Source organism: Cryptomeria japonica, chromosome 10 (genome assembly GCF_030272615.1).
Source record: "Cryptomeria japonica chromosome 10, Sugi_1.0, whole genome shotgun sequence".
In the NCBI taxonomy this organism is placed as follows: domain Eukaryota; kingdom Viridiplantae; phylum Streptophyta; class Pinopsida; order Cupressales; family Cupressaceae; genus Cryptomeria; species Cryptomeria japonica.
The window spans coordinates 297,914,689-298,058,867 of record NC_081414.1 but is presented as its reverse complement, the minus strand read 5'-3'; the positions used below and the strand labels follow the sequence as shown (position 1 = coordinate 298,058,867).

The window sequence follows — 144,179 nt, the reverse complement described above, 5'->3', positions numbered from 1 at the left end:
GATATAGAAGTAATGGAAGATAGAGGTAAGAGAACTAATATGGAAGATAGACTTTTATATCATGTAAAAAATAAGTTTGATTTAATATTCAATGTAATCCCATAAATGTTTCTTAAGATGGAAAATAAAATGAATAGTCACACTATCTAGAATGGTGAAGCAAGATCTTTAGGAACCAATGATAAAGAGAGAGAAAAATGATGATATAACTCATTGAACAACTTTCCTTCACAAGGAAGAATGGGAACATAATGAGGTAGAGGATCAAATTTCAATGGAGTAATACATCACTACCTTTTATGTTGAATACAAAACACTTCAAACAAAGATACAAGAAGAAATGTCTATCGAATTTCGTGAATATGAAGAAATTTAGAGCTATGACCATACTAGAACCAATAACTCGACAAAGGTAGAAATACAATCAACATGCATTGCAAAATTTGAAACCTTTGACAGCTTTTGATCGATTTAGGATGTACTACTTGTAGTTGGATAGAAAATATAGGCACATGCCTATCCATCACACCTATGGCTAAAGGTGAAGCTATCAAGTTTGTCACTTTTCACTTGGAAGAGATCATGCATGAATGGAAATATCATGGATTGGTTACTCAAGGACACAAATTCATCAACACTATTGGTGTTTCTAAGTAATTCCTCAAAATATTCTATAGTTCATTAGCTACTTTTTATAAATAATTTGGCATATTGGCCAATGAACAATGAATAAAATTCCCTCTACACTTTAGGCTCTATATACCTAGGTGGGTTTCCCTTTTAATATTATTCAAAGATGGTGAGAAATTTTATCTTGATACCATTGTATCAAATGAATCTCATACTTTCTAGTAAGGAATTCATAAAATGCAACATGAAATTGGCTAAATTTCTTGTAAGAATTAAGATCCAAGCATGAGAACACTAAATAATTAACAGTAATTTATGCAATTCTTGATATTTTTCATTTCAAAATATTTCATTAAACTTTGAAAAGATTAAATCTATCAATGTCGGTGCCTATCCTTAGCTATAGAGTCAAGTATTCATGTAAACATTTCCTAATAAAAATTAAATACATTTAAATAGATAATCAATATTATTGTCTTGCAATAAAATATCCTACTTTGTTTGATGAAATTCTACTCAATAATCACAATGTAACACAATTGCATATGAAGCATGTTTTTTATATAGTTCAATTGAAAAGGGACACTAATGTTTAAAAAAGAATCATTTGCAAACCATTTTTTTTGGCTCTAAGATCTAAACATGGTAACTTTAAACTAAGCCTACCCAAATTACATTCAGAACCCCATACAATTAGGCTCAAATCCCCTTATATAGAATAAGTGAACTTGTAGGCTCTTTGTTAGTCCCAACCAGTGTTGAGAGGGGAGGGGTGAATCACCACTTAATCAAATTTTCACAATTTAACTTTTATCTTAAAACTGCATTCATCTAAAATCCAACAATATACTTGAAGTAAAATATGCAAGCATGAAAAGTTGACAGTGACACCAAGGAGTTATCTCGTGGAAACCCAAAAGGGAGAAAACCATGATGTGAGTAGGAACTCACAAAATTGGCACTCTTCTGAAGTATGCCCTATTAGGAGCCATCCATGTTAGGAGATTACAAAGACACTTTTAGGTGCCACCCGGTTAAGGGATTTTGATCAAGGTCGGTTAGTGCCTTTACCCTGTTAAAGGTAGCCTAGTTAGAGGACTTAGAACATCAGTTAAGATGTCACTCGATTAAGGTATTTTACAATAGGGACCTGTTAAAGTCCACCCGGTTAAGAGATTTAAGTTGCAGTTGTTAGAAAGAAACAGATGGACGATCTGTTGAATTAGCTACTGATAGCTTGATCAGATCTTAATATGTATCATACTCAATACACATTGGTTGTGTCTTCTCTGCACAACATCAGTTTCCTTCTTACACCTTGGGCCCTTCACTCAACCGGTCACCTATCCCTCGGCCCTGCACTCTACCGATCCTCAGACCTTCGGCTCTGCACTCTACCGGTTCCCTGACCTTCAGCTCTGCACTATGTTGGTCCTCTGATCTTTGACTCTGCACTCTACCGGTTCACTATCTCTCAACTCTGCACTTACTCGATCTACCTCAAACACACTCTATGGTGCTAATACCTTTTAGCACTTCCCCTCTCTCTGCTCTTCACTCTGGATCGCCTTCAACAAATTCTCCTTGTTGCAAGTTTCACAATCAAAACTTTCTGAATGAACTTCACGAACACTTTATGCATTTTCTGTCGACACCTTCAGGCATTCCCTCAATCAAACCAATCATGGATTTTAGAAGATTTCAAATTCAAAATCTCCCACTCTTTCTCTGTGCGCCTTACAACAATTTTGCCAAGTGTTCACCCAATTCTGCCACCGCATCTCCCAAATATAGAAACTTTTGAGTCGTGTTCAGCCAAATAAGTGTGAACCAAAAAATCCACATGTAATCATGCTTGAATACATGATAACTGAAAGTTGACCTTACCAACATATGATGATTTGGCATAGACACAAGATCACCAACTCATCCTTTGCCACCGCAACTGAATAACTGATCACTGCTCTGAGATTTATGGTGATCACTTGTCTTCCTTCTGTCATACCAATGTACCAGTATGCCACTGCACTTCTATATTATCGGTTCATCCTTTGATTGCCGGTTTGTTGTGCTAGCACCAAGTCTCTTCCCCTATTTACAATGAGTTACTGGTTTGTTAAAACAAACAAGTTTTCTTGCCTAAGTAACCTTTTGTGACTTCACCATCAGCAAAGTGATCGATCTTCCTGAATGATAAACTGATTAGCTTAGTTTATCTTTCCTTGAGTTGATTGAACCTTTGATCATTCAATACTAATATTTCCATGTATTGTAAGTTATCACTTTTGCTTACCAAAAAGCAACACCACTCTACCTATACCACTTCACTGATAAGTGTTGGACATCAATGACAAACCTTAGCACATATACCAGTTCTCTAGATTGACCGGTTTTGTCAATGCCAACAATCCAACAATATCCCCTTTTGGAATTGATGGTAAACACTTCAAACTCTGGCTAATTAGATGCATGTTTCTTCATCTTTGTACCAGTCCAGTCATTCTTCCCTAAGTGATGAATATCTCCCCCTGTCACTGGTCATACTATGATACAACATTTTCAGCTCAATCACTATCTACCAATGCTCAAGCACTCTAATCATATCTCCCCCTTTGACAACAATGCTAAAGAGTCCTTTCTGAACACTTACAAGACTGCTCCCCCTAACCGGAGTAGTCCACACTCATCAATCTAGTTGTTTTTTTTTGTTTTAAAAAAAAAAAAACTTGAAATCATTCCAGATTGATGTAGAGCCCTGTTTGCTTACTTTACTGAATGGAGGGGCATAACCCCCAACTTACCTTTGAGATATTCAAAGGTGTCCTTCTATAGTGGCTTAGTGAAGATATCAGCCACTTGCTCTTTTGTTGGTATATACTCCAACATCACTTCATTTTCTTGAACTTGTTCCCTTAGATAGTGATATTTGATGGCTATATGCTTCGTTTTGGAGTGCATCATCGGGTTTTTGGATATGTCAATGGCACTAGTGTCGTCACGATGAATCACTACCAGTCCAACCACTTTTTCTTGTATTCCTTCCATCAGTTGCTTGATCCAAACTATCTGTGTGTAGTTGATTGCAGCAACTACATACTCAGCCTCAGTTGTGGATTGAGATATACAGTTTTGTTTCTTACTTGTCCAAGATACAATCCTGTCTCCGAGAAAAAATGCACCTCCATTGCTGCTCTTCCTATCATCGATGTTTCCAGCCCAATCTGAATCAGTGAAGACACTTAAACTAAAGTCTCCCTTGTGTGGATACCAGAGACCATACTCATCAGTCCCTTTTAGGTATCTGAATATTCTTTTGACTATTATCATGTGAGTCTCTTTCAGGTTTGCAGAAAATCTGGCAACCAAGCCAACAGCTTGTGCTATGTTCGGTCTGCTATGCACTACATACTGTAACTTACCGATCATGGACCTGTAAAGTGTCTCATTTACTTCTTCAGCCTCATCATGTTTAGATAGCTTGCAACCTGTAACCATTGCAGTTCCAACTGGTTTGCAATCTTCCATTCCAAAAGTTTTCAAAATTTCTCTTATGTACTTAATATGACTGATGAAGATGCCATTCTTTAATTGAGAGACTTGCAGGCCAATAAAGAATTTTATCTCGCCAATCATAGACATCTCAAATTCTTGTTGCATTTGTTCTATAAAGCTTCTGCTCATCTCATCATCTCCCCCAAAGATGATGTCATCTACAAAGATCTTAGCAATTAGGTGTTTTCCTTCAGCTCCATTCTTCAGATACAAGTTACTATTATCACTGGTTCTTTTGAACTCCATGCTTAGCAAATATGAGTGTAACCTCTCATACCAAGCTCTTGGTGCTTGTTTCAGCCCATACAGAGCCTTATGCAACTTGCATACCATATTCCTTACATCTTCAGATGCAAACCTTTCCAGTTGTTCTATGTATACTTCTTCTTCTAACACCCCATTTAAGAATGTCGATTTGACATCCATTTGGTAAACTTTAAACTTTTTATAAGAAGCATAGGCTAGCAAAATTCTGACCCCTTCTAGCCTAGCTACTGGTGTGAAGGTTTCTCCATAGTCCAAACCTTCTTCTTGAGCATAGCCCTTACAAACCAATCTTGCCTTATTTCTTATCACCTTACCAGCTTCATCCATCTTATTTTTGAACACCCACTTGGTGCCTATTACATTTTTATTTTCTGGTCTGGGGCACTAGAGTCCATGTATCATTTTTCTCCATTCGCTCTAGTTCTTCTTCCATGGCTTTGACCCAGTCATCATCTTTTAGAGCCTCCTTTGTTGTTTTGGGCTCAAAAATTGAGAGCATACACCCATTCTCTGTTTCTCTTCTTCTAGTTAGAACTCCTACATCCTTGTCACCGATGATATTTTCTGCAGAGTGATTATTTCTAACATATTTAGCCAATACCAATTCACTCCTCAGAGCTTCTTCTACCGGTTGTGCAGGTTCTACTTCACAAGCTTCTTCATTAGCCACTTCAATAGGATCTTCTTCAGTAGGTTCCACCGGTACATTGTACTCAAACCCTTTATAGTCCTCCATTCACTCTTACTATCCTGTTCATTTTTCTCAGAGTACTCATCTACTCTGACATTTGCACTTTCCACAATCTTACCGGTCCTTTTGTTTAAACATCGGTATGCCTTGCTCTTTGTTGAGTAGCCTAAGAAGGTTCCTTCATCACTCTTGGGATCGAATTTTCCAGTGTACTCGCCCCTTTTGATATAGCACCTGCTTCCAAATACTTTGAAATAATAAGGAATAAAATTCCCTCTACACTTTAGGTTCTATATACCTAGGTGGGTTTCCCTTTTAATATTATTCAAAGATGGTGATATATTTTATCTTGATACTATTATATCAAATAAAATCTCATACTTTCTAGTAAGGAATTCATAAAATGCAACATGAAATTGGCTAAAGTTCTTGTAAGAATTAAGATCCAAGCATGAGAACACTAAATAATTAACAGTAATTTATGCAATTCTTGAGATTTTTCATTTCAAAATATTTCATTAAACTTTGAAAGGATTAAATCTATCAATATCGGTGCCATCCTTAGCTATAGAGTCAAGTATTCATGTAAACATTTCCTAATAGAAATTAAACACATTTAAATAGATAATCAACATTATTGTCTTGCAATAAAATATCCTACTTATGGTGTTTGATGAAATCCTACTCAATAATCACAATGTAACACAATTGCATATGAAGCATGTTTTTTATATAATTCAACTGAAAAGGGACACTCATTTTTCAAAAAAAATCATTTGCAAACCATATTTGTTTGGCTCTAAGATCTAAACATGGTAACTTTAAACTAAGCCTACCCAAATTACATTCAGAACCCCATACAATTAGGCTTAAATCCTCTTATATAAAATAAGTGAACTTGTAGGCTCTTTGTTAGTCCCAACCGGTGCTAAGAGGGGAGGGGTGAATCAACACTTAATCAAAATTTCACAATTTAACTTTTATCTTAAAACTGCATTCATCTAAAATCCAACAATATACTTAATCACTGAAGTAAAATATGCAAGCATGAAAAGTTGATAGTGACACCAAGGAGTTATCTCGTGGAAACCCAAAAGGGAGAAAACCATGGTGTGAGTAGGAACTCACAAAGTTTGTACTCTTCTAAAGTATGCCCTGTTAGGAGCAATCCCTGTTAGGAGATTACAAAGACACTGTTAGGTGCCACCTGGTTAAGGGATTTTGATCAAGGTCGGATAGTGCCTTTACCCTGTTAAATGTAGCCTGGTTAGAGGACTTAGAACATCAGTTAAGATGTTACCCGGTTAAGGGATTTTACAATAAGGACTTGTTAAAGTCCACCCAGTTAAGGGATTTAAGTTGCATTTGTTAGAAAGCAACAGATGGATGATCTGTTGAATTAGCTACTGATAGCTTGATCAGATCTCAATATGTATCACACTCAATCCACATTGGTTGTGTCTTCTCTGCACAGCATTGGTTTCTTTCTTACACCTTCGGCTCTTCAACCAGTTGGTCACCTATCCCTCGGCCCTACACCCTACCGATCCTCAGACCTTCAGCTCTGCACTCTGTTGGTCCCCTGACCTTTGGCTCTGCACTCTGTCGATCCTCTAATCTTTGGCTTTGCACTTTTCCAGTTCACTATCTCTCGACTCTGCACTTAGTCGATCTACCTCAAACACACTCTATGGTGCTAATACCTTTTAGCACTTCCTCTCTCTCTGCTCTTCACTCTGGATCGCCTTCAATAAATTCTCCTTGTTGCAAGTTTCACGATCAAAACTTTCTGAATGAACTTCAAGAACACTTTATACATTTTCTGTCGATACCTTCAGGCATTCCCTCAATCAAACCAATCATGGATTTCGGAATATTTCAAATCCAAAATCTCCCACTCTTTCTCTGCGCGCCTTACAAAAATTTCACCAAGTGTTCACCCAATTCTGCCACCACATCTCCCAAAGATAGAAACTTCTAAGTCGTGTTCAGCCAAATAAGTGCAAACTAGAAAATCTGCATGTAATCATGCTTGATTGCATGATACTGAAAGTTGACCTTACCAACATATGATTTGGTGTAGACACAAGCTCACCAACTCATCCTTTGCCACCGCAACTGAATTACTAATCGCTGCTCCAAGATTTATGGTGATCACCTGTCTTTCTTCTTATACCGGTATGCCACTGCACTTCTATATTATTGGTTCATCCTTTGATTGCCGGTTTGTTGTGCTAGCACCAAGTCTCTTCCCCTGTTTACCAATGAGTTACTGGTTTGTTAAAACAAACAAATTTTCTTGCCTGAGTCACCTTTTGTGACTTCACCATCACCAAAGTGACTGATCTTCCTGAATGATAAACTGGTTGGCTTAGATTATCTTTCCTTGAGTTGATTGAACCTTTGATCATTCAATACCAATGTTTCCATGTATTGTAAGTCATCACTTACTGAAAAGAAACACCACTCTACCTATACCACTTCACCAATTAGTGTCTTCACCGGTAAGTGTTGGACATCAATGACAAACCTTAGCACATATATCGGTTCTCTAGATTGATCGGTTTTGTCAATGCCAACAATCCAACACTCTTGAGAAAATTCACATGACATATGTTTCCTACATTATAATTGACACTATTATATTTTTTGTTATAACATAATGAGAATAAAGCCCATTTCAAAATGATATTCCCTTTTACAGCTAACTTCAAAAGATTGTTGAGTTTGCTAAGAAACTTGAACCTATAGCCAAGATATTTGATGAGGAAAAAAGTTGAAACGGAGTATTAATAACTACTCCAAAATATTGTTGAATACCAAAACTACCATTTTCTATGTTATAAATCCAACTACGATGCTAATTCTAAAATTTGATAATTGATTGGAGATACAATCTACAATTACTCATTATATTTTTCTATTTTAAAAGGAAAAATATTCTTTGTGAGCCATTAGAATGCTAACACCTTTGTAATTATGTTTATATGTGCACTATATTTAGTATCCAATATTGTTTTATCATTTGTATCGAAACCATCAAGGCTAAATTCAATCCCAATAAGCTCATCCATCATGCTATTAGTAATCCTTAAATTCATCTGGATACCACTACCAATTGATGTTTCTCACTTCCTAGACAACAACATACCCCACTTAGCTAAATAATCAAATATGATGATATCCATTAAAAAAAATCCTAGGTATGCAACAAATTGCACCTCAATGTCATTCATTACCCCTATTGTTGAACACGTAGCAGGACTGAGAGGGGGGATGAATCAATCTAGATCTCTAGCACAAATTTATTTATGATCTATTAAACTTCAGACCATGACTAACATATTACTTTAATGAAATCATGAAAGTAAAAAACACAATCAACTCATGAACACTAGATTTACGTAGAAAACCTAAGAAGGCAAAAACCACAGTGAGAATCACACTCCCAATATAGATATAAATGATTGAAATGATCAAGCCACATGTTAGGGAGCTCACTAATTCAGACTTTCTAGCTAAGGCGCACAACATTAGGGAAAGATACAAAGGACTTTCACAACTAAAACTCAATGATTCAAGGTAAGATAAAAAGAGTTGCCAAGAGAGACACATTGTCTTCTAGTAGGAATAGCTGAATTGAAAATGAATAGGATCTCCTAATCATGAAATTGACCTTGAACCTCTATGTCAATTGTCCAATATAATGCCAGACACATCTGACCTCAAACTCTATTACCAAACACTGTCAAAGCTCTTCTCAACTAACTTTTGCACACATTTTCTATCAAATTTGTCTGCATATCATTCACATCCACATCACATAATTTCAAAAACATCCCACACTTTTTTACTAATAAACACATGCATTTACTCATTCTTATATACAAATATATTCATTAAAACTCTTAACTAGGTTGACCCAAAATAATGTATATAAAATTACATAAACTAGACCATCCAGACCAATAATATTCAATTTGGTCCACTCCAAGAGAAAGAGGGGACCAAAATCAGCACCATGCATCCCTCTAAGTTGATTCCAATGAGCCACGTACCTTAACACATCTTCCAAGCCAATTTCAAAAGAAACACGTAGATAAACAATAAAACTCAGCAACCAATCAGCCCAAAAGCATCTTCCAATGCAAATTACCTAATGCAGATCTCCACATACCATGTCGAGACCCAAAACAATATGCTAACTCAACCTCCAATGCATATCTGAACTAAAAAAGCATGATCCAAACAAGATAATCATTCCGGGCACACTAAGACCCAACACAACTGACCATACCAAGCATAGAACAACATAACTCACATGTGAAACAAAAACGACATCAAAGATTTGAACTGGAACACTGCACGAGAAAAATAAGCGTGTCCTCCAAACTAAAACACTTGAATTCACATATTTGGAAGCCACCAAGCAAATTCTAGACCAATCTGGCAGACAATATCACTTTTAGAGAATGACAACAACTAATCTCATCATCTAAGCAACTAGAGGACCTACAAACTTGATAGTACACCATTCATAGAACATTAACATTATATCCAACTCTGCACACCATACTTTTTACAATCTAGAACAAAACATTCTTCCACTAGAGCATTGAATACTCTTCCTTGCATATTGGAACTTCTACTACAGTGATCTTTTGGAAACTCCTCATGTAAGTGCAACATCTTCACTAGGAAATATGACAACATCTGAACACTCAATACCACTAAACATCTATAACAAATTTATATAACCATAACATCAATGACAACACAACCTCAACTAAGATACCAATCAAACTCAAAAGCAACACCAAGCAACACATATTAATATCACACATCTTTGATCATCTTCCACAACAAACTTCAACTAAGGCACCAATCAAACTCAACAACAACACCAAGAAACATGTATTAACATCATACATCTCCGATCATCTTCCACAACAAACTTCAATTGAGACACCAACAAAACTCAACAACAACACCAATTTCTAACACCCTTAATCAACAATATAAAATAGAGAAACCTTCATATACTTACATGATAGTTCATCTAAATAGCTCACATGTCACCAACTGTAGTTTGCACAACACGACTCTATCCAAACCAAACCACATCTAGACCAGCAAGTTTGACATCAATGACAACATATAGGACTATATCCGGACCAGACCACATCTGGACTAACAAGTTTGACATCAATGAAAACATAACTCAAATTTCCAACAATCTCCCCATTTGTCATTGATGACAACATTTGTACCATCTTTTACTAAAATCTCTCCCCTTTAACATAAAAAAAATGGCACACATCTAAAAATAGTCACCTTCCTTCGGAGCTCTCTCCTCCTTTGTAATATTCTTCTGAACACTTTTATCTTGGCACATTCTCTTTCTTTGATACATGCAATAATCCTCCTAATAAGGACAACTCTCATATACAACCACTTTCTTGAAATCAACGAAACATATATTGCATTGCTCCCCCTGGGAGCAAGCATCACAACAATTGAGGAGATAAAATATAAGCTTTGAGTCTCCCTCTTACATAATCTGAATACCATAAGGAACTGCCGCATAGTATTATGCTTCTACAGTAGATAATGACACTAAATTATACTCCAAGAAATCAATCTAGCACCGTCTAAACTTTTTATTTTATCTATATTTCAAATTGATTCCATATCTAGATCACCTCTTCTACATCTTCATCTAAAACTCACTTTGGGAGCACAAGCTTCCTAGGCACTCTTTATCAATCAACAATGTCGAAGATAATTCAACACCCAAATCTTTAAGGGTTTCATAAGATTTTCAGACAAATCTCCCCCCAAACACAATGTTGTGCTTATTTCCTAGAAGAATAGACACCAACCGAGGGTGCAAATCCATTCATAAATGTATCTTCATCTATTTTTTCATCCATAATATCTTTAACTTCTCTTTAAGAACAATCTTCTTTTTCAGATCAATAGACTTTTCATTCCTTTCTCTGTAATACTTAGCAATCTGCCCAATCTTGTTACAATTATAGCATACCAAACCTTGTTGCAATCCACTTCCATTAATTATTTCATCATTAGTCCTTCTAAATATTCCATTAGATCTGCCCTCAATGGCCTTGTACCCATAAATACTGCAAGTATAGCAATATCCAGTGAAAGACTAAACATTCCTACCATACCTTGCATTCATATTTCCATTTTATATTATTCTACTTCCACACACATTATCTTTATGACCAAACTCATTACAAGCATAAAATTGTTTATTGAATGAATGTGATCCCTTCTAACTTTTGCACTCACTTATTTAATGTCCAAATTTATTGCATGCAAAATAGTTACCATTGAAAGATGACGAGTACCTTGTTTGAGTAGGAAGAGTAGAAGACTTCCTAAAATCCCTTTTGTCCTAGACCATAGTAATTTCATCTTGATTTGATTCATTTTTTATCTTTTCTTTTTCTTTACTATTTTTGTTCAACTTGCTTGTGAACATCCTCTTTGCTTTTGTCTCAATCTTGTCTACCACTCCAAGTATGTGTTCAAATGTCTAACTTTCCTCTATCTAATTTAGATCCTCTTCAACCATCTTTATCCAACTTTTAACTTTTGGAGCTTTCTTTTCTTCTTCAACAACAAGAATAATCTCATTCTTGGGTTCAAGTGTAGTCTCAGTCTGATTCCATTCTCCACAAACTTGCACTAGCAAACAGTTGCTTCCACTTTTATCATCCACATAGTAGACATTTCACTTTGTTCCCATACCTTTTACAACTAATCTCCTGGTACATCCTTTTATAATTTCACATTTGGACTCTTTAAATATGACCTCATAACTTATGTTACGCATCTAACTCACACTCAACAAATTACATCTCAAACCTTTGACATACTAAACACCATTAGTCTTATGCTTACCATCAATTGTAATGCTTCTTTTTTCAAAAATAGGTGTAGCTTCCTCTCCTACAAATTTCACCGATCTACCATCATACTTCTCAAGGTTAATGAACTTCCCTTTATCACTCGTCATGCAGTTTGAGCAACTGGAGTCAATGATCCAAGCCTTTGGTTCAACTTTAGCATGCAAAGAAGTCTTTCTTTTAACATGGTTTTGATTATTATTCATATTTTTCAATCTTCTGAGCTGTCATCTATCCTTCTCCTTTATACCCAAGAACAAGAATTCTTCATTTAAATCATCACCATCATCATCTTCAAATAAGTGTGTCTTCATTGAACAAAAGCCTCTTTTTCCTTTATCTCTATCATCTATCTTCTTATTATTATCATTAATTTTGTATCTATCAATCCTTTCATCATCATCAAACCTTTTACAATCTTCCTTATACATACACCTAGAAGTATAATGACCAATTCTACCATAATTAAAGCATTTAAAAGGTAACTTAACTGTGTACTTTTTGGTTCCTATTTGTAGTCTTCTTATGAAGTTTTCTTCAAGCTCATCCATTTCTTCACTTGCTTCCAGTTCATCTTTAGGCTTCTTTGAAACATTGAGTGCCACTTCTTCCTTTTTGATATCATCCATTTCAAAAATCTCAAAAGCAGATAGTGAACTAAGAAGTTGGTCCAGTGTGTACTTATCCATATCACAACTCTCCTCAATAACAAACCTCTTGGGCTTGTAGGGTTTAGGTAGTATCAACAACACTTTTCTCACAACATCGCTTTCTTATTTTTTCCTCCAACACCTTTGATAGAATTTACAACTTCATTTCCCCCATGTACATATCCTTCAATGAGCTCGTCATCAGACATCCTTAGGTTCTCAAATTTGTGATTTAGATTTATCAATTTATATTGCTTTGACTTTAGATCACCATCACATGCACTTCTTAGGTTGTCCCAAATTTCTTTAGCAATCTTCAATCCCACAACCCTATCAAGCACTTCATCACTTAACCAACTAACAATAGCAACCCTATCCTTTATATTATTCTCAAAATATTTTCTCATCCAGAATCTATGGAGGACCATTCTAAGGAGCAGTATAACAACCAATCCTGATAATTTCCCATATTCCCTTCAGTAGAGACTCTAAGTGAAATTTTATTAATAAGAGTAATTTGTACCTTCAAATTTTGGTGCTTTGAAATTTAAATCCTATGCCATTATAGATCTTCCTCGAGTAGTTAAGCTTCTCAAGAAGGGACCAAGCTCTGATACCAATTGTTGAATACACAACATGACTGAGAGGGCTAATGGATCAGTCTGGATCTCTAACACAACTTTATTTCTAATCTATTAAACTTCAAACCACAACTAACATAATACTTTAATGAAATCATTAAAGCACAAAACACGATCAACTCATGAACATCGGATTTACATGAGAAACTCATGAAGGGAAAAACCACAGTGAGAATCACACTCACAATATAGATATAAATTATTACAATGATTGGACCATAGGCCATGGAGCTAATTTCTTCGAACTTTCTAACTAAGGCGCACAACCTTGGGGAAAGATACAAAGGACTTGCACAACTGAAACTCACTACTTCAAGGTAAGATAAAAAAGATCTAGCAAGAGAGATACATTGTCTTCCAGTAGGAATAGTTGAACTAAAAATGAATAGGATCTCCTGATCATGAAATTAACCTTGAACCTTTGTGTTAGGTGTTCAATATCATGGAAAACACATCTGATCTCAAATTCTATTACCAAACACCATCAAATCTCTTCTCAACTAAATTTTGCATACCTTTTCCATCAAATTTGTCTACATATCATTCACATTTACATCACACCATTTCAAACATATCCTACACTTATGTACTACTCAACACATACATTTACTCATCCTTATATATAAAGATATTCATTAAAACTCTCAACTAGGTCGACTAAAAATAGAGTATAAAATTGCGTAAAATAGGCCATCCAAACCAATAATATCCAATGTGGTCCACTCTAGGAGAAAGAGACCCAAAATCAGCACCACAAATCCTTCTAAGTTGATTCCAACAAGTTGCATACCCTAACACATCTTCCAAAGCCGGTTCCAAAAGAAACGTGTAGATAAACAATAAAACTCAACAACTAATCAGCCCAAAAGTACCTTCCAATGTAAATTATCCAATGTGGATCTATACACACCATGGTGAGACCCCAAAAAATATTCTAACTCAAACTCCAATGTATATTTGAACCCAAAAAAAATGATCCAAACAAGATACATTTAGACACACCAAGACCCAACACAACTGACCATACCAAGCACAGGCCAACATAACTCACATGTAGAACAAAAATAACAACAAATATTTGAATTGTAACATTGCAAAACAAAATAAGCATGTCCTCCAGAATGCAACACTTGAATTCACATATTCAGAATCCACCAACAAAATTTTGGACCAATCTGATAGACACTCTCATTGTCAGAGAATGATAACAACTAAACTCATCAACTAAGCAACCAGAGGACCTACAAAACTGATAGTACACCATTCATAGAAAATTAACATTATATCCAAGTCTGCAACCATACTCTTCACAATCTGGAACAAAACATTCTTCCACTAGGGTATTGAATACTCTTTCCTACATATTGAAACTTCTACTACATAGATCTTTCAAAAACTCCTCATGTAAGCACAAGAACTTCACCAGAAAATGTGACAACATCTAACACTCAATACCACTAAACATCTACTACAACTTTATATAACCTACTATAACATCGAAGACATCACAACCTCAACTAAGATGCAATCAAACTCAATAGTAACACCTAGTAAAACATATTGATATCATATGATGAGCACTTAAAAATGACATTTAAAATCATAATTTATGCTTAAAAACTCTGTGTATTTTGTTAATTAATGTGTCTAGCGGTAGACTATATACATGCATGTTTATTTATTTTAGTTTTAAACTTTGCTAATTAGAGAATATATATTAGAAACAGTAATTTGTGCTAAATGTATTACTTTTATGACTAATCAATGAAGAATGAGCTAATATTGATATTCAGGATTTTTGCTATTAAATCTTGTTCTCTCTTTCCAGGATATGTTTTTAGATGTGTTTGGAAGTCATTTCAAGATGTGGAGTTAGAAAATTCTTGTCCAACAACGTGGAATGATTGATCCCTCTTTTGTTTGCTCCAACTGGATGATACACCCATTCTCTCCAAGTATACCTTCATCAACTGTTTATGAAACATCTAGTTTCCTCTAAAGCAATAGATTCATTGTAATAAAGACATCAAGTATTTTGTAGTTTAAGTCAGTAGATATTACTCATCTAGGCAGGTAACATTGCATTTAAATTTGAATAAGGATATGTGTATATATATCCCATAGCTTTCAATAGAAAGTTAGCTAGTTAGTCTATAAATTAGTCATCAATTTCAGAGTCTCATTTGTTTTTAATTTTCAAAAACTTGTTTTACACCCTCTTGGGAGCCAATTGCAATGCAAATTTGAAGTTGATTTGAAATCTCGGTGTTATGGATCCCACCAGAGGAAGAACGAGGCCCACTCAACTGAACAGAGATGATCCTAAGTTGGTTTTTTGTTTTTATTTAGATATTGCATGTTTGTTTTAGTTACATTCTTTTTTGCATGTTCATGTTAATTCCAAAAGCTAAAAATCAATTCCAATCTATAGTTTTCATTCATGATTGTTTGAGTAGCTTTCTGAGATAGATCAATTTGGTCATGTAGGTTCAAATTTATGTTTTATTAGCTTAGTTCAAATTCATCAATCATTGCATTCTATTTTTATAGCCATCCAATCTTTTCTTATTATCCAGTAAAATAGTACAACACGATTACAATCCCTTATGTATTCCAACCGCTTATAACATGCAATTTTAGGGCAACACACAAAGTTAGCTAACAAATAATAACCCTAACCCTAAAGGAATATCTAAAGGAATATTCTCATAATCTTTTCCTTGTACTCGTACTCATACTCATAAGTTCGTATTCTTGTATTCTCATACATGTACGAGAATTTTGGGGGGAGCCTTCGCCTCCCCATTACTCCGACCCTTCAGGTCGACATGTCCACCCAACGAGTGTACAATACTTGCATGATCAGTCACCACATACCAACAATCTCCCACTTGGAGACTGATCTTGGACAACACTGCTACACGTGCAACTCCCACTGGATAAAACACCTGGACTTGGTTGTTCTTTTATTCATTTTTTTAGTCAAGAAGGCTAATAGAAACTAATGAGGAAATCAACTTCTCCCGTGTGACTGCCTTCGTGAACATATCTGCAGGATTTTCACTTGTGTGAATCTTCTCAAGTTGTAATTGGCCATCCTGCAAAACAGATCGTATGAAGTGGTACTTGAGCTGACTGTGTTTAGTCCTTGAATGAAGAGCAAAATTCTTTGCAAAATGAATGACACTCCGGCTATCAGTGTACAATGGGCTATCCTCCAGCGTTTGTCCCAATTTATTTAAAAAACATTGTAACCAAATCATCTCCTTGCTAGCTTCAGTAGCAGCCACATACTCAACTTCAGCGGTTGAAAGTGCAACAACCTTTTGTAGTCTAAAAATCCAACTAACTGCAGTGACCCCTATAGTGAAAACATACCTTGTAGTACTCCTCTTGGTATCAATATCACCTACCAGATCAGAATCAACATATACTCATAGAACAATATTTGATCCTTTAAAACATAAGGCCTTGGTAGTAGTACCTCTCAAATACCTGAGAATCCACTTGACAACATTCCAATGTTTCATTCCCGGATTGCTCATATACTTTCTCACAACTCCCACTACATGTGCAATATCTGGTCATGTGCATACCATCACATACATCAGACTCCCAACAACTGATGAATACACAATGCTAGACATTTTGTTAACCTCTTCCTGATGTGTCAATTTGAAATGACTAGCCAAAGGTGTACTAATTGCTTTGAAACTATGCATGTTAGATATTTTCAACGCCTCCTTTATATACTCACTTTGGGACAAAGTTAATGTTCTATTTTTCCTATCCCGTGAAATCCTCATACCAAGGATTTGCTTAGTTGCACCCAAATCCTTCATAGCAAATAATCTTGCTAATTTCTATTTAAGTTCATTTATATGCTGCATGTCAGACCCATCAACAAGCATGTCATCAACATAAAGTAGCAAGATAATATAACTGTCATTCTCCAATCTCTTAAAATAAACACAATGATTAGAATGACATCTATGGTAACCTTGTTCCACCATGAAACTATCAAATTTCAAATAACATTGTCGGGGTGCTTGCTTTACACCATACACACTCTTCTTCAACCTACACACTAACTCCTCCTTACCTTTGACCTCATATCCCTCTGTTTGCTACATGTAGGTTTCCTCCTCCAAATCCCCATGGAAAAAAGTGGTTTTAACATCTAGTTGTTCAAGACGCAAGTCTTATGCAACCACAAGACTTAGAACAATTCTAATTGAAGTCATTTTTACATCTGGAGAAAATATTTCATCAAAATCTATACCCTTTTTCTGTGCAAAACCTTTTAACATGAGTCTGGACATATCTTTTATGTCCTCCATCCTCCTCCTTCAACCTATAAACCCATTTATTTGGCAATGCTCCTTTTCCTGCAGGTAATGGGACTAAGTCCCAAATCTGATTCTACATCAAGGAATCCATCTCCTCTTTCATGCCTAGCTCCCACTACTATTTGGCATCCACCTACATTGCTTCTTCATATCCTTTTGGTTCACCAGAATTAGTTAATAAAATAGAATATAAAGAAGGAGAAAATCTTTTAGGAGGTCTACTTAACCTCGTAGAACGTCTAACAATTGCAAGAGTTTGTGGGATATTTTTTTGTTGCTGAGCATCAGGTACAAATGGCATTTTACTTTCAGGAATCACATCCAACACCACATATTCCTTTTTGACCTGTTCATGCTTCTTTTCCTACATCTTTTATTTATATATGACCTTCTCATTGAATATTACATCTCTACTTCTAATTATTTTATGATTTTCAAAATCCCATAACCAATAACCAAAGTCATTCATTCCATACCCAATGAAGGTACATTTTTTAGACTTAGCTTATCAACATGGAAAAAAACTTCACAACCAAAGGTTTTTAGAAAATAATAATTTACATTTTTACCAGTCCACGCCTCCTCTGGAATGCCAACATCCAAAGGATTTGAAGGTCCTTTGTTTATCAAATATACAACAGTATGTACAACATCTGCCCAAAAATGTAGGGCCAGTCCAACATGCAATCTCATGCTCCTTGCACGCTCCATGATGGTCCTATTCATTATCTCAAACACACCATTTTCTTGTGGGGTTCCTAGAATCGTCTTCTGCCTTCGGGTTCCATTAAAATAATAGTAATCTTCAAATGCTTTGCTACAATACTCACCTCCATTATTAGATGTGAGACACTTCAACCTTTTTCCTGTCTCATTCTCAACTGAAGCTTTCCATTTCTTAAAAGTTTCAAAAACATTTGATTTATGTTTTAGGAAATATACCCATGTTTTCCTGGTTGCATCATCTATAAAAATAACATAATAATAAGAGCCACTAAGAGATGATACCTGAGCTGGTCCCCATACATCTGAATGCACAAGCTCTAATTTCTCACTCTTCTTCTCTTTCGTAACCTTGATAAATCTGACTCTTTTCAGTTTACCATAAACACACTTTTCATAAAACTCTCAATCAATCTACTTCAACCCTGGCAACAAAATTTTAGAGTGAAGTATTTTCATCCCTTTCTCACTCATGTGCCCAAGTCTATGGTGCTATAGTTTTATATCTGTCCTTGCAACATCTATTGTAGTTGTCTCTGCAACAACTTTTTCTATAGCAACTAAGGTAGAATAGGTATTACCAATGCACAAATACAATGTGCCTACCTTTGCACCTTTAGTGACCTTCCAGACATTGTTTGTAAAGGTAACTATGCAACCTTCACCGCCTAGTTGTCTTGCAGAAATTAAATTTCTTCTTAAATTAGGAACATACCTTACCTCCTTCAGCAACCGGTCATTTCCATTTTGCAACTTGATTTTTATCTTGCCTTTCCAACAATCTGACAAGGCTCATCATCACCCAAATATACCTGTCCAAAATCACCTTGAACATAATCTAGAAAATACTTTCTATGGGGTGTGGCATGAAATGAAGCCCCTAAATCTATTACCCAAGAATCATTAACATTATCTAAACACATAATCAAGTCATCTTGTAAAGCATTACTTGCGACATTAGCTTCCTTACTGTCATCTTCATTTTCGTCTCCTTGTTTGTTTTTCTAAGACCAACAATCTTTCTTTAAATGTCGTCACTTTCTGCAATACCAACAATCCTTTCTTCCTATATATTAAGAGTGTCCTTTCTTTGACTTTCCTCGTGACTTCTCATGCCCATGGCTTTTTCCTCTTTCCTTTGATCTTCCCCTATTCTCTACATTCAAAGTTATACCTGATGATGTTGAAGTCTCACATGCACTTTTCTATCGCATTTCCTTACTTAGGATAACACCAACACCATCATCAAATTTTAAGGTGTTTGTACTAGAGACAAAGTTACTTACAACCATAACCAAGCTATTCCAACTTTCTAGCAAAGAACGTAAAATTAAGAGAGCCCTAACCTCTTCATCAAAGTTAACTTTAACATAAGTCAATTGGCTGGTAACTATATTAAATTCATTTAAATAATCTGCTACAAATCCTCTTTCACTCATTTTCATATTAAATAAATGCTTCATAAGAAATACCTTATTCAAAACTGAGGTTTTCTCATACAATTTAGTCACTACTACCATCAATTCTGAAGTCATTGTTGCTTTTGATATATTGAATCCTATAGACGCTGCAAGGCACAACAAAATGGTTCCCAGTGCCTTTATGTCCAGAATATCCCAATCTTCATTTGACATCGTGAAGGGTTTCTTTGTCTTTCCTTCCAATGGGCGCCATAGATCCTTTTGATATAGGTAACCCTACATATGCATTTTCCATAACTGATAATTCTAGTCGTTGAACTTCTCGACCTTGGATTTGGTTTCTTCCATTGCTCCCACTCAAATCTAAAAGTCCCTGCTAATTTACAAAAATACACGGCTTTGATACCAATTGTTAGGGTTTTGGCAAATTCAGAGTAAATACAAATTAACAATTATATGCAGATTCGAATACACAAAAGATGAAGAAAAATAAACAACACAAATAACGTAGAGATTTAATGTGGTTCACCCAAGATGGGCTACATCCACAAAAAACACTTGTCCAATCTTTTCTTATTATCCAGTAAAATAGTACAACATCATTACAATCCCTTATGCATTCCAGCCACTTATAACATGCAATTTTAGGGCAACATACAAAGTCGGCTAACAAAGAATAACCCTAACACTAAAATAATATTCTCGTAATCTTTTCCTCGTACTTGTATTCTCAATTTTCACATTCTCGTATTCTCGTATAATTTAGTTGTATTTATGGATAATTGTTAATGATCATTTAATTATGCATAATTATGTTTGTGAATCTAATGATTAATCATAGTTGCAATGATGATGCAATGTATGTAATTTTGTTTCGGTTGTCATTTATGGACTAAGCTACTAATGATGAATCAACTGCAAGTGTATGCAGGTACTTTTCGAAGGTGAGAACATAGTTGAGGTAGACGTGTTCTAGCTTCATGGTAGTGAATGGTATGAGGCAATCAACACACAGCATGTAGTCATATATGTAGTTGCATTTAAGGTTTTTAATATTGCTTTGCATGATATTATGAAGACGTAAGTTAGTAAATTAAATGGTTATGTTAGTCAAATAAATTATTTTGTTATAAATGTTTGCATTAAATGTTTCAATTGAATAATTAATATAACTGTTGTGTGTGTGTGTGCATGCGTGTGTGCGTGTGTGTGCATATAAATGAAAGTGTCATTTGATACATAACCCATATTGCACATGCCATTAATGTTTGATTTCTATGGTGGTTTGAATGGATTCTGATAGGGAACTTAGCATTGCAACATAAACACAAGGTTATTAGTGTAAATGTCTAAAATTAATTAAATTAATATTTAATTAATTTAAGTCTTCCTACATAATTAATTAATTTAATCATGTCTATCCTATTCTTCTTAAAATTAATTAAATCAAATTTAATTAATTTTATCACTATAGTCCAATAATTAATTTGTCAATAAATTGATTATTTTCCCATTCTTCTAAAGTCACCTAAATCATTATTTCTTCTAACTTCCACTTAGTTAATTAATTCTAATTAATTAACCAAATTATGTGATTCCTACAAATCACCCCTTCTAATCTTCATCTAGCCTAATTAATTCTTCTCTAATCATGCTTATCATTATCCCTCAATTTTATATTCCTCCACTCATTCTCTTTCCTCATGTCACATCCTCCTAACTTTCCCACCTGCACTCTAATCCTCATTAATCCACCTAATCACTTCTCCTGATCATTTGCACATTCTTAATCACCTTGATTAGGAATGAGACAACTATTTGCCATAAATGGTTTGTCTCTCTCCACCTTCCAAACCTTAAATGCACCAACTTTGGCCATGTCAAAGGATTTCAAATTCTTTGCACATCCCCATGCCCTCTCTTCCCAAGGATTTTTTAATTCCTTTGTCCTCCCCCAAGGAATTTTTAATTCCTTTTTATTCTTCCAATGTATTTGGGGACCTCTTTACCATGTACTTGAGGTGTGTGGAGACAAGAAATGCCTTTATGACAAATCTCTTGAATCCCACACCTTGTCCTCTCAATCCTCTCCCACCTTCTTTCAATATCCACCCTCCATTTCAAATCAATCTTGGCCCTTAATTTGGACCTCATCCAATCTATAAATTGGGGTATCCACCCCTCATTTCTACATCCATCATCCAAGCAAGTTTATGTTGTCCATTTGAGTTCTAGAATCATCCATTGCACCCTTATTATGCCCAAATCATCCCACACTTAGCCAAATTTCACTATTTATCCATCCAATCCATATTGTCGTGTAGTGGAGATCAATCCAAAAACCATCAAAGGAGCCAATCCAATCAAGTGAGGAAGGGTGATGGAAGAGTATCCCTAGTTATTGGCAATCTTGCATCAACAAAAAATATTTGCTTTCTGTTTTGCAGTTTCAGCATTTCATTCTGCATTTTCTGGCATTGGCTCACCGGATCTTGAGGAGTTGGATTTTTGCTTGAAGACTTGATCATCTACCTTATTCCCAAACCACTGAGCATTTGGATCATTTTCCGACAAGTTATCGCTATCGATTTTCGAGACAGTTTTCTGGTACCGGTTGCCTGGACCTATTTGCATTTGTAATCTACCAGAATCTATCGGATCTCTTCCGTAGCTTACGGAGCCCTGAGCGTTGATTCCGATGTTTCTTGGCATGTGGCCGATCTTCCCTTTGATCCGCACTTCATCCTTTGTATTTTCCAGAGGAATTTCTTTGGCAGAGGCCGACCTTGTTGTTTTTACACGTTAGGTCTTGTTCTTTGGTATTTGATCCCTTTTGGGCCGACCAGATCCCCTTGGATCGTATAAATCATTATAATTGAGTATTAGAATGGGTATCAATTAAGATATAGAACATAGAAGATATATCTTAATATTTGAGGTCCCGGTTGTGACCTATTTTGTAATTAAGCATGTTTTAGCAGGCCAGTGAGCAGGTTTTTGTAACCCGGTTGTTACTGGTTGACTGTAATTAGTTTTCATGATATAATCCATTCAATTCTGCATTTCCTCCATCATATCCTTGTGTTTCTGTTGTGTTTACTCTTGCTCACCAGTCCGGATTGATCTCTTTGAGGTCCCTCCTAACCGATGACCGCACCAAAGGGGCACATTCTTTGCTTCACCAAAGGCTCAATCAGAGGAACAAGAGGAAGTTTTAGGTGTAATGGTTTTGTTGTGTATTTAAATGTTTCGTTTATGTTTGTTTAGCTTATACACTAACCATTAACTCCTCAAAATCTTTCCCTTGGTTCAATTAGAAGGCCTTTTTAGTATTAAACTATGTTGCATGTCTACCATTCACTATGATTTGGTAGAGGGCAACATGGTCTAGTACAAAAGGCATCCAAAGAGTTGTGTATCCCCTTTTGGTAGCACCTAAAATTAGGATGCAATCTAATAGCACTTAATCCAACAGAAACATAACTCAACCACAACCATGAGCAAATAATTCAAGTTGAATTTTATAAATCCACTCAAAATTTATTGTTTGTGGTCCCAAAATCATGATAATGAAAGTGCTCAAAGCTTAAAACCTCTTAAAATAACTTTGCCCCCAAAACCCTTTTGCTTTGTTTTTTGATTCACACTCACCCTCATCTTTTCATATATCTGTAGATGTATACCCAAACTAGGGAAAGCTTACTTCCACAAACATCTCGTAGGTTGTCAAATCAGGTTTATAATGGGTTCTCATTTTTGGATGTAGGTAAAACATGGTTTTGTTTGCTCTATTTTTTTCCCCTCTTATATAATGACATCTATTGATTTATTTTGAATGGTCTTTGAAAGCTGACAGTTTTGGAGTTTTAAAGGTCATGTTGACCTAAAAGAAAGCTAAAATTTAGTATGTAAATTTAATGTCTTTAAAGGAAATGGAGCTATAGAACTTAACAATGTAGAAAATATATATTCTCCTGTTCAGAGGATTTTTTTCCATTTTTCTTAAAGGTCTATAATTCTCTACAATAGTTTTGAAGGTTAAAATGGTCCACAAAAATTGGGTCATGCTAGAGAACTGTACATTTATTTATTTAGGAATTTGTTTCTCATTCTATCATCAGTCCATAAATCTAAAACCCTGCCTAAAATAGTTTGTAGAAAAAGCAATTAAAATGGAAAATGGTCTCTAGTAAATATTGAAGTAGAAAATTGTATGTTGCTCTGGTTATGAGATGTGTAGTGTGGCCTAAAAGTCTAAAACTCATTTTATTATCTCATCTGTAAAATTGTAATTTCTTTTAATATTTTTAGGGCGATAATGAATCTGAAGATGAAGAAAGTGACATTGAAGAGGAAGAGAATGAAGTTGAGGTAGGGGATAAATATGGCAGTGATATTGTAGCTAGATTCAAGTATTTGTCAGAAGCTGCAAGTGATAATGATGAGTGTTGTGATCAATGAAGGGTTGTTAGCTATGCCAAAGACAAGAGGTTCGAGAAAAATGATTCTTATTGTTTGTCAGATAAAGATATATATGTAAACATACATTATATATGAATTTGATGAAACTGGGAATAATGAAACCAGTCAAATATTGGGTCAATAACCCTATACCCACAAAAAATTGCAACTATCTAACAATACATTAAATTAGTTGACAATATAATGAAGCCCCAAACAATGTACATTCTAAAGAAATTGCAATTATCTGATAGTACATGAAATTATTTGGCAATATAATGAAACCCTACACAACCTATAGTTAGTGGTACGAATTTGAAAATATAAGTGGATGAAAATAGATAAACTCATATCATTGTCCTGCATAATGAGTAATCTTGAAACCAGTCAACATATTGACAATAATTGTATACCCATAAACATTCATGATTATAAACCAAGGATTTTGATAAAAACCACATAATTTTCTTTATTCACATGTTGTTTTATTCAGTTTGCATTCTATGTAATGATTTCAACAAAAAAATTGAAAGAAATCATTATAAGGAAACCCTCAATGACATACATATAAATGATGAAATAATACACCAAAATGCAAGGAGGAAAGAGAGATGTTGATAGAAAAATTGCAAGGAATCAAGGTGTAGAGTGACATTACCCATAGTGGTAGCAACTTGTAGAGGAGTCGACGACGAGCCAAGGTAATAGAGGAGGCCAGGTGTAGGAACATTACCACGGGGAAAATAATCCCCAAAAATCATCGACCAAAATGAAATAAGGACACAACAATGCTCTTTGATTGATGCGAGTGAAAGCTATGATGTGGCCTTCGCCAAACATAAATAGGGATACCCATTAATAAATTGGCCCCCATTGTTATTTTTATTTTTAATATGGTGAGCAACCCCACATGAATTAACAATTTGATCTAGGTGTATTTTCAATTTGTAATTGAGTAAATTATTATTTTTTATTGGTTCACTGAGTGAATGGGTATTGGTGCAATCCTTGTCATGTATCAGGTGACACTTTGAAAAGTGTACTTTTTGACCCTTGGCCGCATTACAGATCATAGAGTGTGCATTGTTACTACCTAGAAGCCAAAAAATAGCTATTAACAATTAAGTCCCATACAGAGAGAACCAAAAAAATCGTTGAATTCCAATTTAGCATTTAAAATTTATAGGTACGTGAAGTGATGCACTTCCCTAAATGCTCTTATCAGTACTTGTTGTCATGCTAGTACTATTGCAATCAGTTGCACCCAATTTTCATTAACTCATTAATATTCAATTGCTTTTCCACCAATTATATCTATGAATTTTTTCTTTCGATGTTTTTTTTTTCAATTTTTAAATAGTTAAGATGCCTGATTTTTAAGTTTTCTACATGAATTTTTTAGGCAAATTTTTAGGTACATTAAAATAATATTTAGTATTTTTTAATTTTCTTTTCAAATTATTTAGGATCTGTATTTAAATCAATTTAAAGCTTTATTTTAGTTATCCTAATGCAATTTGATAATATAAAAATTTGATAATAAATCTAATTTTTTTAATTTTATGTGATATATGTTACAATGTAACTACCATGACAAATAAATTTTGTCTTTATTATTGAAACTAGGTGAAAATATTTTGACGCTAATTAATTGTGAAAATTTTGGTAGTTACCATTACAAGGTAGCAAATCTTTTACTTTTTAAGTAATTTATAAATAGCTCTTTGTTGGTTAGGTTAGCATTATGCTCACCTAATTTAATACTATTAAACTTTGATAACATAACAAGATTAAAACAATAATAGAATAATAACATAATATAATATAAAACATTATTAATATAGTCATAAAAATTATAAAATAGTAATATAATGTTTAAAATAAAAATATTATAACAATTAAAGTATTAATATTGATAATAGTATAATAAGTCAACAATATAATATATTAGTAATTAGAATAATAAAAAATAATAATCTAATAATTTTAACATTAATAATATTAAATTAACATTTTTATAATACAAAAAAATATATGATTGGATTATACTTAAGATTGAAGATAATTCCATTGAATAAATATTAATGTAAGATAATACAAAATAATAATGTTTTAAAAAATAATACAATGAATATCACTGAAAAAATAATATAATATATATATATATATATCAATCACAACCGAAGCAGAGTAGCTTTTGACTAGAGCTATGAATCGGTGAGACCAAATTTTTTAGGGGCCTCATCCTCATGTTTGTTTGGTAATAACACCCTTATATCTCCTTGTGTCATCCTATCTTCCATACCCAGGCATCACCTTATCTCTCCATTGCTTACGTGTGGGACACATGGGCTTCGAGCATACTCGAACCCAAGACCTCTCATGTAGGAGGCTCGCAGCTAACCGTTGCGTTGTGGGGTCATCCCCAGATAATATAATGAATTTTTTTTTTGGTTAAATCACAACCGTAACGGTATTATATTGATGATTAAAATAAAAGACAAAATTTTGCATACGCAAAATATGATCATGTCTTCAGAATCTATGTGCCCTATATGGCAAAATCTACTAGACACCAACACACTATATGATCCTAATAAGCATGGGAATTGAAAACCACGCTTTGTCTATCCATAACTGCTAAAATAGAGGTGCCCTATCTAGCACTGACATAAGTTATATCTAATTTAACTACAACTTGGAAATAGAAAAAACAAAAACCCAAGCTTCCAAGATATTAAAATATATATAGAAGCAACACTTTAGTCCTTATTTGCAGAGGAGCGTCCACAAAATTGGCCACATTTCTTTCCTTTTCCTTTCATCTCCATCTTGCCTCGGTCCACAAAAATGCAGTCCCCATGTGGTAGGAGTGGTTGCCTACCAGCCCGAGAGGCCTCCATCTCCAGGTCATTTTGAGTAAGTTTGTCATGCCGCCTCTTCATGAGGTGTTGGGGGATCTTTGAAACCTCTTCCACCTCCCTAGCTTCCACCATTTCTAGATACCACGACACATAACCTTTAACTATCATATATTCATCCCACCAATTTCCACCAGCTCGGTGGCCTTTTGCCCTAACCATCTTTGCATAAACTCAATATTCTGAGCAATGCTCGACTTTCTCTCTTCAAATGCAACCTCATCTTTGATGATGAGAATTGACCTTTTAGGAATGTTACGAATGGCAACACCAAAAACCCTAGGCCCTTCACTAATCACATGATTCTCTAGGTATGATGCCTGCATGTCCTTATCCATGTTATCAACAACCAAGTTAAGATCTCCTAAGATTTCCTTCCGAAAGAGAGCTCGACACAGAAGAGTAGCCTCAAATTTCTTCAAACCCATGACTAGAAGAATTAAGATGAAAAGTGTTGGGATATCTATGTTAACCTAGTAGCGGTGCTCTATCTCAATAAATTCTTCCCCAAAGACTTGTCTCATATCCCTATTGACAAGATCATCCTCCGACTCCAAGATCTCCCACCATCTCTTATCTTTGATGGGCCCAAGGAAGGCCATTTTCCTACTAGCTAACAATAGACGTCGAGTCAACTCCATCAAACCATGCTAAATTTGACAAACTATTATTTTCCTTCAGCTCTCTTCAAATGCAAGGTAAACAATACCTGCTTTTATTAATGAGCGTGGTACTGAATCATAATGACATGAACACTCTCAATACTCTCCTACACACGTGGTTTAATTAACAACTTGCCTCAAAATTCATACACTTCTTCTTGGAATTTGATCCAAGATCATTATAATTGTCCTTGAAAAGACAATTATTAATCATTCAATAAATGTGAAAATCAAATGAAATAGCCGCATATTCTTTTCAAAAATGATGAATAAATAAGCTCCAACTTATGTGGTGATAGGAGCTGAGTTGGCTGCCACCTCAACCATAACTACCTCTTCTCCATTCACACCTTTATTCGCTAAACTGTCAGCTAATATATTGACTTCTCGATATACATGATTGCTTGTATAATCCTCAATTGAATCTAAAATATCTAGAGCCCGATCCAAGAGACCTTTGAGCTTCCAATTGGGATTATCTCATTTTTTGATTGCATTGACAATAATGGTTGAATCCCCTTCGATCTCAGTCTTTGAGATATTCAACTGTTTACAAAGCAAGATACCTTTAATTAATCCATTCAAATCTGCATAATTGTTGGTGGCTACTCCTAGGCTAGTTGACTTATAAGCAATGACTTTCTTTTCCTAGGAGTGGATGATGCAACTAGCCCTAGCAACCCTTGGATTACCTCTAGAAGCTCCATCAAAATTGAGTTTATGCCAACCGAAATTCAGAGCCAACCAAACACACTGAATCCTTGTTGCTTGTTTATCATTACTCATATCACCCACAAATAAGGGAATGGAAAGACCATGCCAGTTTTTCCTCATAAGGTTATCCCGTTCTAAAAACCTGCACTCTTTCCTGATATGTTTGAGATTTCTATTGTTTACTACTTCTACTATGTTTGCATCAATCCTGTTAAGCAGCCCATCGCCACATAATTCACTGTCCTTGAAAATTCTTTTGTTTCGCTCCTTCCAAAGTTCCCAAACCAATATAGAGGGGCTGAAAATCCATAAAGTTCCAAAAAGAGTTGTTCTCTTCAGAGATGGCCAGGCAAAAAACCATTGCAAAATACTTGAAGGCATGACAGTGGACCACCCTAGTTTATTGATAAGCCAATTCCAATATTGACTGGAGAAAGAGCATGTTAAAAGAAGATGATCAAAATCTTCCTCTGCCTCTTTGCAAAGAACAAACCATGAAGGGCCTTGAAAGCCAATTTTCTTGAACTAATCAGAGGTTAAGATCCTTTTTTGCATGGCAGCCCATGCAAAGGCCCCTACCTTAGGTAGGTATAACTTATCCCAATAGAGGGAAATGGGCAAGGAACTCTAATTTGTTGCACCTCCTTGTATATTGTTTGGAACCCATCTTTGGAGTTATATTGCCCATTGTTTGACTTTGTCCAAATAATTCTATCACCGCCTTCTCTAAATACCAGATTCCTAGAAGCTAAAATGTTTTTAAGAAGCTACTAATTTTCCTTACTCATACGGGGTGAAAAATCTTTCCATCTCCACCTAAGAGGTAATAAGGAGGTATCCATCTCTACATAGTTGCAAAGATTTGATCCCCACATTTGAATGAAGAGACCCTTGAAAGAACTGGTGTCCATTAACCTATCTATTGGAGGATGCCCACCCCATCAACCCTCCCAGAATAGGGCCAATCTGCCATCAAATTCATCCCAAGATACATGATGCCAAAGCACACTCCTGCTCTTAATGATAAAATTCTAGATTCTTGATCCTCTTGGAGGATTAGAGGCTCTAAAGATATCTTCCCTATTTCCAATGTTTAGGTATTTCACCTGAATGACTCTAACCCATTTGAGGTTTGGTTGTGAGTAAATTCTCTGAGCTAGTTTGTCTCCTAAAGCCTGATTTTGCCAAATCATATTCCTAAGGCCTAATCCCCCATCCTGTTTAGCTCTGCATATTCTGTCCCAAGATATCATGGCTATTTTCTTTTTTTTCGAGAGGCCTTGCTAGTAGAATCTTCTCAAAAATTATATTAATTTTTTATTGGTTCTTGTCGGGAGGTCGAGGCAGGACATCATGTAGATGGGCAAAGCCGATAAGATTGATTTGAGAAGAACTATTCTTCCTGCCCAGGAGAGCCACTTCCCTTTCCAAACAAATAGGCTCTTTTCCATTTTTTCACAGAGGGGTTCCCACAATTTCGAGTTTCAAATGCCTAAATGTCAAGTGGAATCCCAATGTAAGAGCATGACATCTTTCCTATCTTGAACCTCAAGTTGTTTGCTATTAAAATCTCTTTTTTGTGATCCAAATTAAAGAAGAAAATCTCAGATTTTTCATTACTTACCTATTGTCTAGAAGCTTTCTCATACTGATTAAGCATTAACTTGAAGACCCTTTCTTCCTTTCTACTTCCTCAACCCATCAACAAGGTATCATCTGCAAATTATTGATGCGTACATGGATCCACTCCATTAGTAATCTAAATACCAACGATCTTTGCTTATCTTCTTGATTCTGAAATGCTCCTCCACAAAGGCTCAACTATAATTATGAATAGAAAAGGAGACAGAGGGTCACCCTATCTCAAGCCTTTGGAGGTCTCAAAAAATCCTTCAGGAGTTCCAATCACAATTATTGAAAATCTCGGAGTTGATATACAAAAGTAGATCCAATCTATCCATCTTTTTCTAAAGCCAAATGCTTCCAAGCATTTACACAAAAATCTCCAGTCTACTTTATCATATGCCTTCTTCATGTCCAATTTAATGATCATACTAGGTCTCTTTTGGTTTTGAACAGAGTGGATCCTTCTTGAGCTAAGATTATACCATCTAGAATTGACCTTCCTGGGACAAAACCGGTTTGCTCATATGAAATAATTCTTGGGAGCACTTTCTTAAGTCTGTTGGCCACGACCTTAGCTAAAAGTTTGTAGATCATGTTGCATAAAGAGATAGGCCTAAATTCATCCCATCTCGTTTCATTCTCTTTTTTGGGGATTAGGGCTAAGCATGTGTTATTAATTTCCCTTAGAAATCTCCCTGCTTTCTGAGCAACTACTATAGCTTCTACCACATCATCTCTAATGATGCTCCAACACTTTTGATAGAAACCAGTCGGGAAGCCATCCGGGCCTGGGACCTTATCCCTTTGGAACTGAGAGAGAGTTGTTTCAATTTCTACCCTAGAGATAGTTTCATTAAGCATTCTATTCCAATCTTTCGACACCAAATTGGGAATGAAAAAGTGTATACTTTCTTTGACTATCCAAATCCGAACCCTCCTAATTATTGAGGATGTTGCTAAAATACTTTACTGCACTATCTACTATCAATGCAGGATCTTCCAGGACTAGTCCAAATTATATGTCTAAATTCTTGTAATTTTATTCACTGCCCTTCTATGCTTTACTGAATTATGAAAAAAATTGGTGGTTTTATCTCCGTCCTCAAGCCAGGTTTCCCTAGACTTCTGCTTCCAAAAGACCTCTTCTTTGGCTAAAATATCCTCATAATCATGTAAGAGTTTATTCTTTAGGATAAAACTATCCCTATCCATCCCAACCTTGAGTACTTGCTCATTTAAGACAACCATCTCACATTCTATTTTCTCTTTTTTTTCTGAGAAAATGTTCTTGAAATACTCTTTATTCCACTGTAATAGCATGTGCTTAGTTGCTTTTAGCTTGGAGACTAGGCAAAAGAACTTAAATCTTGAGAATTGCTCTTCATTCCACCATTCCTGAAGATTTGTGAAAAAGTCCTTATGTTTAAGCCACATAAATTCAAACTCAAAGGGTGACCACCTAGGCTTCTTATCTCCCATAATCTCTAATAGGATTGGAAAGTGATCATATCCTGACCATGGCTACACAACAGCTTTCAAAACATAGGGAAGGGTGGATAGATCCCCGTTTATGAAGAATCTATCAAGTTTTTACGCAATCATGCTAAAAGCCAAGTCTACGATTATTCCAGGTGAATCCATTACTCCCAGTCTCAATTTCTAGTAAATTATTCCTGCAAAGCCAGTTTTTGAAGTCTACCTTGGACTGCTCAATCATCTGAGAGTCTCCCCTCTTTTCAGAGTAGTGTATAATTGCATTGAAATCTCCTCCTAGAATAATATGATGGACTGAAAATCTTGTTAGGAATCTTTCAATTTCTAACTAGATCTCTCTTTTCCTTATTGTGGGAATGAGTCCATAAACATTGATTAGAATCAGTTCCAGATTGTTGTTTAGAGATTTGACAAGCCCTCCCTGCCAGTGCTTTGCTGCCTCCATAATTTCAAAGCTTACAACATTTTTCTTCCAAAGAATAGCCAAGCCTCCAGATGCACCCTCTGCATTTATTGCCTCTGCTTTCCATAAACCTAGTCCAAGGAAAAATTTAGTCACATCATCTTAATTAAGCTTTGTTTCCTGAAGGAGCAATATATTAGTTTAGTTCACTATACATTTGCGCTTGACCAAGCGCTACTTGTTAGGGGCATTCAAGCCCCCAACATTCCAAGACAATATTTTCAAAGCTTTTGAGGAAGGGATTATCCCTTCCCCTATATTAGCAGATCTGTGATTTTTGTTTACCCCTTTGCATGCCCATCCAAGCTCCAAAGCTCTACAAAAGACTTTTTGCCTCTTTTGCCTAGGGTATCCTTGCCACAATCTGGCATTTTCCTGGATGACAGTTCTTGATTAAGCCCCATTCCAAATTTTTCACAGCCTGGGTTTAGGGGATTTATCTCTTCCTGATCTTCCTCATTTAGATTGTCCAACTCCTTTATTTTTTGAATCAGGGCTTGTCTCTCTAGTTCCTTCACTTCTTCATTTAAAATCTCATCATCAAAATCCTCACCTAATTCAAATTCCATATCTCTCCCTATCAGATCCTCCATGCCATCCTGATTAATTGTGAAAAGTGGATTATCAATCCATTTTGCTTCCTCCTGATGGCTCCTCTGATCCACAAATACTAGATTCTTGCTTATCTCATTCTATAGGAGCTCCACTTCATGGCTCAATTGGATTAGTTGATGCTTGGCTACCATGTTTTCTTGTTCACAACTTTTGTCTGAATATTGTGAATGGTGGAAGCTCGAATATGCTATGTCCCAGTGTTATTCTTCAAGATGTTAAGTGATGATTTATGGGCCTCCTTATCAATGATGAATACTAAGAGAGGGGGGGGGGGGGGTGAATTAGTATACCAAAAAATACTGAACTTAAACACTTTAACAGTTTAGCAGTAAACCAGTATAATGGTTTAACTAACAAACCGGTTAACATAAATGCAAACCAAATAGCAAATAAGGCATTCACCCACAGAAGCACAATCACCATAACACAAGAGATTTTGACGTGGAAAACCAAATAGGAAAAACCACGATGAGATGAAACTCACAAGTAACTATCTGCAGAATAGTAACCAGACTGGTTAAGGTCAGACCGGTTAAGGTCATATAATGTTCTTTACCAGAACTAGGAATCTCAATCTTTGTTAGGAGATAAGTCCGATTAAAGACTACCTTGTGAGAGGATTTCAGATCCACATATGTGAACCACCTTGTCAGAGGATTTACAAAGGCTTTTCTGGGCCTACCCGGTTAAGGGTTTCAGACTTGTCGAAGATGTGAGTAATCAACAAGTGAATGATCTAGCAAATAGCACAGTTTGCTTGGTTAGATCCATGATAGCTCATTGCTAATGCATTTCAACATTACTTCAATCTTCAGTAAATCCACACTCTGTTACAACACATAGACTTGATCTTCTCTTCTAAGATCGCACATACAAAAACTCATCAACCACCCAAAACCCTTACAGCTACACACTTCAAAACCCTAGACATGATGTCCTTAAAAAAGAATCTAATTTCATGTTGGTCCAATAGGATTACTTTGCAAGTTCCTAATTTCATTGCATCTAGACACATTTGATAACACAACACAAATCACCGTCAAAGTGTCGGTGGATGGTAACTCATCACATAAATACTAGTTGGTAACTCATCACATAAATACCGATTGGTAACTCATCACAGAGTATTACCGGTTCATACAACTTTACCGATTACCGGTTGGTACCTCATCACAGAGTAATATCGGTTCAAACATTAAACCGATTACCGGTTGTCCAAAAATGAAGACTGGAAAAATGATAACTGCCACTTCAGTTTCTTTGCTCCGCTTGAGATCTTCGAACCGCTTGATCTCCATACCGCTTGAGATCAGTAAAACACTTTCTGCAAAACACTGATAGCCTATAGACTATAATGCAATACTGGTTTGGAACAAATACTGGTTGAGCATAACTCATACATACAAAAAGTGATCTAAAAGCAAGTGTGTGTCCATCAATGACAACCGCAACATAAACATCAAAAATGCCAACAATCTCCCCCTTTGGCATTGATGGCAACACTTAGGAAAATTTTGACATCTAAGTGTTTTACAACAAAAATATGCCATAATCAAAACTACTCCCCCTAAGCATATACACTATCCCTTTTGCAGAAAATACAATGTATACTACTTTGTTACAGAGATAAACATGAAAGTATACATAGCATGCATCAAAATTTTGAAAACAAAATACTACCCCCCCTTTGCCAACAATGACAAAGTGCAGCTGAATAACCCCTATGTCCATTAACATTAAAATAATAAGAGTTTATGACAATAAAGAGTGAAACTTGTCAAAAACTGACTTAAAGTCTTGCATAAATGTCATCATGGATACAGAACATGACTCAAGGAATGAGGTAGCAACCTCACTCTCTGTTTGCATCTGGGATACTTGTTCCTCCATGGCATCCAAGGTACTCATCTCTTGAGTAACCGTCAAGGCATCCAGATTGAGATAGCATTTTTGAAGTATTTGCAGTCTTGGTAGTAGAACCAGTTGTAGTTCCTGCAAATCCCTAGTCTGGTTACTGATCTCCAACTCAATTCTTGCAGCCTGAAGTTGAAACCGGTGAACGGTTTGCCCATAAGCGGTAAAGGAATCATATGGTGTCTTGAAGGTGCTTATGAATGTTTGCAAATCAGTTTGCAGTTTGTCTTTTTGAGAAAGCACATCATCACATAATAGATGGGGTTGACATATCTTGCTGAGTAGTAGGTTCCCCTCATCCAGAACATCTTTAATGTCCTTCTGTGCATTCTGCAGATCAGACCGGAGCTTATTCAACTTCTTCACCAAGCTAGTGTTCAGAGCCTTTTGATGCTTCTTTTTTGCATTGGCTTCGGCAACATCTTCTAGACATTGCACTTGGTCCTCTACAACTGTGCATAAGAGCTTCAATTGAGCTAGAGTGGAATCGGTACTTGGGAGACTAGTATCGGGAATCAAACTGGTGAGAGTTTCCATCGTAGTTTGAATCACATCTTCCTCCTTTTTCCAGTGTAGCGCATCCAATCGCTCTTGAGAAAGCTTAATGCCTTATAGTAGCTCTGTTTCATTTGTAGACTGGAGGTCAATGGGACTGGTGATGTCAGTCGGTTTGGCTTTACCACCAGTTGCCTTTGGGTCTCTACATGTACACTTTTTGCCGCTTCCTCCTTTTCCTTGTCTTTTTGCTTAACTTCTTCTGCCTTCTTCTGCTCCTCAACTTCTTTCTTTCTTTTCTCTTCTTCCTTCTTTCTTTCTTTCTTCTTCTTTCCGCTTCTCTTCCTCTTTCCTTTCTTCTTCCTTCTTCTTCTTCTCCACTTCCTATTTCTTCTCTTCTTCCTTCTTGTTCTTCTCCACTTCCTGTTTCTTCTCTTCTTCCTTCTTCTTCTTCTTCGCTTCTTGTTTCTTCTCTTCTTCCTGTTTCTTCTCTTCCTTCTTCTTCTTCTCCACTTCATGTTTCTTCTCTTCTTCCTTCTTCTTCTTCTCTGCTTCATGTTTCTTCTCTTCTTCCTTTTGCTTCTTCTCATCTTCTGCCTGTTTCCTCTTCTCTTCCTCCTTTCTCTTCTCCTCATCCCATTTCTCCTGTCCTGTCATTTCTGATGGTGTATCAGGGGTGACATCTTCACCATTCAAGGCATCAACACCAATGGGGTCCATTTTCTCAGTGACCTGTTCTCCCTCACTGTTATACACTTCATCCAGTTTTGCAATTTCCGGTTCTTGTTCAGCCTTTTTGTTGGCTTCAGACACTTGATGCAGTCTCAGAGTATCTTGAGAATGAGAGTGGGTATCTTTTACCACCTCAGGGACTTTCCCTTCTAGCAACATGAGTCTCCTTCTTCGCATAAAGAAGAGGCCTTTATATTTTTCCATAACTTCATAGAGTTCAGAATTGGACACATCAGGAAAATATTGTGCAAATATTTCCTCTCTTATTTCCTATTCTTTTTCTATGGCAATGCGCCATTTGTTGTCCAAAGAATTATATAAAGAATTCAGTGTCATAGATTTAATTTATGATGGCGACCGGTCATTAATACATAAATACTGAATGACTGCCTGTTCTACTTTCTCCTTCTCATTATCATTGAAATCATCAAAATAATCTACTAAGTCACTCAACACTTTCCTCTTAATATTCTTAATGGTTCTTTGACAATGTGTCAAAGGTTTGTAAGAGGAGATATCAATATTTACCGGTGTAGATGATGTCAGTTCAGTGTTGGTTGCCTTTGTCTTCTTCCTCATTTGCCTAGTCTTCTTAGGCGGTTCTTCAGATACAATGTCTTCTGAGTCTGGTGTGTTGCTTTTTGTTTTCCGCTTTCTCTCAAAGACTTTGGCAGGAGAAACTTCCAGTTTCTTCTTTGTCGGTGACCGTTTGGTCACTTTAGGACTCGCTGGAGTAACCGGTGCCGATACAAATAGCACTGCCTTTCCTTTCTTCACTGAGGGCTCCTCAACCGGTGTAACCCTTTCCAGATAAGTGTCGGTTCTATTTTTTTTAGGATCAAGCGGCGAGGCAAGTAGGGTAGAAGCATACCCGTCTAGCATGTCGTACATTACCTCATAACCCATAGGCTCCACTTCTTCCTTTATGGGCTCAACAACCTCCATTATGCACTCATCTACTTTGATGATAAAGCATATGTCCTCTTCATATTTCTTGACAATATCATTGGATATTCTCACCCTTTGGCTCATCTTGCGTCTGAACTCATGAAAGTATTTATTCAGAACTTTAGGGTAACCGGTTCCAACCTCTTGTAGACTTTCCCTGATTTGCTTTGAAACTGGTTGATCAGCAAACCATTGAATATCACCGACTCCTGGAAAGTAGCCTTGGAAGTAGAAGAACAATCCGACCAATAGTTGTCTGAATTTAAATCTCAAGGCATTGTCCTGTTTTATTGACTTCACGTTCATCAAGAGTTGCCTTTGCATATAGGTGCATAAATCAAATGAGGCATCTTCCATAATCATCCTGTACCCAACATTTACTGCTGCAGCAAAGATAGAGTTGATCCTGCTAGCATAAAATGTCCAGTAACCTATCACCATGCAGGCATATTTGACCAGATCGTCCTTGATGGTATTGATGGTCATTCCTCATTGGTCGCTCATAGAACCGATGAGCTTGGTCATATCGGTCTTGTTGATCTTCCTTAGGGCTGGCACTTCTCCAACGTTACAAAAATCGGTGACGACATGAATTGCTTCCGGTGTGATGTCATGTGTCCGCTCCAAATACATTTTGTCACCATGCACTCTGCTTAGAATGATGCGGATGTGATCATGTGTGAATTATTCAAGGAAATAGACTGCATTGTGAAGCTTCTTCTTTTCCAAGATGCTAAATTTCGGTTTGATCTTCTTGTCCTTCCCGCAGAACAAACTCAATTGAGAATGGATCACTAGAGATCCTAGGTCTTCAATTTTACAATCAATGTAATTTGAAATACCTTCCTCCACTATAACACCAACAGGTATTGGGGATAGGGAATTATATTTTACCTTACATTGTATGAAATCAACTGAATCAATAGGTGCACTAGAACTAGAGTGCGATGTTGAAGCCATGATAAACAGAGAAACTCGAAAAATACCTTCAAAAGTCAAGATTTAGGGCTTGCAAATTTCGCTTCGTCACTCACTACTTCAGTTGCTAGATTACCGCTTTGAGTTCCACACTTAACCGATTGATGAAATCTTTAGATTCTTCTTCGAGGTTTTGAAATCTCTCCAAATTGCAAGACAAATCGCCTTTTGTTGCTCTGCACTTGAAAAATCCTTCGCTCAAAAACTGATAAGTGAAAATGACTTGAAAATCCCTTTTTAAATGAATTCTTCACCTACCACAATAAATGCTCCACTATTAGGGCGTAAACCCTAATTTGCCTTTTACCATTTCCGGTCTTCTGCCAATTGACAGGTATCACATACCGGTTAAGGTCTTTTACCTGTGTAAACTGGGGGTTCAAAACATTTCACCAATTTGTTCCCCCTAATCCTTTCTGTAGCTTAGTTTGTCGGTTCAACGACTTCCGCACTAGGTGCAGAAACCAGTTCTTCTTGAGACATTTCTTCTGGCTTCTTCTTCCAAGTTTTCTTCATATTTGTTTGAACAGTTTCAACATCAATCTTTCCTTTCGGAGTGATAGGTATATCATCCAATATATTCTTTCTCGTTCTGCAGAATTTTGTTGTATGACCCAGTTTGTTGCAATGATAACAAATCATTCCAGGTGCTCTCCAAGGTCCATTATTCATGTTTCCATTCTTCCTTCTGCATGTTGCAGCAGCATGACCACTACCATGACAAATCAAACAGGTTGCTCTTCATCCGGTTGCCGCTTGATAGCCATCGCTTCCTGACTGATAATTGTAGGTATTAAACCGGTTAGGATTCCGGTTCCCAAAGGGTTCAGGAAAAACTCCTTGACTCCTTTGAGGATACCTTCCGGTGTTGTGCATGACAGACCTGCATTCAGATGCTCTATGCCCAAACTTGTTGCATACATAACAATTTCCATTGAATCTATTGGATCTAGGCTTATTGTTTAAAAAGTAAGGAAAATTATTGTAAGCCTTGTTTCTACATACATTGGCAGTGTGTCCTTCCTTGAGGCAATTAAAGCAAACAGGTTTGAACTTTTTCTTACCTTTATCCTTTGATGTCGGTTGCTTCTTTAATGCTACATCTTTTGATCCAGAGGTCTCACCTTCTTCATACTCAAAGAAACCAAGTCCAGTGGTATTCTTTACTGGTTTTGCTGATTCAAGCTTTTGTTCTAACTTAACAGTGCTCTTATTGAATTTGGCAAGTATTTCCTTGACTCAGTGAGTTCTTTGGTAATAACAGCATTGGACTCCTTCAAGGTTGCATTCTCAGAAATAGTCAAGTTTAGTTCACCTCGCATTTCTTCTTTTTCCACTTTACTTTCTTGGAGATGAGCGGTAAGTGCACTGATTTCTTGCTTTAGCTTGGAGATGTCATGATCTTTGTCTTTTACCAGATCTTCAGCTTTCCTCTGGTTCTCAAGCTCTTAACACATCCTAATAGTTAGTCCTTCCAATTCCATTATTAGGTTGGCATTAGACTCATTCAGTTTTTCAACTTCTCCAACTAGGGCATCCATATCTGATTCATCAGAGGAGCTATTTTCAGTTAGCTCCATTAGTTTCTCAGCATGCTCTCTCCTTTTTGCCAGAGAGGCCTTATACTTGACTTTGAGTTCATCATAGGCTTTCTCAGGCTGAGTGAGCCGATGAGTAAGTTCCCTCACAGTGTATTCCCCCATATCTCTTTCCAAGTGGTTAAACTTATAGAAAGGTTGGCTCTGATACCAATTGATGAATACTAAGAGGGGGTGTGAATTAGTATACCAGAAAATACTGAACTTAAACACTTTAACAGTTTAGCAGTAAACCAGTATAACAGTTTAACTAACAAATCGGTTAACACAAATGCAAACCAAACAACAAATAAGGCATTCACCCACAGAAGCACAATCACCATAACATAAGAGATTTTGATGTGGAAACCCAAATGGGAAAAACCACAATGAGATGAAACTCACAAGTAATTATCTGCAGAATAGTAACCAAACCGGTTAAGGTCATACAATGTTCTTTACCAGAACAAATCCTGTTAGGAATCTCAATCTTTGTTAGGAGATAAGTTCGATTAAAGACTACCTTGTGAGAGGATTTCAGATCCACAGATGTGAACCACCTTGTTAAAGGATTTACAAAGGCTTTTCTGGGCCTACCCGGTTAAGGGTTTCAGACTTGTCGAAGATGTGAGTAATCAACAAGTGAATGATCTAGCAAATAGCACAGTCTGCTTGGTTAGATCCATGATAACTCATTGCTAATGCATTTCAGCATTACTTCAGTCTTCAGTAAATCCACACTCTGTTACAGCACACAAGCTTGATCTTCTCTTCAAAGATCGCACATACAAAAACTCATCAACCACCAAAAACCCTTACAGCTACACACTTCAAAACCCTAGACATGATGTCCTTAAAAATAATCTGATTTCATGTCAGTCCAATAGGATTACATTGCAAGTTCCTAGGTTCATTGCATCTAGACACATTTGATAACACGACACAAATCACCATCAAAGTGTCGGTGGATGGTAACTCATCACATAAATACTGGTTGGTAACTCATCACAGAGTATTACCGGTTCATACAACTTTACCGATTACTGGTTGGTACCTCATCACAGAGTAATACCGGTTCAAACATTAAACCAATTACCAGTTGTCCAAAAATGAAGACTGGGAAAATGATAACTGCTGCTTCAGTTTCTTCGCTCCACTTGAGATCCTCAAACCGCTTGAGGTCTCCATACCGCTTGAGATCGGTAAAACACTTTCTTCAAAACACCGATAGCCTATAGAATATAATGCAATACCGGTTTGGAACAAATACTGGTTGAGCATAACTCATACATACAAAAAGTGATCTCAAAGCAAGTGTGTGTCCATCAATGACAATCACAACATAAACATAAAAAATTCCAACAATCATGTGTGGAATATAGAAGTGAACCATTATTCTAACCTTGTGAGCTTTGGTGAATCAATGTCACCCTTACAACACCCTCACTTCTATATTGATGACACATGATCTTATCACTCTGATTGGGATTCATCTTATCCATCGACTTATCAGGGTTGTCCTCCCTATGCAAGATATCGACTGCCTTCCCTTTACTCAATGAACAACTAGAAATGAAGCTTTTATTATAATGCACTTTCTACCTGTGAACTCTACAATAATATTTTGGAACCATGAACCCTCATTAGTTAGGATTTCTAAGTTATCCAGGTATCTATAGTTTATATCCAGATCCACTAAGATCTTCGCCTTCCCTGATCTTCCTAGGTAAAACTCTTCATCATATCCGATCACTTTCCCCAGGGAGTTCCCAATTTTAATTATGTAGCGTCGTAAATTGTACGCACTTGCTAGGGTGGTACAATTTCACACCTAGTTTAGCACCCGCCTTGGCGCATTTGCATTTTGCATTGCATTTCCCCTTTAGCACTTAATTAGTCAAATTAATTAGGTCTAAGGTTCTATTTCATCATCTCCCACATCATAAAGTTGGGCCCTTTCATTAAAGTGTACCCTTTTCATTTTATTCTTCCAATACATCATTTAATCAAAAACCTTGATTAGGTCCTATTTTGAACTTGGGGGCTTGATTTCGGGGGTCAAAACATCTCGAAATCACCTGTAACTTTGGGATTCTCTCTAAAATCATCATATCCGATAGTCCTGAAAATTTGGTGAAAAGTTGTCGGGACCATGGCGCCCGGAGTGCAACATGGTCCCGGACATTTTTCCCGAAATTTTAGGAGCGCGATCCATTCATAAAATAAAGCTTAACCCCAAGAAATTGGCGGGAGATTCAATCTCTAAGTCGGCCTAAAGTCGAAATTAAGACCTAGGGTTTCATACATAAGAGCTCTCTTTCTTCATTTGAAGGGATGGGAATTTTTGGGTTTTCAGGACCTCATATGCAGCGAAAGAGAAGATCTTTGAAGACTTCAACAACACTCAACATCCATCTATCAAGCATTCATTCAATTTCATTCATCCATTTTAGGGCTTGGAAGACATTGAAGAACAATAGGAGATTACCGACTGAAGATTGGCTTGTACTCCTCCCTTAAGGGTTGGGTATGATTTCATGTTGTTTTCATGTCTTTGCATAAGCTTCAATATATCACTTATTCATGCTTTAGATCACTTTGCATCTTGATTTAGAGCATTTATCTTATCATTTACAAGCAATTAGGGTTTACTTTCTAGGTTGCTCTAGTTTGCTTTCTTGCATTTTAGGACCTTGCACACACACTAGGTCTGCACACACAATACATTTTACAATACAACTTGGCTATTCGTGGAGGTGGAAATCACCGAAGCGGGGGTTTGACTAAGGCAAAACCCTATATAGCCGCCCACCACACCTTTTCAGATATAAGTGCAGGTTTCGGGATTCGGACGACGCCGCAAGTTGCAGATCCGAAAGAAGCAGACGAAGACGGGACCACACACCAAATTTCAGAGCAAAAGACTAGGACAGGGGCGTGGGGCGCCCTGGTCCTGCCAGGACAGGGGCGCTGGGCACCCTGGTCCCTGGGACAGGGGCGCTGGGCGCCCTGGTCCTCCTGACAGACAGCAGTTTTCAGCATTTTTGACAGCTTTCCAAGTTGCAAAACAGCAGTTTTCGGAGCAGTTTCAGGGGCAGAATCAGGACAGTGGCGCCCGCGCCCCCGTCCCGAACATTTTCAGTCAGATTTTAACTCCGGGTACGCATTTGCATTCTTTTCTTGTCCTTGTGTTTACAGCTTTCCATTATTTAAGTTCAATTCTGCAAATATTGTTATTAGTTCATACTTGCACTTTGGGGTTTGGGATTGAACTTGCATCATTTTATCTTTCAATTACAACAAAGGAATAGAAATCCTAATAGGTAGCCCGTGGCTCTCTCTTCCACAAAAAGAAGTAGCCAATTGTGTGATACCTCTAGGCTCTTTCGTATTCCACAAGTGTGTGGTTGAAAGTGAGATTAGGGCATGTTTGCTTAGTGTCACTTTTTCCCCCACACAAATTAACACCTCAATGCTCCAATATTCAGGGGGGAGATCAACTTGCATTATCCAATGTGGAAACTGGGTCGAGCAGTGGGCTGAGGGTTTGAAATTCAGTTTCCAATCCATTGTATAAAAACAAAAGCCTTCAAAGAAAATTAGTTCCCCAAATAGAAATTTCCTTTTTAAGCTAGTATCTCTACATTCAAGAAAGAAGAAACCTCCATCTAGGGTTTTAATGCTTACTCGATCTCCAAAGGTGTCTGAGAACCAATCCATAATTCAATGCATCGGGGGATCCTTTCATGTCCATTTGATGAATAGCGCACACTCCTTTAGGTGATCCTTGCACGATTGGAGATAATAGGCAGAGATTGAGATTGGTTTGCTTCTATGCGATAATGAGTAGGGATTGCTATTTTGAATGTGGTTGATGGTTTTTTTGGGAATCGTTCTCCTCTACTATTTTTGCATGGGTTTTCTATTGATGGTAGATCCCCACCCTTTGTGTGAAGGATGTTTTACCGATGATCCATCACTTCTCCTTCCACGCCATTGGTTTTGTGTCCTACTAAAACTCCCCTTTACCAGATCTGTATTCTCCCTATGTTGCTCGATCGTTGAAACTGGTTTAATCAGATCTTTGCCGACAGCTAGATGCTTCACATCTGCACCTTGAGCTTCCTTGACCTGGATTTGTCCTACCATTGAAGATCTGAACCCCACTGGAATTGCATTAGCCTCAGATAAGATACTCCTGCTGACACCATTACCATACTGCCCCCGCCATTGGCCATTCCTCCACTGATCTGTCCATCCTACCTGGTCTGCGAATCTTCGCCTACCTTGAAACTTGCGAGCCATTGGGTTGGTAATTGTTATGTCAAATAATATAATGAATATTAATATAATGTAATATAAATAAAAATTGTTCTTTGTTACAATAAATATTTAATTTTTCTTTAGTACTATTTAAGTATTATTTATGATTTGTTCACTAATCACATTCTCAAATAAATATTAAATTTTAGAAGAGTTATAATATTCTTAATTGAAAAAAATTAAATATTGTTTACATAAATTTATAAAATTAATAGCTTTAGTAAGCCTCTCATTTATTTACTACATTTATATGTACTAGTTTAATTTAATTCTTCAATTACCTTTTCATTCATTATAATTAATAAGTATAAATTATTAATCTCTTCTATTTGCTAATTGTTTCCAAAAAAAATATATTCATTTACTATTACAAATATTGTTAAGATTATAGTTCAATTAGGATTAGATTTATAGTTTAGTGTTAGAGTTTAAATAGGAGTAGGGTTCAATTAGGGTTAGGACTATGATTCAATTAGTGTTTAATTAAAGTTATAAAAGAAAATTTTGAGTTTGGATTAAATTATAGTTATAGTTCAAACATGGTTAGGGTAAGGATTTAATTAGGGCAAGGGTTAGGTATAAATTTAAATTGAAGTTGAGGTTAAGGATCAATTAGACTTATAGGTAAAACTTTTGATTTAGGATTAGGGTTAAATTATGATTAGGATTCAAAGAGGTTAGGAATATAGTTCAATTAAGATTAGAGTTATAATTGGAATTAGAGACAAGGCTTTTATCAGAGTTAAAATAAGGTTAGGATAAGGGTTAAGATTAGTGTTCAATTTAGGTTAGGGATTATTATGTGTTAAATTTAAGATTCAATTAGTATTATAGTTAGGTTCAAATAAGATTACAATTTTTATTTATTTTTGATTGATAAAAGGCCGAGGCCAAAGAATTTTATTAATTTTAAAAAATAGATAGAATTACATTTACACCTCCATTCGGTGTGGGCACCGGTAGGAAATAATGGAGGGAAGAAAACCTCCGGTCTAGCCCAGATCCCTCAAGGATTAGAAAAAATTAAGAATGCGATACAAAATGGAGATACAAGATCACAAAGGGAACTTGTCCAAAATAATGAAGATTGTATGTAGAAATCCTCTGTGTAAAGTTGAGCAGCAGAATGCCCATTTCTTGGGGTGATGCTGCCATTTGTGGGTGATAGTTGTTGCTATTCCTGAACACAGGGTTAAGCATGCTCTGCTCCATATGCTGCACAAAATCTTGAGAAAATCTCTCAACAAAATGTTAGGAAAAGGAAAACCGAACAAGTCAACTTATATAATATATCATACCTGCCTGGATGGTCACCTTGTTAGGATACACGACTCAAAATATTAGTCTCAAAAAATCTCCAGAAACATAATGTGAGAGTGATTACCCATCAGAGAGCATAAACTCAATAAATATTAACGAGGTAAATTCCATAAGTATTCCTGCAAAGAGATCACGGGGAACTACCATCTTAAAGAATATACACAACTTAACAAGATTACGAAGCTAAGTTAAAGCAACCTAGAGACATTAAAGCCTGAAAGCTTCTTAAGAACAAAACAAGAGACAAAACATCAAGAATATAGGGGACCAAAAAGATAAAATAGAGATGAGGATAGCTAGGTAAGTGTTAGTCCTGAAAGAAGGCAATATCTACATAAATAATAATACCTATATATCCATGATCACATATATTCGGGAGCGAGATATGCCAACACGTTTATATACCTATGCTCATTAATGTAAGGTATTGCCTCCTTCTAGTCTTAAAGCTTATCCTAGTAGAGCAGCGATGAACTTCAGAAAAGACTCATCGAAGACAGTAATTCCATCGACAAAAGATAACGAGGAGAGCGGAGATGGTTTTCATCGACGAGAAAAGGTCTTCGAGGAGATAATACCATCGGTGTAACATAAAAAGGACTCACCAAAAGGAAAGTTCTCATCGAAAGAATAATGTCAATCAGACAAAAGGAAGCTACATCGATAAAAGATATCGATGAGGAAATAGGTTTCGAGGATGCTCAAAGGCATGCCTCTGATACGCATGGTTTCACCGATGTGCCTTTATTGATGGAAGATGATAAGGGAGGATAAAGAAAGGCTTCGGTGAAACAATAGATCCATTCATCGATAGGGCATGATGATTTCGATGGAAGAAGTGTTTCGATGGCAAAAATAAAGGAGGTCACCGAAGCCCAAGGTTTCTTCGACATAAAAACCCAATGGATATCAAATAGGTGTCGGTGAGGAAATAGCCATAGCGACCGAATACAGTATTTCGATGAAAGGATTATCTGTGGAGTTAAATTATAAAAGCCCCCTATTGTTAAAAGAAATCATCATTTTCATTAATACCATGGTAGCCCACAAGTCATCAAGCCGGTGTAATAGCATCCTATTAAGATATCTGGGTTCAAATAATATCGATGAGACCCAATGTTGTCTCATTGATATAGAAGGGCTATCGAAGAAAGGAAGCACCGATGAACTTCAAAAAGACTCATCGAAGACAGTAATTCCATCGACAAAAGATATCGAGGAAAGCGGAGATGGTTTTCATCGACGGGAAAAAGTCTTCGAGGAGATAATACCATCGGTGTAACATAAAAAGACCTCACCGAAAGGAATGTTCTCATCGAAAGAATAATGTCGATCAGACAAAAGGAAGCTACATCGATAAAAGATATCAATGAGGAAATAGGTTTCGAGGAAGCTAAAAGGCATGCCTCCGATACACATGGTTTCACCGATGCAACTTTATCGGTGGAAGATGATAAGGGAGGATAAAGAGAGGCTTCAGTGAGACAATAGATCTATTCATCGATAGGGCATGATGATTTCGATGGAAGAAGTGTTTCGGTGGAAAAAATAAAGGAGGTCACCGAAGCCCGCGGTTTCTTCGACATAAAAACCCAATGGATATCAAATAGGTATCGGTGAGGAAACAACCATAGTGACCGAATACAGTATATCGATGAAAGAAGGATTATCTATGGAGTTAAATTATAAAAGCCCCCTGTTGTTAAAAGAGATCATCATTTTCATTAATAACATGGTAGCCCACAAGTCATCAAGCGGGTGTAATAGCATCCTATTAAGATATCCGGGTTCAAATAATATCGATGAGACCCAACGATGTCTTCATCGATATAGAAGGGCCATCGAAGAAAGGAAGCATCGATGAACTTCAGAAAAGACTCATCAAAGATAGAAATTCCATCGACAAAAGATATCGAGGAAAGAGGAGATGGTTTTCATCGATGGGAAAAGGTCTACGAGGAGATAATACCATCGGTGTAACATAAAAAGGACTCACTGAAAGGAATGTTCTCATAGAAAGAAAAACGTCGATCAGACAAAAGGATGCTACATCGATAAAAGATATCGATGAGGAAATAGGTTTCGAGGAGGCTAAAAGGCATGCCTCCGATATGCATGGTTTCACCGATGCAACTTTATCGGTGGAAGATGATAAGGGAGGATAAAGAAAGGCTTCGGTGAGACAATAGATCCATTCACCAACAAGGCATGATGATTTCGATGGAAGAGGTGTTTCGGTGGAAAAAATAAAGGAGGTCACCGAAGCCCGCGGTTTCTTTGACATAAAAACCCAATGGGTATCAGATAGGTATCGGTGAGGAAACAGCCATATTGACCGAATACAGTATTTTGATGAAAGAAGGGTTATCTGTGGAATTAAATTATAAAATCCCCCTATTGTTAAAAGAAATTATCATTTTCATTAATGCCCACAAGTCATCAAGCGGGTGTAATAGCATCCTATTTAAGATATTCGGGTTCAAATAATATCGATGAGACCCAACGATGTCTCATTGATATAGAAGGGCCATCGAAGAAAGGAAGTGTTGATGAACTTCAGAAAAGACTCATCGAAGACAGTAATTCCATTGACAAAAGATATCGGGGAAAGCTGAGAAGGTTTTTATCAACGGGAAAAGGTCTTCGAGGAGATAGTACCATCGGTGTAACATAAAAAGGACTCACCGAAAGGAATGTTCTCATTGAAATAATAAAGTCGATTAGACAAAAGGAAGCTACGTCGATAAAAGATATCGATGAGGAAATAGGTTTTGAGGAAGCTAAAAGGCATGCCTCCGATATGCATGGTTTCAAGGAAGTTATAAGGGAGGATAAAGAAAGGCTTCGGTGAGACAATAGATCCATTCACCGACAGGGCATGATGAATTCGATGGAAGAAGTGTTTCGGTGGAAAAAAATAAATAAAGGAGGTAACCAAAGCCCGCGGTTTCTTCGACATAAAAACCAAATGGATATCAGATAGGTATCAGTGAGGAAACAACCATAGTGACCAAATACAGTATTTCGATGAAAGAAGGATACATGCGTTGAGAGTGCTTATCTGTCCTAGATAATTCATGAAAGGGTCCTGGGCAGCAAGAATGTGAGATAAAACTTGCATGTGTGTGTGTGTGTGTGTGTGTGCGCGCGCGCGTCGATGAGAGGCTGAATATGAGGATTGATGACTGAATCAAGGTGAGGGTCTGATAATGAAAGTTCCCAGATAAGTATTGTAGCGTCGTAAATTGTACGCACTTGCTAGGGTGGTACAATTTCACACTTGGTTTAGCACCCGCCTTAGCGCATTTTGCATTTTGCATTTTGCATTGCATTTCCCCTTTAGCACTTAATTAGGTCTAAGGTTCTATTTTTATCATCTCCCATATCATAAAGTTGGGCCCTTTTCATTAAAGTGTGCCCCTTTTATTTTATTCCTCCAATACATCATTTAATCAAAAACCCTAATTAGGTCCTATTTTGAACTTGGGGGCTTGATTTCGGGGGTCAAAACATCTTGAAATCAGCTGTAACTTTGAGATTTTCTCTAAAATCATCATATCCGACAGCCCTGAAAATTTGGTGAAAAGTTGTCGGGACCATGGCGCCTGGAGTGCACACGGTCGTGGACATTTTTCTCGAAATTTTAGGAGCGCAATCCAATCATAAAATAAAGCTTAACCCGAAGAAATTGGTGGGAGATTCAATCTCTAGGTCGGCCAAAAGTTGAAATTAAGACCTAGGGTTTCATATATAAGAGCTCTCTTTCTTCATTTGAAAGGATCAGAATTTTGGTTTAAGGGACCTTCTATGCAGCGAAAGAGCAGATCTTTGAAGACTTCAACAACATTCAACATCCATCTATCAAGCATTCATCAATTTCATTCATCCATTTAGGGCTTTGAAGACATTGAAGAGCAATAGGAGATCACCGACTGAAGATTGGCTTGTACCCCTCCCTTGGGGTTGGGTATGATTTCATGTTGTTTTCATGTCTTTGCATAAGCCTCATTATATCATTTGTATTCATGCTTTAGATCACTTTGCATCTTGATTGGGAGCATTTACATTATCATTTACAAGCAATTAGGGTTTACTTTCTAGGTTGCTCTAGTTTGCTTACTTGCATTTTAGGATCTTGCACACACACAAGGTTTACACACACACTACTTTTACAATACAACTTGGCTATTCGTGGAGGTGGAAATCACCAAAGCGGGGGTTTGACTAAGGCAAAACCCTATATAGCCACCCACCGTACCTTTTCAGATATAAGTGCAAATTTCGGGATTCGGACGACGCCGCAAATTGCAGATCCGGCGGAAGCAGACAGAAACTGAGCTACACACCAAATTTCAAGGCAAAAGACCAAGACAGGGGCGTGGGGCGACCTGGTCCTGCCAGGACAGGGGCGCTGGGCCCCCTGGTCCCTGGGACAGGGGCGCTGGGCGCCCTGGTCCTTCTGTCAGACATCAAGTTTCAGCATTTCCGACAGCTTTTCAGGTTGCAAAACAGCAGTTTCAGGAGCAGAATCATAACAGTGGCGCATGCGCCCCCGTCTCGAACATTTTCACTCAAATTTTAACTCCGGGTATGCATCTGCACTCTTGTCTTGTCCTTGTGTTTATAGCTTTCCATAGTTTAATTTCAATTCTGCAATCTTGTTATTAGTTCATACTTGCACTTTGGGGTTAGGAATTGAACTTGCATCATTTTATCTTTCAATTACAACAAAGGAATAGAAACCCTAATAGGTAGCTCGTGGCTCTCTCTTCCACAAAAAGAAGTAGCCAATTGTGTGATACTTCTAGGCTCTTTCATATTCCGCAATGTGTGTCAAAAGGTAGGATTAGGGCATGTTAGCCTAGTCTCGCTTTTTCCCCTACACAAGTATATACAAAAATATTAGACAAGGGGCCTCTCCTTGGGCTAAAGGATGGAAGACTAAATGGGTATGAAGGAGAGGAATAAAATCTATGATTGAGATTTGTGTTTTAATGATTATATTTGACCATGGAATGAGCCTAACCACCTGAGTTAAATTCTGGGAGAACAAATATATGGGCATATTTAAACTGAATGTTTGTCTGACTATCTATACGTAAATACAGGGGGCAGGAAGAGGAATAAATAAGGGGGTTAAAACAGAGTCTGGGCAAGAGAAACATAAGGGGATGAAAGGAGAAACGTGCTAATGACCACCTAGGACACGAAAACAAAGGAGGGGGTTGCCTTAAGGTGGCACAGATAGGAGATTGATGCCATCAGCTCCCAAGTTGGCCAACTCATCCGCTCTTTTATTGCCCTCCCTATAAATATGATTGACTGTGAACCTATCAAAATCTCTGCATAAGTCAAGAGCTTTTGACAGCAAAGTATTTAGTCTCCAATGAGGCATACTACCTTTCCTTAAAGCATTGACAATTATAGCCGAATCTCCTTCAATTTCCAAGTTATTAACTCCTAGTTTCCTACATAAATGTAGACCCTCCACCAGGGCCATAAGTTCCGCCCAATTGTTGGTGTTGATGCCAATCAAAGAGGCAAGGGTTGCTAGTTCCTTGCCTTCCCAATTATGAACAACACATCCTATCCCTGCTTGCCCTGGGTTGCCATGGGATGCCCCATCAAAGTTTAGCTTCACCCAACCATTGCCTGGGGGCTGCCATTTGCATGCATCCCTTGATCGAAGACTAGCAATAGGACCATCTCCTACAAAGGGAGGAAAGAATAAGCCTTCCCAACGTTTTATCATCTTTTCATCCCAATAAGTGATAGAGGCATTCTTCAAAGTGCCTAATGACAGTCGGTTGTTCATGAGCTCAGTGATAACTGACTCTATCCTGTTAATGATTCTGGGAACCTCTAGTTTTTCATTCTTAAAGAGACCTCTACTTCTCTCCTTCCATAGTTCCCGCATAATGGAAGAAGGAAGAGCTATCCATAAACCTTCAAAGAGACAACCATGCCTTGAGCATTCCAAAGATGGTGTGGGGGAAGGCCGTAGACTATTCAAGTTTGTTGGTGAACCAGATCCAACATTTGTGAGCAAAGGGGCAGTTAAGGAGGATATGATTGGTGTCTTCCTCGTCTGCCTCGCAAAGAGGACATCTACTAGGGCCCTCATACCCCATTCTTCTAAATTTGTTTGTAGTTAGGAGCTTGTTCTGAACCGCAAGCTAGGAGAAGATACCTGCCTTAGGTAGACAATATTTATCCCAGCAAAGTTTCAAGGAAGTTCAGTCATAGGTCTTAAAAATGATTTGGAGATGAGAGAGTACCCATCCTTGGAGTTGTATTCTCCTCTTAGGGAGCCATCCCAGACGAGCTTGTCCTCATTCTGACCTAAGGCAATGTTCCTTGATTTAAGAATTGTCATAAGTTTTTGTTTATCCCTTACTGGGATATCCTCATCTTCCTTCTCGATCCACTGCCAACCAGCACCATCCTCTGAAGGGGAGATATAGTTGTTTAACAGGGGTCCTCTATGAGATTCAAGAAGGATACGAGTAGCACCAAAGTCATGGATATTATCAATAGCCTTATATCCACCCCATGAATCCGACCAGAAAAGAGCTTTATCCCTGGACCCCAGGTTCCAAGTAAGCCTGTCTGAGATAATCCTCCTGTAGTCTAACATAAAATTCCATAGGCAGGACCCTCTGGGAGGGTTGGTTTCTCTGAAGATTTGGATAGGATTCCCTCCATTAAGGTATTTGTGGTGCAATAAGTGAGCCCATTTGAGGTGGGGGGTTCTGAACATCCTCCAGACCAACTTGGCACCCAAGGCTTTGCCCTGATCATGAAGGTTTTTAATGCTAATTCCTCCTTCTTCTTTAGGTTTGCATATCTTGTCCTAGTATATGAGTGATATTTTACGATTGTCATTAGCACCTTGTCAAAAGAAAGTCCTGAGATGCTTGTTGAGCTCTGCAAATCTAGAAGAAGATAAATGTTGACAGGAGAGCTGGTAAATGGGCATAGCTGACAAGACCGATCTAACCAAGGTTGCTCTACCTGCAGATGAGAGACATTTTCCTTTCCAAGTGTTAATCCTAGACTTGATTTTATCCACCAAGTTGTCCCATAATTTTGAGGGTCTTCGACCCTTGTCAAGGGGAATGCCTAGATATTTGCAAGGAAGAGTTCCTTCACTAATCTCCAGGACATTGCTGATCACTTTCCCTAAGGAGGGGTCTATGTTGAACATAAAAACTGCAGACTTGGCCAAATTCACCTCTTGACCCGAGGCTAGCATATAGGAATTAAGGATGCCTTTGAAGGCACTTGCTTCCCTTACACTTCCCTGCCCAAAAAGCATCATGTCGTCGACAAATTGCTGGTGGGTAAAGGGAGGGAGGCCGCTGGTAATGGGGATTCCTTGGATCCCACCTTCCTCTTTGGCCTTAGAGATGGATCTACCTAGGGCTTCAGCCATGATGATGAAGAGGAAGGGGGACATAGGATCTCCTTGCTTGAGCCCTCTCGAGCTGCTGAAGAAACCTTCCGGGGAACCATTAACCAAGACCGAGAATTTGGGGGTGGATAATCCAAAGGCCTCCAAGCATTTGCATAGGAAGCGCCAATCAACTTTATCATAAGCTTTGCTTATGTCTAATTTGACTAGCATACTTGGGGCCCTGTTGAGCTGGACCGAATGAATGGCCTCTTGGGCTATAATAACCCCATCATAGATTGATCTATCTGCTACAAAGTCGGTTTGTTCTTCACTAATGATAATGGGGAGAAGATTCTGGAGTCTAGCTGCTAGGGTTTTGGTTAAGAGTTTGTACAGAGTGTTGCAAAGGGCTATTGGTTTGAAGTCATTAAAGCTTTCAGGATTCTCTTTTTTGGGGATGAGAGCTAAGAAGGTATTGTTGATTTCTTTGAGAATCTTACCAGAGTTCCTAATACCTTCTAAGGCATTCGTGATCTCTGTCCCCATAAAACCCCAACATTTTTGGAAAAAGCTAGTGGGAAAGCCATCCGGGCCCGGGGCCTTGTCGGGATTCATCTTCATAAGGATAGATTTAACCTCCTCCCCAGAGAATTTCTTTGACAGGATTTTGTTGTGGTCATCGTTAATGAGTTTTGGAAGATTCTTGATAATATTGAGTTGGCCTTTGAGGTTGGAGCCTTTGATATTGTTTAAGATTTTATCAAAAAACCTTGCTGCCTCGGAGGCAACATCATCCGGTTCAAACAGGATGGAACCCTGACAATTCTTAATTTTAGAAATTCGATTGACCCATCGCCTCTGCTTAGTACTATTGTGGAAAAACTTAGTATTTCGGTCCCCATCACTCAACCAAGTCTCCCTCGATTTTTGTTTCCAAAAGATCTCTTCATTTGAGAGTGTCTTTTCATACTCAAAGAGTAGAGCCTTTTCTTTGAGGAAGAGATGTTCATCCATCCCCTTCTCAAGAACCTCAATGTTAACATTCTTAAGATCATTTTCTATTAGGAGTTTTTTATCGAAAATATTTCCAAAATTAGTCCTGTTCCATTCTAAGAGCTTCCTTTTGATAAGCTTTAACTTGCTTGTGATAATAAACATCTTTGAACCAGAGAAAACAGAGCTTCTCCACCAGTTCTCAATTAAGTTTAAAAAGTTATCATCTCTGAACCACATGCTCTCAAATTTGAAGGGACATTTTTTAAGGGAGTGGTCAGATAATAAGATTAGTTGGAGTGGGAAATGGTCAAATCCTGCTAAAGGGAGGGATTCTACATTCAGGGTAAAGTTAAGCTCCGAGAGCTCTCCATGGATAAAGAACCTATCTAGTTTCTCAGCAATGTTACAGAAACCAAGCCATCTGTTGTTCCGAGTGAAGGCATTATCTGCCTTCTGGATTTCCAATAGGGAGTTCCTATTGATCCAATGATTGAAATCTACAGCCGTTGGAGGAAGTTTGTTGCTACCTCCTCTTTTGTCTGCTACCTTAGTGATAGCATTGAAATGTCCCCCAATGATGCATACATCATTTGGGAAACTTCTGAGGAAAGACTCCAGTTCCAACCACACCCTAGTCTTATCCCTATTTTGGATAGGACCATAAACGTTAATCAATTTGAATCTTAGGTTATTTTTATAACTTACTACTTCTCCTCCCATCCAATTTTGCTTAATCTCTAAAGGTGTAAACAAGATGAATCTAGAGTCCCAAATGATGGCTAAGCCCCTTGAGGCCCCTGTTGCAGGGGAGTGCTTTAGCTGTCTAACGCTTAGTTTTTTTTCTCATAAAGGGCTATATCGGAGGAGTTCATTTTAGTTTCTTGGATTAACATTATATCTGGTTTAGAATAAGAGATGCAGCGCTTTAAGATGCGCTGTTTGTTAAGGGCATTCAGACCCCTAATATTCCAAGTTATGATTTTCATGGGTCTGTGGGGAGGAACTTCCCCCCCTCTGCATTAAAAAGAGTAGATATTTTAGATTGACCCTTGGCTTCTCCATCCTTTGATCTTAGTTCAGCAAGGGATCTCCTACCTCTTCTCTTACTATGTTTAGCACAATCAGGAGAGTCTTTGCTTCTATCAGAGCTGAGAATGCCTAGAATATTTAGGTTATTTCTAAGTTATCTAATGCTACAAAGAGTTCATCTGTTTCAAATAAGATTACAACTTAGTTCAAATACAAAATTATTAATCTTTTCTAGTTACTAAACGTTTAATTGTTTGAAAAAAAAATAAAAAATACTCAATTACTATTACAAATCGTGATTAGATAAGAAACTAAATTTGAAGTTTTTCCACACGTGGGTCTAATTTAGGTTTGTGCCGTCGACAAACAAAAAAGTGAAAAAAATCCAATTAATACCTAAGAACAAACATCTAAATAGTAACCGAGTTGATTTGAGAATCAATTGATAGAAAGCACGGTAACCGAGTTTTCCTGTTTTGAGTGCTTTCTCGGTCTCGCCTCTGTTGAAAACTGTTTTCTCAGGTATACGGTTAAACTCAGTATTCCAAATTCACATTTTTCAAAGACATCTGTAAACATTCCTTTTCTCTTTCTTTTGTGCCATGATGCAAACTTTGTTTTAAACAGAATTCGAATTCTCAAAATTTCTACTTCCAAGTTGGCCGACTGTATATTTTTATAACTTTCTGAAACCCTATCTTCAGATTACAATACGTTAAGAGATGAATGGGGAAACATACCACAGATTCCTACAGTGGTGGGGATAACGCTTGCTTCGAAATTCTGAACTTTATGGTTTCTACTTTGTTAATTTTTTAGTTGGAAGGGATTTTAGTGCTGTACTGATCTCCGTATGATATAGAATGAGCCTATTTCTGATATCCCAAGCGTTGGATTTGGGAATCTAACTCGGGCCTTACTTGTGTAATCAAGTCTGCACACTGCAATCTGTTTTCCACTTTATTTGAAAACGCTTTGGGAAATTTAGTTTTATCATAACTGGGAGACTCGGTAGTAGGGTTGAAAAAAGAGTTCGACAAATTATACAGAAGATGCCCAGATTCTGTTTTCGAGTTTTAGTAGAGAAGTACTCCTCGTAAGTTAGACCTGGTCTGCAGTGGACTTTTACCGTTATTAGTGCTGGGGTGATTTCTTGTACAATTAGGTATAATCTCTGGGTCACCTGGTCACTTTGCATATAGAGCGTTTTATGTGGATTGGGAAGGTTTGCTACAATCTCTTGACCTTGGTTATAAGGTTAAAAGTTAGTGAAACCTAAGGCATACGACATTTTTACAATATCAATAATGTAAAGTGAAAAAATTGCCTTAAAGAAACAGGGGTTTCTATTCCTGGAGACATGTTGGCTAGGATTTGATTTAAAAAAATGACTTTCAGGTCTCTTGCTAAGGAATTCCCGCTCAGCTGAGCTTCAAGCTTGGGTATCCTAGGTTTTCATTTGAGCTCTCAGCCTCGCAAGCTGAAAGTCAAAATTTAGAACTTGTTTCTCATATATATCTTACAGTAATTTAACATTCTATGTGAAATGGGCTCAATAGTATGGTGACAACTTGATTAGAAATGGCCACTTTACCAATGCTAAATAGTCAGTTATTTATCCTCTGGAAAATATATTTCTCTAGGGGTTCTGTCTGAGATGTCATTATAGGTATTGCGACATTGTTTCCTAAGCTGTCGGACTGATATTAGAGATTTGGCATTTTTTGGATTTCCCCCCAAACAATTTTCCTTTTCAATATGAAGTTTTTACCTAATATTGAGATTCGCAGAATTTCTTCAAATTTAAGAGTTGAGAATATGCAACTAGAAAATATCTGTCAATATTTCTGAATGTAGTTGTTTTATGCATAGTTACAAGACTTGGACTCGGCTCAGACTCAGTAAACTGATTTTTGACTTGGACTTGGACTCGGCACCCTGACTTGGCAAAAACTCGGCCAAGACTCAGCAAATTGAAAAACCCAAAAAATTCAAAGATTTTTAAGCACTTAAAACTTGTTTCATGCATCCTTTAATAAATAAACCTTAAAGACACAATAATCTCATCAAATAGAAGCTACTTTGAAGTGAAACTAAAGCTAGGTTCTCATATTGGATAAAAATTTAAAATCATCCCAAAGCTTCTCAAAAGTGGTAAGCATCTCACAATAGCAAACAGATTGAACAAATGGATCCCAAAATAAGAATTCATTTAGAGCTATGGACAGCAACTCATCATCATTGACCTTTGCCACTGTAGCAACAAGTTGATCCGATGTTTAATGATCTTCATAAGGTAACAGCCATCATGTTTATATCATTCTTGTATGTGTCACTAAGATTGTTCTTTGGCAGCATCTTCCAGGAAGTATTCATGATAGTGTCTTCTCTGCAATGTGAGGGATGAAATGGTCTTTTACCAAAACTAGGATGATTTTCTTTGCCTTAGTCAACTTTTTGTTATGCTCAGTCAATTGAACAAGATTGTTAGGAGGTGCAATCTTTTAGCTTCCACAAAAAGTCAATCAACTTCGTACAATAGCATTTGCAATCTACACTTCCAAGGTGTAGAATTAGAAGTGCCCTCTAGACTGTCACACTCTCTAAGACTGAAATAAGTAGTGAGTCCTTTGACAATTCCCTCTAATATGTAGTGCTGCACTCCCTACAAGGACCTAAAAGATTTCAGTCAATGTGCTCTAAAATCATGTTAATTTTCAGACATGGTAAGCAAATTCTGAATTCAAAAAGGCAATCGTAACTGCAAACTTGAGTGCCATAACTCATAAATACACACCACTGAAAATACTAACAAAAACAATCAAAATAATTGTCTTTTACTAAACTGAAAGTAAATTACACTCAAATGTCATACCTCTTCTGTATTATATACTTTTTTGGCTGCAAGGTTATGTGCCCAGGATATATTTTTTATACTAACAGAATCTTCTCGTTTTAAACACATATAACTGAGTTTTTAATTTTTTTATATTCACCTTTTGTTCAAGTTAAAACAAACCCTTTTTTATTATTTTTTATTTTTTATTTTTTTGCTGGGTGCAGCAGAGTTTGAGGCTCGAGATTCGGCTAGTCTGAGCAGACTCGGCTGAGTCCGAGTCCAGAGTCTTCTGGACTCTGCAGAGTCGACGTCGACCCACCTCTGGACTCGCAGAGTCCTGTATCTATGGTTTTATGGATCCTATGTGTTCCCTACTATCTGTTAATGTAAAAGCTGACTGTTATGTAATGTACTTGTGAACAATTAGCTGTGAGTGCGTTGGATATGTTTTCAAGGTCAAAATTTAGAGTAATTAACAGATTACAAGCCTCATTGACAAGTTGGTCATTCATAAACTCTCTCATTTGTAATTTTTGAAATTTCTGTGTAATGTAGATATTTATATTTTATACTTCTTCTATACAATAGAAACCTAACATACTTGCACTTTGATAATGGTTATGAAGTTATGATCTTGTGGGCAAGGTCGTCAACTATATCCAACATTTTCCAAGGTTCCTCTCTAGTGGTAGCTTATGCCTTTTTCTCTTGTAGGGTAACTGGATTCATAGTCACACGTCGAATATCCCCATTTATGGAAATGGTTTCTGTTAGCTAGAGGAAAAGACACAAGTTTTGTTTTTGGCACAATTATGTTATAAATCATGAGTACATATGTATTAGTGACAAACATTTGTGTTCATGTCAGTAATTCAAAGGTCACCACGATCATGGCAAGATAACATGAGAGAGACACAATGGATTTCTCTTTTCTTTATTATCTCTCATGGCTACAGGCTTCTTTATATAACAAATAACATTAAAAGATATCTCATCATTTCTAACTAGAGAACTCATTTATTTGCCTTATGGTTTAATTAAAAACTTCGTGCTTAATATTTAAGTTGCCGATTCAGGTATGGGTGTGGGTACGGGATACGGGTTCGGGTATGATAGTTTTTTTTTCCTTAGATACGGTTGCAAGTATGTCTATATATATATATATATAGAGAGAGAGAGAGAGAGAGAGAGAGAGAGAGAGAGAGAGAGAGAGAGAGGGGCAAGCTGTGTAACTGTAGCATTTAAATCAGCAACCTTCAAAACCAGCTAGGAGGAAAAAAATGGTGAGAATCCAGGTTTTGTGTTGAAAAAATGAGGTGAAATGACAGAAAGAAGGAAAGGTAGGGCGAAATTAGGGTTGGGGGGACATTTTTAATTTCTAAATGATTTTTTTGACATGGGGTGCCCTTTTTTGGATGCCCACGGAATCGGAAATGCCTGGGTTCACCTAGTTTCGGCCTGGGTTAGCCCAGGATTTGGCTTAGGTGCCAGGTTTGAACCCAACAGGAAACTAGGACTGAACCCAAACCAAACCCAAACCTGGATCGAACTCGAACCCATACCCAGACCCAAACCCATGAATCCGGTAATGTCTATCTGCATGACCACAATATGCTGATGCATATTTTGTCACTCCCCTCTTCAAGATATATATTTCTTGACTAAGGTGTTCATGCTTGTGATTAACTATAGTGTTAGTGGATATTCTAAATTAATAATGAATATATAATGGAGATGATGACTCAGCAATCAATTGATTTGGACCTTGGATGTAGAGATCATGAATCATGATAGTCCAACTCATCGACATCCTCACTCCCACTCCCACCAGTTCAGGTGCAACAAGGTACCAAATACATTGACTAGATCATAGAAGAAAAGCCTATTGGAACCACTAGCAACATCCTCCTCCTGTTTACATTAGAACAATGTTTGTGATTGTTAAGTAGGTTTGGCAATGTTTGTGCTTGTAATATATAATTCCATATCCGAGCTAAAGTTATGAACTAATTGAAAAATAAACTGCTTTTAGCAAGAGCAATCTCCACGTTCCCAATTCATGAGGCTACCAAAGATTTGTCTTCTCACAACTATTTTTCTATGCTTTGCTAGTTCCATCCACACACGTCAGTTTGCTTTTTGCAATAAATCTTCCCTGTTAGCATGATAACTGTGCTTTCTTCACCATGGATTTTTCATTCTTATTTAGAAGCATATGTGCAGTTGTTTTCCACATTTTTTTCTACATCCTCTTCATTATTTTTGATATTGTCAGCCTTAAACTCTCAGAATGAATTTATCTGCAATGACTCCAGGAATTAAACCTTTGGGTTGGAGTTCCACAGTACTCATGGCAAGAGAATGGAAACAGATGATTACTTCCATCTTCTCCCTACAGTAAAAAATGGTTATAAATCTCATTTTATAACAAATGCTATCTAAATACATTTCTTCTGTTCCGCTTGTACTTTAATTTCTATATTAATTTTTGAAAAAGTCTATGCTATAGTCTATATGTTGTATTTTTTTTCCAAATATAAACTAAATAACATGCATGGTTTTAATCTTGAGATACCATGTTACTAATGTTAAAATAATTAAAAAAATAGCTATCAAATCTGGCTCAAATCCTTGTGGATATGGACATAGCGGATCGTTGATCCAATCCATACATTAATTTCCTTTGCTATAAATTAAAATGCCATTTCTCTACAAAGCCACATCCGAGCCAACTTGCTCTTGCTCAGCCTGGCAATTTTACATATTTATCTGTATATTGACTGGGGAAATACTCCTTGTGGGATGACCCTAGGCTTGGGTGTCATGACCCAAGGGTATATCTTCCTTCAAATTCACCTGGGACTTGGTCCAGTCTTATTTGTTGGGGTGCTCCACAACCAGCAAGTTGTATTTGGTATTTATCCATTATTCAACATTTTATGAAGTTTCCTGAGGATTTCAGCATGAGGCTTTGCTTTGGATGCCCAATATTATTAGAACTACTGATCATCCCATTTGACTATGCTATAATATTTTTATAAACACATGCACACACACAAATACACACAAACAAATATACATGCTGATTGTGTTTTGAATGCTAGAGGAAAGGATATCTTTCAGTTTTTTTTTACTTGAATATTGTTTTAAGTTGGTTTGGCTTTAGGTTTTAGCCTGGTAACAATGCTCATGGTTGAATATTTTGAATGAAATGGCATTCTGTTTCAACTTTAAAGTGATACATATTGATGTTTTCAGTGTAATTGCATGTGGTCGGCTATCTAGAAAGTGTAGATACATATGAAAATGAATTCAATATGTGAAAGTATTTGCAGCACTCTATGAACTCGAAATATGCAAGCATAATCAGGACCTTATGTGGAAAAGAGATGATTTACTGTTTGGCCGAGGAAAATGTCAGGATGTCCCTGGGATGGCTTGGCACTTCCCATATGGGGGACTTTTCCAGGGGACATTCCCCTTTCAGAGGAGGCATCTCTGGGATGTCTATTTTTTTTTTAATTTATGGGATGGCCAGGCGGCATTATGTCCTCATACCTGCATCTCCAGGGCATCCCGTTCTGTTAAATGCTTGAAAAGCCAAGGGGATGCATCCCTAGGGTACACTACTGTGCACATGCATACATGTCTATGTACTACACTCCATGCTCATAGTTATGTATTATGAGATCATACGAAATTGAAATATATGTTCACAAATTTGAAATGGAAAAGTTGAGCTGCTTGTATTTTACTCCTTTTGGTTAGGTTGGTAGGAAGGGGTTTGGAATATAGGGTATGATACTGTTCTGAGTATCTGGACTGAGGTATTTTCATGTTAAAGTTTATTTTCTCCACAGCTTTGGATGACGTGATTGCAATGTTCAAAAACACCTTCCAATCTGGCTTTCTCTCAATACTGTATAGTCTTGGGTAAGCGGATTTCTAATAATGTAATTTTGACATTTCTTTTATTCATGCCCGTGGCTTCCTTCTCTTCTTGTTTTAATGGTATGTTTATGACTTTTCTGTGCTTTTCCAACAGGAGCAAACCGTTGCAAATATGGGACAAAGAGGGTGAGTATTACTGAGAGTTCTATGGTGTACATTTTATCATAACTTTATTTTGAATTTTATAAGAACTGACTTTCAAAATAAACTATTTTATTTTTAAGCATTTTTGTTCCCTTTACATTAATGTCTTCCTTTTCTGGAGTATATTACAGTTTTAATATTACCTTTTAATTCAATATATTAGATTTCTATCGATTCTCATTTTTACACCAAAATTATTAATACCTAGTGATCTTTTTTAAGTTCTATATTTTATTTGTCTTTCCTTTAGGTTACCTTGTGATTACTTTTTCAAATATCTTCTATAGTTTCATACGTGTGCCTCTAATACAGAATCATATGTTTGATGGTTCCATACAAAGTATCCTTTTAGCAAGGTGAAAACATTGTTGTGATTTGTAAGAAATCAATTTAAATATTCTTTGAGTTTCTTTTATGTAATGCTCTCATTTTTTGGCTGTTAGCGAAGCAGTCTATTTGTAAATTTTGGAAGGTGCAAGACATCATGTGTCAAATGGATGCATGTATCTTTATTTTGTTGTAAATGGTATGGTATCATATACAGATTGAGCAAATTTTCAAAACCCCTTGATGCAGATACGGCTAGATACAACAAATATAGAAATATGCATGCTTTCAATTTTTTTATATTTTAGAGCATAGAAGCATTAATTGTTTGGGGAATTAATCGGCAAAACAAAAGTATAAGATTTTTGGAAAAAATCAGGAAAAAATCGGATTTATAAAAAGCGTAAAAAAATTCTAGAAAAACAATAAAAAACTACTTTTTTTTAATATTTTAGGCATTTCCATAGCAAAGAAATATTATAGGCAAATAAAATAGACCAAAAAATATTTTATAAAAATATTGAATTTAATATTATTAACTGTAAATGTTATATTATTATAACTAAATTATTATAATAAGAAAAAAATATTTACCAAAAATTACTGTAATAAGAAATATTAAATAAATTTTAAATTTTATTTTACAAGGCTGAATATTGATTAAATATATTTTCATATAACATATTGTATTATTATATTATTTAATTTTAATATTCTAATATATATATATATATATATATATATGCAGTTTTAAAATTTAATGATATAATATTTTATTCTAATAAAATATTATTTTAACAATAAAAAACAATTTCATAAAAATACAATAAACAATAAAATTTACATTTAAAAAAAATTTACTTGACCACAAATACTTTTTCCTGAATAAATAAATACATAATAAATATAAAGAAATGCTAACTAATCGATAGTAACATTAATAAATAATAATAAATATATTTATTATGTATCGATTAGTTATTATGTTAAATACCTATATAGTTATTATGTATCGATTATATAGTTATTATGTATCGATTATAAATTTTTGGATATATTATTTATATTCTAAATAATATATCCAAAAATTTATTAAAATAAATAATATTAATTTTGTTTAATTTAATTTAAATATTTAAATTTATTAATATTAATAATTAAAATTTTAAATTAAATATTCTAAAATATTAAAATTTTGATTTATGGAATGTTAATTTAAAAAAAAAAAGAAAACAACAAAATAAAGTTATATTTTATAAAATATGGTGCAAATAAGGTAACGTATATAGTAAAGTAAAATAATACATGTATTATAAAATCATAGTATTGAATAACGTGCAAAGTAAAACAATAAAATTATATTGTATTAAATATTAATTTCATACTTCATAGGATTTTTGAAAAGCAGAAAAAAACACAGCATCGTATTTTGTCATGGATGCCCACAAACCCTACTTTTTCGTGCCACGACCATCGCAGAATTGTGCTGGCTCGCAGCTCAGACACCATTGAAATTTTTACTAAGCAGCGACCCTCATACCTCTCAACCACGAAAATGAGTTATAACTCTCGCGCGATCTGATCTACAATGTATTCGCAGCTTTTTTTTTCCGGATTTTGGAGGTTTTAGGGTTTTCGCCATAGTTTTTTTAGTTTTTATTTTTTGGCGTGTTTTTGGACGATTAACCGTGCGATTTAATCGCGATTCAACCGCTAAAAAATGGTGGAAAATCGTTGACCGATTTTTCCACGATTTTTTCGGGGAAATAATCGGCACCACTCACGATTGCCAATCAGTCGCGATCAGTCGCGATTTTTTCACGACTATTGATTCACTGTTTTAGAGTATAGAGCATAACTTTAAAAATATTTATTTATATTGATATATGTTTTGATTTTATATTTTTAGTATACAATATTTATTTTATTATATTATGTTTGTCTGTATGATGATTTAAGTGCATGTGTGTAAGCATTTTTTTTTTAATATTTTGCAAATTTTGATTGTTTTGCATAAATGGAATAAACCCTAAATTGGATACGGCACTACACTATATGATGCAGCATCCAAATGCATCAGATATGGCTCAAATATAGGCTTGTTTATGGATACAGTTGGATATGGTATTCAAGTTGTATTTGGGAGTATCATATCCATATTGGGTATTCAATACATGGTGTATCTAGACTCGGGAGAAGTATTTGGTAACCATGAAATCATCATCTGCTCAATCTCGATTCTCACTTCATCTATGTGTTGCATGCAGCCACTACAAATCTGTATTGTTTAGATTCTTTTGTGGTAATTTGTTTTTTTGCATGCTATTGGTTTGAGTAGTTAACCAAGGCCAAATAGTGTTTGTCTTGATTTAGTTTTATAAAATATGTCAACTAAGGCTGAATTATCATAAAATTTTCAACCATCTTGTAACCTTGAAATGAGCTTTGTGGTTGGCTATGTTTCATTAAAAATCAGAAATAGGAACTTGGCATACATAGAAGTTATAGAACCAATAACTGAAAGGAAGTTAAGGTAGTGGAACAACCTCCTACACTAATCTTGAGAGGCGAGTTATGTAAAACTTTTCAGATCTTTACATCAGTTATAGAAATTAAACAAAAATGACACAAATAGCATCCATACCATAACACAGTGATTTATGTGGGGTAAAATCCTTTTAGGAGAGAAATCTCACATTCCAAAAGCCACTCAATATATTATTCAGAAATGAACAACAAAATACAGTATACTTGCAAAGCAAGCTTCTCATAGGAGTATCTGTAATACAAGATGCCCTATGATGTTTCAAAACACACACAACACATGCAACTCCCCTTTACAACTCATTTGTGTCCAACGCCATTTTATATCTCCAATTTCAGGAGACCCAACTTTTGGAGCCCATAACTTTTGATTTGGGAGTCTGATTGACGAACTATTTGAAATTTAAGAAGCTCATGAAGTGCTCTTTCAAGCTTTAACCCATTACATCGATTACGACCACTTTCAAGCCCAAAATATCCCTCCAAGGCCTTCAAAATAGACCTTGAAACTTTGAAAAATGGAAACTTTAATATCTTCAAATGCAAACATAATCTTGCAACAAAAATTTACCAGCATGCTTATTTAGCCAATCCATAGCTTTGGGGAAAATTTTGGATCAATTCGTGCTCAATTTTAAAATTACTATAAATAGTAACCTTATGTAATTGTAAAGACACCTGAAATTGACCACTTACATTTGGTCAATCTATCTCCAATTCATCCTATATATCACCTCTATATTAATTAAATAATATTTTTATTATTTAATTCATATTCGATTATCTCGACCTTCATTCTAATCTATTACTTCTATCATCCCTAAGTCTAACCTAAGGTAAATCCCTTTCCTCCAAGAACTAAATAAATAATTTCTATTTATTTAATTCCTCCTCAAATGTCCCATCCTCCTTCACTTTTTATTGTTTGCCAATCTCCTCCTAATCCTCCACTAATCATTTGCACAAGCAACCTTTGCCATCGAATCATGCACATGACCTTGGTACCATGTCACATGAGTCTTGTCCCGTTATGGTACCCTAAGTTTTTTTTAATTCCTTTATTCCCATTAGCCCTCCCCTTTGGAGTGTGAGGACAAACTTTGTCTTTATGGCAAAATCTCCTTTCACACTTCAAAGTACAATCTCCCTCTCCACTCACCTCATGGTGTCACTTGGCATTTTCGACCATTCCATGAGGTGAGAGGACCAAATCATCCTGCGCCCTTGATCTCCATCTCCTAATCTTGACCATCCATTCAATCTTACCCTCAATTTATATATCCTACACTTAGCCATTTATCTCTCTCTCTCTCTCTCTGACTCACACACACACACACACATTTGCAATTGAGCATAGTTATGTTGTATAAATCATGAGTTAGCACACATCAAATCGATCATCTACTTAATGTGAGTTTTGACATAGTTTTATTTCATTTAATTCTATGTTTGTTTGAATCTCTTTTGCCCAATTTGAGCATTTGTTTATTAATGTGTTTGGGTTTTATTGCAATCTCCATTCCTATTGAGCACGTTTTCATGCACACAATTATAACATTGTATTATTTCATAATTTTAATAAATATGCTAATAATAATCAAACATTATTTTTAACATTAAGTAGTTGCTTGGTGGTTGATTGGCTCCCTTTTTTTGAAACCGATTATTTTATTGTATATACTATATAGTACAATGATTTTTTTTATTGCTCTCTGCCTCTCAATGATTCAATTTGATATCAAAGCAATAGTGTTCCTATGCTTGCAAATTGGTGAAGTAGCACTGAAAAAGAATTGGAGGAAGTTGCTAAAGCAACTGAGAACTAATCCAGCCATTTGAAGGTGCATCCACACCCAACTTTTGTCATTACCAAATTTGCTATGTCAAAGCCTAGTGCCATCTCTGCTATCTTCAAAGGCATATTTATTATACTAAATGTCGTCGAAGGTAAAAAAGCCAATTGGAAGTGCCAATGGGAAAATAGTAGGCACCAAATGTAGCAGCTAATTGAAGAAAAAAAAATGTTGTGGGGGGAATATCAATAGGATTTGCATGCTGTGAATATGGTCTTAACTCTCCAACATGGAAGGTTGTGAATAGCAGGCTCCACAAAGGTTTTGGAGGATACATTCTGTAGTAAACCTTTGAAAGTTGTGAGTGTTGGAATGATATAATCAAAGTCCTCTTCTTGTGAGTGAAGTTGCAAGGATTTACAAGGTGGATTATTTTCACAAATTCCCATTTTCTCAACTTTTAGGAGATATAAGAGAGCATTTAGATTCAGAAGAATTTTTAAAAAATTCAAGTTTAAATTTTTTCCAATCTAAAAATATTGGAAAAAGTGCATAAATAATATGGTATATAAAAAAATATCTCTCTCTTTTTTTTTTTTTTTCTGGGAGCAGAATACAATAAAAAACACATTTAGTATGCAAAAATTACAAGCCATTCTTATGTTACATTTTGTAACAACTAACAAACAATCTTAGCATTTGGTATAAACAGATATCGTTGCATTGAATCACAACATCTACTGCCTAAAATGGCTGCAACAATGATGTCTATGTTTTTGATCCTATAAATCATTGGGGAGAAATAAGGGTGAACATTTATTTTTGAAGAGATAAGGATATCCCACATCCTAAAAAATAGCTTCCAATGCTTAGAAAATAATACTTCCTTACTCACAAACTAAGAGGTGATTATTTCACCTAGAAAACCAAGGTCCAAACTCAACTTGGGTTTGAAGTTTAGTGGGATATTGTTTCTAGAAGAATTGCTAGATCCACACAAGCTGGAGCTGAGTAGAATTGATATGAGAAGGCCAAGCAGAAGGTCAAACTAATATCTTTTGGTGTTTCCAGTGACGTTCAATCTCATATCTGAAGAGTCACAACTACCAAATATGCTTTATATTGCCTCGAGATAGTATATGAATCCAGAAATCAAAATCAAATTCTTCATTTAGAGCATCAATTATATTGTTTGCAAATGTAAAATGTTGAAAAATTGGAGCTTTTTTAGAATAGTTGCAAAGATCAAGACATTATTGCAAGCGTTAGGGGAAATTGTGAGATGACTCTCTTGCACTTGTTGGTTCTTAAAAGCGCAGGCTCTCTTCTCCAACACCATTTCTCAAAGTGAGAGAAGGAGAGCAAGGTATCTTGGGCAAAGGGGATGACATACCAACAAGGAGAGGACAGTTTTGGGTAAATGCATAGGAGGATTAGGTCATCTCTTCTACTCTAGGCTGTACAACACCTAGGGGGCATTTACTTGAGGCCTTAAGATAGGATGTAAAATGGAACAAGGCTTTGACTACCATGCCATAATGGCAATCAAAAGAAGACTACTAGACCTCATAAACAACAGATAGGGACATGTATGTGATTGCACCTACAGATGTAACAAGTTTCACTCACCAAAGATGAACTCCCCTAAGTTTCATACACACTTACACCTTGTCAACATACCTTTACAGCCCTTTGGATATTTATTTAACATGAGTTTGCTAAAGCAATGGGCTATAAAGTGTATAGGAATCCTACATGCATAAACCTTTGAACATCTCATTCAAGTATGAATCCCATAAGATATGACCAAAGTTATGAAACTAATTAATGCATGCAGGACGAGTAGGACATTAAACTACAACAAATATAAAAAAAGATGTTTTGATATTTTAAATGTGGTTGTGGACAAGTTACATCAGATTGGTGCCTTGATCATATTGGGCTATAGAATCAAGTTTCATACTTCTCACACAAACACGTGCAAAAAGAATATGGAAACTAGGAGTGTATTCATGAACCATAAGCTAGGCTCTATGAATAAACAACACATTCCTCAATGCAACTAGAAACATTTATACCAAAGTCTACTTAGAAATCCATGATTGGATGAGGTGAACTCACATATTGCATTAGAAAGATTGTACCAAATACACTTCGATAAATTTTACGATACATGTGTGAAATAAGTTACTATTACAATACTAGATCAAAAAGTGTGGCCTAAGGAATAAGTAGACCATATCCATCCCCTAAACTAATTTAGACAATCATGGAGGTACTTGTGTCGTGAAGAAACCCTTGCATTTTGGACCTTTCCTTGACTTGCAACATCTACTTGACATGAGAAATTGAACTTGCACCTTTGATTTATACCTTAGAATATGCATGATCAACAATGGAGAACACTATGTGGGAAAGCAATGCCTAGAAATAGCCAACCCCCCTAATACTTATTACATCTTTGTAGCTTATATATATACCATTTTGTTACCATACACTCTAGCTGCTTGGGTGGGGGTTTTGGGGATCACAGATAGGTCAAAGCATTGGAATGCTCAATACCACACCCTTGTGGCAAAATCCTCCTTGGAGCTATTGGTGTCCATCTTGGAACATTAAAATACTCTTCTTGCACTCAATGAGGTAGCTGAATATCTACTCATGGGCCTGCAAATGTTAGTGTTTTATTTATGGCATTCAAGTACTCATGGATTCACACATGGATTTGTCTTTGAGGAGTCCAATGGCATTTTTGCAAGATTTGAGTGATTGTATACATCCATTGTGGTCAATTTTGAGTGCTAATGGTGTCGTGAAAAATATAGGGATTTGGTGGGGCTTTGCGTTTGAGCAATGGGGTTCCAATGATCTGCATACATGAAGGTGCACAAGTGTAAGAGGGGACCAAGAAGTCCATGAGAGGAATGCATGGGTAGAGAAGTGGAGGTTGGATGTAAGGTGGACAAGAAAACAAAGGTTTAAAAGCCTGGGAAGGTGACAAATCGATGTAGTTTTAGATCATTGCAAACAATTTTGCAAGAGGTAGGATAGTATGGAAAACCTCAAAGATTTGTGAAATTTATTCTTGTTGGAGTGTAGGATTTAGGTGGTCCTTTATAGGGAATGCCAAGTGGAAAGGGAAACTTAGAAAGCCAATAGGAAACAAGGGAGTGGGAAAGTAAGATTCAAGGAAAGATGTAGACAAGAAGGGAAAACCCCAAAATCTTGCAAGAGACAAACACGTGAAAGTATAGATGTGCAGAGAATTAGGGATTGAAGGCACACATGTCAGGCAAATGAACCCTAAAGAAGGGTATGTTGGCATGCGAAAGCCCAAAGGTCCAAAATTGAGAATTGAGTAAACGTGAGGAATGAGGACTTGAGGGAAAGGCATTTAAGCATGAGAAAGGTTGAAAGTTTGAAATTGAGACTTGGGGGAACTTGGAAAATGAGGACTTGAGGGAAAGGCATGTCAAAACGAGAAAGCCCAAAAGTTTGAAATTGGGACTTGGGGGAACTCGAGGAATGGGGACTTAGGGGAGAGAAATGATAGCATTAGAAAGCCCAAAATTCCAAAATTGGGGCTCGAGAGAACTTGGGAATGAGGACTTCAGGGACAGGCATGCTGGCATGAGAAAACCCAAAAGTCCAAAATGAAGACTTGTGGGAACTTAAAGATTGGGGACTTGAGGGAAAAGGCATTTGGTGTGAGAAAGCCCAAAGGTTTGAAATCAAGACTTGGGGGGAACTAGGGGACTTAAAGGAAAGACAGACGCAAGGGAAATCGTGCAAGCCCAAAATTGGGACTTCAGGAATAAGCACTTGAGGGAAAGGCGTGTTGGCAAGGGAAATCTTGAAAGCCCAAAACTTGTCCCAAGCCTAGAAATTGACCTAAAGACCTTCATACTTAAAGATTTTATATATTTTTTAAATTTAGGCAAAGCACAACACTAAGCACAAATTGACCAAAGAGGGACCCACTAAAAAATTCTTTGATTGAGTTATTAATGATGGAAAAAAAGACATTAGGGTAATAAAGGAGACACATGGATAGAAAAATTTGCATTTTAGGGCATGTGCCAACAATAACCATTGTCTTGATAGCACTACCCTCTATCTTTTTTGTGTTTGTCAAATGTCTCAATGTGGCTAGTAGAAAGAAGCCATCTTTTTAGTTGGTGTATTTTTTCAATTTGAAGGAGGAATTCATGATGAGACCTTAGACTCCCCAAACAATTAGGTCCTTGCACCTTAGTAGAAGTTGAAATAACTTGAATGTTAGAGTGGTCCATTACATTCATCCAATTCCAACAAAGAAATTCATTTGCATAAAAAAAGAAGTCTCATTTGTTGGAAGAAGGGACACAATTTCTAAGAATGTAGTGAGTCTAGCTAGTCAAAGCTACAAAAGTATTCTCAAGGGGTAAAGAAGAAGCCTACCTATTGGCAAAAAAAAATCAAACAATACAAGAATATTGCATCTACAGATGGTTTTGATGAATATTTTTTGTATGTTGCGAAGACTCAGGCATCCACTTGTGATAGGTTCGGTATGTTGATTATGGTGCATTTATAACATGATATGAGAACAAGTGGTTTTACGTCCTCACCCTATCAACTTTAGATGGGCAAGTTTAACTTGGTGATGACACATCCTATGAGGTGCAATGTCGACTCATTTGTCTGGGTGATAAAAAAGGAAAACTATAAAGGACAAAAGAGTCAACATCAATTTATATTTTGAAAGCTTTTCAATATTCGGGCACATGCTCTTGTATGAGCTAATTCATGCTGATTGACAACTGTTGGAGCTTGATTAGTGGCGTGAGAATTTTCAAAACTTTGGCATCTTATTTGGGCTGAATGTGAGCATATTATTATCGGGTTCATTCATAGCACTAACAAATCAACCAAGTGAAGTCTTTGAATGCTATAGTAAGTAGGTCATGGAAGGTGCACATCAGAATAAGAATTGATCGAAGTTTTGTTTGGAGTTTCTCTGAGGATATGAGATTCAGGGGTGACACTCGTAGTTTGGACGTGGGCAAAAGAAGACAACTCGGAAGAATAATAAATTGTTTTTCTTTGGATTTTCAATCTCAAGTCGTGGCCACTAATGATATTATACAAATTAGACCTTCATATTTATATGCCTTGTAATCTGCTCAATACAGTAGTACAATTGGATAAGGAAAACTTGTTTCATTTTGAGCTTTAATTTCTATGATAATGTTGCTACAATTTTCTACTTATTTCTGCCTTTGCAATACATGTTCATTTCATTCTGAGCATAAGTAATGAATCTGCTCATGAACATTTCATGAGTTTCCCTTTATTACAACAATGTTAAATATGTAAATAGAAAATTATTATATTTTTGCAAACTATTTGGTATTATTCTTCATTGGGAAAGAGTGTTAAAGTTGGTTGCAATAGTAAACTTGAAGTACAATAAACACCACATCTTTCAATAATAGCAATCTTTTTGACATATTGTCAAACCTGTAAGTGTTAAAGAGAGAAAATAGATTTTGACGTCAAGACCAGTTGTGGGTCATTAGAGTGGTATCAAAGCTGTTTTTTTTGCTAGCCTATGTCTTTCATGAGTGAAAGAGAGAGAAGATATTATAAGAGGGGAGGTGAAACTCCTTCTGGCATATTGGGTATGCATCAGAGGTCACCTTCAGATGGTGAAACTTATATAGGTAGTAGTGAGCGCAGAGAGGTGAATATGGGCGACAAAGGAGATCCTACAACCGATCTCTTGAACAATTTCATTGGAGAGCAGCGTACAACCAATCAAGGAATGGCTTAGCTGTTGGATATGATGGCCCAAACTATGATGAATAACAACGACAATAATAATGTTGGCAACGATGGGGCCAATAATGGACAGGGTTATAGTTCAGTTAATAACATAATTCCCAATTAGCACACCCTTGCAACTAGTTCTAGACTATTGATGCTTGTTTTTCCACCTAGAGATGAGCCTCAGGAAGGCAATGGACCCACATTGTTAGAGTTGCAAGATCATTTCAGACAGGATTGGGTTGATGTAGGTGCAAGTTTTTTGCATGATATATCCCTTCGTGACTATATGGACCTGAGGATGAGACATATGACCAACTGGGGTAATAGTTATCATAAGAATGATCTAAGGAGGAAGGTTGGTAAGATCTCAATTTCATACTATGATAGGTAAAAAAAAACTACAGCTAGAGCATGGGTGCAGAAGATGGATACATACTTTCAGTGGAATCCCATGCTGGAGGATGATGCCATTAAATATGTAGTGATTCACTTGGATGGTAGCACTCACGAGTGGTGGCATCATGGGATGGTCACATTAGGCCATGATCAAATTGTTTCATATGTGGAATTCATGGAGCGGTTGATCGACTAATTTGACAAAAAAGATTCGGAATTGCATTTCAAGGAGTTAGTGCAGCTCAAGCAATGGAGTACCGTAGATGTATACATTGCAAACTTTCAGCAGTTATTAGTTTTGGTGTTTGACATTTCAAAGAGGAGATTGATTGTGCTTTTCATGGATGGATTGTCTAACCCATTGAGAAGTTGGATTAAGGCTCTTAACCTGGCCACATTGCAGGATGCAATCAAAAGGGTGAGAGCTATGGAGTCCCACCAAAAAATGAGAAGCAAGATGACAAATCAGATATGAGAACTCCCAATTTGCCTAAGTCTACACTACCAAAGTTGGATTTTGAATCAAGTAGTGAGTTGGGAAGAAAAAGTTGTTTTTCACTTGTCACGAACCATGGGAACACGGTCACATGCGCCTTGGGAAAGGCATATCATACTACATTGAGGTCACTTATGATGTAGAGGATAGGGTAACAAACACTAGTTCAAGAAGTGAGCATGAGGAGGCACATGGTATCATTGCCTGTCTGTCAAGAGGTTTGACGCATCATCCTTTTTGAGTAAGAGGAGTACTAATGGGATATAGGGTGGTTTGTCTAGTGGACAATGCGACAACTCATAATGTCATTAATAGGAATCTTGTGGTGAGGAGAGGAATACAAGTTGAGGACCTTCCACAATTTAGAATTAGGATGGCAAATGGATTCAAAACAAGTTGCACTAAGTCGATTTTGCAACTAAGCATCCAGTTGGATGGATACACTCATCGATGATTTCTTTGTGATTGGTGAGATAGATATGATATTGGAAATTTCATGGTTGCACTCTCTTGGTAAATACAGTTTGGATTTCCAAACAAGAGAGTTGGAGTTCACTATTGACAGAGGAAAGATAGTGCTAAAGGCATGGAACAATGATTCCCCGAAGGCAGTGACAATGAAGACGTCGTAAGCATTGTGTGCACATTTCAAAGTTGTTCCTGAGGTACGTCATTCCGCTAAGATGTATTCTCATGATGGATCTACATTTTCTAATTTAGTGAAGAATTGATGAATGTGGGAATTAGAGTAGAATAACGGGCATTAAATAAGGACAAGAGATAGGATGGTTAGTTTGGCCATCTGATACAGATGATTATTTGATTGGTTTCCAAAAGGGATAAGTGGATAGAAGTTGCAAGTGTCTTGCAAAACAGTGTTTCCAGTAGGAGTTCATAGTGGCCTTCGAGATTGATATGGGATCTTGGTGTTAGATTGCTTGAGGGCAAGCAATCTTGGGTGGGAGGACTTGTATTGTCCCATTTTGGACAGGTTCGGGAAATTAAATATTATTTAAATTCCTAGGTTTAAAAGTATTAAATTATTTAATATTATGCTGTAAGTATAATTAAAATAATATTAAATAATTATTAAGTGGCTTTAATTAAAGTCACTAATCAACAACAGGAAAGGAAGGTAACTGAAAAGGAATAATATATTAATGTCTTTGGGGATTGATAAAGATATACATTGGGTTAATAATTTCTCTTCAGTGAAGATTTGAGAGTTTTCTCAAAATTATCCTTAGGATGGATACCTTAGGAAGCCATTTTGAGTAGTGCAAGATCTGCCCTAGGTGGAGGAGGAAAATCAACCAGATTCTTCAATTGGGCTTATAATGGAGATTGTGAAAATTGGTGTAGTCATGAGACATTCCATACAATTGGTAGTATTCCAAAGATAGTGTATATTCTTATTCTGAGCAAAACTTGGGCTTTGATTCACATCGTTTCCAGCAGGTATATTTATCAAGTTGACGGGAAAATATCATAAAGCCAGAAGTCTTCAAAGTCTTCAGGGGCTGATTGTATTTCACCCTTGGAATAAGTGTGTCATAACTGTATGAGGTTTGGTATATTAATGTCATTGAGAATGTTCGATTTAATATCGAGAACGATTTATTTTGGTGACTTTATGATGTACTTTTGAACAAATAATATATGTTAGAACAATATGAATGATAGATTTGACCAATGTTCAATCGAGTTTGGGGATGTGGAGATGGGGGGACGCATCTCAGGGATGGAGATACTTGGGGCCTAAGTTTGGGAATGGTTGGGGGATGACAAGGGGACGGTGGTGGGGGAGCAGTGTTGACATAATACATATAGTACTTGAAAAATTAGTTTTTAAAAGATAAAGATGTATAAGTTTATAACATAATAAACAGTATTCAAATATAGACATTGGAATGAGAATTTTCAAAATTTCTGATTTCATAATCATGATTCAATGTTAATCAAAATTACAATCAACTAATCAAGTTATCAAGATTCAACAATGTTCAAAGTCAAACTTAAAAAACAAAATACTAAATAGGAAATACTAGAAGTCTAGACTCTAGAAGTAGAGTCTAATCATCCCCCAAGCTCCTCGCCAAACTCCTCAATGTCCTCATCACTCGAACTGCTAGACCCCACATGTTCAAGCTCATCTATACCAATACCAAACAGCCTTGTTTGTCTAGCATTATCATCAATTTTTGTTGGCTCTTCTTGTACATAGATGTGTTGTGGTCAATGAGACGCAACACACTATGTACCGCCACAAGCTTCTCTACCCTCTTAGAAGTAAGCCTATTCCTCGTAACAAAGTGGGTGAAGTTGCAAATAGACTAGTTCCTCTCTGAAGTAGAAGAACTAGAAACCTGGGAGAACAAATGAATGGCTAGAGTAGTTGTCAAATATCTAGGCCCATGCTTAGTCCACCACAACTTGGGGTCCTCCTGTGACATAATCTCTAGATCTATCTTGACTACCTCTTAATATCCCCAAATAGTGGCAAATTTTGCCCACTTAGTACGAATCTAGCTAGCCTCTGTAGGAACATACGTTTTGTCAATTGCCTTAATGAATCCTTCTATAGGTGTAATTCTGTTGAGCCTTTGCACGTACCACTTTGCGTTCAATGCATAGGCAACCATTTGTAAGGGAGTGTTGAGCTTCTCCCATCTACGATGAATGATCCATTGAATATGCTATGTAGGGTCCTCTTGCACAATAGCCTTCATTTGACCAAGCATAGAATTAGTACACTCATACACCTCTCCAAGGGAAGGTGCATTAGAATCCTCAAGTCTAATAACTCTGAAGATTGAAGCAATGATGGAGACGATATATTTGGCATCAGCCCAAAAGACATCATTCTTCACCACCTCCTTCACCTTCTACCCCTATTGTGTCTTTGACCCAGGCCACCTGTCTGTTTTTACAACCATTAGTTGCAATGCCTCTTGCATCTCAAGCATCCTCTCCAAGAGAATAAAGTATGATGCATACCAAGACTCTATAGGTGTTAGGATTTCCAAAGATACTGAGAGGGGGGGTGAATCAGTAGTATCTGACCAGTATATGAATTTTCTTGACTTATTATATGAAAAGCAATTCAAAACTATGTATCGGTAAGCTAAAATTAATGCAGTAAATAAGAACAATAAACACAACATGAAAGACACACCATAACACATTATTTTAATGAGGAAACCCGGTGTGGGAAAAACCTCGGTGGGATTTGTGACCCACAATATTTGCTTACTGGCCAATAAGGGAATATTACTGTTTACAATAGGGGCCTGCACATGCAGGAAGGCCAAGTGTCTAGAGCTCACTGCTCAGTTACAAAAGAAGTCTCACTGACTTACAAAATGGATTATACAAATCCAATGTCATGTATTGCTTCAGATCAACATCTACAATGCCAAGTTTAGTACCGGTTTAAGCTCTGCAATATTCATAAACCCTTATCCAAAATCTGCCTTACAATTTGCATATTAGGTCTGCAATAATCCTTCCATCTATATATCTCCTAAATGATCTACAAGATCTCATACTTATATGTCTTATTACAATCCGCCATGTCGGCTTACAAAAAGTTTTTACAATTAAATGCAAAATACAATTAAACAAAATTCCTGTCGGCCATGGTGCCGGTAATCAATCTTTTCGGTGCCGGTGAACTGTATGCCGGTGTAGAGTCTGCCGGTGCCGGTGCCTGCCGGTATCATATGATTGTAAGGTTGCCATCAATGACAATACCTTCAATCACCTATAATTTCTCATTGGAGTGTGCATTTGCCAACATGATGCATACCAAGACTCTATAGGTTTTAGGAATTCCTTCTTGGACAAGGTCCTGAAGAGTGCATGTGAAGTATGATGGTTGCAAATAAACATTTGCACATCTCTAGCATCACTAAGAATTGTTTTGATCCACCTAATTTTACCCATGCCCTTGAGTGCATTATTCATTGCATGCACACAACAAGGAGTCCACCAAATATGTCTATAGGCTGCCTCAACCAACTTCCCTGCTGCTCTGCACACATGGGCAGCATGTGTCACTACCTACACCAAATTTTGTGGCCCAACCTCTATAGAATCCTTGAGGATCTGGAGCTGAAAATGAGCATCCTTGCTATGCCCTGAACAATCAATAGCCCTAAGAAAATAAGGCCTCCGTACAGATGTAACCATGATATTGATGAGTGGATAATGCCTAATGTTTGTCCACCTATCCATGATTATGCTGCAACAACTTGCGACCCAAGTTCTCTTCATCTTCTCCATCAAAATATTAATCTTTGAATAGTTTTGATCCAAGATTGTTGTCCTCAATTTAGTCTCACCAAGTGGCACATATGATGGTCCTGCCCTTATTATCTTTGCCATAGCTTCTTTATAATAAGCAGAGTGGGACACATGGAATGGAATGCCATTGGCCAAGAAGAATTTGCCAATGGCATCATCTGCCTCTTCCTTTGCTTGCACATTAAATAAATCTGCCAATGGTTGTGAAGATGGACTAGTCATCCAATGGTTTCCCTTGACTTTGCTGCCGCTGAACTGGATGGAATTGGTGGCCTTTGAGTTTGCAAAGTAGAAGTAGAAACTGCAAAAATCTGATCACTTCCTACTCCTATGTGGCAAAGTATATGATATAGGTACTTCATCTTCATTGCAACCCCATAATTTTAATACTTTAGCTTTGTACTTCAAGTTCTTTTCCACCTTTTTGCATGCTTCTGCACCTTTGCCTCGAACAAGAAGAAAGTGAGCGTTATTTCTAGTAATGCTGCCAAACAATTCAACATTACACATGTGGCACTACCATTTTCTAGTGCCCCCAGCTGTCCCAGGCTTTGCTGGTACCAGATGCAAATTGTTTTAAAGGTGATTTTGGATCAAAGGGGCCCTTGGCCCATTTTTTGAGGATTTCCGAAGGGCAGCTGAAATTTCCACTCACAACAGAACTTGTTTAAGTTTGACTATTAGCTTGACCCCCCACTCTTGTGCTCAGTTCATCAGATGATTCATTTTCACTGTGAATGTCTACTTCAACCTCCTCATCCTCACTCATGCTGTGAGAGCTCATTGTGATAATGATGCTGCAAGAAACAATGTTAAAAAATAAATAAATCAGAAAACCTATAGGCTGCTGTTTTGAACAATTGGACAATGAATTTGAGCTAATTATTCAAGCAAACAGCAATAAAAATGATGATTTCTAAGTTTTCTAAGTTTCTAACGGCAGGGTTTTAACAATGAACAATTTGATTCTTGAATTTTGAATGATCTTGATCATTGAACAAAAAAAATTGAAAGTGTTTGAGAGAATGGCAAATGCCTACCTTTAATCTTGCTGTCTTGACTTCCAAGCTTGTTGATGCCTACTTCCAAGCTTGCTGATGCAGTCTCCACTTCCAGACTTCCTGTCCAACTGTTGCAAACTAAGTTTCAACTTCTAGTTTTAAGCTGATTTTCAAGTCTTTGTGGTTGCAAATGAGACTAAATGTCTCTTTATAAGTTTTAGGTGACTTAGGGTTAGGGTGGATTTGTTGGAATCACTTTTTTAGCTCTGTTGCCATTGGAAACTTCTCTGCGTCCCCCTCCCTGTCGAGGGATGTTTGGGCATCTCGGGGATGTCCCAATGCCCCTTGCAAAGAAACATCTTAGAGACGTGTGAAGATGGAGACATTTCCCAAACGTCTAAGGGTGCGTGGTGGAGGGACGTTCCCCAGGCATCCCGACCATCTCGGGGACATCCCCGTCCAAGGAAACGGCTTGTTTTTTCTGGGGGATGCGTCCCCATGGAACACTGGATTTGACTCAAATTTTTGAGAAATAATGTGCATCATTGGGAAGGCCTATGAGGTGGTTTTAGCTGAAACTTTTAATATTTCTATTGTGGCAGTTTCAGGGAGGAATATTTGTTCCTTGGCAATAGTTTACAAAATGGTGATGCCCATTCTTGTTCACAACTCTTTTGCCAGTGTGGTGCTATAATCATGTGGTGCTCTTGTGTTATACTGGTCTTGACAACCTTGGTTCGTGGATGTTTATTGTTGGATGGCATCGGCTCAATCCTTTGGCTTAGTCTGGGTGATCAGAAAGGAAAACTGTGAATGACAGAAGAGTCGGCATTAATTTATACTCTGAAAGCTTTTCAATATTCGGGCATAGCCTCTTGTATGAGCTAATTCGTGCCGATTGACAACTGTTGGAGCAAGATTAGTGCTGAATGCAACCATATTATTATCGGGTTCATTCATTCCACTAACAAATCAACCAAGTGAAGTATTTGAATGCCGTGGTGGGCAGGTCATGGAAGGTGCACATCAGAATAAGAATTATTCGAAGCTTTGTTTGGAATTTTTCTGTGGACGTGAGATTCAGGGTTGATGCTTGTAGTTTGGACGTGGGCAGAAGAAGACAACTTGGGAGAATAATAAATTGTTTTTCTTTGGGTTTTCAATCTTGAGTCGTGGCCACTGATGATTCTATACAGGTCAGGTCTTCATATTTATACGCTTTGCAATCTGCTCAATGCGGTAGTACAATTGGCTAAGAAAAACTTGTTTCAGTCTGAGCTTTAATTTTTGTGATAATGTTGATACAACTTTCTACTTATTTCTGCCTTTGCAATACATGCTTATTTTGTTCTGAGCATAAGTAATGAATCTGCTCATGAACATTTCATTAGTTTCCCTTTATTACAAGAAGGTTAAATCTTTAAACAGAAAATCATTATATTTTTGCAAACTGTTTGGTATTATCCTTCATTGGGAAAGAGTGTTAAAGTTGGTTGCAATAGTAAACTTGAAGTTTAATAAATACCACATCCTTTAATGACAGCAAACTGTTTGACATAATGTCAAACCTCTAAGTGTCAAAGAGAGAAAACAGAATTTTGACGTCAAGACCAGTTGCAGGTCTTTACAAATTTGTGCACGAGGTTGCTACATCTGTGCTCTTGTTGACTATGTCAAAAACAATATTTGTGGCATCTGATTGATTGTTTGCTTAATTTTAGATTAAGTTCCATCATTTGGCTTGTTGGGGTAGCCCCAACTTATAGTAGAATATTTGCTACTAATGAAAAACTTAGTGTCAATGCTTCAACTTATAGTCCTTTCAGGCACATCATGTGAGCGTAATACTATCCATGAGTTAGATTACATGCATTCTGATACATGCCAATTCTTTTTATATCATAAATCAGGACATCATGTGGCTTAGGATTCTGAAATGTCATTGGTATAAATGAGTACTTTTAATGAGGGATGAAATTGCTATATCTTTGTACGTTTTATGGTTATATTGTAGGTGGTTAATAGCATTTTTTATTTATATTAAATTTTCATCTGGTGTATTTTTTGCAGTAGTAAATGGACAAATTAAAAGGCTTCAAGATGAGGATATTCAATCCAATGTTCTTGAAATTGTTGGTCAGAATGTGAACACAACTTACATCACATGTCCTGCGGATCCTGCTGCTACACTGGGCATAAAACTCCCATTTCTTGTTATGATTGTCAAAAACTTAAAAAAATACTTCACATTTGAAATCCAAGTGCTTGATGATAAGAATGTTCGCCGACGTTTCAGGGCTTCAAATTTTCAGGTAAGTTGAAATCATCTGAACATGCTGATACTTTTGGCAAGAATAAATCTCATGTTGGGGGTGGGTTATTATATTTTATAATGTTAAAGATATATCAATTAGAAGCGTGCCTGTTCAGTTTTCTGTAATATCCATGATAGAATGAACAATGGATAAAATTTGTGAGAAGAGAACTAGGATGCAATATCTTTTCATCAAAATTATTAACAAACAGACCTGTTTTTATATTTTGAATGCCTCTTAGGTACATATTCTTATAGAGTAGATTGTCAATGCATTGCACTTAAAAAGATTGCATTATGTGGATAATGCTATCTGTTGCATTGAACTATAATTGTAAGTTGCTTCTTAATCATATGTGTTGATCTGTGTAAATTAAGCATTCAGGACATGTTGGTGGTAGAGTGTGGCAGAGTTGATCACAGGGTCATGCATGTGATGTCTGTGTGGAAGTTGTCATAAAGAACCCTATCATTACTTTTCCAATCATAATGCCGCCATTGTGGTGTACAATATTGCAATGTGAGAGAGGGACAGGGAGAGTGTATCCTGCCCTGAAGAAATGATCTTTACATTGACTTATTGATGATCTAGCTCCTAATTGGTGTCTTTGAAATCAATAATGACACCCTTAGCTATGAAGTATTGTCTCTGGTTGAAATAGGCTGTAAATTTATGGTATCTGTTGTAGTCCATATGAATATGGGCAATGCCGAGTCTAAAATAATCATGTAGCTACCTTCAGTGCCATGTAAGGAACATAGAAAAGCTCAAAATTCAGTAGAACAAACTGTGAAATAATGTATGAAGATAAAGATTCGTTGGCTTTTCTAAAATTTCAAGAGGGTTCTGTGCTCATAACTACCTTTTTTTCAATCCTTTGTTAAAGACAAGTCTGATTGAGAATTGAATGTAAGAATCTAGAAGCGGATGTTGACAAAGAATATTGCCCTGTTATATTGTGAGATAACCTTCTGGTCCTAAAGTGCCCCCTTGAATAATGTGAGAGAGCAGATACCTTAATACTTCTCCTTAATGTACAACTTTTGTGCAAAAATCAGGATATACAAATTTTCTTCAGTCTTTGGTGATAGGCACCAAACATGTACAGTTCAAATTTATCAGCAGAACTGACAATGTTTGACCTTGCTATAGTTTACCTTCTCAAATAGGTTCAAAGAGTTGCAGTTTGCATTTTCAGCGATCCCTTAATATCTTTAACAAATGAAGTGAGGAACTTCTGTATCTCTTTAGTAATTTTGTGGGCATTAGAAGAGTTTAGTTAAAAAATGCATGATGCTACATTGGTTTAACTTACTCACTGTTCGTATTTATAATTCTGTGTAGGCTCACTTGGAAAACTTGTTAAAAGTTGTAACATGTAATTTTGATCTGACTAGATGTGATTGTTGGTTTTTGAGTATGAAAAAAGGATAATTGCATTATCCACCAGTAATCCAATGTGAATTAAAGATGTTCAAGATACCATTGTGAAGTTCAGGGTTTTGTTAGCTGTACCAAGCTTGGTAGATGAAGTTAATTCTCACTAGTTCTTGAAAGGATGTGCAAAGGAAATGAAGAGACAAATTTAACATCCTTCCAGGAGTATCAGCATGGGCATATAATTGTGTTGGATAATAATTTAAGCATCCATGGGAATTTTTATTCACTAAAAGTTTTGTTTTTCTAGCTCATGTCGAGATTTTGAGAGAGTTGTTGGGAGTTTTGTACATCCCAAATAACTGATAGGCCAAACTGACTGATACATGGAGATACACCAATGGAGTTTGTTCATAGGGATTTAAATCCAGTTTATTGAATGTAAGTAGAACTCTCCTTTATCATAATTTTTGTTGACTCTAATAAGCTCCATCTATAGATTAAGATCATAGAACAATATCTGGAGACAGAACTGGAGAAAGTTATGTGCTGTGTCATTACTGAGACTTAAGAATAGGTGGTCCATCAACTAACATATTTATGCAACAACATGATATTGTTTTTCATTAACTTGATTGCCAGTAGCTGACGTGTCTTCACCTCTAAGATCATAATTCTATAGGGACATCATGATGTTTCCTAGTGCCTCCAAATCGCATAACCAAAGATACAAAAGTAGAAGTGATGTGAAATTGGGCATGATGGAGTTACTTCCATGGTAGCCATGTGCAAGTCCGTCTGCTTCTAGTTGGAATTCCATTGCTGATGTCACTTCTCATTATAGCTCAACACCTCCAAATTTTGCACTAAATCATTCATAAGAACTGTGGATGAATGTATGCACAACAGTCAATTAACATTTAGATGGCTCTTTCTTTTGTGTCTAGAGGGTCCATTAAACGCTCTTCAACATAAATTTTCCTTCTTGATTCATGGATCATGCTAATGGTGTGTTCACAACTTCACAGAGATCATGTGGAATCAAACATAATATTAACTTGAAACTAATGCTAGAAAAGGGGAATAAGTTAAAATTCTTTATTCTTTTAAGGAATGGCAGGGATGGGGATGGGGGAACACAGCTTGGAGATCTTTAAGTCATTCCCTTTGGCAATGGGTGGCTTGGGGATGTTTCCACTATGCACCCCATCTCCCTGCCTCCATGGGGATGCATCATGGATGCCCAGACACTATTTTAGGGACATCCAAGTATCCTGTGGACTGTTACTTAGGGCCCAGAAAAGCTAAAAACAATAAATAGTTTGAAATTGTTCACTGTAAAATATATTTTAATTTGTAATTTTTTAACTACAGACCTTTTCCTAGAATTGGATTAGGTGAGGTAACTCTGTCAGTCCTCAAATAATGCTCCCCTAGCCTACTACAATTGCTCTCATCAAAAGAGGACTCAGTGGAACATAATATAGATGTAGGCCTGATTACTGGTTTGGTTTTTTTGTTTCTGGTACAGTTAAAAAATAAATTGGGGCTGGGTATGTCCATACCAAAAAAACATATAAAATTCACCATTACATACATATTTTGTCCTGAAAACAGGAATTAAGTTCAGATAATCACATATATACATTTTTGAAGTTGTTCTGAGGTTTCAATTTAAAGTTTATAGCTTGGTTTTCAAGTTGACCAATCAACCTATGAAGACCCAAAAAAGCAAGAAAAGAAATTGAAGTGTTTTGACAGGCCCTTCCTGTACCCAGAGCGTAGCAGGCCCAAATCTGGATCTGAGGTGAACCAGTAACAGAGTTTTAGACCTAAGAAAATGTAATATTGAAATTTGGAATAGAAAGTACTAGAAAATTGGAGACATTGCTAAAATTTCAAAAAATGGTTCAAGTCTGAACTGATGTGACAGTGTGAACAGCAGGAAAATAGTCTTGTGAAACTGGTGCTTAACTTCTACCAATCAATGACTGAAATTTAACACCTTAAATTCATGCAAAACACAATATTCCATTTCAGACAAGGGTTCAAGCTAATTTTGCCTACCAACAGCCCACAGATTCATATGAAATTTGAGGATATAGTCTCCAATTTCCTTAAGATTTTCTGGTTGCAATGGATATTTGGAAGTGTTCTTCCTTTTCTCAGCGACAAATACACTGAAGACAACGCTTTAAATAAATTTCTAGAGAAATTGTATAGCCTTGCAAGTGACTTCAAATTCTTTCAATTGCAGTTATGGGAAGTACTTGAACCATAGTTGTAAAACTTTGACTCTGCAAAAACTTGGCAATTTTATTGAACATTTAAAAAAAACATAAATCTTTACAAATATTATTAAAAAACACATATTGCAGAATTTGTAGAACATATTAGTGATTTCCATCATATATAAATCAAAATTAGAGTTTAATACATATCATAGAACCTGATGGAGTTGAGGAGCAGTGCCCCTCATGGGGGTTTGGGGGTGATGCCCCTAGTGGGGTTGAGGGGTAGTGCTCCTCATGAGGTTTTGGGGGCAACACCCCTAATGGGATCTAGAAGGAGTGCCCCTTGTGGGGGTTTGGGGGCAATGCCTCTAGTAGGGTCGAGGGGAAGCGCCACCAAGCCCAAATTAAGGCCTTTGAAACCACACAAACCTTCTTGGTGCACACTATTTTCACGATTTTATCACTTATGAGCGAAATTAGGTGTTTGGTGCATTGTTGTTTATAAAAGTGCTTTAAAAAACATATAAAAGTGGGAGGAAGGATACGCAGGGACCGCTCATGTATGTCACATGCCAATCAATTATTCATCTTACTCCACCAATGTAGGGTTGGGGATAACCAATGCAGGAGGGGAGGACAACAAGGGTGGGGGTTGATCACCTCCACCTGCTTTCGCCCTTTTTGCAGGGTGTGAAGGACCCTACCTACCTACCTTGCTTGGGAGGGACCCTACCTACCTTGGCTCTTTTAAAAAACATATAAAATCTTTAACATTATATGAAAAGAACACAATTATACTCATTTAGACAAGTTTTTCACAAAAGTTGCGAATTTTAGTGAGTCTGAAAAAATTGCATCAAGTTTTCCAAAAAATCACTGGCAAGTTTTTAGGTGAGCAACTTACCAAGGCTTTTGGCTTTTGCAAGTTTTGTGAATTTTTGCTGGGTTTTTGAATTACTTGAACTACATGAAATATTGACGTTTTTGGTCTTTTGGAATCACCTAAGTTTTTTCCTTGATAGGATTTGTTGGTGCTCCAGTCAGTTACTTATGTTTCTGAAAGATGCATTAACGGAACTTTTTAACCCCAAAGTATAGAGTTAGGTTACATCATAGTTGGAGAACTTTGGCTTGGCAATAAATTGGCTGACTCAAAAATTTTGAAAACTTGGGACTAGGTGAAAACTCAACAAATTTATTTTAACCCCAAAGCATAGAGTTAGGTCACATCATTGTTGGAGAACTCTGGCTTGGCAATAAATTGGCTGACCCAAAATTTTTGAAAACTTGGGACTTGGTGAAAACTCAACAAATTTATTGAACATTTTACAATACACAATTTTAAAAAATATTCTTCAAAAACACATATATTACTGATTTCCTTAATATATAAAACAAAACTAGAGTTCAATACATATCATTGACCAAAAACAAGTCTTTAGACTTGCTAGGTCTCCTACTCGTAGATGCCATATTTTTCTTAGAAACAAGAAAATTGAAATAAAGCCTAGCAAACGACAAATAACAAGAAAAAAAAAATTGTTTATGCATTTCTTCTCATTGTGAATATGAATCTATGTTCCATGGAGTCTCGTGATAGGGAGACATGGGGGATGGATCTCGGAGATGGGGGACTGAGGGCTTAGATTGGGGATGGCGACAAGGTGGTTGTGGTTTGGGGGTTAAGCCCTGAATGCAAATCAAGGCCTTCTAAACCATACAAACCTTCATGGCGCATGCAATTTCACAATTTTATCACTTCGTTTTTTTGCAATACCAAGTCATTATTTTTGAAATGTGGTAGTGATTTGCAATGAAACCGAGATGTCTATTTATAATTTTTTTGTGAGTGCTTAGGGTTTGGAAGCTCAAAGTGGGAGACAAAGTCTATGCAGTTGAAAAATTAAAAAATGAAAAAATCCTTAAATTATGCCCTGAATCTATTCGTAGCATCTGGAAATTAAATTGTGCCCTAAATCTGTTTGCAGAAACTGAAAAATCTTCAAGTTGTGCCCTAAATCCATTTGCAGCAATTGGAAAATCTTTGCCTTTTTTTATATTGAAAGCTAGATGAGTTTTTACATGTGAGTTAGTCAAATTTTTTATTTTATTTTAATTTTAGCAATTTTTTGACAAATAAACGGCACCATCGTTACCAAGAAATTATCAGCAAGTTTTTCGTGCAATTACTTGCCAGCGAGGTTTTTTGGTGAGTATTTGCTGATTTTTTAAACCATGTGTTAAATGATCAAGTGATGCTCTATACTCAAAACATAGGTACACTGGGCCAATTAACATAAGTAGGTACAATCTTGTCTACATTTAAAGCTTTGTTGACCTTGGGAGCCTTTTCCCTTTTGATCTCTCAAAACATAAAAATGTTTCTAACATGCTGTAAACAAAGACTAAACCTTAAATGTCACAAAAGTAATCCAATTTGTTTGTCACTGATTACTCTTAATGCCAACGTTTGCTTTTGTTATAGCTAGAGATAAATTATTGACCTGCAGGCATGTATTGAATAATTTTAGAATGATCCTTTTGTGTTTTATTCTTTCTATTCTTTGTAATAATCAATATATACATAAGAAAAATTCTAAGAAAACTTATTCATTTGATTAAAAGGATTTGATCAATCACTACTTCAAGATTGCCACATTCTTCCTTGGGATAGAGTAAAAACATATAACTAAAAATGAGATGTAAATTTTTTATTTTTTAACGAGAAAGATCATGCGATTTCGAAAGGGCCTTGTTGTGACGTTTTCACACATCGCAATGGGGACCCCCACTTTTTCGCTTCCTAGGTTAGTTGACTTAGCTTAGCTGTTGGTAGTTGTCGAGTCTTTGCTATTAGCCTTTTATTTGTAGTTGCTCAGGAGCTGATCAAAACTCTCTCTTTAGGATGAAGTGAGGTACAACACTTCCTCTGCCCTACAAAACTTCCGATCTGCCTTTCCCAGCACTACTAGTGGATGCCCAAGCCCAATCGCTTCCTTTTCGTCTCCTTTACCTCCTACTCTCCTTTCTCCCATTCTTCATCCATCCTACATTTCTACTTTCCCTCACTTCTATATCCCTCCATCTCCTATCTCCTTTCTCGTTCATCCTCCCTTCTTACTTCATCCTCCCTTCTCCCTTCCTTCCATCTTTCTATCCACATCCCTCATACCTTCATCCTTCATATCCCATATGCCTCCCTCTCCACCTCACCTTCCTAACATTTCATCCCTACACCCTTCCTTCCATCTCACCCCACTATCTACTTTTATTCCAACCCTTATACCTCCCAACTTTTATTTACCATATCTTATAAGTTATAACCCATCTACCTTCCTATCCTCCATCTACCTTTCAACCTCCACCTCCTCATCTACTCCTATTTCCTACCTTCTATTCCCATCTTCTTCCATTCACCCTACCTTCCTCTAACCTTCATCCCCACTTCCTACCTTTCTTCTACCTTTCATACCTTCCATTCCCTACATTTTCTAACCTATATCTCACACCCCTTAACCTACCCATCCACTATCCACACTCCCTTACCACCTGTTGTGACGTATTTACACATCGCCCCATTGCAAATGGGGACCCCTACTTTTTTTTGCTTTATGGGGTTTGCTTCCTAGGTGTTTAGGGTTTGTCTGTTAGCCTTTGCATTTTGAGTGTCACCAGGGGATCAATAGGATGGTAGGCTTTGCTTGAGCCAGGGGAGTCAGCAGGTGCTCCAGGTTAGGGTTTCTTTGAGAATCTTCTTTAGGGCCTGGTTTTGCGCTTGATGCTAATTGTGTCTTGCTTTGTGAGTGGGTATCATCCTTGAAGGTCTGAGTTAGGTCGAGTTGGTGAGTGATGAAGTCTGAAATGTAATCCTGATCTTCAAATGCCTTGAAATTTGACTAAGTCCGGAATGCCCTGATCCTAAAATTTGGCTAAGTCCGGAATGCCCTGATCCTGAAATTTGGCCAAGTCTGGAATGTCCTGATCCTGAAATTTGACTAAGTCTGGAAAACTGAAGAATCCTCCAAAAACTAGATTTTGCAATATAACTCTTGGAGGTCTGAAACCACTCTCAAACATCCTGAAAGTATATATGGAATATAACTTAAAGTATAATTCTTATACTTAAATGTTATATTCCATAAAATGATCCTGACGGAGAGTCTAAAATGTCAAATTTCGCTCCTGACCCTTCCAAAGGGTCCAGAGCGAAATTCTCCTTAAGACATTTTAGTTTGACCCAAACTTAGAACCAACTCGTTCCCAGGCATCTTTGAGGGCAAAACACTTGTTTGGATGGAAAAATGTGAAAATGAAGTCAGGATTTTGGCCAAGATTAGGAATTTCGCTCTCGACCCTCCAAAAGGGTCCAAAGCGAAAATCCTTGTACACCTCAATTTATCACTTATCAAGACCAAGTTCCTAGTTTCCAAGGCATGTGTGGAGGTGTTTTTGAATGTTCTCACCTTGAGAGGGAGTTGGATGATTTCAAAGATCAAGATTTTGCTTAAAAAGTGATTTTTGCTCCTGACCCTTCCAAAGGTTCCAGAGCGAAAATCAACCTAGGACTCATTTCTTGCCTTATTTGACCAAATTTTGATTTGCAAGGCATTTTGAAGGGAAAAGCGGACATGTTTGGACTTTGGAAATGTTTGAAAACCTTAAAAAAATGATGGATTTTAGCCTGGAATGAAGATTTCGCTCCTGGCCCTTCCAGAGGGTCTAGAGCGAAAATCTTATTTGAGCTTATTTATCACTAATTTTGGCTAACTTTTTATGTGCAGGGTCTCTTGGAATGAAGATTGGACATCATTTGATACATTTGAAGATTTGGAAGCATGCAAAATGATGAATTTTGGACAAGGAAGGCAAATTTGCTCTTGACCCTTCTAGAGGGTCCTGAGCGAAATTTTGAATAGCTCTCATCTTGCAATGAAAAGGGTCAAGTTTTGGGCATGAATGAAACAAGGACAACTCCCTTTTGCCTCTTGAGAAAGTTTCAACTTAAAAGAGTGAAGGATTTTGCTTGAAACCTAATTTTCGCCCCTGACCCTTCCAGAGGGTCCAGGGCGAAAATCTTTATGGGAGACATTTCTTGCTCAGTTTGGTCGAATTGGAATATTAAAGGCATGGTGAAAGGTGGAAAGAGCATGTTGAAACCTTTAGGTATGTTTGGAGATGAAGAAAATGAAGGATTCTGCCCAGGAAAGGCAATTTCGCTCCTGACCCTTCCAGAGGGTCCAGAGCGAAATTCCTAAAAATCACCTTTTTCTTGCAAGGTCAAAACAATTTTTGGTTTTTTATGGTTTGAATGAATGTGAGGAAGTATCTTTTGTCCTTTGAAGATAATTGGGATAGTCAAGAAGAAGCAACCAAGCCTAGAAAAGTAAATTCGCTCCTGACCCTTCCAGAGGGTCCAGGGCGAAAATCCTAAAACCTATCTTTTTATCCAAATTTTGAGCAAAGCTAAGCCTAGGTATGGGTTTAAAACGATGTTTGGATTGCCTTGAAGTGAAGTGGGATTGTTAAGAGTGAAAATTTTGAAGCCAAGAAGGAAATTCGTTCCTGACCCTTCCAGAGGGTCCAAAGCGAAATTTCCAAGTTCTCCTCTTTTCTTTCAAAATTAAGACAAAATCTTGCTATTCATGATTTGGATGGGAGAGAGGCATGATGTTTTTTGCCTTAGAAGTGATTTGAAGTTAAAAGCATGAAGGAATATGCCTAAAACTCAAAATTCGCTCCTGACCCTTCTAGAGGGCCCAGGGCGAAAATCATAAAATCAACATATTCCTTTTAAGTTTTTGCTAAGGCAAGGATGCACTAAGGTAGAAATGACCTTTAAGACCATTAATGAGTAATTGTTTGCTTCAAAACTTGATGATTCTAGGTCAGAGAGGGAAAATCGCTCTCGACCCTTCCAGGGGGTCCAGGGCGAAAATTTGAAAAACCCCTATTTTACCTTGCAAGATCAAGTCAAACTTGGGTGGAGTGAATGAGGAAGAACATTGTGTAGCTATGAGTGAAAGATTCGACAAAAGTTGATGGAGTAAGCCTAAGGAGGAAAAATTGCTCCTGACCCTTCCAGAGGGTCCAGGGCGAAAAACCCTAAAATCACCCTTTTCCTCCTAAGTTGAATGAAACTAAGCCTGGAATTCAGTGAAAGAACCTATTTGGAATGCCTTGAAGAGGTTTTGAACTTTAGAAAATGAAAATTTTGAGCCCAATTATGAATTTCACTCCTGACCCTTCCAAAGGGTCCAGAGCAAAATTCCCCTAGATGCACTATTTCCTTCAAAATTTTGATGAGCCAACTAAGTGATGCAAGGAAATGGACCTTGGAGATTGCCTTGGAAGAGTTCAATGATCAAGCTAAGGTGGATTATGGCCTAGAATAAAAAAATCGCTCTTGACCCTTCCAGAGGGTCCAGGGCGAAATCATTAGGAAGTTTCATTAAGCATTGATCAAACCTTGATATTCCCCAATTTGCACTAAATTACCCAAATTCAAGACATTTGGGAGGTTGGATTAAATTCGCATTAATTAAGGCATTGGCAATTTAATTAATTAATTTTTTAGGCCTTGAAATAATTGAAAATCCACCTTGAAGGCATCAAAATTAATTTTAAAAATGAAAAAATTAAGTTGAGCGCTCAATATTTGTTATTTGCCTTTATTTGCCAAGTCGGCCATCCTTCAAAAAGGGGGTTTTATTTCATTTTATTTCCTTTTTGTCAAGTCGGCCTCAACAAGAATTAGGGTGAGCGCCCTATATAAGGAAGGAGTATTGTTTCAAAATTCAAATCATTCATTCATTCCTTCTTATGCAAATTTGAGGAGCACATTAGAGGAGCGAAATCTAGCAGATTGGAGGCAAATTTCTTACTAAGTTGGAGGCTAAATCCCAGAATTTGCTAAATGTTGGAGGCTAAAGAAGGTGAAGCTTTTGAAGGCTAATTGAGGCGTAATTCATCCAAAGGAAGACCACAATTCAACCCTTGTCCAGCAAAATCCGGTCTTCTTTCTTCATTTTCCAAGGTTTTATAGTTAGGCTTTCAAAGGAGAAGGTATGAAGAATCATTTTGAAGTTCTTATTCAAGATTTATTTTGATTTCATTGCCATTAATTTGAAAAATTAGAATTTTGGATTTATCATGTCATTTCCAAATTAATATCTTAAATCATTCTCTTGAAAGGTCCTAAATTCTATGCTTTAAGGTTTGATGCTCAAAGACTAACTTTAATCTTTTGTGTAGGCATCAAATGGCGGCCCCGGAGTCGGAGGATCAATTACTTGGCGGACCCTCATCAAAGAAGATCAAGCCAGGACAAGGATGACCTCCTCCAGTCCAACATCAACAAGGACGACCTCCTCCAATCCAGCATCAACAAGGACGACCTTCTCCATATATCTTCCAGTCCAGCATTTGAAGGAAAGCATCACCAAGTTGAGCATCAACCAAGTGTTAGACAAGGTGGCATCCTAGTCATCACTCCTCTAATCGGGTTGGTCCACCTTAGCATGTCCAGATTCAATGTACCTGACTCATGGGAGATGGCACAAACTTCGATGTACCTACCCCGGCTATCCATTGGTCGAATATTCCAGAGAAGACGTGTCCAAATAATGCAATTATTTCATTGGTCAGAATTAAGTTTGTTGTAACAAACCCTAATTAGGGTTTCATTGTAAAATCTTGGCCATTGATCTCAAATTGATCCAAGCCATTGAATGGTATTGAGGGCACTATATAAGCCCCAACTCTTCATTTGTAAAGGATAATAGAAAGCTAATAGTTAGTGAATAGGGAGTCAATAGTTAGTCAATAATAGCTAATAGTAAATAGTCAGTTGATAGAATAGCAATTAGAGTAGAATAGCAAGAGAAGGCAAAGATTGTTGCCAAGATGTTGTAAAAGACTTGTAAAACTTCATTGAAGAAATGGTGAAATCTATGGGTCGATTCAACAATTTGCATGGTTTCTATACTTCTCAAATTTGATTTCATGTTATTAGATGAGTGGAAGAAATGTGTTTGATTGATGGTGAAATTCGTATATCCATACTACTAGCAGTTTGTTGATTGCAGACTTGCCTTGTGTAGTCAACTGGAATCATTCAGCTTAAGCTCAACTTCAATTGTTGCTTCTTCATTGATATGCATTAGCCTGATGGTGTCTATGCCTGTAGCGATGATCTGAACATCATAAAGCTTTCCTCCGAAGATCGCACTAACCTTGTGGAGATGGTCCTGGGATGTCAAAACAAGACTTAGTTAGAATTTCATCAAAAATCAATCATTGCTCCTACATTTCTTAGTATCAGAATTAGATCCTTTCCTCGCCCTCATCCTTTTTTTCTTTTTTCAAAAAGTCTAGGCTAGTGAAATCCTGTGTTCCAGCAATATTCAAAGCGAATCAGACGTTTAGGTCGTCAAGTGTAAGTTCCCTTGTGATTCTAGCAAAATCACATCATACCACAGAGAGCTTATCCACACATAGAGATCCTACAAAAAGAACCTTGAAGTCATCCCGATTGATCCTTTTCGCGACATCTTCAGCATTCAGAGGCTTTATTCAAGAGAGGATAAGGTACCCTTTAGGTATTTTATTCTGTGTTCGCATGTGCATAAAAAACACATCAACACCACCCTACCACCTACCCCTATTCTATCTTGACCCACCATCAAACCCTTGCTATACCTTCATAACCCGATCCTATCCTAGCCCACACCCCCTTACCCTTCCACTACCCCTTATACCTCCAACTCCCTTTACTCCCAACATATCCTAACTCCCTTCATTACCCCTTATACCTCCCACATCCTCCATCTACTTTACCCCATGGTATGCCCTACCCTTCCCTACATTCCCCACCTCCATATCCCCTATGTCTCCCTTTCCCCCAACATCCTCTACTTCCCTCACTCACTTCCACATCCCACATCACCTCACATTCTTCTCCCTCTCTAACATATCATTGCTTGGTCCCCACCAAAACTTTGGAATGAAAAACAAAAATATCCACCTCACCATTTCTTTTGACCCCTAATATCCCAGCACATGCCTAAGCCCCTTAAATCCACGATATTACATGAGGCAAGGTGTGGCACTAAGGGAATAAGGAAGCTGGCCTTTGAAGTAAAGGACACGTCACATAAATAAAACACTGGAGATTTAAATTCAAATAAGGTAAAATCAGACAACAAAGGTGTCTTATTAAGCATTGATGCCAGTATTGCAGGCCTAAACAAAGACAAATTTCTACCTATCAGATCATAAAAAGAGAAAGCAGAAAGCAGAGATAAAGATTTGAGAAAGCATTAAGGTTGGAACTCAAGCAATACCAACTCAAGTTGATCCATCTCAAGTTCGCTAAGTCTTGTCTTTAACTTGGGCGAATTTTGTTTTAATTCCTTCTTGCTTTATTTGACTTTCTTTCCTTCAATACTTTCATGAATTGGGTGAACTTCTACATGTGATCAGCTTTTATTCCACCTCATTCTCTCCTCTCAAGTTGGGCGAATTGCTTTGCTTTAATTTTTTGTCACAATCTTTCAAACTCTTTCCTTCTGTGAACTCATCTTGGATTTGAGCCTTTTGCTTTATTTACTTATTACCTCCAACACTTACATAGATTTTACTTTTGCCTTTGACTTTTTTCCTTTCTTGTTTTAAACCATCTACCATCAGCAATTTCTTCCAAAATTTGGGCGAATTTCTTTGTGATTCTATCTTTTTGCTTTAATAATTTCTCCTTCTCCCTTGGACGAATTTTTCCTTGTTTTCCGCATTTGCTTTTGGCAAACTTCTTCTTTACTCACCAAGAGCGGACTTCACCTTTGATCAACAAATTTTCCAACTTGGCTAGGGCGGATTTGATGTGTTTGAGGAACTTTGTGCCTTGGGAGGGTCGACTTGGTGTTGACACAAGAAATTCTCTTAGGCACTAGACAACCTTAATGTTTGTTTGAGAATTGTTTCATTTTGGTAAGGCGTACTTGATTCCTTGATAGGATTTTTCTCATGCTAGAGGGCAAAAGAAAATTCAGACTTTCCTTCTCCAAGTGCCAATACTTAACCAATTTCCTTGCCTATCTCTCCTTAGTCGGACTTGCTATTGTCTCAAGGAATTTCTTCCTAAGGGAGGGCAGACTTCATGTGTGGTTTGGAAAATGTTGCCAATGCCTTGGGTGGACTTTGCCAGTTCCCAAGGAAGATTTCTCACATGCTTGGGCGGACTTGGCTAGTGCACAAGGAAAGTTTGGTCAAGGTATTGGCGGACTTGATGATAGCTTGAGAAAGTTTTACCACGCCAAGACACTTAGTTGAAAATTTTCATCTTTCCAGGAGGTTTTCATCTTTCCAGGCGACCTCCATGATTTGAACAAGGAATTTCTTGATTTTGGTTTCAGACTTAGCTATTTCTTCTAGATCTTCAACTTAGCTTTTTGGGAATTTATTATCTAGATTCGAAAAATATTTCACAACTGGTGCATTCTGGATGAATTCTTCTGACTTGACACTTCTTCTGAACTTGAAACCATCCATGATCAAAAAAGCAAAAAGCAATTTTTAGAAAAAAACAACTTTCTATTTTTGGAAAAGGCAGGCCGAAAAATCAGGTTCCTAGATTGGCCCCAAAATGCCAAAAACGATACTTTTTAAATTTAGAAAAAAGCAAAAAAGCAGAAATTCTTAAAAATAGGAAGTTGTCAGAATTGATCCCTAGAAATTGCGATTTTACTCCTTTGGCCTATATGAGCCCATTCGTAACATCATGACATCCTTTTGACTGCTCCTTCACTTTTTAGACTTTGATGACTTCCCCAAATTTTGAAACCCCGACTCATTTGCAGAGACGAGAAATCGGAGACAAAATGCTAAGACACCAAAAACCTAACCTAAAAAGCAAAAAAAAAGAGGTCCCCATTTGCAATGGGGCGATGTGTGACAACGTCTGAAGTCTTAAAGCTGAGGGTAGAAACATCCTATGTTTAGTGAATTAAACTGCTATATTAAAATTTTTAAATTTACTGTTAGCTTTCTTTAATTTAGAAGATTATATTTTATTATCTAGTGTTAGCTCTCCTAAATTTAGGTGTAATTATTGAGTCGGCTCTTTGGTGGTTTTAGTTTGTTTTATTTCTGTTTTTTAAGTTTTTATTTTGGGTGCAGGAGCGTTTAGCTTTCCTACTTTTGGAGAGATTGTAAGTGATGGAAAATGTAAAAAATCTCTAGCTTTAATTAGTGGTTTACTCTTTTTTTATGCACCCAACTCAGCACGCCTGTTTAATGACCAAGGGTGCATAATTTTTAAACAATGAAATTTATAATAGAAGAATATTCAGACAGCAAGCAGTATTATTCTAATTTATTTATTCATTGGTTTTTGTATTTTCAGCAGATCTAAGATTAATGTACTAAGAAGTTGTAGTTTTGGTTAAGTTTGCAGCTAGGGTTATAATCTGAGTGCAGAATCTGCTTACCATTGTTTGGATTTTAACAGAACACAGAGGTAGGGGTGACAATCTTCAATTAAATAAATGTGAGGGACCAAAGCCAAGGGAACCGTTAAAGGTCATTCCATGGGAGCATAACGGTTAAGGGAGATGATATCTTAGAAGTATCTCCCTAAATCCATCTCATTCATCCACTGAAGTACCAGGAAAAGCTCTAAACCATCCAAATTGACAAACTCATTAGGCAACCGATTCGCTGGTGTATTTGTTTCTCTGAAGCAATGTGATAAATGGAGACTTGAGAATCATGAAGCTAAATTCCTGGCTTCAACAGGATAATGGTTGAGCTTCCAATTGGGGGTTCCTCCCTTAATCATTGCACTGGTGATTATTTAGGAGCCTTACTGCATCATAATGTTGGAGATTTTCAGAAAGTTTTCAGCTTTAAGCCCTTCAACGAAAGCCTGACCCTTTGCCTCATTGTTTGTGCCCATAGGAAGGTGAGAGGCTGAGGCCAAATCTAAATTACTAACTGAATCACAATTTTAATAACCAGCACAAGCTCTCTCCAGATTGTCTTATTAGTTCTCTGATTTAGTAGCCTATTCAAATTTTTTTTTGCAGTTGTTAGAATTAATCTCATGAGAACATTTCAACCGTATATAATAAGAAAATTCAACTCTAGATTCCTTTTTTGAGATTTTCTTTCGTGATACCTATAAACACATACTACAACCTAAAATAAACGTAATCCTAAAATAAGTGTACTGTAAATACTAAATGAATTCTGATAATTGCAATTTACTTTATTAATATAGAGTAAAGATCCTGATGGGTGCAGCTAACTTTATTAATATCTCCATTTGCAAATCTTATTTATGCTTTTAATGTTTGCTAACTTTGCTTAGATCGCTATACGAACTTAATAAGTGCTTCCAAATCACTACTGTTTATCTCTTGTTGGAAGTTGGTCTGAATGAGTTTCCTTCTTGGTTTTCATTCTCATAATTCTTGCAGTTCTACTTCTTTTCTTGCAGCAGCATTTGTGTTTTGCTATCCTTGATGTTGAGTTCATTGGATCAGATGCAACTAATCATAAAGCATGTTAATTTTAGAAAGCATTTGGTCATTAGTACAGTTCTAGCCATTGAGAAAAAACAAGTTGAAAATGGTGGGAATTTTGTCCTGCAGGCAATTACACGTGTGAAGCCATATATCTGTACTATGCCCTTGAAACTGGAAGATGGATGGAACCAGATTCAGTTCAACCTTGCCGATTTTACAAGGCGCGCGTATGGTACAAATTATGCAGAAACACTTCGTGTCCAAGTTCATGCCAATTGTCGAATTCGTAGAATATACTTTGCTGATCGGCTTTATTCAGAAGAGGAACTTCCTCCTGAATTCAAATTGTATTTACCTATACAGGTATTGTTATATCACATTTCCTTCTAGACTGCTACTTCTCTGCTTTTCAACCTCTAGGCTTAACAATTTTTAAAATGTTTGACTGATGAAGTCTTGTCTGATGCAGAAATCATGAGGCTGCATTTCTGTTCTTTATGGAGTAGCATTGGAGTGTAGTAGATCATCAGGTACACTCAAAATACATGTAACATGTCTCATTGGCAAGGTCATCCCTGGGGGAATTTGATGGCTAGAGTGACTGTAAATTTGCCTGGGGATTAATTTTAACATATTTTAAAATTGTCTGATTTCAATTTTTCTGAACTAGAAGGGCATGAAACTGAGCTAAAAGATTCTCAGCTGTAATTTTAAGTCCCTTGAGTTCAAGGATGATCTCGTAATCCATCCCATGCTTATCATTTAGGTAGCATGTGTTCCCCTATCCACTATAAATGTAATTTTGCTTTGAGGTTTGCCTCGGCTCTTTGCTTGTGGTTATTTTGGAGAAATTATTGATGTTGTTTCTTAAGACAATTTTGTATTTAAGATTCATTCTTCACTCCATTACTTTAGTGCATGCTATTTTCAAGCATATCAACATATATTGTTTTATTGCTTTTGTCATTTTTTCTAGATTCAGCGTTGGTTCAAAGTTTGGTTTTTATATTGATTGAAACACTAGAATTCTCAGTAAGTATAATGTTCATGATCTGTAGGGGAGATCCTTCTTGTGGATTAGTTAGTAGCTTGTTCAGATTTGAGACTTGCAAGTGCAGAACCCACCTGCAACATATTTGTCAATTTTTCTCATTACAGTTAAAGCAATGAAAGCCATTTCAAATGAGAAAATGTTTCACTTTGGGGAGGGGAGTGTTCGTCACATCTCCATCCATTTGTAACATATAGTTTGAAAAAAAGTAGAACATCATGTGAGGAAACGACTAAAGGAGAAGGATGGGAAGCCATAGTTTTCTGCACACTCGTTATGGGCTTCCAGTATACAGATGGAGAAGAGAGCTAAGGTGCAGGCACGGGTGCCTGACAGGGGGAATTAAATGAATGTGAAGGAAGTTTGGTGGGAGGGAAGGTGACCAGCATATCATATATGAGTGAATGGTGTCCAAATACCATCAACTCTTCTGGAAAGGACGTGTAAAGGCAGGGTATGGATGTCCATGATAGCACGAAGGAAACCGATAGCATTATAAAAAATGACACCAGCAGCAGCCGTGTAATTTTGAACCCTTGTTTCTGAGCAGAGTATGGTAGAGGAGGTTCGGTTTTTGCATTCATTTTGGTGCCAGGGTCCACCAGCCGAAAAGAACAGTAGGGAAAATCACTTCCCCTCTTTTCGAAGAAGACGATAGGCCACCTAAACTTGAACTCTGATCAGAAATGAGAAGCTGCACATGACAAAGAAGCAGGAGAGAAATATGTATATGCAGATTTCAACAACTTCAACATCATTCCTACAACTTAGCACACTTGTACACTTTACTTTCCCATATAGTGTATAATTCTGAATTATGCACTCTCAGTGAGGCAATTGGGTTGTTTGACAAATTGCCTCAAATGTTGTGGCCTTAGGGAACACATTTGTAGTCAGATATTTTCAAAATGGGTTAGTTTGAAAGGCTGTAGAAGCCTTTATTTAAATATAAAACAATCTCTTGCCTACTCTCATATTGGAGCTTGCGAAAAGGGCAAGGATGCCTATTGAAGCAAACTAGTAAGGATTTCTATTAGTTGTATGTGCAAGGTTACTGAGTATCATCAAGGCCCTCACTCAATAAAGAATAATTTATGCACAAACACTCTTGAGATCATGGTAAAGATGACCCTCCTTATGGGTTTTGCCTTGTAAACGAGAATGGAGTTGAGTAAAATCACCTAAACAAAATCTTTGCAATAATGATAAATAGAACGGAAAGAAATATACTGTCGTAAAATTTTGTATTAATGTTTTGAATTTGGGGTAAATATGTTGACTATCATTATCTTGTGTTGTAGGGGTAATTGGTCCTTTTGATAATATCATTGATATAAGTAATATGCTGAAAGATCATTGATTTGATTAGGATTAGGATTAGGGAAGTTTGTTTTTTAGTTTGAAAATGATTGTGGTAAAATTTATATCCTTTAGTTCTGTATGAGGTCCTTGTCAAGATTGATCTTTTTAATATCATTATATTTGGAAAAGAGATTATTGTATCATTAATAATTTGTTTTTTGTTTGAAAATGATTGTGGTAGAATTTATATCCTTTGGTTCTGTATGAGGTCCTTGTCAAGATCGATCTTGTTAATATCATTATATTTGGAAAAGAGATTATTGTATCATTAATAATAATTGCGGGGAATGATAGATGTGTGATGATCTCTGTGTTAAGATGTGTTGTACAAGGGATGATAGCTTGTGACTTGTCATCGTGAGAATTTGGGGGAACCTTGTGTTGGATTTAACCCAATTTAAATTATTGATTTATCTGTGCTTAAATATCTTATGATATTTATCCTTCTAAAAATGCTTGAATTAATAAAAGTTCATACCATTATGGGCTACTAAATTACGAGGAAATGTTATTGAGTTCAAAGACCTTGCATTTATATTGTTGCTTTTGGTTGCATGAAGTCAGCTGTTGAATGATATGTGGGAAGTATGATGTTTCTACATTTTATGACAATTGAAAACTGTGAATACACGTTGATTCAAAAACTTATTGTTGCTGTATAAGATCACTTAATGCTGACCATTAAGGTTATATTTTGCATAAATAACAATGACAAATATTATCTTGTCCATGAATTGGGTTATATTAAGAATATTGGGTTACACTATAAGGTAAATGAAATCAAAAGGTTAAGAGCATTACTATATTCTTATTGAGTGCATATATTAACATGACGACGTAATGTATATAATGTTGCCACTTGTCTTTGTATTGATCATTGTTATGTGACCTTGTCGATGCATGTTGTTGTAATAAAATATGATTGTCATATTGATAACATGGAATAATATTATGGTAAGACATCACTTGGAGCCATATTAGTGCTTTGCATAAATTTTACATTTCGAAGATATTTTGGTTATTGTTGTCCCATGTTTTCATATGAATGAATTTATTTTATATCTGGTTATATATATTGTTATTCATGATTCCTATTTATGAATTTGATTCAGAGAATTGTTCTTATAAGAAATTAGTGTCTAAGGTTGTCCTTACAAGAAATTATTGTCTAAGGTAGGCCATTTATAACAAGTGATATTTTAATGCTCAAATAAAGATGATTGATGATCTAGACCATTTGAGGTAGAGGTTATTATATAACCTTGTCTTAGTAATGCAAAATGTTAACACGTTGAACCGATTATTTGAGGTTATTTTATTGCCTCGTTTGCAAGTTCTTGGTTAAGCTAGTCCCTAGGTTCTTTAGGGAAACTACCTTCAAGGCTAATGATCATTGAGGGCAATGCCTCATTGATGTATGTGAACAAATTGATTGAGTTTGGTATTTATATAACAAGGGAAAGTCCAAGTTCTCATTTTAATAGTTGAAATCCTTAGAGAACTACATGGGACTTCAGTCCCATATGGGAGCGAGTGCGTAGGTAGTCCTTGGGCAAGGATTCCCTTGTGAACTTAGGATACAAATAATGAAGTTGTTCCTAAACATAACCATTCATCCTTCTTTAGTGTGCTTGAGCTTGAGGTTATGAACACACTTCCAATTAATGTCCCTTATATATAGGTATGAGTTGACAAAAGACAATCCATCCTCATTAAGCTTATCTAATTTGAGGTTTGTAGTATTTGGATTTCCAAAATCTACTGCAATCTTGGATGGAGTTTGAGTCATTGTCACCATGGTCTTTCTCCTATGTAATGTATGAGAATACCTTTAGACTTGACCCAACTAAAATTATTAGAGCTTTGTGTGATGAACTCTATGGTATAGAGTCTTAGCTCAATGATAAAATGGGAAGATGCATGCTATCCTCAAGATGCTAGAGAGATCTATTCTTTTAAGAATTAAAGAAAAGATGAACTTGGCCATGAACAAGTGAAGAGAAATTGCTAACATGCTAAAGTAAGCTATAATGAGCTAATGGTGAGAGTGACTCTTAATCATTGGGGATGATTTGCTTACTCTAAATATGTACTTGGATTTGTTTTGTGTTAGGATGAAATTTCTTATGCTTGCCTTTGCCAATGTGGGCAACTGACAGTAAGTATTACCATGGATATATATTTGAAACTTAGGGTAAGGGTTCATACCTATTTGGAAAGGGTAGAATTGAATACGGCTAATTGAATTGGCTCCATCCCTTCAATTGGGCGGGATGAGAACAAATCACCGCAGTTCTATAGCTAAAGCATCTCTCTCTCTATTCATACACACATACATACATAAATACATAAATACATACATACTTACTTACATATATGTATATGTATATGTACACACACACACACACAGAGATATATATGTGTGTGTGTGTGTGTGTGTGTGTGTGTGTACTGAATATATGAGACTACATCTATAGATCACCTATGCATGTATGTATGTATATATAATGATGAGTGATAAATGTAGTCAACAATAGAACCCCTACACACACATATATGCTTGGTGGATAATTGTGTGCCAAGCTTTGTGATTGGTGATATACAAAAAAATATGTATTGTAAATTAGGACATTGTTTAATACTAATAGGGGTTTATATATGTATGCAAGTATGTATACACACATATACATATATAATTGTGGATATTTGGGTGCTATTCTTTATGATTGTGATATACCAAAATGTTATGTACTCTAAATTAGGATATTATTTAATATTGTTAATATGGATTTATTTTTTATCTAATAAATAATGTATTTTCAAATAACAAGTGAAAGGAGTGAATGGACTTTCATTTCCTTATGAATTTGTATTGGTTATGTATATGTATTTGGATAGAGGCCAACTTATGTAGGTTCAATGTGATAATTGTATGTTAGATTTTGAATGCAAGACCTATAAAACGATCACATAGCTTAATGGATCCTTTTGGGGTACTATAATTGGATTAACTAGCCTAGGGTTCCCTTAAGACCATATGATTTAGATCAATGTTCTTGTATCCTCTAATATTATAATGGTCTTATAATGCTAAACTGAGCCCAATATGATTTCTTGGCATCACAATTAGGGTGTAGAAAGGGACTCTACAAAGGCATAGGTAGTAGATAATTGTTCTCTTAGCATAGCTTGTCCCCCTCATCCTCAGGTGATCATTGAAATAGTAAAACCTATGATCCATTTATAGATAAGCTTATTGTCGCTCCAATATGATAGGAGTGCACTTTGTAAAAGAAGTATTTAGTTGTATTATAATGTTAGTAAACTTTCATCAATAATATGCAAGTGTTAGATTTTAGGAGCTACTTGATTTTATAGGGTTAGTTAGCTTTCACCACTAACATGCATGTGATATATGCTAGGAACTACACATCTCCAAAGTTTGGCATTGACATTAGTGTATTAGAAGGAATGTGTGCATCTCTTATGTTATGTCTACCTAATTTATTATTCTCAATGTTTTGTTATTAAATTAGTCCAACTGATTGATAATATAGGTTCTATTCTTTGGTCTAGGGTAAGACCATAAGACATATTGATTATATAACTTATCTAGTTGTATAATGAAGCAAATTATTAATAGGATTAGAAATATCATTAATGACTACTCATGTGTGTTCTTACAGTTATGACCTTGTTGGTGATGACAACAAGTTGTATGGGACGTTTATCTCATCATTGTAGCTGAAATTAATCTTTAAAAAAGATGGGACCCCTGATGTGTGAAATGACCTTTCTCTTTTTATCTTAGATATATTTAATAATTATGTGTTAGTGTACTAGGTAAAAGGGGAAGAAGCTTGCATCAAGGATTCAACCACTTCCCTTTTGGATAGATATTCTATGTATGCATGCGATGTATGTATAGATAAAGTCTTCTATTTTGGCATTTGACATGTTATTATTTTCATTCTTAAAAAAGGATATGTAGATAGGGCCATCTTGAATGAAACCTGAAGTATTACGTCTAGATCTAGATATTTGTCTTGTTGCATGAGCTTATCTTATTCATTGCAAGATTGTGCATTTGTGTTGTTGAGCTACTATTGTTGTTGCGGTTGAGTAAGGTTCTGAAACTAAATTTTCTAGTTGGAAAGAAGTTGCTTAGTTGATCAAGAAGATATTGAAGGTGTAAGGAAATTTTAAAAAATTGTAGTAACTATGTTGGTTATTATAATGTTTTTGATTACATGAAAAACAGGTTTTGAAGGGACCTGAAACCCTTTACAAATAAAAAAAGGGATAGAACTAGATCGCTCAACAAAGAGGAGAGAGCCACAACCAAAAAACAGAGTCTGCCCCAAAAGACAACAGGCAACCCAACCAAAGATAGGGCCAGAAAAACCAGCCCAAACAACTAACCATAAGGGCCCTCAAGATTTACAACTGGCCTTGTGGGAACGAAGAGTCATATCAAAAGAACGCTTGGGCGTCTTTGAATGCTTCCCCTTTATAGTAATCCATCCTTCTTCAACTTTAGCTGCCGCAACAGACCAATCCGAAGAGCCCATCACTGATCTATCCGGATTGGAAGAAAAAACATCAGTAGAGGGAACAACAACCATCACGGACACATGACCACATCCAACAGATGGAGCAATAGTTGTATCAACACACAGTGAAGCAACTAGCGAGGTAAGAGACAACAAACCATTTTCAGCAAAAGAGAGAACGACATCCTGTATCACAACATCTTTAATCACATAAACATCCTTTGTGGCATTCAAAGAATCTTTCTTCGCCATTAAAGAATCCGAACCAACCATAGTAGAAACCCCAACATCCTGCGACTCTTTAGAAGAGTCTAAAGATTTCTTTACGATCGTATAATGCTAGTATTAGGCCCCTGACCACCATGAAGCCACTAGATTTTTCTTCTCCAACCCACAATTCCCAGCCGCATGACCAGTTTTAAAGCTTCTACGACACCTGAAAGGAATACCTTCGTAATCCAAAGATTGGACCCAGCTGCCAAAAGAGAAATTAATGACAATCTCAGCTGGTAGTCCTTTAGACACATCTAGCTCCACCAGAATGCGAACAAAAGTAGTATGATAAAGCTCAAAGGATTCATTATCCACCATAATGAAATTCCCAATAGCATCACCTATTTCTTGAAAGAGAATCAAACCACAAATGGATAGGAAGGTAAGGAAGCCAAACCCAAACCAGAATTTTGTTGAACTTCTTAGAAAGGGGGTTAAAATCAGAGTGCCAGGGTTTGGCCAAAAGCGACATATTATCTTTCTTATAGAAAAAGCTTTCACACAAATTTTTTCTTCTATCCTTAGCATTCTCAAATTTAGCAACAAAGAAACCTTTAGCCATATTGTATATGTGAACATTACCAGAAATAAGATGATCCTAGTGTTGAGAGATCCATTTATGCAGCTCTGGGAGGCTGGGCCAAATAACCCTGAATCTACAGATAACACTATGTTCTGTAAAAACCTTCACATTGTTCTCTATTTCCCGATCGATATCCTTATTCACATTGATAGAGGCGACACAGGAGACTGGGATAAACCCCCTGCCTCCCCCTCTGCGTAAATTAGAGGCATTAGATGGATCCCGCGACACCCAAGCAGATTCGGGGCTAGGGCCCTCAGCAACCATCGACACCCAGGAGACTCTTGCACGACCAGGTGCAACGACGACGACCATATCCAAGTTACCGTCAGGGAGAGAAGATGCAAGGGAGCGGACATGAGCATTTTCGAAAAACCTAAGAGCAGATGGAAATGTTTGGTTATTATAATGTTGTAATGGTGAAAAATTAGGGTTAGGGTTAAATTAAGATAATAAAACCCCTAAATGAACTAATTAACCATCACATTAGGGAGGAGATGGAATTTAATAGATGTAGCCTTAGAAGATTAAGAGTCTGATCAAATTCCAACCTTCTTTGGTAGGGCCCTTCTCCTCAAATTGAATTGTTGAAGATTAGAGCAAGATAGTGAACTATTGAAGTAATTTGACAAAACCAGTAAGCTACAAATGTTGTATGGAGCCACCAACCTAGATTTGAGAAAAATAACATGTTTCAGATATGTTCCCAGAAGTTTGGGCTGATTTTTCAGGACCGGGTAGTATCAATTCGCAATGGTCCTCTAAATTTCTCGTCATCGAAAGCTGAATTTGTTTGTCTTTGTGAATTTTGTTGATCCTCTTGATTACAACTCTGTACCTATTTTTGTACACAAAGAAATGGTGAAATATGTTGGGACTAGGGGTTTGGTTTAGGTCAAACCCCAATTTTGGAATTAACCATGAAATTGAATTGATGAATGTAAATGAAAGACTGTAGTAAAATGTTTTCCTTTTAAGGGAAAGACTGGAAATGATTGAAACACTAATGATATACCTCATTTAAGTTTTGTTTGTCTCCACAAAGGAATTAGGGTTTCATGTAGGTTCTTTTCATAAAACATAGATCATGAATACCATCTCCAATGCTTGATGAAAGACTGATTACTTGCTCACTTGAATTTGCTAGAGTGTAGATCTCGATTTGAATTCATTAGGTTTTAAAATGAGAGGGGTAGACCTCCTTTTATACTTGCTTGTCAAAAATCCAATTGAATTTCCGCAACAGGCCGATAGAGGGCTAGTTTTCTCACTCACCAAAGATGATTGTTAGAGGGGGCCAATTTGGGGCCTATTTAAGAGGCCCATGACATATACACCCTGGTCTTGATTTAGGACCAAGGCATGGTATGTCTTGGTCCCGATTTGGGACTAGGGCATGATACGTCCTGGTACTAGAAATCAAGACTCCAAATTGGGGGTTAAGCTGGAAAATTGATGAAAATGTAAAGTAGATGGGTGGTGTGAACATAATTAGTATTACGATAAGGCCTTAGAAGACGAATGCCAAAGTGAGGCCTAAGTGAGGACAAAATTATAGGTGAGTACAATTTAGGACACTAAAAATGCATTAATTCTAAGCTTTCATTTCTTATTTATCAATTTATTGAAAGTTTAAGGTTTCCTTTGGTACCACCATATACTTTGATTTAACCTTTCACTTAGATGGTTTCTCCACCAGTCGTTAGTCCTATTTTCCATTTGAGTATATACACCTTTATCCTTTTGTTAAATATTGTAATAATATATATTATGCAAAGGGGCCACTAGATAGGAAATAAAAGAACCCAAAGTGGCAAGAGGAACAACACAAGAAGGGAACTATGCTTAAGACCATGCTACTAATAATCTATGCCTAATGACATCCTCTACCTTTATGTAGTTAGGATGGATTCTTTCTCAGCAAGTGTATACAAATTTAACTTGGAGGAATTGGTTGAAGCAATGAACCACACTCACAAATATAAGCAAAATTGCACAAACTCTGTTGGTTGTATATTTTTCATTGATGTGACCAGCTTTGTGTTTGGGTTCCATTTTGTTTTAGAGTGTTGTTGGATCTTCATGTCTGCTGGAGTTTGTACAGGAGGTTGTTGAATTAACAACACATTTTTTTTTTATCCATATCGTGTTTTTGGCGTGATTTGATATATAGTTCAAAGTTGTTTTCGGGTGATACTGGCTGTGCACACCACTTGGATGCTGGGGTTTGTTTGAATCATTTCTTGCGTTGTTAGTTCTACACCTTCTGAGTGTGGTTGCTGGTTGCTTAAGATACATTTTTTATAAAGATTGAATCTTCTAGGTGGACAGTTACATAAGCGACTCTTAACTAAGTTCTCTTTTTGAAGTTTGGGATGTGAATTAATGTTTTTGGGGACGTTAGATTGAGGCTAAAAAAAGTTCTAATGAATTGGAAATCTCGATTAAGAAATGTATGAGTGATGACTTAAGTCTGAATTGGAATGATGTGAAAAGGTGGTTAAGCAGTCTGAGAAGTCATTTTTGCTGTGTATCGTGCCGAGTCGACAATGTTGGAAGCTACATGTTTCATTTCAGTCTGGGTAGTGTTCTAAATATTTTTGTTAGAAGCCTTGTGTATTTGTGCTGAATGATATTGAAAGGGTCTGCCTAAGCATGTAGAAGAAATTTCAGTTGCAGTGGCTCAATTTGTGACAATTGAAGGCGATTGAATCTACAATGTAAAGATTTGCTTTAGAGTGCTCATGCTCATGTCATCCTGATAGTAGCAATATGTATTCCTTGCAATCTGTGCTATATATATTTCATGGATAATGAATAAGTATTCTCTGTGTCAAAGTGTTTTATACATTTCAGTATAAAATTGAGATATAACTTTTGTAATTTCTTGCATTTATGAAGGTTGAAGCCTTTATGTGTATTGTTGAAATTTAAAGATTAGAAGTTGGTGCTTCAGTTGTAAAAGAGGTTGAAGCCTCAATAAGCTAGAGTTGGAGCTCTATTATGTAACTGGGTTGGTGCCCATCCTTTTGCAAGTTAGTGAATATTGTGGTTTTTTACCCTGTTGGGTTTTCCACGTGATAGAATTCTGGTTTTTGTCTTTCTGAATGTGTTGTTATCAGTCTTATGCCTTTAAAAGTTATTAAAATCCTAAAATACTGATTCACCCCCTCCCCCTCTCAGTATTCTCTGTTAGTTTTTCAATTGGTATCAAAGTGAGTTCTCTCTGGCAAATCTTATAAGTCTGAGAGTAGGTCCTTCTTGTGTCAAAAATGAGTGCCTTAGAAGGTCTAGCTACAAACTGAGCACCTCTGTTTGATGGTGCAAATTATGCCTTCTGGAGTATCAGAATGAAGACATAAATTATGTCCTTAGGGTTTGATGTCTAGATGAGTATTGTGAATGATTATACTGATCCAACTACACCTCCTACATATCCATATGCTAAGAAGGAGTTCAAGAACAATGCCAAAGCAATGAATGCACTTCTCTATGGTATCTCAGAATCTGAGTTTGTCAAAGTAATGCATTGTGAAACAACCAAAGTAGTTTGGAAAGAATTATTTAATGCATATCATGGTGTTGATAAAGTTCAAAAAGAAAAACTTCAGACTTATAGAATGCAGTTTGAGAGTCTTAAAATGAAGGAGGAGGAGAGTACTGTAGTCTATTTTCTGAGAGTTGATGAAGTGGTAAATGCCTTGAAAGGTCTTTGAGATACGGTTGAAGACAAAACTGTGGTTCATAAGATTTTGCGCACGCTGCCCCTAAAGTTGATGCCAAAGTTTCTGTTGTTGAAGAAATGTCAAACTTGGACAGGCTCACTGTAGACAAGCTGCATGGAATCCTGACTGCGTATGAAATGCATACCAATGTTGAGAACTCATCAAAAAGAGAGACAACCTTTAAAGCTTCAAAGAAGGGTAAAGAAAAGGAGCAAAAATCCAGCAAAAGCTCAGAAGAAGATTCAGAGGATGAAGATGCTCATCTTGTTAGAAAATTAAAAAGAGGATCTGGTAAATTCAAGGGAAAGCTGCCTTTGAAGTGCTTTAACTGTGGGAAGATAGATCACTTTGCATCAAAGTCTCCCTATGAAAAAGAAGAGGACAATGATGATGAAAGAAGTTCAAAGTTCAAAAATCCCAAGAGGTTTGTGAGAAAAGGAAAGAAGTTTCAAAGACTCAAGAAAAGTCTTTATTCAAAAGAAGATAGTGATTCCTTTCTTAGCAATGAGGAAGAAAATCAAAATGATGAAATTTTGTTTATGGCTGTAGAAGACACTCAAGAAGAAGAAAAATATTTTGATGAAGAAGTAGAGGTTGATCTTGAACAAGAGCTGATTAGTGCTCTAAATGAGATTAAAAAATTAAAGAGGAAAAATTAGAATCTTAAGCAATTGTTACAAGAAGAGAGTAACAATTTTTCTGAGAAATCTATGGCTTTAGAAGCTGCTAAAAAGATGGTTGCTGATCTGAAAATTCAATCCGAAGAAGCAAGAAAGACAGATGAAGAGCTGATAAAACAAATAAAAGAAAAGGAGCTAAATTGTGAGAAACTTGAAGCTGAAGTTGTTTCTTTGTGTAAAATTGTATAAACTTCTAAGTTGTAGAGCTTGGAGTTCGAATCACAAAAGAGTACTTTAACTCTTGATGGTCTACTGGATTCACAAAGACCATCTTGTGAAAAGCAAGGAGTTGGACATGAAGAGGGTCAATCTTGCAAACCACCTAAATAAGAGCAGCTGAATACCAAAGCTAGAGGTATAAGAATTTCTTATGGCAATGATAGAAAATTTGATTTTCAAAGATTCAACAATTCCTTCTTTAATGGCTACTACTATACTTGTAATTATTATGGTCACAAAGCCATAAACTATATGAGATATCTAAGGAGGATTGTTAACTTTGAAAGTAGAAATTCATTTGCTCCTTTACGAAACTACAATATTATTTGTTATAAATGCAATAACTTTGGTCATTCTGCAAGGTTCTGTGAAAGTGTTTTGACAGATAAGTCTAAGAAGTGGTTCAAAATGAAAAAGAGGAGAAAAACAAGAAATCGTGGAAGAAGAAGGAGCAGCCTAGTCCTGAAGTAGCTTTACTTGTGCAAACAACCTTTCTTGCACAAAATGAGAAGGATATATGGTATGTTGACAGTGGCTGCTCTAGGCATATGACGGGTGACAAGAGTAAATTTAATACTTTTAAAAGGATGAATGGTGGTAAAGTCAGGTTTGGAGGTAGTTCTTCTGCAAGAGTTGCAGGTATAGGCACCCCTGTTTTAAATGATGGTGAGACTAAAGTAGAGAATGTTCTTTATGTCAAAGGCTTAAAACATAATCTATTGAGTGTCAGTCAGTTATGTGATCAAGGATATGATCTTTCTTACAATTGAAATTGTTGCACTATAAGAAAAAGTGAAAAGCTAATTGCTAATGCTACTAGGACAAAAAACAATCTTTATATTCTTGATGATTCTAACAGTGAAAATTGTTGCTTAAGTCAGTATGATGAAGCTTGGCTATGGCATAGAAGATTTAGACATATGAATTTCGACAACTTGATTCAAATTAGCAAGAAGGAAGCTGTAAGAGATATGCCACAACTCAAAAAACCAACTGATGTAGTTTGCAAAGACTATCAAATGGGGAAGCAAACAAGAACTAGTTTTAAACCCAAAGACTTATCCAGTTCCAAACCACTTGAGTTAGTCCATACTGACCTATGTGAACCAACTAGAACAACAAGCTTGCAAGGTGAAAAGTTTTATGTTGTTGATAGATGACTTTAGACGTATGACATGTGTTACTTTTTTGAAAGAAAAATAAGAGGCTTTAGAAAAAATGAAAGGATTTAAAGCATTGGTTGAGAATGAAATGGATTTGAAGATTAAATGTATGCACTCTGATAATGGTGGCGAGTTTACTTCTAATGAGTTTGTGAGTTTTTGTGAGCAACATGGAATTAGGAGACAAGTTTCAACACCTAGAACAACACAACAAAATGGTGTTGTTGAAAGGAAGAATAGAACCATGCAAAAGATGGCCCGCAGTATGATGAATGAGGCCAAGGTTAGTGATGCTTTTTGGAGAGAAGCTGTTCACACAACTGTGTATATTCAAAATAGAGGCTTGTTAAGAGCCAAATATAACAAGACACCTTGTGAACTGTGGAAAGGTAAATCAACAAATGTTAAGTACTTTAAGATTTTTGGTAGTCCTCCTTATATAAAAAAGGATGATGATAATCTAGGTAAGTTTGATCCTAGATTAGATGAGGGTATTTTCTTGGGATATTCTTCAAAATGCAAAGCTTATAGATGTTTTAACAAAAGGTTGCATAAAATTGTTGAGAGTGTTAATGTAAAAGTTCATGAAATGACTGACACTTCTCATGAGAATGGTAATGGTAGCAACAATGGTCAAAAGGAGGAGGCAAGTAGTGCCGTTCAATCTTCTTCACAACCACAAAGAGGAACAACAAATAATATCACTCAGAATACTCCAAAAAATTCACAATCACAAGCTGGAAATGCATCTTCTTCATCTAATATGCAAAATGGGAGAACAAGCACACATTCTAAAAATGAATCAGAGAGTGAAGTTGGTAAGACCTCTTTCAAGGATCCTTCTAAATTTGTGCAAAGAAATCATCCCATTGATAAGATTTTGCCTGAAAATAGGACTAGAGCTACTAGAAGGAATGCCAATTATTTTGAGGATGGAGATGTTTCTTTGCTTTCTATGTTTGAGACTAAGTGTTTTGAAGAAGCAGCTGAAGATAAACATTGGATAGCTGCTATGAAAGAGGAGCTTGAGCAGATTCAAAAGAGTGACACATGGGAGGTAGTGCCTAGACCCAAAGACAAGAATGCCATTGGCATGAAATGGGTCTACAAAAACAAGCTAAATGAGGATGGTCAAGTGGTAAGAAACAAAGCATTATTAGTTTGTAAAGGGTATGCTCAAATAAAAGGTGTGGATTATAATGAAACCTTTGCACCTGTAGCATGTCTAGAAGCTATTAGACTATTTATTTCTTTTGCCTCATATAAAGGTTTCAAGGTGTTTCAAATGGATGTTAAATCTGCATTCCTTAATGGTGATTTAACTTTTAAGTTAAGAAGTTTATATTGAGCAGCCTAATGGTTTTGTGTTAAATAACAAACTTGATTATGTTTGCAAGCTGAAAAAGGCTTTATATGGACTTAAAAAAGCTCCACGAGCTTGGTATGACAGGCTGGACAAGTACTTGCAACAACAAGGTTTCAGAAAAGGATTTGTAGACAACAACTTACTTATAAAAGGAGAAGGTAACAACATTTTAGTTGTTGTTGTTTATGTAGATAATCTGATTTTTGGGAGTGATTATGTTGGTATGATTAAGGAGTTTGCTGAAACATGAAGAAAAAATTTGAAATGTCTATGTTGGGTGAGTTGTTTTACTTTCTGGGTCTTAAAATTCAACAGTTATCAGATGGCATATTTATCTCTCAAACAAAGTATGTTAGAGAAATATTAAAAAAGGTTTAGAATGAAATATTGTAATCCAGTTAGTACGCCCATAGAAACAAGATGTAAACTCAGTAAAAATGATGAATCTCCTAGTGTTAATCAGACATTTTATAGATCTATGGTAGGGAGCCTTTTTTATGTTACAACTACAAGACCTGACATTATCCAGGCTGTTGGATATGTAGCTAGATTTCGGGCCACACCAAAAGAGACTCATGTGCAGGCAGTGGGGAGGATCTTTAAATACCTTAAGGGTACAATAAACTTTGGTTTATGGTATTCTAAATGCTCAGATTTTACACTGACATCATATACTGATGCAAATTGGAGAGGTTCCATTGATGATAGAAAAAACACAAGTAGATGTGCTTTCTTTGTTTGTGGCTGTCTTGTTTCATGGCTCAACAAGAAACAAACATCTATTTCTTTATCTACAATAGAAGCAAAGTACATAGTAGCTGTATCTTGTTGCACTCAGGTGAATTGGATGAAACACATATTGCAAGATTTTAAGATTGTGTATGATGATCCCATTTCTATTTTATGTGATAACACGAGTGCCATTGACATTTCAAAAAATATCCCATTTTGCACTCTCGTACTAAACATATTCCTATTAAATACCACTATTTGCATGAACAAACTGCTAATCAGATTGTCAAGCTGGAATATGTGTCTTCTAAAGAGAAGATCACTGATATATTGACAAAGCCATTGCCACGGGAATATTTTGAATATCTCAGGCATAAGCTTGGAGTTCTTTCACTCTATTACTGATTTGCAACATCAACTAGGGGGAGCATTTATTGTTTTATTTTATGCTCCATCTTCATTTTTGTAGTCATTGATGTCAAAAGGGGGAGTAGCGAAACAGTGGGAGTTCTTATTGTTCTTCTTTAAGTGTTTTCCATCAATGAAAAAATAGGGGGAGATTGTTGGTTGTATACTTTTCATCGATGTGACCAGCTTTGTGTTTGGGTTCCGTTTTGTTTTCGAGTGTTGTTGGATATTCATGTCTGATGGAGTTCGTATAGCTATAGAATTTTCCACGTAGGTGTGTTTGAATTGTTGTCATTCCTTCTGTGAGGTTGTGATGCCTTTCTTACGTGGTGATATCAACTTCTTTCATTTGAACACGTGTTATTTGTCTTTTCTTGATTTCTTATGGATGGCGTTTCAATCTGGTGACTGTCGTGGCTGCTCTCTCTTTCTCTGCAAATGGTTTGTAACAACTGAGGACTCGTGGATAGTTTTGGAGTATGTCAGCTCTGCAATTTCAGAATATTAGTGTGTTTGGTGGCTGGAAGCGTTTTCTTTCTCAGACTGGGTAGGCGTATCTTTTCAGCCGTTTAAAAAAAAAAGTCATAATCAATTTCATTTGCAGGCTTTTAGTTGGACATGAGGTTGAATTAACAACACATTTTTTATTTATCCATATCGTATTTTTGGCGTGATTTGATATACAGGTCGAAGTTGTTTTTGGGTGATACTGGTTGTGCATGCCACTTGGATGTTAGGATTTGTCTGAAGCATTTCTTGTGTTGTTAATTCTACGCCTTCTGAGTGTGGTCGCTGGTTGCTTAAGATACATTTTTCTAAAGATTGAATCTTCTAGGTGGATAGTTACATAAGCGACTCTTAAGTGAGTTCTCTTTTTGAAGTTTGGGATGTGAATTAATGTCTTTGGGGACGTTAGACTGAGGCTAAAAAAAAGGTCTAATGAATTAGAAATCTCGATTAAGCAATGTATGAGTGATGACTTAAGTCTGAATTGGAATGATGTGAAAAGGTGGTTAAGCAGCTGAGAAGTCATTTTTGCTGTGTATCATGCTGAGTTGACAATGTTGGAAGCTGCATGTTTCGTTTCAGTCTGGGTAGTGTTTTAATTGGTTTTGTTAGAAGCCCTATGTATTTGTGCTGAATGATATTGAAAGGGTCTGCCTGAGCATGTAGAAGAAATTTCAATTGTAGTGCCTCAATTTGTTATAGTTGAAGGCGATTGAATCTATAGTGTAAAGATTTTCTTTAGAGTGCTCATGCTCATGTCATCCTGATAGCAAAAATATGTATTCCCTGTAGTCTGTGCTATAGATATTTCAGGGATAATGAATAAGTATTCTCTGTGTCAAAGTGTTTTATACATTTCAGTATAAAACTGGATATAGCTTTTGTAATTCCTTGTATTTATGAAGGTTGAAGCCTTTATGTGTATTGTTGAAATTTAAAGATCATAAGTTGGTGCTTCAGTTGTAAAAGAGGTTGAAGCCTTGATAAGCTAGAGTTGGAGCTCTATTATGTAACTGGGCTGGTGCCCATTCTTTTGCAAGTTAGTGAATACCATGCTTTTTTACTCTGTTGGGTTTTCCACATGATAAAATTCTGGTCTTTGTATTTCTGAATGTGTTGTTATCAGTCTTATGCCTTTAAAATTTATTAAAATCCTAAAATATTGATTCACCCTCTCCCCCTCTCAGTATTTTCTGTTAGTTTTTCAAATTCAAGGTAAGCTTATAGATATATACTTGGATTCAATGAATGCTATGAGTGGAATGATAGATTTAAGGTTTTAAAAATGATCTGGCACAAGGTTAGGCTATTCAACTACATAGATAAAGTAGTTATTTGCAAATATCTATTAGATAGGTAAAGATATTGAATCATGGTTGTCGAAATATAATCAAACCATCATGGACATTGTTAAAACGTATATGGAGGTCATGGAAGAGGACACCACAACCAAGGCATAGTATAAAAGGATTCAAGTGCGCAAGGAAAAACTAGATGTTGCATTTAAGGGGTGAGACAAATTTTTGATAAACAACATTCTCCTGTTTGCACCAAAACTTGTGCTATTCACCCAGCCAAAATATGACACAAGTACTATGGAGAGAGTTATATGTTGGCAACATATTTGAGCTACTTTATGGATATGGACATGCTACGTATTGTTGTAACATGTGACTTGTGATTCCATTGATATGAATCATATGTTACCTCATATATTAATGCTACACAAGGACATGCACTATGTAAGTAAAACAACATCTCTTACTATCAATATTTATAATGTGCATGATCTACCCAACTTTTGTGAGGTAACAATACACCTATATAAAGAAGGCATGTATGTTGAGTGCCATATATGTGGATAGAGATAAATGTATTTTGATATAATATCAAATGTTCTGATGAATATATTTTAGTCTAGAATTTATCTCAAATATACAAATTTTGTTCCTTAAAAAGGTTGAAAAATTGCTTTCTAATGTGCTTAGTATATTTTTCAAGAATTTTATGATGAAAAAAACTCAAAGTTAGAATAACCATGCCATGGAAAAGTACTTAAAATGCACCAAGTCTATTTAGTATATAATAGGAAAAAATGATGCAAAAGTGAGAAACAACCAAGTACCAACTTTGTGACATATTGGCAACTTCATTGATGTAGAAATCAAGATTTTGAACTAACAATCATGTGATTGTATAAAATTTTCTTCTTTAGGATGAGTTCAAACTTAGTTAGATACTTGTGAAATTTGACTTCAGTTGAAATAGTATAGAAATTTCATCTCTAGTCAAATTGGTAATTTTCTTTTCTAATTACTTCCTTCTACAACTTTTTATGCACTATTTGCAACTCCCTTCTTTGCAAACTCATTGTGATTAGTTTCACTTCTCTAATTGCCAATCTTCCACCTCAATTTTCAATCACAACAAGTAGTAAATTAATAAAATGCAATGCACATAAGTTTGAAATTTGTTAGCAACTCCTATAAGTAAAATAATACCCTTCTTTAATACCAACATGATCTCTAAGCCCCACAAAGTTTCAATTTGAGGAATTGCCAGTATTAATATTATATTGATTTGATTTGTTTCTTGCTAGCTCAGATGCTAAAATCGAGAAATGTAGGCGGTTGAAACCAATAAAGATAAAAAAATTCCTTTTTATCGAAACTTAATGTATCTTAGATGTGATAAATTCATAACATCATTGCTAAATAAGTAATTTGAAAAATGATAAACATAATCACAATAACAAGATAATGCAAGTAAGAATGATCCTTTAAAAAATCTAATGTAGAAAAAAGATATAGCAAAATAAGCCATTATGAATATTAGTTGTGCAAGACTACTCCCTCTAAGGGAAATGTAAGATCTTCTCTAGCATTAGATCACTCACACATAATTTAGCAAACTCCACTGACTACACATAACCACACAACCAACAAGAACAATGGTAGTGCATTTTTGCCTATAATTGTTTCTAATCTTAAGACTATTATAATTTAAATGCAACTCTCTCAACATAATTTTAAATCTAATAATTCTTCCTTGATTGGAAAAGAACGATCCCTCCAAAAGGAAGAAATAAAAAATACATACCCAACATGTGTTTTTATATTAGAAGATGAGCGCATGAACTAACTAAGAATGAAAGTAAATCCCATGAATTGAGAAGAAGAGTCATTTTTTAAAATCCTATTGTGATTTTATGGGACATGTTTTAATTTGGTCAAAATTGTCAGTTGCACTTGGTGCTATCACAACAAATTTGATTGATCTAACTTGTCAATTATGAAATCTCTTTCAACATTTACCTTACTTTTGCATGATACTTATATTTTCTCTCACAACTACTTGGAACTCTTGTCCATCACATCACCATTTATTGAAGGTTTTTGTCTTCCCTTCCAAAATAATTCCATTACATTGACAAAACACTTGAATTTATCAAAGCTTCTATCATATAGAATTTAGTTAAAACTTAATATTTATAATGCATACACAAACTATAACAAATTGTGTCTACATGGTTTGAAGGTTGTCCTAGAAAAAATATTGGAGAAAAAATGTATGATTTTTTGTAATGAGCAACTTTGCCATAGTTGCACATAAATCCTTTAACTAAGGAACAAACTCTCCATGCATATGAAGAGGAACTCTTTGGTCTTGTGTATTTTATTTAACTAAGAAACTATAGAATAACAATTGATTGAACTAGTTTCTAATGACATTGAGGGGGGAATGCATCTTCCAATCCCATTCATCATAGTTTATTGTCTATTGTAACATGTAATTATTCTTGTTATTCTCCATTCTACTCTTGATCTAGTCCCCTTAGCCCTATCCTTGATCTCATATAAATAGCTCACGAAGGATTTATTCTTGTTAACTAGTGGGTAAAAATTAAAAGTCTATCCCACTTTAGGCCATTATTAGCACAACTTAATTTAAGTATTTCCTATGGAAAGTCAATTTTTGTTTAAAACATGTTTAAGCTAGATTTATTCTAGGTAAATTAGATTTGGGTCAAAACTTTTCTAGATGGAAGTGTTCATTGCACATACATATGTAGCATCTCTTTGGTTCCAATTAATATATTTAACGATCTCACAAATCCTATTCATGTAGATGATATTCTAAAAAATCTAAAAATATTAGTGTAGGTTTTTATTTCTAAATTGGTTATTTATTTTCCAATTCATAAGTTTTTCCTCCATTTGTTTTAAAGCTTGTTAGGATTAATTAAATGAGTATTAGTGTGAGTGGGTGCAAGGTGTCGACATCTTTTATGGGAGTTACACTTGCCTTTTTTAGGCTATTGTGGTGGTCTCTTCCCATTGGTTGTATTTGCTACCTCTCCCCTCTCTCATTTCCTATATATACTCACTCCCAGCTAGTCTTTGTATTCCATTCTATTGCATTGTAATTGCATTTTACAAATTTTTGCTCTTGCATTTTCGAAATGCTATTTTGCTTTTGCAACATTTGCATTTCTCTCTTGGAGACTAACTCTACGTTGTTATTTTGATATTGTATCATTTATATTCATAGTTTTATTTCTATTCATTTGCACTAGTTATTCTGGGTTATTCATATTTTCGGATTCTAATATGGTATCAGAGCCATTCTAGTGCAAGAATGGATTTTAGTTTCCTTATTTGAGAGATCTAGGGGGGCTAATAGGTTTTCTATAGGTTTCCTAAAAATTGAGTATGCTCTTCTCTTGCATTTTCATATAAACTTGAGAATCAGAAAAGTTTGAATGAAAACTCTAATTTTTGGTGTTTTTTGTGCAAATATTTTGTAAAATTTGGGTGCTTGCTGGTAATCCTAGTGGCATTCTCAACTATTCCATACCATCTAGAAGACCTAAGAAAGTTATATTTGACTATCTTCTTATCGAAATCAGAGCATAGGAATTTGGAGAAAGATTGGAGGAGGCTTCTTTTTTGCATCAAATTTCTATCTTCTACAAGTCAAAGTGAAAAACAGTTTTTGGGTTTGCTTGTCAGCCTCAAAATACCATCTGGGCATCTTTTGGATTTTGCAGATATTGACTAGATCTTGTGGAAATTGCTATCCAAAAAGTGTCACATGAACATTTTTTCGGTTGTAGAAAGTTGAATTTAATTTATTTTTTGGGCTTTTGCTTGCTAGATTAAAAAAACATTTTTTGGGTTTAGTTTGTAGCTCAAAAATATTTTTGGGTTTTTGATATTATCTGCATATAGTAGATAGATTTCTTATAAATCAAATCAGAATTAAAATTTTTGTTTTTAAGAAAAATTCTTCTTGGAGGACAAAATTAATTTTTTTAAAATTCATATCTTTTTTGTTTAGGTGTCGATTTTTAGCAAAAAAGATATCATTGGAAAGATAAAGATAAACTCTTTCCATCGATATTTGTCTTGATTGGATTTATTATTTTCTTTTTTTAAATATTTCATGCCAAAGTTGGTCCTGAACACAACTACACAACCATTTTTTCCTAGATTATGTGATTGTAGTTTTGGCCATGGTGAGCCTTAACATTATTAGAATTTGGGAAAAAAATTGTAATCACACTTAAATATAAAGTGTTAGCATTGTAATATCTTGGGAGGGGGGGGGGGGGGTGATTTTTAAGACTACTGAAAAGGGTGAGGGTATACTGGTGTTCACGTGTTCTCTTTATTTTAGCACTTCTTTCAACATTTCTACATCATGGATCAAATAACAGTTCCCATTTAACTCCTTACAATTATTTTGAGTGGAAATCATACATGACAATCTACTTAAGCAAATTTGTTTTGCATAAGATAGTAATGGGATTAGAAACTGAACCTATTGTAGATGCAAAAATGCCTAAGTGGTTCAATAGATGCGATGAAGCATATGAAACTTTGTGTTTATCTGTATCTCCTGATTAACTCTTTCATATTGAATATTTGAGTACTCCTAATTAAATTCGGACACAAGTTAGAAACTTTATTTGGAAATTAGGATTCAATGAGGAGTCATATGTTGGAAAATGAACTCATAAGTCTAAGCCCAACCAATTTTAACACAATCCAAGATTTATTCACAAAATTGAAATTAGTAAGACCATAGTTAAGGCAATGGGAAATTGAAAAGATAGATGAACAACTGATTCTTAGTATTCTCTCTAAGCTAAGTTCTGAATATTCAATATTTGTTTCTACCTTCTATGCTACTAAGGGTGCACTTGGGACTCAATTTACCATGCCATCATTAAGATGATTTTTCTATTTCTCTCACATGGGAGCAAGATAAGCTAATCTAGATGGGCACTCTAAAATCATCTAAGTCACATGCCCTGGAAGTCAACCAAGGCACAAAAAATTAGAAAGGACAAAGTAGCAACGAGAAGGAGAAGAAACAAAATAATACTAGTGAGAAGAAGGACTAGAAACAAGCTACCTCAAAAGTAGTTAATGAGACCCAATATTCTAATGGTGACAAGCCTAAGAAAGACAAGGTCAAATGTGCCTATTGTAAAAGACCCCATCATGATGAGCATAAATGTTTGAAGAAACAAATTGATCACTTGACAGAAATTCTTGAAAATAATAATATCAGTGTACCTGAATCAATAAAACAAAGTTCAAGTGAGGGGTTTAAGAAGGCTAAAGAAAACAACAAGGAAAAAGGAAAGGGAAAGGCCATTATAAAATTTGCTTCACCACCATCCACTTGGGTTATAGGTGCCTTGCACCACATGGCTTCATCAAAGGACGAACTTGCATGTTTGGAGCCATGTTCTATGCCTTTTATTTTGATGGGTGATGACACACCTATTGAGGTTTGTGGGAGAGGGTCTATTGATGTGGGGGATGACACGTTCCATGATATTTTTTGTGTGACTTCACTATCAACTAATCTCCTATCAGTATATTAGATAACTCACATAGATTTAGGCAAGTGGGTTGAGTTCTCTCCCAATTTAGTGGTAATTTGTGAGTTGCACAATGATTCTACAGTTGCAGTTGGGAAAGCAAATCATCAGTATTTACTTTATTTGTTTTCTCATTTTCTTCTCGATCCTCTTTCATTTGTTTTTCTCACTCATTTTAATGAAGTGAGTAACTTGTCGCATCAATGGTTTGGCCACTTAAACTATTGCTACTTGTAATAGCTTAGTCAACATGACATGGTTACAAGATTACCTCCAGTTCACTTTTCAAATGGTGTTTGTCAAGGATGTATTCTTGGCAATCATATTGAGGAGAAATTTGACAAAGGTAAAGCTTGGAGAACTTCACACCTTTTAGAGTTAGTACATAGTGATTTGGTTGGACCATTTCCACATCCATCCATCAGTAGAGCTTGATATGTTTTGACATTTATTGATGATTTTTCTAGATACACCTTTTTATTTTTTCTCAAACAAGATTCTAAACTCTTTGGTTCATTCTTGGACTTCAAAGCATTTGTAGAGAGACAATCTGGGAAATCCATCAAAGTTCCGCATACAGATAATGGGGGGGGGGAGAGTATGTCAACAATAGGTTTGAGAAGTTTTGTATCTCTAAGGGCATTGAATTGCAACATATAGTTCCCTACAGTCCTCAACATAATGGAGTTGCAAAACGAAATAATTGGTCCTTGAAAGAAATAATTTTTTTTATGATTCACTCCAAATATTTGGCACCACCATATTGGGTAGAAGCCATTCACTGTGCATGTTATATCCATAACCGAATCCGTTGCACAAAGCTGTAAAGGGGGTAACACCCTTTGAAGCTTGGACTAGTCAAAAAACCTTAGTTAAGCACTTTTGAGAGTTTGGTTCTCATGCATGGACCCTCATTCTAGTAGAGCAATGCAAGGATAAATCCATAGAGTAAGACTTGCATATTTATTGGATATCCAAATGATGTAAAAGGCTACAAGCTTCATGATCCTACCATTTATGAGTTGTTTATTGAGAGGAGTTTTTTTTAGGAGAGTCATTCTATGTCTTCTTTTACCACTTCTCCATCCACTATCATATTGGAGCCACTACATCATGATGATAGTTCTTCGATCTTAATCCGATTGCTTTTGATGAGGAGTCTTCTTTCTCCACTTCACATGGTGATGATGAGAATTTACATTCCTCCCACAATCATCATTTTAGAGGATGTTTATTCTCCTCCAGCTTCTCTAGTCTCAAGACCTCTTTGGGCTTGTAAGACACTAGAGCTAGTGGGTGATTGGGTTGGCGATCCTTTAGATACTAGAAGAACAAGGTCACAATTTCAGTAGGCTTCACATCTCTTTATTGCTTCATCTTTTGATCCGCAATCCTTTCGAGAAGCTTCAAGTGTTCTTGAGATGGATGCAACTTTGCAAGAAGAGTTCAATTACTTGGAGAGGAACCACACTTGGGATCTTGTCCCTCTTCCTAAGGAAATAAAACTTGTTTGATGCAAGTGGATCTATCAAACAAAATTTTCCTCAAATGAGTTGGTTGATAAACATAAGGCTCACTTGGTTGCTAAAGGATTCTCTCAAGTTCCTGACATTGACTACTCTGAGACTTTTGCACCAGTTGCCAAGATGAATTTTATTTGACTTGTCCTTGCTATTTCTATGACTCATAGATGGGAAGTTCATCAAATGGATGTGAAGAGTGAGTTTCTTCATGGTGAACTTTAGGAGGAGATATACATGGTGCAACCACATGGGTTCATTCAAGACCCTTCACTTGTTTTTTGTCTTCGAAAGTCTCTCTATAGCCTCAAACAGGCACCTCGGGCTCGGTATGCCAAGATAGACTCCTTCCTTCTGACAGTTGGGTTCACTTGTTGCCATTATAATCCAAATGCCTACATTTTTCTATGGGATGATACTCTCACTGTTTTGGTTCTCTATGTTTATGTCTTGTTGATCATAGGAGTCACTCATCCACCATTTAGGCAGTGAAAAATTCCCTTCATGATCGTTTCTTGATGACAAACTTAGGCCTTTTGTACTTCTTGGGGGTCACAATCACTCAGTATTCTTCAGGGATATTCCTTGCACATCCTAAGTTCATTCTTGATATGCTCTCTAGATTTTTTATGGATGATTGTAATCTTTCACCGACTCCATTTTTGTCAGGGGTTAAACTTGAGGCTAAGTGTTCTTCACCTTTGGTAGACGACACTTTATATCGACAACTTGTTTGTAGTCTCATATACTTGACTCACACGAGACCTGACATTTCATATGCTGCAGGCATGGTCTCTTGATTCATGCAGGAGCCCCATGAGTTGCACTAGAAATAAGCTAAGAGGATTCTTCACTATATTTAGGGTACTCACAATGATGAGATTCATTATGCAACAAACACAAATTTTAATTTGGTGGGTTGCACAGATTTTGGGTAGGCGATTCTCAAGATCACAAGTCTACTTCAGGATATTGCTTCCCTCTTGGTTCTAATTTAGTTTGTTGGTCGAGTAAGAAGGAGTTGGCAATTGCTCTTTCATCTATGGAGGTTGAGTATTGAGGAGCACTTAATGCTACTATTGAGGCTATTTGGCTTCAAAATATTCTCACTAAGTTTGGCATTTCTTTTCGGAAGCCAACAATCATCTTTTTGACAACCAGAGTGCCATACAAATCTCTCACAATTCGGTCCATCACTAGAGGACCAAACATATTGAGATCCACATGAACTACATTCAAGAGTTGATTCATGAGCAAATCATTGATCTCAAGTACTATCCTACATTAGATCAGATTGTAGACATCTTCACCAAACCCTTCAATGAGAGAAAGTTCCTTCATTTGTGAGCTTTATTGAGGATGCGATAGGTGTCCACTTTGGGGGGGGGGGGGGGTGCCTTCTTCTATATATTAAGGGGGGGGGGGGTTCTCTTTGTTGGGGATAATTCTTCGTACATGGGTACCTAATATGGTTTCACTTGCTAGGACCCATCATATTTTTACCCACGTAAGCTGTGCTTAAGGGGGGGGGATGTTGGTGTAGGTTTTTATTTCCTAGTTGGTTATTTATTTTCCTATTCCTAGGTTTTTCTTACACTTTTATTTAAGCTTGCTTAGGATTATTAAGTGAGTATTAGTGTGAGTGCACGCAAGGTGTCAACATCTTCCATGAGAGTTACACTTGCCTTTTTTAGGCTATTGTGGTGGTCTCTTCCAATTGGCAGTATTTGCTACTTCTCCCCTCTCTTATTTCCTATATATACTCACTCCTAGCTAGTCTTTGTATTCCATTCTATTGCATTGTAATTGCATTTTGCAGTTTTTCGCTTTTGCATTATCCTAATGCTATTTTTATTTTGTACCATTTGCATTTCTCTCTTGGAGACTAACTCTGTGTTGTTATTTTGATATTGTATTATTTACATTCATAGTTTTATTTCTATTCATTTGCACTAGTTATTCTGGGTTATTCATCTTTTTAGCTTCTTACAAAAAATGCCCCGCTTTTTTTATCTATGTGTATTTAAAACAAAAAAATAATTAGTGTTCATATTTTCTTTTTTAATTTGTACTAAAAGAAGGTCTTCAAGATTGAAATATAAGGTTCGTTGTCTTCTCAAGATATTTTAATTTTTTTATTTAAAAGAATGGTGCATTAGAAGAAAGATTAAAGGTTGATACGATACAATTATTTTCTATTTTATATAAATAGTTAGGTAAACATGGAGATTTATCAAAGTAATTTGTTTTCATTAGATGAAACTTCTAAAATTGCCTTTTTTTATTGAAGTGAGAAAAAATTAATCCACATACTAAACTTTTCAAGTTATAAACATGAAAAGAAAAGTTAATATGAAAAAGTGAAACCTTGCTTAACCTCATCTTTCAATATCTTATCAACAACTAAATCATAATATCATTTTTGTTAAAAACTACATTGAAATAATTTCTTGATTATAAAAAATACAAATATAAAATGAACTATAAAATTTATATTTTATTGATTTCCATTATTTCAAAATTCAAAACATATAATTCACTTTTTATTGCTTCAAGTTAGAAAACTAGACCAATGTTTTGCATTTCCTTTATAAAAGTGGGACACAAGGTTGAAATTTTCACCCTAATTTAAAAATTCTAGTTATAGGCATTGAAAACTAGATAATCTATTATCCTTTTTCCAAAAAACTTTTGTTGAGCGCACAATAATGTGTCTCACTTATGGGACAATTTGATTTTTTGTGTGAAATCATATATTTTAGAAAAAACAACAATTTAAGCCTTAAGGGGATGGATCAAGGCAGTTAGATCAAACCCCCCTTGAATAAAAGCCCCATAGTCTTAATTCAGACCCTCATTGAAGTCTCCTCTACATCTATCAAAATGTTGACAAAAAAAAATGCTTTACTTTTTGGGGAATGAAATGAAGTCATTTAAAAATTATATTTTGTAAGTATATAGTCCTTATCATTAGATTTACAAATAATATACTATTATATTTATTTTTCCATAATAAATGTAGGCCCATTACATAAAAATAATGATCTTCAATAAAAACACTAAAGAGTAATAAATAATATTATTTTGACAAAAATACTAAGAGAAATGTGTTAAAGGAAAAATATAGGTCTGCGTGTTTTGTTACTACTAATTTTAAAATTACAAATAAGTAAACTAGAATTAAAAAGATATCAAAAAATATCTATGCACTGGACATTGGAGCTAATTGTTGAATATAGAAATGTCATTGACGCTAAGCAGATGGTAAATTTATTGTCATTCATGTTAGAGAATTTGAGATAGAGAATTTTAATGTTACAACTCTCTTGCAGAATGTAATGTTATCATTATGTAGTGAGATCTATGGTTCTTGATTATCAAGTGCATTTGTAGAAGTTTGGAATTTTTTGTAGTAAGTTAAATGTGGCTCATTGTTTAGAGATTGTATATGCATCAAGTTACCTTATCATGTTTTTTAGTGTACTACACTCTATTGTTGTAAAGTATTTTGACTTGTAGTTGAAATTGTAAGTAAGGCTATATACTAAGACAAATCTACTTGAGTTTTAGAGGCTATGCTCTAGAAGTTGAAAGTTACAAATGACAGAGTGCACATTGTGCCATATTGTTGACTATGTAAGAGTTCTTGTTGGATGCACCAAAGGAAGGAAATGTGTGCAATTGGAGGAAGTATGTGAAGGTAGTTTGGGACTAGTTGAGTTCATTCTAGCAAATGTAAATCATGTTCTTACTCATGCTATAATGTGTTGGCTATTGGGTCGAGCCAACTACATATTTTATGATGTTTTATTTTAAGGAATTTATCCTTGATCGACTTGCAGATATTGCAATTAGGTTCTAGGCCAACATGAATATGTAAATAATAATGAAATACACACACACAACCAATTAGGTTTTATTCCAAGCAGTAATTGTAGAGTGTGATTGCATAAGGTTGACTACTATGTGGTGAGATTAAGAGAAGGTAGTGAGCATATGTTGTGAAGTATGAGAATATTCTAAAGTAGATCAGATTAGACAAATGATTAAGATTGAGTTTGAAAGGTCTACATGACAAATCTTTTGTATTTCCAATATCTTATTTACAGTCGAGGTTGATTGCATGCAATCTAAGTTGGTGCCCAGTTTAGTGGATTTGGGGATTGTTATCTCCTTAGGTTGGAATTCTTGTGGGTTGGTGTCTAAAAAATAATTGCAAGTTAATTATTATATTGTGAGGTTGGATTTGGGTAGTCGATCCAAGTAGCCATTCTCACCTTGTTTTTCCCCTTCTCAATTTCCACAAATTTGGTGTTTTCTTATGTTGATGTGTGGATGTAATAATCTCTTGCATAGTTGTTTTGATAATATTGTGAGATGTTGTAATGGTATTAATATTTCTCTATGTTTGAAATTATAATTCATATATACTAATTACCCCCCTTTCAACATATTTGTGTGCATAGTTCAATTGATATCAAAGCAAAGTTTCTTGGGGAAGCTTAATAACACCAATTCTCAAGATGGTTATGAGATTCCAAAAAATCTTCCAAGAGATAAGGTTGGAAAGAAATCTTGTGACAATAATTCTAGGACAAGAAATGCTATTTTATATGGATCATCTAACATTGAGTTTTTTACGATAATTCATTGTATGACAACAAAGGAAATTTGGGATAAGCTGCATAACATCTATGAGGAAAATGACATGACCGAGAAAGCAAAGCGTTAGACCTACCGAGGATAGTTTGAGAATGTAAAAATGAAGGAAGAAGATAATGTTGCCACATTATTGCCTTGAGTTTATGAAATTGTACATACCATTAGAGGACTTGGCGAAGAAATGAACAAAGAAGCGATTGTAAAAATTTAGTCAGATCCCTTCTCCTAAGGTTTGATTCAAAAGTTTTTGCAACTGAAGAAGATAAAGATCTGAATACTTTGACTATGGATGAAATTCATGGAAAACTGATTGCATATGAAATGAGTATTTAGAATAATAAATCTTCAAGAAAAGAGGCAACCTTAAAAAAAAAAGAAGATCGAAGAATTTGATCTCAATGATTATTTAGATCTAGAATAAGCTAATTTTTAAAGTTGCAGAGAGGATCCAAAAAATATAAAGGTGAGTTACATTTCAAATGTTTCAACTATGGTAAAATTGGTCATTTTTTCCCAAGTGTCCCTATGGAATAAGAAGTGATGAATATAAGGAGCACAATTCCTATTAGAAGAGCAATAAACAATCAAAACATAAGAAGACCAATTTTTAAAAGCATAAAAAAAGTTTATATTCTAAAGTAAATTTCTACTCCAATGAATATGATTAGTGTACCTTTGGATGTGAAAATGAAAAGGAGAGATCTATTCATGGTGATGGAAAAACTAGATGGTGATGCGAAAAATGTGAATTCCAACGATAAAGAAGAAGTGGATTTTGAGAAAGAACTGTATTATGCCTACAAAGAGATCAAGAAACTTGAGAAACAAATTATAAAAGACATTAAATCCAAATATAGATTAACACAACTTCTTCAAAAATGTGAGAAGCTAATAATAGATCTAAAAATTTAAATAGGACAAGCAAAAATGATAGAAGATAGCTTAACAAAAAAATTTAAAGGAAAAAGAAAAGGATTGTGAAGTGCTTGAAGTAGAAGTGGTATCCTTTAGAAAGGTTTTGGAGAAATTAAAAAGTAAGTTGAGAAAGAATTTGAAGTTTGGATTTTTTTTTGAGATTCTCGATGAAATCATAAATAGTTAGGGATCACCGCATATTAAGCTCAACATTGGATTTGATTAAAGTTAGAACACTAAGGCTAGTAAGCATCCGTTGAAGACTACTGCCATGGATTTAGATGAGAATGACTCTAAAAGTTCAAGATTTGATCAATTTGAGGTGATCGAAGACATGAAGAAATGAGATGATGCTTTCATTCAAGTTCACAGATAGAGGAGGATATTTGAAAGATAAAATACAGTCTCAGATGAGTGAAAATACCATATTCAATTTATTCTTTTCTAGTTATTTTATGATGATTGTTGATGTTTTTTTATATAATTTCATGGATAATTTTCTTAAAAGAAAAAGATGAAGTCTTTTAGAAGTTCAAAATATTCAAATCTATATTAGAGAATGAGATTGGTCATACTATCAAATATCTGAGCTATGATAGAGGTGACACGTTTACTTCTGATGAATTTGGATAATTTTGTGAGAAACATAGAATCTAGAGACAATAGTCAACCAAAAGGACTCACTAGAAAAATGGAGTGGTGGAAAGGAATATTAGAACAATTCAAGAGATGGCAAGAGCAATGTTGAGCCAAGCTAGGCTACTAGATTTATATTAGAGAGAAGTTGATACCAAAATTTAAATTTTAAATAGAGGATAGGGAAGAGTGAACACTAAAACACCATATGAATTGTGGAAAGGTCGATATCAGTTAGATATTTTAGAATATTTGAAAGAAAATGCTATTTCAAAAGAGATGAAGAAAACTTGCGTAACTTTGACTACATCAAATGAAGGTATATTTCTTGGTTATTCTACAAGAAGCAAGGCATACAAATGTTACAAAAAGTGGGTACGAAGAATTGTTGAAAGTAATACTGTGAAGATTGATCATACATTGCACTTCGATAAAGCTTACCGACGATGATGATGATAGTGATGGATTATATCACGACAATGGATAACACAATGAAAGTGAACTAGAGAGGACAATTGCAAAGGCTTTGACAAAGTATGTTTAGAGAAATCATTCAGATAAAGATCCTTCAAGACAAAGATAATAGAGTCCAGACCAAGATAATGTTAGCAAGACGAAATGAACAAGTATATTTTGCAGATTGAGCCAAGATATTTCATTGAAGCTAGTAAAGATGAGAATTGGATAGAGGAATTGGAAGAGGAGCTAAATTAGATTGAGAAGAATGAGACTTGGGAAATTGTTCCAAGGCCTAGCGACAAGAATGTCATTGGTACAAAGTGGGTTTTAGAAACAAATTGAATAAAGAAGGAAAATTGATTGGAAAGAAAGACAAACAAGTATGTAAGGGATATGCACAAGTGTAATGTATTAATTTTGAAGCTCGACATATTCTCTGATAGCTAGTTTTTGATTAAGTGAAAAGCAAGTTTTGAAGGGGCCCCAAAACCCTTTACAACAAGTTATAAAATAGATAAAACATTGAAAGCCCAGCTAGATAGAACATAACAAAAAAAGGAGACAACTAGCAGAGACAAAAAGCCAACAAGAGCAGCAAAAGAAATAGAAGGACAACACAGAAACACCAAAGGGACAACCCAAAACACAGAACAAGAGACCTAAGAATTTTTCCAACTCCTTGGCTTGCTGATCCATCTTCCTTGTACTTGCCCGCATTCTTTTCCCATGTCCAGTAGCTCCACCCTCAAGGGTTAGAACCTCATCCTCAGTAATATCTATTGTGTTCTTTTCCTATTGGATCTGTTCCAATTTTCTAATCATCACACTGAAGCTATCGACACAGGCTTTCAAAATTTTTTGGCTTTGTTCTCCAATTTTCTTTAGGGTATTCTCATGGCTGAGAACCCTCTTCTCCAATTCATTTAACCTAGCCTTCACAACCTTAAATTGAGATCCATACGCTCCAGTGATAGCCTCCACATCGCTGATAGCTTTAGTTAATTCATTCATTTAATTAGGTAGGGAACTGAGATTACCTATCCCAACAACTTCTAAAGTATCCACTTTCCTGGAAGAATCCATCTATTTGGTCTTCAAGCTATCTATCTCCGAATAGAACCATTCAATAACCTTGTAAAAATCCATCATCCCATTCTTTGCGGTATGAAGCATGGTCATAGGAGAATTGTTGCTGCCTTTGTTAAACTCTGGAAAGACAACAATATTTTCCAGGGTCTCCACATCAACAATAGTATCTTTTTCATTGGGAGGCAAAGTCTCACCTTCTATCACCATCTTCCCTTCTTTCTCAACATCAAAAGTCCATTTATTAGGGTCTAGAGGAGTAGCATGGATATTAGAGATACCGTCCTCCTTCTTCGGGCTGATATTAGTAATGACAAGACTTCGCTTAGTTTTCTTTTGGGGCGGTGGGATAGCATATTCACTTTTAGTCTCCATCCCCTCATCATCCTCATCATCATCTTCAAAACAACTGTCCTCCTCCCGCACCTTACTCCTATTTATTTTAACCCCTTTTCCATATGTCTTTTTTCCTACCCCAGATGCCATACCTTTATCCTTCCCCTTTCTTATTCCTTTAGCAGAAGTAATCCCATCAAAATCGTCTTCGAACTCTGTATCAGACCCCTCATCTTCACTATCATTTGAGTTTTTAGACTCATCATCCGAGTCCAAAAGCTCAGTGATAGAATGATGCACAAAGGAGGACTTGACATGGTTGTATAAGAGAAACATTAACCCTTCATGCATAGGAGGGTTGCTATTCGGGTTATCCCTAAAATCCTTTATGCTAGTATTTAAGGAGCTAAGCATGTAGAAGGGAAAATACACCAAATATTTATGGCGGAAGTGATTCAAGAGCACAAAATGATATCCATAAACATGAGAATATCTACCATCAAGAGTGACATATTGCATCACAATAAACAAAACCCATCTCCATACCTTTTTAATCACCTTCGGCGAGTAGTAGGTCTTGTTGGATTTCACCAATTTGGCTTTCTCAGATTCTTCCTTCGGGAATCGCTTAATAGCTGCCTCAGTGAGCTTTTTGTGCCAATAGAATTTTTTGCCCTCCATTGGCATCCTAGTGACTTTAGCAATCATCCCTTCATCAATTTCCACCTTTCTTCCACCTATGGTTATTTTGCCCTCCTTCCAATTCTTCTTGAATAATCTGGTAATGATAGGGTTTTTACCTAGGATTCACTCCATATACCCTGTCATCTTAGCAGTCTCCAATATAGCCCACGCTTTTGGTTTCTTCTTCCATTCATCACAGGAAAGCGACTCTATCTTTTTCCTGTTTCCTCCCATAGCGTCAATGGTAGAATTTCTCCCTCCCTTCATAGTGCAAGATAGAGCAAAAACATAGACCAAAGTGCATAGCAGGGAAACCCTCAAAATATAAATGGGTACCCAAGAAAGAGTGCGAAGTCCCGTCTGCAATAAAATTTCTCTCTCCCTTCATAGTGCAAGATAGAGCAAAAACATAGACCAAAGTGCATAGCAGGGAAACCCTCAAAATATAAATGGGCACCCAAGAAAGAGTGCGAAGTCCCGTCCGCAATAAACGCCAACTCAACCTTCGAGCGCCGCTCTTTCCGAATCATTATGGTAACTTTCATTGATAAGTACATTGTAATAATCACTTATCACTCCCTCTTTTCCATGCACTCTATCATAAATGAAGATGGCATTGGCCTCATAAGGAAGATCTAGCTCATCTCTCCAGTTGATCATTTGTTCAACACAAACAACCATGTTGGCAACTCAATCAACCATAGTATTGGTGTCTCTATAACTATGAGAGATAACACACTGCTCGAAGGACTTAATTATCTCCTTGGCCTAAGATATAATCTTTTTAATGGTCCATGATGGGGAGGATATATACTTTAGGCATTTAACAATGTTATTAGAATATCCCTCAAACCAAACTTTACTAAATCCCAAAGATTTAGCAAGGGAAATGGCTTGATAATCTGCCATGGCTTTGACTAAGTGGTTGGTCTGGGATCCCTTGGGGAGCGCTGCCGCCGCAATACAATAGCCTGCTTCATTTCTTATCACTCCCCCACACCCAACCGACCTCGAGTTTCCCTTGGTCGTCCCATCAAAATTAACTTTAATCCAACCAGTTAGAGGAAAAGGCCATTTACTACTTTCTCTCTTATCCTTCTTATCACCACTATCTATAGATGCAAAAACATTCCAATTATTGAATAGATCCAATTCATCCTTGTTCCAAAAGAGAAGAGGCTTACCATCAACTTTTAGATTTTTCATAATGGCCTGCTTAATTTTAGAGATGTAGCGTCCTAAAATTGCGACACTTGCAATTTCGACTGCATTTTGGTCTTCACGATGGCGACGCAACACGCAACCTGAATGGAGACCCCGAAACCTGATTATGACACTGAAAACTGCATTTTCTTGCACTCTGGCCTGAACCTCCTTTGCACCCTGCTGTCTCGGGAGGTGGGACCAGAGCGCCCAGCGCCCTGGTCCCCCAGGACCATGGTGCCCAGCGCCCTGGTCCCTGGCCCTATTTTGGGCTCGGTTTCCTATGGGGCTTCGGGTCCTTTTGTTTGCAATTTGGAAAATAAACTTTCCTGGTCAGCCTAAGGTCGGGAAAATCAGTCTATTAACCCTAATTGGCAAGTATATAAACTACATTTTCCTCTCCCATTTGGGTAAGGAGGAGATATGTGTACAAGCGTGGAAACTATACTCAAGCATTCAAGCATTCAAGCATTCCTTCAAGCAATTGATCATTTCAAGTCTCCATTCAAGGCTAAGTGTTGCATTCAAGACAAGGATTCAACCATTGAAGAGGAGATCACTTACTACATGCTACATACAACATACAACAATTAAACAAACAACAACATCTATACCTTCGCACATAAGGATACAAACATCCTTACAACAAGGTATTAGTACTTGTTTTACATTACAGACATTTACATTTACAGCACTTGCTCATTTCTTGGTTAATTCCAAAACCGGGGTTTGACCTAAAGGCAAACCCCTAATCCCTAACCCCCCAATCGTCTTCGCTTTTCTGTGTGTAGGTTGCAGGTACGCGGCTGAAATTGAAGATCTGGAATCCTTGTGCAGAGACGAACAGATCCCCCTTCGTTTCGCGGATTTTTCGGAGGACCGTGGCGCTCGGGCGCCATCGTCCCGACAAATTTCGCTCAAATTTGCAGGACAGCGCCGTATCGACATTTTACTGCTAATTCCAGGTCCGCAGCTTCATCCTATATCCCTATCTCAGTTTATAAGCGAATCTTTGTCACTTTCTATGCATTCCTAGCTTAATTCTTCTATGCACATTCTTTACAAAAGAGGGTAGCCTTGCTGTCATAACCCTTGAAACTCATTTAGCATCCAATCTTGCATTGCGTGGGATTGGATCTTGTGGGTTTCAACCCCTCTTTTGAATGTAAAGTCTCTCCCCTAAGTGAAAACCATCAACCCTAGTGAATCTCCCTTCTCTCTCCTTGGAGTTGGAAGAGGGGAGAGCAACTAGGGTTCGATCGCGATTTTCCGCTTTACATTTTGGTGAACCCGATGTGAACATCTTTTCTGATTATTCATGGTTAGATCTGAAAAATTTGCTTCCTTAATCACATTTCCATGTTTGATCTTTTGCAAAATTTTAGAGGTTAATTGCATAAAAACCCTAAATTTTCTTTTTAAGTAATTAAACTTGTGAAATGTTTAATTATTAATGCTTGTTTCAGATCTGCCCTTCTATTACAAATTATCAATTCATATTTGTGCTTTAATTTTGAAAATTAAGTGGTTAAGTGTCAAAACCCTAATTTTTGAAACCCTCTTGATTCCACCTTTGTCCGACAATTTCACTGATCAAAACATCTCCAAATCAGTTGTAACTTTGGATTCCGCAATAAAATCACAATATCTTTCATCCCTGAAAATTTGGAAAAAAGTTGGGAGGACCGCGTGCACTCCGAGCGCCATCGTCCCCGACATTTTTTCCGAAATTTCGGGAGCTAGATCTTACTGTATTTTCCTGCTAAAATCCAGAATTTTGGTTGATTTTATCAATTTTAACACCTTCAAAATTACAGTCAAAGTTGGTCTTGTGATTGCTTGGATTAAGGCTTCTAAACATTCAAAAAATCATCGAAATTGAAATTTTGTGTCAAAATTGTGTTCTTACTGTCCTAAATCTGAAAAGTGTGTTTGCATTCATTCGAAATTTCAGTGCTTTATTCAAATTCTTACAATTTGTGACTTTTGAAATTAAGTGCTTAATTACAACAACTTTGATTTCCGATTCCAAAATTGAATTTTGCGTGAAATTGAGTCAACTTTTGAATTTCAAAACTTGCATTGCTTTTGGTATTCCCTCTAAAATCATAACATTCAAAATTTCAGTTTCCCTCTCTTTTCCAAAATTCAAATTTTTGCATTTTTCGACAATCTTGGTAGGGTTCAATTTCGAGATTGCAACTTTAATTTGGCCTATCTACAGATCGTAAAATCACTCAATTTTTTCAGATTAGCTCTAAAATCATCATAACTTTCATCCCTGCGAATTTCGAAAAAAGTTGCTGGGACCGTGTGCACTCCGAAGCGCCACGGTCCCTGACATTTTTTCTGAAATTTCGGGAGATTGTCCTGATTGTATTTAACAGCTTAAATCCAGAAGATTGGCTGATTTTACTGAAAATTGCTACCTCTAAATTCAAAACTTTCTCTCCCTCTCTAGTGCATGAGTTTTACAACAATAAGCCCTACTTACACTATTCCCGTTAGACGAAGCCGTAGAATTAAGTCTTTCTGAGGTTTAACTACTGAGGAGATGGAACCTAATTTGAATAGCCTTTTTAACAAGGACATGGGTAATTCCTCTAATCCTCCTAATGATGAAGAAGCTCTCCATGAGGTTTCTATAGAACAACTTTCGAAATTGGATAACCAATTTGACGATTTTCGACAATGGATGTCTCAAGAATACCCCGATAGTCAAGCTCTTCCTTTAATTGAGGGTCTAAAACGTATGCTTCAAAGTGATAAGAATGGAATTGATATTTTGCGTGGTATTGCACACATTGTGGATTCGAATGTGATGCCTATGAAGAGTTGTGCTGAAAATTTGGGTTATATACAACCTCCTACTCAAGTCAATCATTCTATTCCTTTGATGACTTCTATTGCTAGCATACCTACCTTTACATCGAACATAATGGCTACTTCTACACAAGACATTCCCCCTGTATCACTAGTCATGGGGGCAATCCTTCTTCTTCAATTAACCCTATTCCTTCATTCAATCCAACTTCTTCATTCATCCCTTCAGTGAGTGTTCCTATTACATCTCTACAAATGAACATGACGCAAGGGGGCAATTCATTCAATCATTCTATTCCTCCTTGTAGTGTTCCTCCTGTCCAATCATCTCCTATGACTAATTATCATAGAGTCCCACCACCTTACTCTTTACCTTCTTTCAATAACATAACACCTCCATCACAATCTAACACGTCTAATATGAACTCTTCGACTGAAGCGACCATTAATAATCTTGCACAAACTGTCTCTTCTTTACAACAACAAATTGCCTCTATGAATCAATCCAAGTTTAGTGTGCCCACATTTGATGTTGCGAGCCCACTTTCTCTTGATATTGTTAGAGCTATTCCCCCTAAACATGTTGAAATCCCGCATTTGGAGCTTTATAATGGTAAAGGTGATCCTCTAACACATGTTAAGACTTTTCAAACAATATGTACTGATTTTGCTTATGACCAAAGGTTGCTTGCAAAACTGTTTACTAGAACATTAAGAGACAAAGCCTTACAATGGTATTGCTCGTTGCCTTCCTATTCTATTACTTCTTTCGAACAACTTGCAAATGCTTTCATTCAACAATTTCAAAACAATATAAGTCCTAAAGTTACTTTGATTGATTTAATGCATTGTAAACAAGGTGTTAAAGAAAAAGTAACTGATTTCATTGGTAGATATAAGCATTTGTATGCTCAAATTTCTTTTCCAGTGCCTGACAATGATATTCAAAGAATCTTTATTTCTAATTTACAAAAAGACATTAGAGACAAACTCCTGTTTTCTGAGTTTACTTCTTTCCAACAGTTGTGCGCAACTCTTCACAATTATCAACTGACTGTGAGTCAAATGGAACAATCACATCCTATGGCTCCGAGTGATAAGGGTGATAGTAGTCAACAACCATTTGGGAAGTTTAAACCGAACAGAGAGTCCATCAAATTCAATGAAAACATCATCAACAACAATGTGAATGCAGCATCAGGTGTGCCTCCTATTTCTAAATTTTTCAAGAAAGAAAGAAAGTATACTCCTTTGAATGAATCATTGCATAGTATTATGAATAAGTTATTGGAACAAAATGTGCTTACTCTTCCTCCTATAAGACAAATTGATCCTGCAAAGATTACCTCACCTTATTTTGATAACAAATCTTTTTGTCAATTTCATCGTCAGCCTGGGCATGATACTGAAAAATGTTTTTCCTTAAAGGGTAAAATTCAAGATTTGATTGATAATAATACTATCTCTGTTTCTGGAGTGAATGATAAAAGAAACACATCTGTAGCTCCTCCTAACCAAAATCTTCAGATTTTCATTGATCCATTACCTTCTCATACCTCTAATGCAATTGAGGCTAATGATTCCTCTCTCTCATCTGATGGTCTTGTGTCTTTGACTCCGAATGTGATTAACTTTGTAGAGCAGCAAGAAAACCCTAAAGAACCTTCCATCACATTTGATTCCAGTGAAACCATTAGGGCACCTGATGGTCCTTTATACATAGTTGCAAAAGTCAAGAATACACCTTGCCGTGGAGTGCTTATTGATCCTTCGTGCATGGTTAATGTTATTATTGAAGAATTTCTTTTTACTTTGCAATTGAATCAAGTGATTTATGACAAAACAGATGTGATTGTGAAACTATTTGATGCATTTTCTTCTCCTGCAATTGGTTCTATTACATTGCCTATTGAGGTCCATAACAAATCCCTTGATGTGAACTTTTCTATTATTCCTTCATCCGAACAATTTCGTGTGAAGCTTGGCTATCCTTGGCTATCTTCCATGAAAGCTATTGCTTCTCCTATTCATAAGTGTTTGAAATTTCCCCATAATGGTGAAGTTGCTACTGTCAATCATAGTCTCTTTAAACCAGCTGAAAGAACTTCTAGCATTCCTATTGATTACTTTTGGCCTAAACAATTCCATTCTCTTCCTCCGCGAAGTGATCATCTTTTCAAATCTTATCAAAAGTGGAAAAAAGATATGATCCTATCTCTAAGTGAACCTAGAACACCTAAACTTGATATTCCTATCATTCTTGAGAAGGAAGTTCTTCCTTTGAAAGATAAAACTAATGTCTTTCCTCAAGAAGATTCCCAACCCGTTCCTATGGATGTGACTATGTCTATATCTAATAAACTTCCTAAAAGTAGACCTATCCCTCCTCGTCATGATGGACTTGGTCCCCTTCCTAAACCAAAAATTCCTCCTTTATATGGAGCAGTTCCTCCTCCTTCCTTTTATAGAGAGAAGAGACCTTCCTCTTCTCCTATTGTTCAACCTAAGAGACCACAACCTAAACACCCAAGTGCTAAGGATGAGAACATTCCTCCTCCTCAATCTTCTCAACTTCCTACTAAGACTAGACGAAATCGTTCTGCACGTGAACGTCGGCGAAAGCGTCGTCTTAGAGCTCAAGCAGCTGCTTCTCAAACTTTACAATCTCCAAAAACACCTTCAACAAGCATTATTCCATTTTCTCCTCAGCCGACGATTGAGCCGAAATCTCCAAAACATAAGATGCATGATGGTCTTGATCCTGTGTGAGTTAAAGATCCTATTTTTATAAATCTTGATGATGCTATAGATGAAAATGTTATTCATGATGCAAATGTTACTCTTGTTCATTCTGATAGTGAATATGAACTTGTTGATATTGATAACCATTTATCTAATGAATTTTCTAAAGCACTTATCCTAGCTCCTAGACAAGAACACTGTGGCTTGGGATATGAACATAGTCCTTGTTTGGATCTTGTGATAGCTCCATCTGCTGTGTTGGATGTTCCTCCTCTAGCGTGTTCCCTGCCTTCCCGAAACATTGATCAGCAAGATCGGGGGGTAGATGACGTGCTAGACTAGTTACATTAGCATAGCAGATTCTCTCCTTCTCTCTTGTGTTACTTCTTCTATATGTTACTCTCATTATTCTATTTGTTGTCCTTAGTGTTGTCTACTTGAGGACGATGCAAAGCATTGAGATCTCTCGATCTCTCTCATGTTGACTCAAAAGACACATGTGTTCCCTTCTTCTAGGTGACCTTCCTTGATTGGGCAATGAAGAACAATTATGCATACATACATATGATATACATGAATTATCATATAGCATACTGACCCCGAGGAAAGCGAAGTCACCTTGTGCTTTGTGTTTTGTGTCTATTATCCTTGGGCTTATCTCACACTTGGGGGCTAAATCCTTGCGATAACATGCTCCTTTCTCATTTCTTATATGTATCACTACCTTAAAGCAATCACCCCCGGTGAGGCGTGTGCGATCGATTTAACGTAGGGGGGCATACATCCCGTTCATATCTTTTCAAGATACTTGAAAATTTCTTGGCAAATTTAACCTTGCCTTGAAAATTTTTGATATCTTTCCTGCATGAATCATAGTGAGGGAACCTTACTACTGACAGTCATGGTTCTCCCTCGTGATCTTCCCTTTTACTTTGTCAATTGAAGTCGTAAGATCCTTAGTCCACTGGGGGCTTGGTGTATCTTGCCTCCTTGACGTGGTGAAAGTCTTTCAATGTTGTTTCCTTGTACTTTACCGGAAGTATGAGCATACATACTCCCGCTAAAGTGGGGGCTAAATGTAGTGTCCTAAAATTGTGACACTTGCAATTTCGACTGCATTTTGGTCTTCACGATGGCGACGCAACACACAACCTGAATGGAGACCCCGAAACCTGATTATGACACTGAAAACTGCATTTTCTTGCACCCTGGCCTGAACCTCCTTTGCACCCTGCTGTCCCGGGAGGTGGGACCAGAGCGCCCAGCGCCCTGGTCCTTCAGGACCAGGGCGCCCAGCGCCCTGGTCCCCCAGGACCATGGCGCCCAGCGCCCTGGTCCCTGGCCCTATTTTGGGCTCGGTTTCCTATGGGGCTTCGGGTCCTTTTGTTTGCAATTTGGAAAATAAACTTTCCTGGTCAGCCTAAGGTCGGGAAAATCAGTCTATTAACCCTAATTGGCAAGTATATAAACTACATTTTCCTCTCCCATTTGGTTAAGGAGGAGATATGTGTACAAGCGTGGAAACTATACTCAAGCATTCAAGCATTCAAGCATTCCTTCAAGCAATTGATCATTTCAAGTCTCCATTCAAGGCTAAGTGTTGCATTCAAGACAAGGATTCAACCATTGAAGAGGAGATCACTTACTACATGCTACATACAACATACAACAATTCAACAAACAACAACATCTATACCTTCGCACATAAGGATACAAACATCCTTACAACAAGGTATTAGTACTTGTTTTACATTACAGACATTTACATTTACAGCACTTGCTCATTTCTTGGTTAATTCCAAAACCGGGGTTTGACCTAAAGGCAAACCCCTAATCCCTAACCCCCCAATCATCTTCGCTTTTCTGTGTGTAGGTTGCAGGTACGCGGCTGAAATGGAAGATCTGGAATCCTTGTGTAGAGACGAACAGATCCCCCTTCGTTTCGCGGATTTTTCGGAGGACCGTGGCGCTCGGGCGCCATCATCCTGACAACTTTCGCTCAAATTTGCAGGACAGCGCCGTATCGACATTTTACTGCTAATTCCAGGTCCGCAGCTTCATCCTATATCCCTATCTCAGTTTATAAGCGAATCTTTGTCACTTTCTATGCATTCCTAGCTTAATTCTTCTATGCACATTCTTTACAAAAGAGGGTAGCCTTGCTGTCATAACCCTTGAAACTCATTTAGCATCCAATCTTGCATTGCATGGGATTGGATCTTGTGGGTTTCAACCCCTCTTTTGAATGTAAATTCTCTCCCCTAAGTGAAAACCATCAACCCTAGTGAATCTCCCTTCTCTCTCCTTGGAGTTGGAAGAGGGGAGAGCAACTAGGGTTCGATCGCGATTTTCCGCTTTACAAGAGAACACCAGTTCAAGAGAGGAGAATGAGTCTCTGCATATTATGTTGTTCATTTCTTTCTAAATTACCCATACCACATGAGGTAGAATGAGGTCCCATAGTTGTTTGATAGAGTTTTTTTATAGAGATGCATCTCCAACCAATGGAATACTCTTGCATAGAAGCAGGAAAAACCCAGTTCAGATTCCATAGCTGCAAAATCTGTGACCAAATAGCATGGGAGAAGGAACAGTGAAGAGAAATATGGTTAACATTCTCTTCCTCATTAAGGAAAAGATAACACCTATTGGGTAGAAGGAAGCCTCTTTTGCAGAGATTATTAGTGGTAAAGATTTTATTCTACAAAAGGATCCAAAAAAAGATATTGATTTTAGGAATAAGACCATGAATCCAAGCTTTAGACCAATAAGGGGATGGCTCAAGAGAACGGGACAACAAAAGAACAACCGAAGCCATTGAATAACTACCAGCCCTAATGATCCTATCCTCAAGCAAAGGGTCCACCAAAATAGAATTAAGCAAAACCATGACAGGGTTAAGGGATGAAATTTAGATTCACCCAGTGGTTGTCCTTCCAATAATCAGCCACCTTGGTTCCAAATATGTCCTTGCACACAAAGATAAAGGGAGAAAAATAATCCTTGCAGGAGAGGGGGGTCTCCAACAACTAAATATCCTCCCAGAAATTGACTTTTCTACCATTACCAATAGTCCATCTTTTACCTATTCCAACAACAATTTTAGATTGAGCAATATTATTCCAAATCACAAAACCAAAAGGGGCTTCAAAGGAATTAAGAAAATTTGCGAGAGACATCTGAGGCTGCATGTATTTAGCTTTCCAGATTGAATTCCATTCACTAGTTTCCCCAAACAATCTCTGGATTTGTTTGGCAAGAAGGGCTTTATTAATGGTTTTAATATTTCTCAGACCAAGGTGACCCATTTTTTTAGGTCTACAAACTTTTTCCCAGGCGATCAGAGAAATCTTTTTCCTCTCCTCAACCCCTGACCAAATGAAATACTTTTGAATCTTATCAATAACATCAACAAACTTGTTCGAGGTTGTAAACAAACTTAAAGAATACACAGGTAAACTCTGGAGGGAGGATTTTAATAATTGGATCTTCCCAGCTTGACTCAGAAGGAGACCTTTCCAGCCTGCTAAGTTTTTGTGGAATCTATTCACCAAGCAACTCCAAAAACGTCTCAGGGGGATTTCTGCATAGAGGGAGACCCAAGTAGATAGAGGGGAGTAAACTGATCTAACAATATAGAATTCTTGCAATTCTCCCTTTCCTATCTTCAGGAGTGTTGAGGAAGAAAAGGGATATTTTCATCTATTTTATCAGTTGTCTCGAGGCTTGGTATTAGTTATTCAGAGCCAATTTTAGGGTTCTGGCTTCCTTGATAGTCAATGCACCCAACAACACTGTATCATCAATAAATTGTTGATGAGGGAAAACCCTCTCAGCCGACGATGGTTTGACACCTTTCAAATGACCTTTAGAGACAAGTTTGCTGATATATCTACCTAGACTTTCAACCAAAATAACAAATAGAATAGGGGATATTGGATCCCCTTGTCTGAGGCCCCTATAAGACTTTAAGAAGGGAGTAGGAGAACCATTGACAATAACCGACAATGGGGGAGTAGAAATTATTTGGGAAATCAACTAAATCATTCTCTCACCAAATCCAAAAGCTTTAAGAATTCTGCAAAGAAAATACGAGTCCACCTGATCATAAGCCTTTGACAAATCAAGTTTCATTAGGAAACCTTGATTTTTGGAAACCTCCAGAGAGTGGATATTCTCATGGACCATGATGATGGAGTCCAGAATCTGCTTTCCAGGTATGAAACCGGTCTGTTGAAGAGAAATGATATCAGGAAGAATAGAAAGGAGTCTTAAGGTGAGAATCTTAGAAATAATCTTATAAAAGGAGTTACAAAGACTAATAGGTTTGAAACACTCCATAGAATCAACACCCAAAATCTTAGGGATAAGGACCAAAAAAGTGGCATTGATCTCTTTCAATATTTGCTTAGACCCAAAAAATTCTTTAACACCCTTGACAATGTCCTAAATTAAAATGTGCCAAAATGACTGAAAGAAGAACATTGGGAAGCCGTCTGGACCTGGGGCTTTGTTTCCTTCAAAGGAAAAGACTGCCATCTTGATCTTAGCTTCAGATGGAATAGCAGAGAGAAAATGATCCTGGTCTCGTCCGATCACATTTGGGATAGCATCAAGGAGTAAATTTTGAGCACTTTTATCTAGATTGCAGTCAAATGACAACAAAGATGAGAAATAGGATCTAGCTTCCTTTCTTATTTCCTCTTACTCAAAGGACAAGGTCCCCCTTATAGACATTTTTAAAATTCTATTGGCTACCTTATGTTTTATGGCAATCATATGAAATAATCTAGTATTCTTATCTCCCTCAAGCCACAAAGAGAGAGAGCGTTGTTTCTAGAATACCTCTTCTTTTTTAACGATATCATGATATTTAGATAAGATTTAATCTTAGAGGTAATAGAGACCTCATCATACCCATTAGCTTGGATTTTAGCCCGAATATCCTTGAGATCAAGTTGGATTGTAGATTTAGAGGCAAAAATATCACCATAGACTTCCTTATTCCATCTCTTCACCTTATCCTTCATATTCCTTGGCATTTTAGCCACATGGAACATGGTAGAACCCTCCACTGAGATATTCCATGAATCTTTAATAGCCTCCTCAAGCTTAGGGTGGAACATCCACATTTTCTCAAATCTGAAGGGGAAATTTCTCCTCCCAGAGATAGGGTCAGCCAAAAAAGAGATCAGATAGTGATCCGAACCAATACAGGAAAGAGAATTTAAGGAATAGATGTAATGATTGAACCAATCATTAGAGATGAGGGCCCTGTCAAGTTTCACCAGTATAAGATCGAAACCAGTTCTTCTATTAGTCCAAGTATAATTAGCACCCTGAAGATCCACATCATGAAGTACCTGATTATCAATGAAGTTCACCAGATCCATTCTACTCTCAAGCTGAGAAGGAATCCCCCCAAATTTCTCATTCTCCTTGACAGGCGTGTTAAAGTCTCCAATCACCAGCCACCCTTCAGTCTTGAATTGAGCCATGATAAAATCTATCTTATTCCAGAATCCGCTTCTCCCTTGTTTTGAATTTGGGGCATAGATATTAGATAAAAGCCAAGTAGTCCCATCTTTAATGTGATGAAATCTAACAAACATTATATTATTGTGAAGTCAAACTAGATTCCCCTGGACATGCTGAAGGTTCCAAAAGAGGGCAATGCCTCCAAAGGCACCATCCGAACTACCCCCTAAAGCCCCACAATTCTTAAACACTTTAATTTTTTCCACTTTATCCTTAGGCATTTCAGTCTCTTGAATCAAAGAAATGTCAGGTTTGTGATCCCTAACAAGGTTCCTAAGAATCTCGTGTTTATGAAGACCATTAAGTCCGTGGATGTTCCATGAAATAATCTTCATATTTGTTAAAAAGAAAATACCTCAGGGATGGTCAACTGGGTACCATCCGCTATATTATTGCTGGCTTCCAACTCCCTCATTTGAGTAGCTAATTTCCTTCCTGGAGTTGCTGGGTTTGAACCCAGATCGGCTTTGGCCCTCCCCTTGGTTTTCATAGGAGTAGTTTGGGTGTAGATTTAGGATCCTTTTCCCCTCCCCTCTTTTTCTCCATGACATCATTAATATGTATTTTATCATCCATAGGGTTTAGGGCAGAAGTTTTTTGCAAGGCATCAATTTTTGCTTCTTTATCTGGCCATTTAGAGCTTATATTGAGAAGAGAAGTTGTTGGTGACAACGAAAAGAGTCTCTTGAATCAGAACAATGTCAGGCTTGTGATCCCTAACAAGGTTCATGAGAATCTCCTGTTTATGCAGACCATTAATTTTGTGAATGTTCCATGAAATAATTTTCATATTTGTTTAAAAGAAAATACCTCAGGGATGGTCAATTGGGTACCATCTGCTATATTCTTGCTGGCTTTGAGCTCCCTCATATGAGTAGCTAATTTACTTCCTGGCATTGCTGGGTTTGAACCCACATCAGCTTTTGCCCTCCCCTTGGTTTTCACAGGAGTAGTTTGGGGTGTATATTTAGGACCCTTTTTCCCTCCCCGCTTTCTCTTTATGACATCATTAATCTAGATTTCATCATCCATAGGGTTTAGGGCAGAATTTTTTAGCAAGGCATCAATTTTTCCTTCTTCATCTGCCCATTTAGAGCTTATATTGAGAAGAGAAGTTGTTGGTGACAATGGAAATGTGGATTTAATGTAGTCAACAGACTTCTGGAACTTAGAAGAAGATGTTCCTCCAAGGATATTGCATTGCTAGGCATCTTCAAAGTTGGGATAAGTATCCTCACTATTCGAGTCCTTTGTAACTGAGTTCGAATCCTCCTCCACATTATTCTCTTGCAGAACCACAAGGATTTCCCCTTCCTCCAGATCTTCTTCATTCTGTATATCACAGTTGGGGCTGGGCTTTTTTCCTTCACCAGATATAGTTTGGTCTCCTTCTTTATCTTCCTTCTTTGACTCCTCAGTACATACATTATTATCATTTTCCTTTTGTTCAAAGGTATCAAGAGTGATAACATTCTGAATCT

General features: G+C 36.4%; 2 protein-coding genes across 5 annotated transcripts; both read left to right on the top strand.

Annotated features, from left to right (window-relative positions):
* The first annotated feature begins 54,901 nt into the window (after positions 1-54,901).
* Positions 54,902-97,465, top strand: LOC131040901 (uncharacterized). 4 transcript variants are annotated; one of them, XM_057973854.2, is made up of 7 exons: positions 54,967-55,045; positions 59,678-59,769; positions 61,223-61,295; positions 61,408-61,439; positions 80,201-80,442; positions 96,704-96,940; positions 97,047-97,465. In XM_057973854.2, exons 2-7 carry the CDS (start codon positions 59,724-59,726, stop codon positions 97,053-97,055), a joined length of 639 nt encoding a protein of 212 aa, XP_057829837.1. In that variant the 5' UTR covers positions 54,967-55,045; positions 59,678-59,723; the 3' UTR covers positions 97,056-97,465. The 4 variants fall into 4 exon arrangements, with proteins under 4 accessions (XP_057829839.1, XP_057829840.1, XP_057829837.1 ...); XM_057973856.2 differs by lacking the exon at positions 59,678-59,769 and having other exon boundaries at positions 54,902-55,045; positions 61,207-61,295; XM_057973857.2 differs by lacking the exon at positions 59,678-59,769 and having other exon boundaries at positions 54,910-55,045.
* Positions 97,466-107,788: 10,323 nt separating this feature from the next.
* On the top strand, positions 107,789-108,783 carry LOC131057276 (uncharacterized). The gene is made up of 2 exons (XM_057991450.2): positions 107,789-108,107; positions 108,149-108,783. Exons 1-2 carry the CDS (start codon positions 107,789-107,791, stop codon positions 108,781-108,783), a joined length of 954 nt encoding a protein of 317 aa, XP_057847433.2.
* Positions 108,784-144,179: the final 35,396 nt, after the last annotated feature.

What these genes read in the sequence shown, in the direction of transcription:
- LOC131040901 (XM_057973854.2), top strand. Translation starts at nt 59,724, where the DNA reads ATGGAAACAGATGATTACTTCCATCTTCTCCCTACAGTAAAAAATG. An exon ending in GCAAATATGGGACAAAGAGG is followed by an intron (nt 61,440 to 80,200) that starts GTGAGTATTACT and finishes TATTTTTTGCAG; the next exon opens with TAGTAAATGGACAAATTAAA. An exon ending in TCAGGGCTTCAAATTTTCAG is followed by an intron (nt 80,443 to 96,703) that starts GTAAGTTGAAAT and finishes TTTGTCCTGCAG; the next exon opens with GCAATTACACGTGTGAAGCC.
- LOC131057276 (XM_057991450.2), top strand. Translation starts at nt 107,789, where the DNA reads ATGAGTATTGTGAATGATTATACTGATCCAACTACACCTCCTACATAT. An exon ending in AGTGGTAAATGCCTTGAAAG is followed by an intron (nt 108,108 to 108,148) that starts GTCTTTGAGATA and finishes GTGGTTCATAAG; the next exon opens with ATTTTGCGCACGCTGCCCCT.